The sequence below is a fragment of the Juglans microcarpa x Juglans regia genome, chromosome 2D (genome assembly GCF_004785595.1).
Source record: "Juglans microcarpa x Juglans regia isolate MS1-56 chromosome 2D, Jm3101_v1.0, whole genome shotgun sequence".
NCBI lineage: Eukaryota > Viridiplantae > Streptophyta > Magnoliopsida > Fagales > Juglandaceae > Juglans > Juglans microcarpa x Juglans regia.
In genome coordinates this window covers 20,376,001-20,520,179 of record NC_054596.1, presented here as the reverse complement: position 1 = coordinate 20,520,179, position 144,179 = coordinate 20,376,001, and the positions used below count along the sequence as shown (strand labels likewise).

The 144,179-nt window shown below is 37.2% G+C and overlaps 4 protein-coding genes, 2 long non-coding RNA genes and 1 other non-coding gene across 11 annotated transcripts; 4 read left to right on the top strand and 3 right to left on the bottom strand.

Annotated features, from left to right (window-relative positions):
* Positions 1-28,039: 28,039 nt before the first annotated feature.
* On the top strand, positions 28,040-35,920 carry LOC121248867 (probable protein phosphatase 2C 52). Of its 2 annotated transcripts, none has more exons than XM_041147469.1 (6): positions 28,040-28,247; positions 30,118-30,625; positions 30,709-31,056; positions 31,140-31,257; positions 31,350-31,573; positions 35,174-35,920. In XM_041147469.1, exons 2-6 carry the CDS (start codon positions 30,377-30,379, stop codon positions 35,651-35,653), a joined length of 1,419 nt encoding a protein of 472 aa, XP_041003403.1. In that variant the 5' UTR covers positions 28,040-28,247; positions 30,118-30,376; the 3' UTR covers positions 35,654-35,920. The 2 variants fall into 2 exon arrangements, with proteins under 2 accessions (XP_041003403.1, XP_041003404.1); XM_041147470.1 differs by lacking the exon at positions 28,040-28,247 and adding an exon at positions 28,278-28,430.
* Positions 35,921-49,402: 13,482 nt separating this feature from the next.
* On the bottom strand, positions 49,403-50,342 carry LOC121248866. The gene is made up of 2 exons (XR_005937530.1): positions 50,251-50,342; positions 49,403-50,158 (listed from the first exon to the last, which is right to left on the bottom strand). It is a non-coding gene; the product is annotated as an uncharacterized LOC121248866 (long non-coding RNA).
* Positions 50,343-53,347: 3,005 nt separating this feature from the next.
* LOC121248864 (protein SYM1-like) lies at positions 53,348-58,420 on the bottom strand. Of its 4 annotated transcripts, XM_041147465.1 has the most exons (8): positions 57,916-58,420; positions 57,257-57,397; positions 57,053-57,166; positions 56,795-56,968; positions 56,147-56,262; positions 55,684-55,762; positions 54,684-54,800; positions 53,348-54,595 (listed from the first exon to the last, which is right to left on the bottom strand). In XM_041147465.1, exons 1-7 carry the CDS (start codon positions 58,327-58,329, stop codon positions 54,729-54,731), a joined length of 1,110 nt encoding a protein of 369 aa, XP_041003399.1. In that variant the 5' UTR covers positions 58,330-58,420; the 3' UTR covers positions 53,348-54,595; positions 54,684-54,728. The 4 variants fall into 4 exon arrangements, with proteins under 4 accessions (XP_041003399.1, XP_041003401.1, XP_041003402.1 ...); XM_041147467.1 differs by lacking the exon at positions 54,684-54,800 and having other exon boundaries at positions 53,348-53,618; XM_041147468.1 differs by lacking the exons at positions 53,348-54,595; positions 54,684-54,800 and adding an exon at positions 54,904-55,299 and having other exon boundaries at positions 57,916-58,419.
* A 12,088-nt stretch (positions 58,421-70,508) lies between these two features.
* Positions 70,509-70,580, bottom strand: TRNAQ-CUG. Its single transcript has one exon. It is a non-coding gene; the product is annotated as a tRNA-Gln (tRNA).
* Positions 70,581-70,651: 71 nt separating this feature from the next.
* Positions 70,652-72,920, top strand: LOC121250282 (pentatricopeptide repeat-containing protein At1g03560, mitochondrial). Its single transcript, XM_041149365.1, has one exon. It carries the CDS (start codon positions 70,681-70,683, stop codon positions 72,640-72,642), a length of 1,962 nt encoding a protein of 653 aa, XP_041005299.1. The 5' UTR covers positions 70,652-70,680; the 3' UTR covers positions 72,643-72,920.
* An 11,538-nt stretch (positions 72,921-84,458) lies between these two features.
* Positions 84,459-85,915, top strand: LOC121250340. Its single transcript, XR_005937767.1, has 3 exons — positions 84,459-84,526; positions 84,634-84,720; positions 85,870-85,915. It is a non-coding gene; the product is annotated as an uncharacterized LOC121250340 (long non-coding RNA).
* Positions 85,916-128,724: 42,809 nt separating this feature from the next.
* LOC121250602 (indole-3-acetic acid-amido synthetase GH3.10) lies at positions 128,725-132,050 on the top strand. The gene is made up of 4 exons (XM_041149752.1): positions 128,725-129,295; positions 129,619-129,720; positions 129,890-130,710; positions 131,399-132,050. Exons 1-4 carry the CDS (start codon positions 128,961-128,963, stop codon positions 131,932-131,934), a joined length of 1,794 nt encoding a protein of 597 aa, XP_041005686.1. The 5' UTR covers positions 128,725-128,960; the 3' UTR covers positions 131,935-132,050.
* The last annotated feature ends 12,129 nt before the right edge of the window (positions 132,051-144,179 follow it).

The window sequence follows — 144,179 nt, the reverse complement described above, 5'->3', positions numbered from 1 at the left end:
CAAGAGGCGGGAATTTTAAACTTGAACGTGCGTACCCAGTAACCGTCGCCACATTCTCTTTCAGTTGCGTCATTTAGTTAGGTAATGATGATTTGCAGTTATCACCTGCTATTCATTTTCCTACACCTTCTCATTTTTAAATTTCTTCTCGATTTCTTCATTTCTTCTTTACGTTCTTGAGAACCCACTATCTCGGATTCTTTACCTGCGACCCTAATCCCTCCCATTTCTTCATTTTCCTCTACTTCTTTGTCATCCTCATGGCCTAACAAAACACATCCCAAACCTCTATTGTCCCAGAGTCTTCTTCTGGGTGGCACTCCACCTTCACTAATAGGGACTTGACGAATCTACACAACGCCTACGAGATCCCAGACTCAATACTCCTGGAACTCTCTCGCTATGTCTGGATTGATGAAGAAGCGTTCACCGAAAAGGCTGCTCTTCCAGTCTGTGCCCTAACCCACGGTTTGCAATTTCCTTTCTGTCGCCCAGTATGCAACGTTCTTGATCTTCTTAGGCTAGCCCCTGCACAACTTCATTCTCATGTGTGGCGGGTTCTTCTTTGTTTTTACATTGTGTTTTGTTTGGTTTTGGGACCCGCTAAGGAAGAATATCCAGATTTAACCGCTCAAGAGTTCCTAGTGTCAGGGGTGGGCAACGGGGCCCCGCCCCTGCATGGCGAGGCGGGCAACCCCATTCCCCCCCATCCGAGGGTGGGGGTGGGGCCCCCCACCCCGCATCTAGGGCCCCTAGCGGGGGCGGGTGGCGAGAAGGGCCCAACCCCGCCCCTGCCCCCGCTTACATTTATATATATATATATATATATAATATACATATATATTATATAAACATAAATATATATTTATATTTTATAAATTGTGTATAGATAAATATATATTACAATTTATTAGACTTGTTCACAAAATATGCATTGGTAAATTTAAAAACTACTTAGTTTAAAAACTAATACACTACAATTTACACAAAATATGCACTAGTAAATTTAAAAATTACATAGTTTTTAAATTATAGTTATATTTACATAATTTAAATTTATAATTTGGGTCTAAAAAAGTATTTTTAATTACTTTTGCACTTATAAATAATTTTAAATCAAATAAAATATAGTGAATTTTTTTTTTAAGTAGAATGAGGCGAGGCGAATTGGGAATCCGCCTCGCACCCCACCCCCGCATCCTGGGGGCGGGGGACAGGGGTGAAAACCCCACCCCCCGCTCTGTAGGGGGCGGGTAGCACCCCTAACTAGCATTTTATTCTTTAAGGAGCTCTCTAGGCAACATTTGTAGCTTTTGGATTAAGAACCAACGGTTGGCCTATTTTGAAAGCCGTCATTCAAATGCCAAACAATGGATGAGGAAGTTTTTCTTGATCTCTAGCATAGGTTGTGAATTTTCTAATTTAGAGGCTATGCGCCGGGAATTACCAATTAGAGCTACCTAGAGTAAAATTCCCGACGACAAAGATTTGGACATGAGCATGAGGACAACCTTTGCCGCCTGGGCGAGTGAGCATGAGGACAACCTTTGGACTGAAGATCTCTTGACATCCGTCAATATTGATCATTTCTTAGTAATGCCTAACCGTTCGAAGGTCAAGGGTCGCCTCTTCCTAAACAAGGTCGTGGCACCATCTCCCCCAACTAAGCCTTCCTCTGAGTCTTTTCCAAAGGCTTTGCAGAAGCGTTCTCGCCAGCCACTACAGATACACCTTCTTTTGCAACGAAGAAGGGGTTGTTAGCACAGGTGTTGGCGCCTCCCCTATGGCTAATCAACCTGAGGGTACCCCGCCTTCTACCCTCAATAGCTCACCAACATGCGCGCCTTCTCTAGGTCTTGACGACGTCAAGGGCTTGATCGGTCATGCCCCTTCTGACCTAGCGACTGCTTTTGACTTTGATCTTCCTTCTCAACAGCTTGATTCGACGTCTAGCCCCACCTTCGAATTCCCTACATTCGAAGCTTTTGATTTGCCAAGGGAAAGTGACAATGTCAACGTGGATGTGGACACTGCCTTTTCATTGAGCCTTGCCGACCAGGTAGCCCACGAGAGAAATCAGAAAAGTGAAGATGGTGCCCTAGGCGAACGTGGTGTTTAGGGTAGAGAGAAGGGCGGCGACACTCCTATTTTTGAAGAACATGAGGAGGGAGTGAAGGTAAAAGTTCAACTTCACACTTTCTACCCACGACCATCTCTAGAGGAGAGACTCCTTTACTTGACTTAAGGGCTGGCGGCGACCATGTTTCTATCCCCTTTCCTTTTCCCTCCTCCTTTGGGGATGACACTGAGTCCTCTCTCTTAGAGGAGGGTGTTCCTCTGGGTAGTCTTGCAAGTGAGGACATCAGTTTGAGGGATGTTAAACTTGCTTACACCGATGTTGTTCTTCCGGTTGGAGATTTGAGTAAGGTCTTTGGGATTGGAGCGGGTTCAGTGGTGGCATCTCCTGAGGCTTTCCCCCTCAGTCCTCCCTATGGGCTTGAGGTGAGGTATGATGGGGAGGTGCTTCCACCTCCTCTAGTCCTGCTAGATATGAGGCTGTCAACAGTATGACTAATCGACTTAGGAATTTCCTCTTTGGGGTACCTCCACTTCTGCTTCCCTTCCTTCTCTTCGCCATTTTCTAAAGACAATTGTTTAACTTTCTTCGGTTTTATCTTTGTAGGGTGTTGATGATTTGGAAGCCTGGATCATGGCAAATCATGCTGACTTGGAGGATGAAGTTCACTCTAGGCGTGTCTTTTCTTTCTAGGCCAAGAGGGAATTTGAGAGATGGAAGGTCGAAAGGAAAAAGTTGGAAATCATACTCGAGCAAGCGGATGGCTACGCACACTCTCTGGTAGGTGACTTGGACATTCTTCCCGATGAGGTTTTCTACCTTCGCGATGAACTCCATCGAGCTGGGGAGGTGAAGGCCTAGGACAATTTCTCATTGGGACTACTGAAGTCAGAGCGTGATTCTGCTAGAGCTTAACTTTCTCTTGCCCAGGAGGAGTTAGAGTCAGAGCGGGGTCGTGCTCGCTTTAAGCTCTCCGCTCTCAAGGAGGAGCTAAACTCTATATGCCATCTAGTTCTTAGCGGCGCTGCACTAAATTAGGGGAGGTGTTGGTGGCCTCGGAGGAAAGCAAATGGCAAGATAATCTTGACCTATCTGAGGAGCATGACGCTCTAGAGGAGCTAATCAAATGGCACAAACAACAGAGGAAGCTTAACGAAACGCTTTTTCATAAGGTTGCCTGACTGAAGGAAAAGACCCAGCAGGTGAAGACGTTGGAGTATGACTTGGCGACTACGAGAAATGAACTTGTCCACCTTCATCCTAATCTGGCGTTGGCGCGTGGTGTCAGGGATCGTGCTTTTGGTTATGGGTGTGGGGTCAGCGTCCTACTGCTTAGGTCTCACTTGTTTGCCAATCCCCGAACTGACACAATGCGTTTAGATTTAGAGATGTTTAAACCTGATGCAGCCTCACATCAGTTTGTTGATGCCTTTGGTCTGGACACCATGCCCGATGCCTTTGACAGTCCTCATCCACCTCCATCTTCCAGCGGTCCTAGTACTCATGCTACACTTTGCTTTGATTTCACGAGACTCTTTCTTTTTACTCTATGAGTGGCTTGTTTTTTGTACTTGTCGTTGTTGTCTTCCACGCCCCTTTCCTTTTGAACCGTGAATCTTTGAAATCGATGTTGGCATTTAAGGGTCGCGTACTCTGCTGACCTCCATACCCTTTTTCCTTGGCACCACGAGTCTTTAGACTTGTCATTAGTGTTTAAGGGTTGCGTGGTGTGCTGACCTCCACGCCCTTTTTCTTTGACACCTCGAATCTTTGTATTTGTCATTAGTATTAGGGGTTGTGTTGTCTGCTGACCTCCTAGCCCTTTTTCCTTGGCACCAGGAGTCTTTAGACTCGTCATTGGTGTTTAAGATTCATATGGTCTGTTGGCCTTCGCGCCCTTTTTCCTTGGCATCACAAGTCTTTGTACTCGTCATTGATGTTTAAGGTCGCATGGTCTGTTGACCTCCACACCCTTTTTCCTTGGCATCACGAGTCTTTGTACTCGTCATTAGTGTTTAAGGGTCGCGTGGTCTGTTGACCTTCGCGTCCTGTTTCCTAGGCACTGTGAGTCTTTGGACTCATCATTGGTGTTTAAGGGTAGCGTGTTCTGTTGACCTCCACGCCTTTTTTCTTTGGCATCGTGAGTCTTTGGACTCGTCATTAGTGTTCAAGGCTCGCGTGGTCTGTTGACCATCGTGCCCTTTTTCCTTGGCACCGCAAGCCTTTGGACTCATCATTGGTGTTTAAGGGTCACGTGATCTGTTGGCCTCCGTGCCTTTTTTTCTTGGCACCTCAAGTCTTTGTACTCGTCATTGATGTTTAAGGGTTGCGTGGTTTGTTGGCCTCTGCGTCCTTTTTTCTTGGCACTGTGAATCTTTGTACTCCTCATTTTAAAGGTCGCGTTGTTTGTTGGGCTTCGAGTCTTTTTTTCTTGGCACTGTGAGTCTTTGTACTCGTCATCGGTGTTTAAGGATTGCGTGGTCTACTGACCTCCTCGCACTTCTTCTTTGGCACCGCAATTTTTTTTACTCGTCATTGGTGTTTAAGGATTGCGTGGTCTGTTGACCTCTGCGCCCTTTTTCCTTGGGTGAGTTGGCACTGGCCCAGAACAGATACTTTATTTACTACGAAAAATCAAGAATTCAACAGTAAAGTTCTAACAAATCAAGAAATTAACATAATCAGGAGTAGAATTTCTTCAAATGTTTTGCATTCCAAGGGTGTTGCAACTCTTTACCTTGGCTATCCTTCAAGCGGTACGACCCAGGCCTATGGTTGGCCACTACCACGTATGGTCCTTCCCATCAAGGTCCGAGCTTGCCCTCTTCCTTGGTGGTGACTCCACTTTCCCTCAACACCAGAACTCATATCTTGAATATTGGGTCCAAAATAGTGTTCTGCATTTTTATTGTCGAGTATCATCCTGACTTCAGCCACCTATCTCTCTTCCTCTGGAAGATCGAGGTGCTCTTCCATAGTTTCATCATTTTTAGGCACTAAAAAATGGCGAGTTCGGTAACTTGGTAGATCGACTTCCATGTGGGGTACTGCTTCACTCTCGTATGCCAAGGTGAATGGGGTCTCCCCTATAGAAGTCTTCAATGTGGTCCTGTAGGCCCACAATACTCTTTGTAGTTCCTCCACCCATTCTCCTTTCTTGCCCGTGAGTTTCTTCTTCAAAATTTTAGCAACGCTTTGTTTGTGGCCTTTGCCTGTCCATTCGCCTGTGGGTGTCCTAGGGATGAATATTTGACCTGTATCTTTAGCTCGGCGCACCACTCCTGGTAGTGCTCTAAATCAAACTGTCGCCCATTATCCATGACTATGCTTTCTGGAATTCCATACCGACAAATGATATTCTTTCACAAGAATTTCGTTATGGCTTTGGTCGTGATGGTTGCCAGAGGTTTTGCTTTCGCCCACTTCGTAAAATAGTCCACTGCTATGATCATGAACTTGACTCCACCTTTCCTGGGTGAGAAGGGTCCAACTAAGTCAACCCCTTCCCACTGGGCGAACGGCCTGGGGGCAGTCATGGAAGTCAGCTCCTCGGGGGGGGGGGGAGGGGAATGTGATACTAGTGCGTACGCCTGACATTTGACACATCTTTTTTTTCAAAGGGAAAAGCTTGGGCCGAATGGGTTTAAAATCCGTTTTCGCACCAGCCATGTCAATGTGCCACATAGGCACTCCAGAAAAACACGGTATGAACCCGCGTCCACCCGTTCCCCTTCTATTTGCTCCAAATCTCTCTCCCTCCCTCATCATCTGCACTCAAGTCCAAAAGAGAAAACCCTCTTTCTCTCCATCTCTCGCCCGATCCCACGACGATAAACAAAATGAACACTGACAACCGATAAAGAGTTCTTTGACTAAATTAGAGATATATGCTCTGAAGAAACTACAGACAACGAAAGATGTTATTAGCCTGCACAACATCACATATCAATTTGGCCAAAATATTCCATGTGATCTTCATTCCTGATTGATGTACCCGATGAAGGTTCAAACTGCTCTTTACACAAAAAAATGGAGTGTTGCTACTGGTATGAGATGCAACTCGACTCAAGTAACTGTTGTGAAAGCACCATTTCTGGTTTAGCTTATGCTCCACCCGCAAGGATTCTTCGCTTCTTAATCAACCTTTCATCTTTGGGACTCTCAGCTGGGGAACTGAGATGGCAACCAGAATCTGGAGTCAATGGTTCCTGGCAAGATGAGAAAGATTCATCAATGGAAACGTTGGCAGGGGCACGTTCCTGGGCGGCCTTGTCTTCTAGAGGGCCCTTAGAGGTTGGGGCAGGGGTTGCTAAGTCAGTCTTATTGTCAGATTTTGGGCAATTGTCACCTGATAACTGGCACCCCAAAACCAGATGTTTCTGAAAAAACTCCACCATATCGTTGTTGCTCCTCGATTATCTAAAAGATCGCGCGGGAGATGGAGAGAAAGAGGGTTTTCTCTTTTAGACTTGAGTGTAGATGATGGGGGGCGAGAGATTCGGAGGAAACAAAGGGGGATCGGGTGGATGCAGGTTCATACCATGTTGTTTTGGAGTGCCTACGTGGCACATTAGCATTGGCTGGTGCGAAAACTGATTTTAAACCCATCTGGCCCTAAGATTTTCCCTTTAGCAAATTCTTTAATGTCCCTGAGTGTATTGAGCCAGTACTATCCTGCCCTTACCACCTTTCTAGCCAATGCCTTTCCCCCAGAGTGGTTTCCACATATCCCTTCATATATCTCAGCTAAACATACTCTGCTTCTTCCGGTGAGATGCATCGCAGTAGAGGGGCAGAGAAACCCCTCTTATAGAGGATCTCATCTACCTTTACGAACTAGCCGCCCTTCTTCTTACCTCTCTTGCCTCATCTTTCCCCTAGGGGAGCTCGCCCGCTTCCAGATACTTGATGATGTCGCATGCCCACTCGAGCTCGTTGCCGCCTACCATGTAGACTTCTGGTCCTATCGCTGGGACTTCTATTACCCTTCTCCCGTCTTCCTAGAGGAGGGGGAGTTCTCCATCCCCGAGCCTGTACGCACTAGCCTGTCCACTACTGCTTTGCTTTTTCTAGGCACATGTGCTATACTAAAATAGGAGAATCGGTCGTGCACCTCTCAGACTCGACTCGGGTATTTCTTCAGTTTTTCTCCCTTGGTGGCGTATGTTCCCAACACTTGGTTGACTAATACCTGTGAGTCTGACTTCACCTCTACCTCGGTCGCCCCCACTGCTTCAGCCACTAAGAGCCTTGTTGTGAGTGCCTCATATTTTGCTTCATTGTTTTTGGTTTTGAACATGAGCATCGCCATGTAGCGATGCTCCTGCCCTTCGCTGCTGATTATGTGGACTCATACGCCTTTGTTAGCATGACAAGAAGAGCCATCCACAAAAAGGATCTAGGATTTTTTTGTTGGGGCAGCGACCATTACTGGTGGGAATCCTAAGAATTCGGCAATAAAATCCTACAACACCTGCCCTTTCACGGCCTTCCTTGGCAAGTACTCGATGTCGAACTCACTAAGCTTGATGGACCACCCGACTAATCTTCTCGAGTTGTCTGGCCTATGCAACACCTTTGCCAGCGGGCTTTCTGTGAGCACTTTGATTGAGTAGGCCTGGAAGTATGGGCATAACCTTCTGACCGCTCTCACAAAGGCCAACGCCTACATCTCTACTCACGGATATCTGACTTCTGATCCCCTTAGGGTGCGACTTGTGTAGTACACGGGTAGTTGCGCCCCCCATTCTTCCTTGACAAGGATGGCTAAAATGGCTTGGGGAGATACCGCTAGATATATATAGAGTGTGTCTCCTTTTATAGGTTGTCTTAAGAGTGGCAGATTGGTCAAATGCTACTTTAACTTTTGGAAAGCTTTGTCATAATTCTCGTTCTAGGGGTGTACCTTCCGCAATACCCAGAAGGACCATGGGGGGTGAGGGCAATGTGCTCTGACCGTCCTCCTAGGCAGCTTGGTCGTCTTCGCCTCTGATAGTGCATACTTCTCCACCTTTGCTCCTCAGTTCCTGCACATAACATTCCCATGCTAGAGCTTGCTCGCCTCGTGCTTCTCCCACTCTGCCTTCAGTTGGGAACTTCATCTTGAGGTGGTACGTGGACGTAACCATCCTGAGATTGTTCAATGTTGGTCGCCCTAGTATAGCATTATACGAGGAGGGAGCATTCACGACTAAAAATTCGATCATAGTGATCGCGGTATGCATCCATTTTCCCACCGTGACTAGGAGGCTAATAGCACCCATCGGTTGGATCAAATCTCCAGAGAGGCTGTTTAGCGGTGTCAAAAAGAGGGTCTCAACTTAGTGGTATCTATGCCCATCTTTACGAAAGCCTCCCAAAAAAATATGTCTATTGAGCCATTGCCAATAAGGATGCGCCTAGTACTGTAATTAGCGACCAAAAGGATTACTACTAGAGTATCATCATAAGGGTACAATACTCCTTCAAAATCTTCTTCCCCTAAAGAGATATGTAACGCCCATCCTTGTGATGAAACTTTTTATAAAATGATTTTAGAAAAGACAACGGGAATTACTGTTCGATTTAAAACTTTTTACTTCCATACCCAGAGTGCAAAACTCTACGTCATAAAATAAAATGTGCTTTAAGAATAAAATAGATTTACTGCAGAAAACATTAATCTTAAGATAAAAAGACCTCTCATATAATTAAAACTCTCATGCCTAGACTTTCGTGCTCTTTCCTTTGGGTCGTGTCCATCCTAAAGCGTATTGCTCATTTAGTTCCTGTGAGGGGGGGGGGAGGGGCACACATAAAAACTAAAATGAGTCGAATACTCAGTAAGTATTACTTCATACAATTAAAATATAATAACGTAGGTTTTCAGTCATGCATTCATCATTCCATACATACTATACATACATGCATACATGCATTCATTTGAAAACATCATTAGGCAGGGTTTCCCTTTAAAAAGGATTTTCTTTTCGTAAAACGTGTCTCCCGTCAGTGCCTTTATTTCTTCAAGAGTTCGTGCATTCATACATTTTTTCTGATCACTTTCTTTGGCTAATACACACTGTTACACCCCATGTGTTGGGGTTAGCAGTCTTCCTTTGGACTCGAACTCCACCCATGGCCACGGGTTGGAAATCTCTTTCAGTCAGGGAGTAGCACTAAGTACACTACCAGTACTACTTACCCGACATTGCAATCTGCACATTCTTTTGGTACCTTTTTCATTCATTCATATGGCCGTTATGTATTTTCATACATTAAACGTTCAGTCCTTTTCATTTAGCAGTTCATTCATGGAAAAACATCATTTAAAAGTAAGAGCTTAAACATCATCTTCCATGACATCCATAAAACATCAGTTCATGGCATCCTTAAAACTTCAGTTCATAGGGACCTTTTTAAAATACTTTCTTCGCATCCTTAAAGCATCGCTTAAAGCACGAGTTATGAGCCTCAACATTTCTTTTTGTAGAAAATACATACAATAGATACTGCTTATAGTCATCCATTCACATGCATACAATTAATACTTTGGTTGCATAAAAATTGGCTACCAAGAAGGGCCATACATTTGAACACTTAGCATGCTTTTCGTATAACATATTTCATGTCATTTCCTGAAGTATTGTAAAGGAAAATCATTTCATTTTCATTTCATATTGTTTCAAAAACTCTAGAAGATGAACATAATACTTACCTGGACTTCATGCTACTTTCATATTATGCAGTCCATTTATGTGTGTATCAGATGGTAACTTATATGCATACACATAACCTTGACGTCATTTTCTATCTAGTGCATAGCAACTAAACTTATAATAGAACTACACTTCACTTGAAACACTCTCCTTCTATCTCGTGCTCTTACATGCCCTTTACTATGCTAAAACCTTCAGGATCCACTTATGGTCACTATCTCTTCCATACTCAAGGTCTTACCTCGAGTGCTCATCTACTAAAGTGAATCCATGATTCACATTAGGGTTAAGACACTATGACCTTCGTCTTACTCTTCTTACTGATCTCACCCCGATGCATGACTCAGACTGACTAAGTCACTTATCCTAATCCTAGACAATACACCTGTCACTACCTTCATGCATCTTAGCTCACATTAAATCCTCATTTTCATCCATACAGGCCACACGGCTTTAAGCCAACTCTAAGGCTTAAGCACGTGTAACCATGCTCAGGACAAATTACCCATTACACATGATAAATCTGTCCGGCACATGTGTCTAACCAGATTACACACGTACCTTATCCCCTCATCACCTAAGACCAACATATAATTTGTTAATCACATGCTCGTAAGGACAAGCACCATACTCCGATACCAACCTTTTCTTAACCTGGCTAGCATAACTCTTCATGCTACCCGTCCCTCTTGACAGTTCATCCCAACACTTAACACGACAAGACTTCATTCATAACTACACCTTACATCACGTCATAGCTCGAGACTACTCCCAAGCTACACCGTGACCTTGTCACGTGACCTGACATCTTGCGACATCACTTTTATGCCAACTCCTCGCTCATCACAAGCACGACTTCTTGCTTAACCATTTCATGAAGTGACATGGCCCCGTCATGTTTCCGCTGCACACTCTTACACTTGTTCTGCCACTTCATGCATACTCCCAGCCATAAGTCAACTACACGGTGACACTTGTCATCTCAGACTACAGGCCACATTACAACTACTTTGGGACACTATTCCACAGTTCCCGACACTACACATCACACTCCATACTCATCAACTATGCAACCATTCTTATCTTCGCGACACGCTACACGGTGTATCGCTTCACCTCATGGAGTACACTCCACGTGTACTCCCTTCACACACACTACACCACATCACTACTATAGCACACACTCCACACCCACACTTCCCAGCACAGTCCACAACATTTCACAACACACTAAACAGATACGCCCAACACTTTACTACACAGTGAACTCCACAATTACTAACAACACAGTCCACAACCTAACCAACCAACTAACATAAATAACGAGGGATAGAGGGTTATACCATCGTCGGGGTTGACCCGTGCGTTGTTCGCTAATCATCACGGTTGATGAGGTCAGAAGGATCATACGTGGCGGCTAACCCATGTACAATGGTTGTTTGGGTCATTGAAGGTGGCTACAAGTGCGGATCTAAGCGTATGAGGGTTGGGTCGTGGTCCTGGGCGGTGGTCTCGTGGTGGTGCCGAGGTGTCACATGTTAGAGACACGGTGGCCTGTGGAGGAGTTTAGGCCGTGGGTCTCAAATAGGGGAAATCGGAAGGAGGGCTTGGTTGGTCGTGGGCTGACCATGGAGGGCTTAGGGTGTTGCTGGTGGAGCTGTGGTGGTGAGGTGGAGGCGGCATGGTAGCCTACGGCAATGGATCTGGGCCAAATGGGTGGAAAGGAGCCGAGTGAGAAAGAGAGGGCTCGAGAGAAGTGGAGGGCTTGGCTGGCACGGAGGAGCTTGGGAAGGAGTGTCGTGGTGGTCAAGGGAGGTGCTCGGTGGGGCTGGAACTGACGCACGACGGCGCTAGGGCCTTCGGTGGGGTTCATTTATGGGTAGTGTGCATGTGTGCGACAGAGAGGGAGATGAAGGCTTGTGGTGACTGGGTTTGTGAGAGGTGGTTGCCGATGTGAGGTGGTGGAGGTGCGGTGGCTTGGGTAGCCGTGTACGGCGGCTCTAGGAGCTGCGCACGGTGAAGTCGTGAGTGAGGAGCTGCAGACGTGTGTGGGAGAGGGTGGCTGTGAGATGAAGGCTGGGTTCGGTGGTGGGAGCTTGCTGGCGTGAGAGGATGCCTTTGGTGGTGGTGGTGGTGAGGATGGGCGGCACACGACGACGCCAAGCTGGGTTGAGGGAGAATAGGTTGAGGGATAGAGGGGCTGTAAATAAACCAATCTATTAGATAGCTTGCTCGATACTCGCTCAGTTAAACTCGAATCGAACTCGACTCGTGAAAAAAAGAAAAAAAGATCGTTCGTAAAAACAGATACCCGCTCGATTTGTAAATGACACATACCCGACAAAACTCTACTCGACTCGGATAAGGCTCGTTAAGGCCCGCTCGTTTATGCTCGAGTCGATTCGTTAGATCAACTCGATTGAAACTCATTCATACATTGATAAATACATATATACACGTATGCATATATACATATATATATATATGTATTAGCTAATAATATAAGCATACCACTTTTATAATTAAATATATAATACGTAATCTAATTACTTATATCTATATAGTGAATATACTTATAGGTATATTTTATAATTTGTATAATAATTAGTCAATAAAATTTAATAATTTCATATACTAGTATGTGGGAACCATATATAAAATAGATATATACTATCATATTAAGTGTATGTATTAATAATATACGTAGGCATATAATATATTATTATTTTGGATAAATATCAACTAATTAGATATTAATTATTTATAAATATTTTAAAATTTTATAATTCAATAGAGGTTCTACTTATTAGTTGTATAAATTCAATATTAGATAGTTTATTTATTTATTTTATTAATTATTAAGTCTTATTCAAAAAGCTCGGGCTCGATTATTTTGAGTCGAGTAAAGCTCGGCAAGCCAAAGATCAGTTCGGTTCAGCTCGATTATAGCCCTAACCCTTCATCTTGGGATTTTCAAACAATATAATGGTAAGAGATAAAACACCGATTTAACTTAAAAACACTGAGAGAAAATAAGATAGAATACTATTTAAACCAAACTTTAATTTATAAAATAATATTCCTTCATCATTAATAAATGATGAAGTCTTATTTAATATCTTTAAAAGAATAAGACTATTTAATTAATTAGAGTTTTCAACATAATTTAAATCTCATAATATTTTAAGGAGTAATGTCATACACCACATTCTCATCCTATTTTAATCATATTAAGTAATATGTAGCACATTCATCACTATTAGATGAAAAAGAAGCATGCAATAAATGATCATTTAATGGTGATAAATGTGCCACATCATACTTAATGGGATGAAAGTGGGATGATAATATGGTGTATAGAATTTTCATTTTTTAAATAACTGAAATCATTTTAATAAAATGATATTAAAATGATTTCCTACAATTATAATATTTTTAGAGGTCTTCAAAAATATTATAATTGATTGTCTTATTTAAAATCAGGCTTGGTTCAATAACACTGGAAATACCCCATATAAATATTTTCAGGGCAATTAAAATATTCGAGAGCTTTAAAACACTGAGTTGGCTTTAGAAATCACATAATATCTTTAAAAAACACGCCATCGAGAAAGAATGAGCGAGGTGTTACAAGATAGCTACTGAGGTGTTAAGTTTTTGGTGCTTGGGCGACCTATCCACTACATAAATTTCTTCGTATCTTGCCCTTCGGCCATGTGCCCTTCTGCTAGACGAGGATGTGGTGCCCCTAGAAAATCTGCCTGCTATTGTCCTGATTTTGCCTAGAGGGCCCTATCCCTATCATTATTCTGAGGCACCCTGTCCCTGTCATTATTACAGGCATCTTCTGTTGATGGGTGTCGCCTATCTGGGTTGCTGCTCCTATGGGGGTTTATGTCCTCTCTCAAATCTTCGTTTGGGTTTTGCTCGCTCCACGACCATCCGTTCAAGCTCTCCAGTGCCCGCCAGCTTGGTCACTCTCTTATTCATGGTCGCGCAGTCCTTTATCCAGTGTGAGCTTGTTTGATGATATTTACAGTAGTGCCTGCCAGTTTTAGGCTGGTGGTATTCTTTTTTTGACTCTTCATTTTCTTGCACATTCAAATTATTGTGGATGAGCCAGGTATTATGCTCTTGTTGCATTTCGTGCCCTTGTCTTGGTGGTTCGATGCAGCTTTCTTGTCCCCCGAACTGCTTTTGCGTTCCTCCTTCGCTTCCTTTTCCTTAGTTCTACAAGAGCCTGTAATGTATCTTCAATGTTAACAAAATCATTTGCCTTATCCACGAACTCTCTCAGGGTAGAGGGAGTTTTCTGGGCAACTCAGCCATGAACGAGCTACATGGCTAGATCCCGCCTAACAGGGCGGCTAGAGTAATCTTCTCGTCTCAGTCATATGTCGACAATTTTTCTTTATTAAAGTGGGTGACGTATGTATTTAGGCTCTCCTCCTCTCTCTATTTGACTGTTAGAAGGTACGCCGCTGGATGCCTACTCCTCCTACTGGGCATAAATTGTGTTAAGAATTGTCTGGCTACCTCTTCAAAGCTATTGATTGATTTTGGCCGTAGCGTTGCAAACCATCCTCTTGTCGTTCCCCTCATAGTTAAGGGAAAAGATCAGCAGGCAATTTCTTCTAGGAAACCGTGGAGTGTGATATGCACATTGAAGTTCTCTAAGTGATCTACTGGGTCTTTGGAGCCATCATACATCTCTATCTATGGCACTTTAAACTTCAGCAGGAGCAGTATGACCATTACTTTCGCGCTATAAGGGAAATTTGTGCGGCTCAACAGTTGTTCCATCGAGGAAGATCCTCCCATCTTCTTCGCCATCTCCTTGTACTAGTCGGCAAGGCTATGTAGCTCGTCATGCAGCTTCTTCTTTTCCACATCCTCCACATTCACTCCTCCATTACTATGTGCTTCTCCCTATTCTCTATAGCCAGGCATGGTAGCATCACTGAGCTCAATGTTGCAGGACTTCAGTTCCTCGTTCTCTTTCCTTAGGTTTTACATGGCGTCTAACGCCATCTTCAGCTTTTCTTCAGTTACTGCTAATCTTGTTTCCATGTCTACGAGCGTTGCTTTCGGTTCACAAGTTGCTTGAGAACGTGCCACGGTCGGCATGATGGAACCACGTTGAAATCTAATAAAAACTGAAATCATAGATTACAGAATCACACATATGGCGCCACTGTGAAGAACGTATCCCATCACTGGTCATGATCGTTAACCTGCAAATCGTTAAGTAGGTGGCACGGTGTGCCTGTGACACCTCCGATACTTAAGTCAACAATAAGTGAAGGATAATAATTTAAGAATACTCAATCAGGTCATTCGAAGGTTATATGTTGTCCCTATATATAGGCATGGAAAATATTGGATGAATATTATAAACTGATTAACTTTGCACAATGCTTAGCCATTAGAAGGCTTATCCCTGATATATCAGAGTTATCTAATTACCACATTATCCATATTTATAATATGAGGTTTATCATTCCCTAATAATTAGGGCGGCTAGGATTTGCGTTAAGCTACACGACTCCTTTGAGCAGCTATCCTTTACGGATGATGGGCATTAGGCCCCTATTTTGGGCTAGACCAATATTAACTCATATAATAATGATAAGATGAGATGAAATACTTTTTATATCCAAACCTAATCAATTCCACTTTGTTACTCTATAGTTTTTTTTATAGCCAGACCAAAATATTTCCTATGAATAATAATTTATATATATATATATTACCAAGTGGTGTGAACCTATTGGCAATATCCAGTGCTGTTGATGAGGCACTGGGCACAGTGGTGGATCCAGACTCATTCTTGATGAGTTTAATACTGGGTATTGGAGGTGGGGGATTCGCTCTCTGTTTTTCTTTCTTCTTGCTCACGCTTATGGTTGGGTGTCTGCAAGAACTCTCTGGTAAGAAAATCAGGGATAGAATTATTAGTGCCTTTGATATATTCAATATAAAAATCAAAAACACTTAAAATACCTTGCTATTGTGCAAAAATATGTTTTGATGCAATGTTTTCAACATCTTATTCTAAAACAAATTTAGCACTCATGCAATCAATTCGAAGTAAAAACTTCTTGTTTAACAAATCAGATTGAAATTTAGAAATGCATAGTACTATAGATAAAATTTCTTTTTTAATAGTACTATATTTTTCTTGTGCAGGATTCCAGATTTCGGAATGGAAGCGAACAATTTGTTCAGGAAAACCTGGTGAAACAGATTGTTTTAGAATACCACCATAACCAATGTTTGAGGCATCTATTTCAACAATTTTAAATGAATCAGTAGTGGAGATGCCAAGGCATGGGAGAGTTTTGACATGTGCTTTGATTTTCCTCACTAAATTTGTATGGATTTTTGTCCAAGGAGAAGAATTAGAAAGGAGTCGTTTGAACAGAGGACAACACTGTTTCCTCATATCCTTGTAGAAATCAGCAACATGATTGAGAGATCCTAAAAATCTCTGCAATTGTTTTTTGTTAGTGATGACATCAGGAAATTCGTCGGCGAAATCAACGGCTCTTTGAATGGGCCTGATTTTACCTTCAGAGATATCATAACCAATGAATCTGATCTTGGTTTGGAATAATTTGATCTTTTTCGCAGAGACGACAAGACCATTAATTCTAATGATGTCTAGAAACGAATTCAAATGTTTCTAGTGTTCATCAATAGATTTAGAAAAAACAAGGACATCATCTATATAGACGATGGTAAAAGCAGTGAACGAGTTGAAAACATCGTTCATGATATTTTGGAACTCATTATGGGCATTTTTTAGACAAAATGACATCACATTCCATTCGAAATGACCAAAGGGGGTTACAAAGGCTATCTTATACCGGTCTGACTCAGCTATCTGGATTTGCCAAAATTCAGATTTGAGGTCAAATTTGGAAAAGATCACAGCATCACTCAACCTATGAATTAAGTCATTTTTGTTGGGAATAGGGTACCTAATCCGCTGCAAGTCTTTGTTCAAGGGTTTGTAATTAATAACTAGACGAGGGGTACCTCTTTCTAGTTCAGCATTTTTCCAGACATAAAAGGCTGGGCAAGACCATTGGGACTTGCTGTCTCTAATCATGCCTTTTTTTTAAGATTTGTAATTTCCTTTTTGCAGAATTCTAAAATCTGACTATTCATTTGAATGGGTCTGGCTTTAATGGAAATAGTGCTTTCATCAAAATTTTTGATATAGGGAAGAGAAACGATGTGTTTCTTCCTATGCCAAAAAGCATTTGGTAAATCAGAACAAACATAAAAAAACAAGACGCTTGTTAAAATCATCAATTTTTGAAATTAAAATCGGCGACGATAATTGTTCAGAAATCCTTTTATACCTGATTTCCTGTTGGAAGAAATTCATATGTTTTTCTTTTGCAAAGAGCAAATATTTCAAACCTTTATCTTGATCAATCTCTTGACGAGATGCAAATTTAAATTTGACCTTTTGACAAAAAGGGTCGGTAGTAATACCATCTTTTTCAATCAAAAAGGGATATAAAGCAGAAATAAATGGTATGCCTAAAATCACTTTGTCTGACATGTTTCTGACTAAAACAGAAGAGATTTTAAAGTAAACATTGTTTTGACAAACATGAGCGTTGTTAAGTTCATATGTGATTTTCATCTGAGATCCATTTGCAGAAAATAATTTCTCAGAAGATTTTTTAAAATATTTGCTAGGAAGGAGTCCTTCCTGAATACAATTCAGGTCTGATCCGGAATCAATCATAGCAACAACAGAAAATTGAAAATCATGGGCAACCATAATGGTGACCCTGGAAAACCATTTTAGAGGAATGGTATGATGGATCAAACAAACCTGATTATCAGCAGCTAACTCATGTTGGCTTGAACTAGAATCGTTTGTTTGCTCATTGTCAGAAGAAATATCCTAATCAAGTTGTTTATCAATTTTAAACACTAAAAATTCTTGTTTTAAAATCTCATTTTCAGACTTAAGGTTATTAACCTCAGTTCTGAGTTCAACGATTTCTTTTTTAACAAGATTAATTTCGTGTTGTAAATCATTTGTAGAAATTTCCTTGAATTTTTTCTTCTGAAATCTCTCAAGGTTTCTTGAAAACTAATCATTTGTTTAGAAGACTCTGGTTCTTGGCGAGCCATAGTCTTTCTTAACTTAAGAAGATATTCTTCCTTAAGTTCAGGATTTGTTATTTGAGAAATCAAGGTTAGCAATAGATTTTTTTGTTCTTCAGATTTAGACAAGACATGAACTGTCTTACCCTTTGTCTGACAACAATTATTATTACAATTGCAACTTAGCTTAAGACCAGTAGAATCTGGAGATTCAGTTTCTGAGTGATATTCTGAATCACTAGAACTGAACTCAAGGATATCAGATGATGAAGACGAAGCTATTTCTAGGAGTTGAAATAGTTCTTCGTTATCATTGTTATCAATATTCAATTGATTAAGCTTCTTTTTTAGTTTTTTATCTTTTTTGACTTTCTGGGGGTATTTGTCAGCAAAATGACCTGGATTGCCACAAATAAAACATTTTCCTTGAAAAAAATTCTTAGATTTCTTTTTTCTTAGAAAATGACTTAGAAAATGGTTTTTTATAAGTTTTCTTGTAAAATTCATCACGGGGTTTTCTCCTGATACCACCATGAGATTTAGAAAACTTGTACCTCCTTTTAGAGGAAGCTATAGCAAGAAGTCCAAATTGTTCACAAAATGTCCCCATTTCGTATTTGGCTTTCTTGCTATTTCTCATCTGCTCTTGAAGCATTCTTTGATCATTACACATACTAATATCAAGTTTCTTGATTACTGCACAAATATCACCATAGGTGTATGCATCGTAATTAAGAGATCCAGCAATAGTAAGTTCATTCTTCACTTTGTAAGTGAACAAGCGGGGTAATCCATCAATAAATTTTTCCGGCTTCTGGCTATCATCCCGAAGCATAACTTTGGAAATAAAAACATTTTGGTACCATCTATAATCAGACATCTGATGACGTCTAAGATTATTTAACTGGTCGCTGATGCGGCTAGTTATATCAGATGGTGTGCCAATACAATGCTTTAAAATTGTATAGATCAAAGTATTAACTCCGTCAGATTGGGCAGATCCAATGGATTCATCAAAAATAGATAACCCTTAATCATTACACTTGACAACATTCTGAATAGTTTCTTTGGCATCTCTGGTTAGGTGTTTATCCCACCAGTTTCTCAAAACATCAGAAAAACCTTGTGTTAAAATCTTAACAATATCAGGTTGCCTAATATTGTTATTTACATAAGCATTTGCTACAAGGGACATTTACTCATGGTATTCATGATTTCTTGTTCAGAGAAACCATCAATATTCCATTCGTAAACCTTGTCAGCAGAGTAAGAAGATTGGCTTTGAAAAACTTTCTCTTCAAACTGTAAATCAGGAGGAGTAGGCCTGGAATACCAATTCTTCGTCAGACTCATTGGTTTGGGTCCTTTTGAAGAAAATCTGGCTATTTCAGGTTTTAAAATAATATCTTGAAATTTTTTTTCAAGTGAATCAAGATCATTTTCTTCAGAAGAGTGATCGTTAGAAGACTCATCTGTAGTTTCAACAAGAACTTCTTCTTCTAATTCTTTGTTAGACAAAGCACTAGTAGAAGGTTGTTCCCTCTTCAGATCATTAAGCATTTGATCAAACTTATCAAAAGTCTTTGCCTGTGGATTTTTAAAATCAATTTTGGCACGACTTTCTGGTAAGATAATCAAAGGTTTTTCAACTGTTTTCTTTGGTTGATCTTTAGTCAAAACCAAAGGAATAGGATCAAGTTTTTCAACCTTTTCTTCAATCCGATCCAACTGTTGTCCGATCGTATGAAGAGCAAGATTCACAAAGTTATTCTGAGAAATAACATTTTTTTGTTTCTTTAAGAATCTTATCCTTCTCAGGATCTCTGGAAACAGTTTCCGAGATTTTGAAAGGTGAATTAGATATCTCAACTCCCTTATGGGTGATGAGAACAGTCTCTAAAGGTGGATGGCTAGATTGAACTACCATCTTTCCTTCTTCTTTGACAAAAGCAGTTTTAACAACATTCAAAGTATTGTTAGAAACATAAATATTTTTAACAAAATCAAAGAAAAGAATATGCTTTTGCTGCTTATTCATTTCTTCTTTCCATTTCCGTTTAACATGTTATTTTTCTTTTTCAGAATACTTTGTGTGATAAGCTTTTCGCCTAACACTGTTTTTTGGAAGTTTGTATTCTTAAAAAAGAGAAACAAGATCAAACGCAAATAGTTTATACAACACAGTTAAACTGTGATGAACTTGTGGTGTAACAGGAGCTACCATATCTGAAGCTGTAGGTGATAAAGATGAGTCATCTTCTTTATCGGTTTCATTATGAATAGGCTGGTCTTTAAAGGATCCAGCATCCTGTGCAGAATAAAAAGCAGAAGTAACTTGAGAGGACGTAGAAAATCCATTCAATTTTAAAACAGGATTAACAGGTTTGGCTGTTTTAACAGAATCTTCTAGAAATTGTTTAAGATTTTGGTCTCTTCTTACTGGAATTTCTGACCTTGCAAATGAAGAACTAGATCCAACATAAAAATTTCTTCTTAGCCCTGGAGATCTAGTCTGATCAAAACTAATTTTAACAGTTCCATCCAGGTACTGTTGAATGTTACTTGGATAACTTTCAACAGGGTTTCGAGGGATGGAAATGATTTCTTCTTCCAAAATCCATTCTTTGGGAAGAGTTATGTCTTTCCAAAAAATCATTTTTGGAGTTGAAACATCCGCATTTGGGGTTGAACTCTGGATCAGAAGAGTTTTTCCCTGGATGGGTTTTGCAATAGCTTTTGGATTTAAACTCGTTTTTAAAAAACGATAATAAATACTGTAAATCAAAGTAAGGGGTTTGCTACCCTTAAGCATATCATATCCAGAAGTTAAAATGTTTAAAGTCAAACATTTTAAAATATGTTCATCATCAAGAGCAAGTGTTAAATCAGGATAACAATTAAAATGGACTGGTCCATCCGTTAGAGAGGATTGGATCATTCCAAGAATACTTGTTTCAAAATTATTGAATCTGGCATCCCTCAAACAAAACAATACGGATGCATTGATGCCTCTCCTTGTTAAAGGTTTGACAGCAATTTGGACAGATCCAATATGAATATATCTAAAACCTTGCTACAAGAATTTTGTCATCTGTTCTTTTGGGAAGAGATAACATTTTTCTTGAGTTTTGGAAATAGCATAAGTTTGTTCAACAGTACGCACGCAAAGTTGTGTGCGCATAGATCTTTCAAACCAATTGGTTCGATAGATCGTGCTAACATCAAGTTTTGAAATCTTCCATGATCCCAGCACAGGTGACTCTGTTGCTTCGAAAACACAGTCTTCCTCATTAACAATGTCAGGCGGCATAGCTGACCTGGAACTAATTGTTGAATTGGATCTATTTATCCAACTCATTTTATCCTAGGACAACACCAACCGTTGCATCTCAAGGGTCTGCGAACTTACCACTCTCGGCCCTCGGGTTTGAACCTATAGCTGCCCTATACTCGCCTCCCCGGCTTCAAAATGGGACTTACACCTCCGGGTTCCTAACCTACTTGTCAAAAGATGATCCTGAACCAACCAAAGTAGAAACTCCGGGTGGGTTTGTCAGAAAATAAAATAAGTTCAACAAAGAAGAAACAATTCACAACAATTAGATACCAGAGTTAGCTCTGATACCAAAACAGCAGAAAGAAGGAAAAGCCGAAGCTGACTGAAGAAGAAGAGAATGAAGGGAATGGAAGAATCAGAGTAAATTGCACAATAATTAAATTATGCAAGCACAAAATAAACAGGCGGTTAAACCGGTCATATGCATGTATGAGTATGTAAAATTAATTGTAATAAACATATAAACTTTATTAAAATTAATAAGTTTAAAGTAATTACAGGCACTAGGTAGTGCAGATTTACACTTATAGAAATCAGGATAAATAAGAAGACTCAAGATTAGGGAGAGAGGATCATAAGTGTTTCTCTTGAGAGTTCTAATTTGAGTTCTGCCTTAGCTCAAGGGTAAGGTTCTCCTTTTATAACATAAAGAGTTTCTGTTTACAATTATTAAAGTAAAACAGTGAATCAATCCGTGAGTGAACAGTAAGAACTTTTAAGCACGGGGCTCAGGGTGTCATTATTGTGTCTTTCCAGTTGTCTTTGTGGGCGGCTGCTTTTGGCACAAGATGACAAAATATCATTCGGTCGTCTGGTTATCTTCCAGCTGTCTTTGGAGGCGGCTGCTTTAGATACTAGGCGACAATTATCTCAAAGTAGACTTTAGTTAGTCTTCTTTGAACTCAAGTAGTAGTCAATCATCTTCCAGCTTTGGAATGCCTTATAACCAAATGTGTTACTGTATGAAGCCTCTGAGGATGCTTCTGAATTCTCATCGTCTTCAGAATTATTACTCGCAGACTTAGACAATTGTTGCTCAAGTAATTTTATTAAATCTTTTTTACCAAGTCTGTTGAGGATATTATCTTTGGCAGACTTAGAAGATTTCTTTGAAGATGAGCTGGTGGCTTTTCCTCTTGCTGAAACAGTTGGTGAACTAGGGGCCTGAATCATTAAGGGGTATTCAGGAACAGGTGTACCAGATTTGATTGCTGGAAATTATATTAGTATTTTTCTCATAAATCCATTTGAAGATCCATGGTAGTTTGTAGTTCTTGCAAAAATGGAGCTCATAAGGAAACAAGACTGAATGCCGGTTTAATTTTGTACCAGCAACTTGTTGCTAGAATGTAAAAGCTCTGGCGGAGTTGTTCAGGAAGATTGTCTAGAATTAAACCAAATTAGTCCTACCATTGGAGAAACCAATAAGAGAAAGTTCATTTGAATCTTGTATCAAAATTGATGAACCATGAATGACTCATATCAGGTACCTGAAAAAACATGAAGCGTCTTCAGACAGTTATATAATCATAGTAATTATAACTCAGTGCAGATTCTGATAGTCTTTTGGGAGTCTATGGGTTTGTACCACATTCGGCTTCTGTAATGACTCGGAGGATGTAAGCACTGTGATAGATTAATTTGGTGGAATCATTCTTATCATAAATGAGTTTTATGACAAGAGAGTTAGTGAGAATCAAGATACTGGAATAATAATAGAGATTTTTGGATAAATCCTCAGGTATTCAGTAGAAATTAGGGGGAAAATAAGAAGAGGCTATTTTGAACGGATCTGTTAGATTAGAACGGTTATGTTCTATATGAAACAGATGTGTTATAAATGGCTTCTTCAGATATTCAGATTTTCCTTTTGTAAGGAAAAATTGAGGGATAATTAAAGTAGGTACTTTTGATGCCACTGTTTTTACATATGGATCAAAAGATATAGAAACTGTAGACGTAAAGGTCACCGATTATATATATATATATATAAATAATCAGAGGAAAGGCTACCAGTTAAATGACATCATTTGTGTGGTCCTCGGAAACTTCAACCATATGCCCATATTAAATGTTTAAACTGATATAATATTTTCACTGGAAATTTCCTAATCACAGAATTCCAAACATGCCCATGAAGCTTCCCTTCACGTGAGAATACAAAGTGCTAAAATTATTAAGCAACAGCTACCCATTTCCCAATTAATTAATTTTATGACCAAAATATTGTACTTGAGTTGGTGTTGGGCATTAAATTAAGAAAAATCATGTTATGCCTACCGAAAAAGGTGAGTAGGTGACTCTGTATTATATCGATAATGTAAATTGTACTTCTTTTCAATCAATTTTTTTTTTAAAAATTTTTTTAAACATTTTTAAAAAATTACAAACTAATTAAAAAATACTTCATTAATATAAACAAAAAAAACCAAATTGGTAGACTTTGTCGGTCTCGGTAGGAATATCATAAGACCTGTGATTTTCACACCCCTACTCCTTAATTGGTATACATATTTTGAAGTGTGCCAGTTGATTTAGATCATGGTATTAAATATTTTTGCCAATACTGTCATTCAAATAGTACTAAAAATGTTTAAAACAAAAACATTCTCCGAAAATAGGATTCACCACACTACCTATCTTTGAAATTGTCTGTAATTTATTTGAATAGGAATAGAGGGGAGTTCTTCTCATTGAAGAAGATGACATTACACCCTTGGATTCCAGAATAGATAAACGATGAATGATATCTTAATTATGCAGTGAAAATGATAAAATTAATGAGTAATACTAGATACAGTTATAGAATATGTAAATATCATATAATATTTTTAAAAAAGAGTATAAATTTCATATTTATTCAAAATATTTATGTACTCCATGTTGCAAATATGATTTTTCAAAATTAATCGAAAGAGTAGAAAATAGAAATGATTGCATTTAATAAAATAATACAGAGTGCATGGGGATCAATGATTATTGCAAGAGGCATGTTTGAGAGGATGGGACAGTCTTTATCCTCAACACGGCCCATATGTAACCCATAAATAAATTAAATTATATATATAAATGAAAAGAAAAAAAAAACATTTAATTAGGTAATTAATTAAAATTAATTCAGCTAAGAGCGCCACGTCACGTTACCCGAAGCATGTGTCAGTTTGGCGTGCTTTTCTGTCTTTGAATCTCCAGTTGTGCCACTCCCACTCTCTCCACCAGCGCGTGCGCCCTGCAGATTAGTTGGCCGCGCCAGGATTGTAATCGGTTGGCTCGATTCTGTAAATTTTTTAAAATGGAATCCATATATATCGATTTTAAAGTTTTAAGAATTGATACTCAATCGATTTAGGTTGTGTTTAGATGTTAAAGTAAGTTGAGTTGAGATGATAAAATATAATTAAAATATTATTTTTTAATATTATTATTATTTTAGAATTTGAAAAAATTGAATTATTTATTATATTTTGTATTGAAATTTGAAAAAATTGTAACGATGAATTGAGATAAGTTAACAGGAGTTAAGGAACCAAACGAAGCCTCACTATCAAAATTGAAACTTTCAATTTTTTTAATTTTGGTCTGATCCGATCCAATTTTTATGATTATACGGATTATCTATATTAGTAATAATATAATGTTTATATATATTAAATTATTAATCTATTTATATTATAATATAAATATATTATTTTATAATAATAACATATACTAATATAGTATTGAATTTAATTATAGTTTATATAAGATTTAGATTTTTTATATGAGTATATATGATCAAATGTGTAAAAATATATTTACAAAAAGAATATATATTATAATTTATTATGCAAAAAATATATTTATACTTGATATATATATATCAAAAATAAATTTATATTAATAACTTAATATTAATTTTTATGTTTAAGATATTTTATGTTATATTAATTTTATATTATAAGATTAAAATTTATATGTTATATCAAATACTATATTAAAAACTATAAAATTAATTTTATGTTATAAGATTAATAAACTTGAATAATAAAATAGAATTTCATATTATATTAATTAATAATTTAACATATAATATAATATAAAAATTATAAATATATATACCAGTCCGATTCGGTTTAAATCAGTTTTTAAAATATGAAAATTGGTACCGTACCGGTTTAAGACCGGTTTCGGTTTTTAAGAATTGATACCTCACCGGACTGCTTTAAAATTGAACCGAACTCACCGGTTTGGTCCGGTCCGGTCCGGCTTAACCAGTTTTCCAATTTTTTTTTTACACCCATAGCTAACGCTTCCTCTCGATGAGCATATTTCAAGATTTTCAATGTAATTTTTGAGATACAACTCTAAAATTAGTTTTTATCCTTTGGGTTTTATACTCTAAAATTAACTCTTATTTAAAGGAAAATATTAGCATGGTATCAAACCCAAAAGGATATTAAAATGCCCCATTTCTAGACAAATAAAACTATATAAACAAATTAAAAGATTAGAATAAAAGGTCTAAAATCGTTTTAAAAACATACGATACAAATGCAAAGATTAAAAAATAAAAAGGTTTGAAAATTTGAAAGACATAAACTATTAATGAGAATAAATTAACAAATATATTTAACGAAACATATAAAAATATCACAAAAAAAAAAAAAAATGAAAAGCATAAAGTAATATATTTAAACTAAAAAATATTTTAAACAGTCAGAATATTTAAAAACTAAAAAATAAGAGAAAAATAAAAAAAGTAAGAAGTAATATATTTTAAAATTGAAAAAGAAAATAAATTTCTATATAAACTAAAGGGGTTGCGTGGGCTATCTATGATTTATGTGCTTTTTATATTTAAACCGAGAAACCGGACCGATTTGGTTGGTCTGATTTTGAACCGGTTCGGTCTGAAACTGGTTCCTATATTATGAAAACCAGTCGAAACCAATTCGATTTCAGTTCTGTAGTTTCCAGAATCGGACCGGACAGGTTAGAAAAAATATATATATAAAAATTAATTTTATATATAATATATAATATATATAATATATAATTATATATCATATATGAAATAATTTCATATTATAATTTATAAATTATAACATAAAATGTTAATCTTAAATATGAACATTTACAATTTGTTTGATCATATGTTATTAATATAATTATATATAAGATAATATTAATATAATTTATAAAATAAAAGTTTAATCTTAAAGATAAAAATTTAATTGAACATATACTTTAAACATAATATATATTAAATTATTAATAACATTTTATCATAAGAAGTAACACTTTATTATATATTTTTTATATTTTAAAAAAAATCAAAAAATTGGATTGGACCGGACTGATTACACCCTGCCTATGATTTATGTGTTTTTAATACTTTTTTATGTCTGGTTATGCAGGTTTTAAAGTTTTTTTTTTGGAGTATATGCTTTTTTATTCTTTTGGTTTTGACTTATATTTATTTATTGGATTTCTCGATTATATTGCGGTAATTAATTTTTAAAGGCTTGGACGTTGATACACGTATGTACAACCATTTTAAATGAGCAGCAAAGCTAGAATTCCTTGAGAATCGTCTAGATAATAATACATTATTTAACAATTTGTTAATTTTATAATATTTTTATTTAATTTTTTCTCTTTTATTTTTTAAAACACAATAAACAATGGTAATTCAAACTATTTTTATTAAGATATTTTATTGTGTTTTGAAAAATGATAAATATATAACCATTTGTACAATTATATTTTAAATGAGGAGATTTTTATAAAATAACTTACAAAAATAACATTATTTTATATAAATATCATTATTTTAAAATATAACTGTATAAAAGATTACAATTTACAATTTATTTTAAAATAAAGGTTGACGAGAGGTTGAATTAGATGTTGTCCGAATAAAAATCTGGAGAGAGAGCTCCCAAAGAGTGTAGAGAAGTCTTTACTCACCGAGTTGTTAGATCATTCCACGTTAATAGTAGTATCAGCCTCCTTCATTCTTTAGAGTAACTAACTCATACTTACCTTATGCTAGTTTCACATTTTTTATGTCAATCAACCTCTTTCTTTTACTCTTGGCAATGAGATTTTGTTCATTTCATATCCAATACTATTTATAATTTATTTTATTAGTATTATTTTTAATATTTGATTACGTGATTTTAAATAATAAAAAATTATTTATTATATTTCATCTCTTAGCCAACCATTTGATGAAAGAATATGTCTTGTTTAGATGTAGAAATACTCTTAACTTATCTCATCTATTATTACAATTTTTCTAAATTTCTTTACAAAATATAATAAACAATTCAATATTTTCAAATCTTAAAACAATAATAATATTAAAAAATAATATTTTAATAATATTTTATTTAACTCATTTAAAACTATCTAATCTCATCTCACTATCCAAACCGTCATAAATGAAATTATTGTTTATCAAATAAAGAGTCAGGCTACTCTGCCGCTTAGAGTAGCCAGATCTACTTGACTGCATGTTATTTTTAAGTTTATTTTTTTATTTTTTTATTCATATTTTTTTAATATATTTAAAAAATACAAAACTTACATTTAAAATTATTTTTTTAATCACTAAATAAAAAAAAAAAAATTCCAAACAGTCAAGTAGAGCGGTACACTATATCATTGATTAGGAAGGCAAAGCAATTTTTTCCATCAGATAAAATAGTTAACAAGCAACCAAGTGTTGGATGGACGCGCCTTGAAGAAGGCAGTGGGCAGGTTCCTTTGTTGATATTATATCATTGATTTCTCCCGGGGATTGCACGGCTGTTCCTGCCCACAGTAAGCTGGCCAAATCTCTCTCCCTCTCCCTGTATTTCACTTTCTGCCCTGCTTTTCCCATTAATGCTCCACTCCACTACCTCCACCACCCCCCAGCTGCCCTGTATAATTTCTAATCAAACCCACATCTCTTCTTTCCTCTCTCTTTCTCCCTGCCATTCTGATCCCTATGTTGCAACTTGTCAAAACACCACAGGTAACCAACCTGCGGCTGCTAGTGCCCAAACTCCTACTTTTCAGTTCTACTTTAGCACTACCCTCGATCTTTCTCTTCCAGATCCCTCTTTCTTTCAAACTTTGCATGCATCTTCTTGCCATTCCACTCTTCGTTTCCTCTTTCCTTGATTTATTTTCTCTTTCGATGTTTTTTGATATTTAGGTACTTTCCATTATTGGTATGTGTGATTGCTTAATTTTATTGCTTGAGGTTTTCTACCTTGTCCCATAAGGTTATTTAGTGGCATTAGTAATGAGAGATCTGCGTGTGCAAGCAACTGCTTCTATGTTTCTTTCATTTTCGTTTTGGGTTGTAGTTTGGTGGAGGGGGAAAAATAACAGAGGAAAATAACACAAAATCAGTAATGTCTTGGATTTCATGTTTTCTCCTGCTTTAGTTTACCGAATGTGGAGCTTCGGCTCAGGCAGTCGGGTTCTGGGAGAAACTTTAAGGTTTTGAATTGCTTTGTTTTTTTGTACCTCACATTTTCTCAGAACAAAAACAGGAAAGCAGTCATCTTTGGTTACTCTATTTATTTTGTTATAGCAGTCATCTTTGGTTACTCTATTTATTTTGTTATGCTTTTAAAAATAATTAACGCGATATTAGCTTGATCTCTCACTCTCTGTTTCCGGGTTTTCTTGAGCATTTTCTGGGTAAACAAACGGCACACTAGCACTGTGTATCTAGTTTTGTTTATAATTTCTTTTAATGGTACAATTAAGAAACATTTACTTAGATCTCTTGTGCTCTTTCTCGGTTTTGTTCTTTGATACTATTTTGACAAAATTATACCTTTGTTTCGTCCTTTTCTGCTTTTCGGTCTTTGCCTTTATCTCTTTCGGGTTCTATCTCCAATGGGATTTCAAAATTTGCTTTTGCTCACTCTCTCTCTCTCTCTCTCTCTCTCTCTCTCTCTGTTAAAAAAGTCTCCACTGACCAGTCCACTGCGCCTTTGTTGCTGAGAACAAAGAGGGGAAAAAAGAAAAAGAAAAACTTTTTTTCTTATGGGTTTTCTCTTTTTGAAATTTGCCCGTATACCCATCACTTTTGTTTTGAAAAAAAAAAAAAAACCATGTAATTAAAATTTTTTATACTTAAAAGTACTTTCCTATATTTTATTAACTGCTAAACGGAGAATTTGAGTTTAAATATGAATTTTTTGTGAAATGTTTTCATGGAACGCAAAGTTTCTGTTCTTTGTTCTCTGTGTGCGGATGGCGGTGCTATTAATATTTTGAGCAGCAAAGGTAGAATTTCTTGAGAATCGCCTGGATAATCACTTTTCTTGTTTTTGTTCTTAGTTATTCGGAAGCGATACTAGTAGCAAACGCATTTTTCTTCATGTGCCTATGTGAGAGAGGTTGATAATTGTTCCTTCGACTCTTACGATAAGGAGTCTCTAGTGGCTTCTTGATTGTGCGTTTTTGTTGTCTTTTGAGATTCCATTGGCCTTGATTCCTTATTAATTAAAAGATAAGAAGCTGTTTTATAAAGTGGCCCCCCCCCCCCACACACACACACACACACACATATATATATATATCGTGTGTTCTTCGTTTGCTATTTTCGATGGCCTCAATACCTGTGATACGGAGTGAGTTTGTGGATTAAACTGCTATGAATTATGGCAACTTGTTTTGTATTATAATATTTAATCCTAGTGGAGCACAAACGATGAGGACAGCCTTTTTAAGTATATATTCGTTTTTCGTAATTCACATGGATGGAAGGCTTTTTAATACCATTTGTTTGAGTTGTTGAGTTTTCCATGTTGCAGCCGTTGCTTGGTTTTGTGACACTCTTGATTAAACTATTCAATAAACTAATATTTTCTCGTTTTGTTCAGTTGGTTTCAACATCGAGATACTCGTAACGTCCAACGAATTACTCGTTTGACTAGGATAAAATGAGGCCGGTTTTCAACATGGGAGGTTTAAAGTGGCTTGTGGCTTGACGTGTAGGAATCTTTTGGAGTTTGGCTGGTCGTTATCTCTTGTTTGACTATTCTTAATGATCTCAGAATTCCATGTGAGATCTGTTCTGGCAAAGCAAATCTTGTCAGCTTATTACATCTGATGTAACGCCATCTTTCTGGAGCTGAGGAAATGGGGGGTTGTGTTTCAACTAGTAGTCGAAGTACTTGCAGTAGCAGGAGCAATGGAGAGACAGTCTCACCCTCTTGTTTTTGCGGGCAAAAGAGAACGAGGAGAACGTTCTCTGATCATGTTGTTGGCCTGCAGCATTTACCATCCATACCAAGCCGGATTTTTATGAATGGAAAGAGCCGTACGTCTTGCATATTCACGCAGCAGGGCCGCAAGGGTATAAACCAGGATGCCATGATTGTTTGGGAAGTGAGTTTTGCTCCTTCAAATGTTAATGATATCTAATAATGCTTGGTGGGTTGGTTTCTTATTCTGGATTTGAGTTTCTGCAGGATTTCATCTCGGAAGATGTGATATTTTGTGGTGTCTTTGATGGACATGGTCCGCATGGCCATCTTGTTGCACGCAAAGTGAGGGATGCCCTGCCGGTAAAGCTATTATCATTCTTGCATTCTTGTCAGTCGAGACAGAATGGGTCGAATACAACTTGTTTCAAAGGGAATCTCAAGAGATCAGATGCTGGAGATTCAGAGAAGGATTGCTCACCGGAGGATAAATTGATTTCCACATGGAGAGAAACTTTCTTAAAGTCATACAAGGCTATGGACAAAGAGCTGAGGTCTCATCCAAATTTGGACTGCTTTTGTAGTGGTAGCACTGCCGTAACTTTAGTGAAACAGGTACACCTGAAATCACCATCCACTTACCCATGCTGGTCCTTATTCCACTAGTGTTTACTCTTCTTATTTGCTTCTATTCATAGGGGTCAAATCTTTTTATGGGATATATTGGGGATTCTCGAGCAATTATGGGATCTAAGGACAGCAATGATTCCTTGGTGGCAGTCCAGTTGACTGTTGATTTAAAGCCTGATTTACCAAGTATGCCCTATGTTATTCTGTTATGTTACTTTTCTCTAGTACGTGGTTGTTGTGTGCCTAATTCTTCTTTGGTGTGATTCAAATTCCTATAGGGGAGGCAGAAAGGATTAAACGGTGCAAGGGTAGGGTCTTTGCTTTGCAAGATGAACCTGAAGTGCCTAGGGTATGGTTGCCATTTGATGATGCACCTGGATTAGCAATGGCCCGAGCATTTGGGGATTTCTGTTTGAAGGAATATGGGGTGATCTCTATTCCTGAATTCTCTCACCGGATACTCACCGAGAGAGATCAGTTCATTGTTCTTGCTTCAGATGGGGTAAATTCTTCCTTCTCTGTTCCGTGCATTTGTTCTTTCCTTTCTCTTTTTCTTTTATGTTCTTTTACCAAATTTATTAATCTTAAATTCAATTGCTGTCCGGTTTGCAAAATCCATGGGCAAGGGTAAACCTATATATAATTTGCCATTTCTAAGTCTCCTTTATATGGTGGAAACTAGGAACTGCTAGCTCCCTTTTGCAATGTCTGGGAACCACGTCCTACAATGTCAATTCATAAAAAATAAAAAATAAAACATAAAAAATGACTCTCTGTACTAATAATCTGATGGAAATTAGAGATTTATGTTAGGTGTGTGAAATGGTTTCCAGAAATTAACATTCAAGCAACTGCAATAGAAAGAATCCTTCTGTGACATTTCACCAAACATGAATAGTTGGATGGACAAATTCTGGGGTAATGAGCTGACCACATTGGGAAATAACTGTCGGGTTGACCAGGTCATATTGTACGACTAGTTCCCTTCTTTGATGCTTATATACTTTATTCCTTTACCCTTATTTTATGTATGGCTTTTGCGACCTGAGTGACTGTGATCTGAAAATGAGTAGTTTGATGCTCTAGATCTGTTGGATGGCTTCATAAAGCGTCATGTTCAAACTATGTTGATTTATGTACATCTTTGCTCATAATGCATATTGATTTCAGATGTAAATTCTTCATAATACAGTCTGTTACCATAGTTGACAATGATCTGAGCTATAACATATTATCATCGACCTGGGCACATTTTTGTTATCAGTTATGATCTCAAAAGAAGCAGCATACCTATAAGATTGGGGGCATTGAATGGTTAAACACCAGTGCCTTTTAGTATTATGAATGGGTAGGCAAACGTGGTTGATTGTGTGGGTGTAGTCAGTCTGGTTCGGTTCTGAAAAAACCATACAAACCAGTTCAAATCGGTTTGCGTCAGTGCAGTTTGGTTTTTCAGGATTAGTCACTTTGGCCTTTGGATTTTGGCTTTAGATGGTTTTAATTTTTGGGCCCAATCGACAAAATAAAAATTAAAGCAAAAGCCTATTTCCAATTCAAGGCCCAATAGGCAACTTCTATTCTCCAATTAAAGTTTCCAATACAGAAAAAGTACAGAACTCAATTAAATAGAAAGAAGCAAAAACCATTAGGAACTCAAGTAGACATAAGGGCTGTAATAAAAAACCATGAAACTGATTGCACCCCAATTTATAGATAAATCATAATTGCACAAACTCAGCTATAAAAAAGAGAGATATTCCAAGGTTAGAACCAACTCAGGTAGTGCAGACCCAAGTACCCAACAGAAAGTGTAAGATTGAAATTTTACAACCGCAACTGAGATTTTGAATTCAACCAAAAGTAAAATATTAATATAAGTCAAACAGAAAGTTTATAACATAACAAAAGTATAAAACCAAAAAGAGAGCACAAGACTATGGTATACTTTGCCTTCACAAATCACAATCCCCTCAAAATCCTCAAGTCATCCAAGTCATCCATGCACAACTCCCACTTTGATGTAGTTGACATGTTGCTATCAAGAAGAAGAAGAAGAATCCCAATGAATATCCATCCATACATATATACAGACTATGTCTGATGCATACCAAAAATTTGACCAATTTAAGTTCCAAAACAAAACCTCTACAGCAGAGTATAAGTTACTCATGATATAGGCATGCAACAACGGAAGTGGAAACTTCAACTGAAATTTTGATATTAGGATCTCCAAATTCATTTCTTGAAGTCCATCAAAGATATGTTCACAGACATCTAAAACAAGAAAAATACAGCTCTTCATCCTTGATTTTATCATCGTTAGTCACACCAAATGATGTGATGCATTAAGTGATTTCATAGGTTAACCACTTAAATTAAGAGCCACTTAACATATGATCAGCTAATGTGGTCAAGGACAACAAATTTTTTATTGGTAATCAAGAATTCATTCATAAAAATAGGCAAAGCCCAAACACGGTGGGCTAAGGATAACAAAATTCTGGATGAAGAACTTCATTTCTCTTGAAACAATTGACTTGTAAAAATATATAATGTATGCATGCTCACCTCAATGATCGTCAATAGTGTCAGCAGGGGTTGTGAGGAACTTGCAACTTCCTCCACAAGTTTTATATACAAAAATTGACATATGCATATTTTAAGTTTTTTAAAACTGGAGATAAACTACTATGAAAAGGATCAAGAGCCCGGCGTGCCATACTAAATGCAAATTCAGAGGCAAACATAGATCATGGAATTGCAAGAGCATCTCATGCAACTTTTGAAAGCACGTGATATCTAATTGAGTTAATCTTTCACCAAGCCAATATGCCAAACGTCTTATGATCTTCCTTGCAATTTGCAGCTTGGTATCTATTTAATTTTGTTTTGCTTTTCAAAGAATTTGCAGACTCCAAATGTTTCTTGAGCTGGGCCATCCTCAATGCCCTCCCATCCTCTACTCTACTAGTTGTACCAGTAGTCACTTTGTCGGTTGATTGATTTGTGTTTTTGATTTTGTGCACCATAACTACCTTCTTCTTCATCTTGTATATATGCATATGCATTATTCAAGAGTTGAAAAGCATCTTTCAATTTCTTCATCAACAGTCACAAGAAAAGAAAAACAGAGCCCCAAAGTTAAAATTGTCACATTTGGGATAAATCCAATCTCCCTCATGAAAGCCATATGGCCCTGCATGTATTAACTGATGCTGTTTGCTAAGATGATTACAATCCCCACATGAAAGCAAGGACTATCACTTAAAATGTAGGTTTAAACTTAGTGGGGGTATCTTAATAAAGGAGATCTAAACCTACCTTTTAAGTGATAGTCCTTACTTTCGTATCCTAGTTTGTGTACCCAAACAGGTTTAATCTGGTATGTAATTGCGGCATGTGCCATGTGCCCTTGATTGAGAGTTCACTGGTATGACTAGAGAACTGCTAGGCCTAGAAAGATAATTACAAAAAACTACTTTGCAAATTGACGTGGCTTGATGCGGTATGCCAAGTTGTAAAACTGTTTATTGTATAGTAGATCTGATGTTTCACATTAAGTTTTGCGAGTTTGTAAACTTCCTTTTTATACATTTCTTGGTAGCTTCAGCATTGCTCTTATGATTAACTTTTGGATAATTTCTTTGCGTTTCCTTGATTTGTAGTCTTGGGAAAATAAGTTCTCAAATGCTCATCATGCTCCATTGTGTAATCTGCTTAAATTCTGTCACCCTTTCATTTATCAAGAAAATCTTATGAATACCTTATGGTAGAGGTAAGGATTTAATCCTTGGATGACTCCTTCAAGTGAAATATGGTATGTACAAGGATAGATTGCCAGGATAGATAGATGTACCAGCATAAATTCGAACCAAAGAGGATTTAAGACAGTTTTCCAAATTACATAAATTTGAAGTTGGTTATTGGAGAAAAAACATGCACGACTATGTGAATATTTTTATGTTTCTCATCTTTTAGGCCTTGTATCACATAAATGTTGGGTGATGTTTTAACTGTTGAAATCAATGCGCTTGTTTGTTTTTTTGTTTTGTGTTATTTGTTCCTTTTTTCTGTTGAACGTTCTAATTTGGTTTTATTATAGGTATGGGATGTCTTGAGCAATGAAGAGGTGGTTGAGATAGTATCGATGGCTCCAACCCGGTCATCAGCTGCAAGGATCCTGGTGGACTCAGCTGCACGGGAATGGAAACTAAAATACCCAACTTCGAAGATGGATGACTGTGCAGTGGTTTGCTTATTTTTGGATGGGAAAATGGATGCTGAATCTGATTATGATGAGCAAAACTTTTCTTCTGCAACTCTGCAGAGCAATCATTCCGGCAATGCCATTGAATCTGATGATGGGCAGAAGTCTGAGCCATCTTTGCAAAGGAACTTCACAGTCAGATCATCAGAAGAAAATGATACCTATGGACGACTACCTATTGAGGTCGAAGGAAATGAGGAAGCAGTAGCAGCTGAAGATCAGAATTGGTCAGGTTTGGAAGGGGTCACCCGAGTGAACTCGATTGTACAACTTCCTAGATTCTCTGATGAGAGGCCAAACCCTGAAACTTTGTGATTTCAGTTGAAGTGGAATGGGGCTGGTTCTGTTGTATTTTCTTGGTCTTTGCAACTTACAAAATCCAAGAAAATTTTCTGGGTTGGTGGCATTGTGACCAAGGTTTGTGGATGTAACATTAAAAGCCGCAATGTTTTGTTCTTTTGTATTGCCAAAAATTTAGTGGTCATCACTTTCATCAACGGAAATGTGAATCGGCAATGCTCCAGTTTCTGTAAAAATAATATCCAGTTTCATGAAGATATTTATATATGCGTTGTTGTAACACCACAATTGGCACAGTTATCCAGTTTTTCCGTCGTCTTTGAAACTCGAGACTTTCACCTAATTTTCTATCAATGTCTTTTTACCGACGTATCAATATATATATGGTGGACGTTTGAGAGAAGGAAAAAAAAGGCAAGAAAGGAAAACATTAAAAAAGCAAACCATAGAAAGAAAAAGGAAAACATAAACAAAATTTTAAAAACACGGTTCCACATGTCATGGGTGGTGGGAGATCTCCACTCTACCATCGACATTGATGGGGTGGTGGGAGCTTTCCATGTGGACGAGAAGGCATCTCCACCATTATGGGGGGATTTTGCCCACTATCGAGAAGTGAGGAAGGTCTATAACCTGCGACAAATATACTTTTGTTTTGAGGCAACTAAGAGCAAGTGCTCGAGGCAAGTAGTCCCCCCATCTTGTGATGGTGGCCCTTAGCTAGGGTAGATTTCCTTCATTGCACGGACGGTCTATCTTTAGTGGATTCTGTGATCTGCATCACCCCCTCGCGACTGAAATAGTTTAATTTCGGTAGTCTATTGTACATACTGTTTTTTATAAAATGGAAAATCTATATTTTGCATCTTCCATTTTCACATTAAACTATCACAAGTGACACATTACCCTCCGAAACTATCAAAACGTTGAAATTTACATTGCTCATTCAAATTTGACCGTCAAGATTGTATCGTGTCACCTATTTTTCTTCCATCTTATCTCTTAGGATTAGACAACACTTAGGGATGCTTGGGGAATGATATGAAATGGAAAATATGTGAATAGTAGTGAAATGATTTTAGATATTTTATTTTGGGATTTGAAAAAATTGAATGGATTTTTATGTTTTGTTTGGAAGGTTGGAAAAGTAATGATTAGGTAATGAGTAGATGAAAAAGTTGAATATTTGAAATTAAAAAGTATTTGTGCTTGAGAGATGTTTGAGAAAGAAATAGGATGGGATGAGATGAGATAAGATTGGATGAGATGAAACCATCCCATCTTCGAACCAACCCCTAACTATATATATATATATATATATATATATATATATATATAAATGGTTTTCATGAAGATGGTCCACATGCTTCCCATATCTACAAGATTAATTTGAGTAGTGCATTAAATAGATCATGTTTTCCTGGATATTTATGATCACTACCACTGCATATATAGTTTCTCCCACCTTTTTGTTTAGAAAAAGTTGACTATTGCAATGTGTTAGTTTTGATAATTTGAAGTCAAAATGTTAAAAAGCTCAGGAAATTAAAGATTTAACGTGTGTAAAGCACATGCGGACATTATGATTATGCCAACACGAAAGACAACTAAGAATGGCCAAGTTTCTCCAGTAAGATAAAGGTGCAAAATGTATAACATTCTTATTAGCAGGCATGCTTAGGTTGTACGGTATTTGTTACAAAAGAGAAATAGGTATTTGAGGTAGTATTAGCAGTGGTATTTGCAAGCATTGTTTCAGAAGGAACGTCTCTAGCTATATCTATACATGAAGGAGGGGTTCAGAGTACAAAACATTAGAAATCACAGCTCGGCAAAGCGTGTCATACGCAACTTCAAAATAATAGCACATCCGTTTACTTGAAGCCCCATGCTCACGTAACAGTTGGATTAAACCACCGCATTGGATGAAGAAAATCTACATGATGCTGTTTATTTGAGTATTCTTTATTGGTTAGTTTATGCAGTATTTTCACATCCAAGATATCAAAGCTGTACGTGAAACGTTAATTTTGAAGAAAGGTGTTGCTTCTATCAAGAAAGGTTGGAAGATCTATCGCATGCACTATTTTATTGTCATACCATAAGAGAGCACTAGAATAAGTATTTACCCGGATTGGAAGAACTGGACAGTAATAAGAATGTGATGGATATTGCACTGAGAGTTTAGGAGAAGGGCAGCATGGAAGACTTGGTAGTTCTTGGTGGCTTGGGGCAACTAGTATTGCAAAAATAAGATGGTGAATGATAAAATTGGTGTAGAGTCGAGGCAAGTAATTGAACATGCCTTATCTTTGCAGAAGATCCATAAGGAGCTTAAAACTCTTCCAAGCCCAAAGACACAGGCTTATTGCTGTTAGAAAGCAGCCCCCAAGATTGTTTGAAGTTGAATGTTGATAGACTTATGTTCTTTGATCATCACAAAGCACGGATTGGCGATATTCTTAGAGATTAGTTATGGCTGCCAGCAAAGTGAAAAATGAGTTGTAAGAAAGGAGCACCCATAGTGGGCACCCCTTTACCTCCTTTTGGGGTTATGAAGTGGCTTTTAAGCCACTTCATGAAGCTTGATGGCTGGCCCTTAATGGCCAGCTAAGGGGTTACACTAGAGAGGCTATTTACATAGTCTCTCCCCCTCTTTGGATGAGACACTTGCATCAAGAACGATCTCTCTCTCAAATGGTTCTCTCTAATCACGACATCTAGGCTGTGGAACGTGTGAGTATTGTTCTGGTATTACCACGTAGCACACTCCACCATCGATGTGAAGATTGTGGACAAACAACGACACTGGACAATCCGTGGAATAACCATACTAGATCTGAGATATTTCTTATGAGGTAATATCGTTTCCGCTGTGCATTCTGATCTAGTATTTCTAACATTGGTATCAGAGCCCAATCGGTTGTTCCCGATTTGTGTTTTTGATGTGCGCATTATAATTTCATTTACTGAAATATTTCTACTCGATGAGTTTTTTTTTTTTACTAATGAGTTGGCTGCCGTTACGGTGGTAGCGCCGTTGTGGAATGGCTGCAACCACCCTTTTGAATCAACAAGAACCCGTGCATGTGGAGTTCAGATGATCTAGACGCTGAGCCATGTGATCCAGGTGCTGCGAGCACTGCAGGAGGCAGCGACGCGCATTGAATGGGTGATGCGTCGTGTTCACTACGTCGGTGGGCTTGCGCACAGAGCAACGCGTGCACACCATGGTGGTGCTGCAATAGCCCGCGCACAGAGCATGGAACCTCCATTGTTTTTGGTGCAGCACGACAAGCACCGGTTGTTGCGTTTCCCATAATCCTGCATGGACAAGCAACACAGGTGCAACAGTGCACCCTGTACTGAGCTGAGCAGCAGGCCTCGTAGCAAGTAACACTGTTGTGCACACCAGGTGCGGCGAGCACCAAGTGCAGCGAGCACAAGGAGCCGCGCGCACCAGGTGCGGCGAGCACCAGTCAGCAGCGGAGGAAGTCAAGAGCCTCGCAGAGTGTCTGCCATGGAGGGAAGAGCCCCGTGCACTGGCTGATAGGGTGGCGAAGAGCATTGCCGCTTAAGGGCGTCGCCCATGGCGCAGCCTGCACAGCGCATCACACGCGGTTGTGTGATGCTGCCATGGTGTAGCGCTGTACACAGTGCAACCCACTGAATGGGGGTGGCGCTGCCATGGCTTGGAGGACCTTCAGTGTCTCGGTTAGATGCCAGCCACGCAGCAACCGGCGGCGGTTACAAGTGCTGCTTTAATTTTTTTTTCTTTTCCGTTTCCTAAAGAATAAACCTATACGGGTGAGAGGAACAAGATGAATAGTGATGACCTTTTGGTCAACTGTGGGCTTTTTTTTTTTTTTTTCTCTTTGTTTGTAAGAAAAAAAAAAATTATGCATACAAGCTTGGGCTTAGCTTGTTTATTTAAAAAAACCCTTTTGGGCTGTTGTTATATTTGTTTGGGCTAAAATGTTTTGGTCAATAAACAGATTTATTTTTTAAAATCTGGCCCATCTATGTTCTTGTATTTAAAATGCATCAGTCCATTTTTTTTAAAGGGCTACTGGCCAATTTGGGCGGTAAGCTTAGAAGACCTCAGCCCGCTCTACAGCTGGGCGTCCAAGGGGATGCGGCCCATTAGCTGTCTAAACATAGTGATTTTTTTTTTTTTTGACAAAATACTTGGGTGGTGTTTTGAACCCAAGACCTTACACACAAGGGCTATAAGCTCACCATTGGGTTAGAGCTTATTGTTAGTGTGTATGTTGATTTTATTTAGTAATTCAGTGTGTAGTTGTGGGCCATGCTTATGATGATGTCATGTTTTATCGCATTGATAGGCATTTTATTTTAAGTTATAAATTGCCTAGATTATTATTTTTTGGTGAATAATAATTATTTGGATGAAACGTGATGTGATCATTTTTGTACATGTATTGTGATTACATGTAAATGTATGAGCTTATTTTATCACTTGTATTGTTAGACTATTTTTTAGAACTGTCTTCAATTTTTTAGAATGTGATAAACTAGAGGATTAAGTAGCCCGAGTTTGATTTGTCCATGCTTATGATTGGCTTAAATTGATTTCTTCGATCTAAGAAGAAATTATTTTTGCATGAGACTAACTCAGTAGATTACTTATCCTAGTGGGAGTATGGTTGGGATTGATTTGGAATTAATCTCCTATACGATATAAATTTGCATGAAAATTAAGTTCAAAATTAATAATTAGACATTGAGGTGCAAGAGATGATTAGGAAGTTTAGCGAATTTTCGATCTTGCGACATGTATTAATTATTTTTGTTCTGACTTAGATTAACGCAATAAATTTCTTAGATCTGTCTGCAATTAGATGCGTATAGTTTAGTAACTTTGAGATAACCATGAAGAAAGCCTAGAGATTATTTATACGATTTAATCGTCACATTAATCTCCTCCATGAGCAGTAGTTGGAAACAAATAAAGATTATTACGAGTGTCATATAGTCTTAGACCATCATTATTGTGAAACCTCTTAAAGGTCTAGAATAAAATTAGAAGTGCGCGTGGGACGCATGCACTACAATTTTTCATAGAAGTTGATACGATCAACTGTCAAATAGAGCTAAATCACTATTTTGCCTTTGAATCTTGTGGGTTATAACAAAAGTTGCATGTTGTTTTTGTAACGCAAAGATTGATTGCTCCTATATTTTGAGGTTGAGCATTATAATCTTGAAGCAACTTAGATTACTCACAGATAAGAACATGCTCTCTAAAACTTGCTAGTATGTCTGGCGAGTAAGGATATTAAAATCTAAGTGTGCAAGCGTGTTGAGGACATTCTCGATTGGCACATTCATTTTTAAGGTTTTATCAGTGCATCTCACTGTGGTATTAGTACTGATAATCTTGCTCAAGTTTTATTTCTCTCTAGCAAGAACAAATAGATTCTTGCAGAAATATGAACTTAGGAGCACCCCTTGAGAGTAATACCAAGCACCTTGGAGGTTTGCTTGGTAACTGTGGCAAAAGTCTGAATGATTAGGTATGACTTAAATTAAGCCTAAAAATCTTGCTCGTGGTTGCACTGATGCAAGATAGGTTTTAGGTTAAAATAATTTCTCGTAAATTTTTTCTTTTCTCTCCTATAGTGGATTGGAGAATATGAAAATATTGAGTAAGTGAGAAATGGAGATATATTGCTAGTTAGCGACTAAAACGTCACACACTGCATTTTTTGCACAAAGTGATATTTTTAGTGCTTTTAATGCGATAATAAAGAAGTCTATACCTAATATGATTTAAGACTCATTGAGTGATGTTAGTAAGAATTTCTAGAGGTTTAGAAGTTGGATGGTCACTCATTGACTCAGTGATATTATTTCTCGGGTGGGGAAATGATATATTAAAATATGTCATGGAGGCATAGGATGATGGGTGTGAAGCTTGAGAAATTGAAGATTTTATCGCTATGAGATCCCTCTCCTTTGTTTAGAAGAGTCAAAGAGAAAAGGCAATATGAGTATTTTCTATGTGAAAGTTCCTATACATGCACTCTAAGGACTTAGATAATAAAAATATTGTTTCATCATATAAATGCGATCCAAATTTTTTTTTTAGGAAAATATATTTTTCAGTTAAAATATTTTTCAAAATCGCAATCGTATGAGTTATATGAGGAGAACAATTATCTCGCAGTTTATTGACTTGCTGAAAATGGTGTTATGGCGCAAAGCAGTTGTTACATCACACTTGGGTTGATGTAATATGGGGTTGCGGCCGTAATTCTTATTTGTCGTCCTTAGATCGTGTTCATTCGCTTTTGAGAAAGGCTGAATGATTATTTTGTGCAAACGTGAATTCTATTAAAAATTGAGAAGATCTAAGCTTGATCATTTTTTGGTTGAGTCAAGAAAATTACTTGTATTTTCGGCGAGGGTGGGGAATTGTGGATTTTTTGTAACACTTATTTTTGGAAAGAATATTTTCATCATGTTTCATTCCACATTACCTTAACCCAAATATTTTCAAAATTCTTTTTATATAAGATCACCGAAAATAGTGGGAGTAATTCAATAGCTAGTGGGAGTATACATTTGAGTTAAGGTGTACCATTAGTGATAGTGACTCCCAAAAGTTATAGAATATAAGGATCCTCTTAAATAGCGTGGTAGCTTTATATCAATATTCTCTCGTCGTTTAGAGATTAGAAGAGAATATTTGTAATATCGCTTCGCTAAAGGTATTGAATTCACATAGTATGAATCCCAACATAGAATCTTAGAATTGCTTCACTTATATGATCCAACCTGGGGTTGTTGATCTAATTGAAAAAGGAAAAGTGGAGTTGATAGAGGTATAGATCCATCTCTTGGCACTAATTGAGTTGCATTTAGATAGCTATTGATTGCATATTTATTGAAACTTTTCTTGAAGGTGTTAAATAACTGATTCTCATAGGAGAATTAGATGGTTAGCTTTTTTTATATTTAGGCATGAAGTACTTTGAGCGCATGATTGTTGCTAGTACTATTTTTGGTACTGAAAGCGAATGAATGTTGCTGGTGCTGTTTATATACGGCCTAAACAAACCATCTATTCAAAGATACCCAATGTACCTAGTCTTTTTTTTATTAAACGACATATTGAATAAAATGTGGTTCTTTGAACGCTGTTGACAATATTAGAAAAGTATCATCATAAGAGATATTGCGAACTGATTGTCTTAAATAATTAATTGTCGCCTAATAATAGGTTTTTCATACTATGAGGTGATGGACATGGATTTGTGAAAAGTAGCTCAGGCTTCATGTCTTGTGTGACTGTTTATAAGAAAAACAGTTTTTAGGAGCTCTTGTTCAAAATCCATAGACAGTTAATGAGATGGAAAATACTAAAGAATCTAGTTTTGCCTATACTGTTTGGTGTTTCCATTATGGTTTGCTCATGGGAGCTAGAGGTTAAGATTTTGTTAGAGGGTAAATATGGCTTACTTTGTTAAGTGAGTTTGTGATGCGATTGTTGTTAAAAGTAATGACTAGACTATTATGATTGTCTTTGGGGGAAAGGCCCTAATCGCTTTACCCTTAGTGAAAAATAAATTATGGTTATCTCACATGCTTTTGTTGAGTGCAAGAGATTTATATGAAACCTTGAAGTCGTAAATTAAGTTTGCTGAATAACATTTGTGGTCACCTTGTAGATTCTTAAAAATCGCAGTTAGACTTGCTGACTAGAATCTACGGCTTATATTGTGAGTCTGACCTAAATGAGATTCGCGATGAGTCATCACTGACTTCATGGTTGTGCAAAGGACTTTTACATGTAAAAGCTGAGTCTCTTGGTAGGAGCATGTTTTGGAAAGTTACTACACATTAGAATGCGCATGGAGAGAAATGGTCATTAAACACCACTTGAGAGTTGTGGTTTAATAATTTGTTGTTGACCATGTGATTTCTCTGTACCTCACGGTATTGCTCGTCATGCACATGATACTGATGTGTTCTATAATCATGTGGCGTGATTGGAAGCATTTTTGGTAAGCACACACATTCACCATAAATTTAGGAGTTATAGTGAAAAAGGTATGTCGACAAGCTTAGATTGGCTCACTCACATGAGCGATCGCCTTTGGCGCTACAAAGAGGTAGCGAGCAAAGATGAGATAATGTGTCACTCGTTACTTGTCCAAAGATGGATAAGTTGTAAGACACAAAATATATGTCATCTTAGTGGGAGCTAAGATGAGGTCCATCATATTTAAAAGGACCGTGCATGGTTGCCCACAATCCCTGTAGCTTGTGGTTTAACCAGATGCGAGATCCTTTTTAGCGCTTTGGATAACGAGCAAATGAAGGAACTCGGGTTAGCCGTTGAGATGGCAACTAGACTAAGATTTGTACGGTGTATTGAGATTAGATATACGTTCTTTCTTCGGAAAGAGAAATCCACCGTAACATGTATTTCATACTACATGTGCTTTTGCGACCAACAATAGAGGTGAGTGAATGGTTCCCTGCTTCCTCACCGTGTGAGTCCTATAGGTCATAATTGATGACCTTAGTTTATTTATACCCTTAGGAGACCTTTGACTATGTCACGAGGTTGATGTTTTAGTGTTTGCTACTTTGGCATGTTATCTATGGCCATGTATGATGCGGTCTAAAGAGGCATTGCTGAGAAAGCGACTGGACTAAAACTAAATGACAAGAGTGCGAAGGGAAGACTATTTGGTAACACATTGATAATGGTGTGTACTCATTGCCGGCAAGTTATGTTGCTTCTTGGGAGTTGCAATATAGCTGTGAGTACATCATGTTTTATGGAGATTGAGCATTGCTCTGAGTCATTTGGACTTGAGAGGGATTAGAGATGATTAGTCTAATGTGACCAAATGAGTCGGGGCATAACGAGACATTTTTAGGGATGTTGTTATGCTGGTCTTTTCTCGGAGAGATTTGGTATAGTGCTCCCATTTTTCTTTTACAGTTGTGCTCGATGATCGCACGGCCTATTTTCCAGTATGAACAAGATTGAGAACATATTGAGGGATGCAGACCTGGGGTCTTGCCCACTATGTGTGAGTGGGAGATGTAAGAAAGGGGCACCCATAGTGGGCACCCCTTCACCTCCTCTAGGGGGTTATGAAGTGGCTCTTAAGTCACTTCATGAGGCTTGATGGCTGGCCCTCAATGGCCAGCCAGGGGGTTACACTAGAGAGGCTATTTACATAGTCTCTCCCCCTCTTTGGATGAGACACTTGCATCAAGAACGATCTCTCTCTCAAATGGTTCTCTCTAATCACGACATCTAGGCTGTGGAACGTGTGAGTGTTGTTCTGGTATTACCACGTAGCACACTCCACCATCGATGTGAAGATTGTGGACAAACAACGACACTGGAGAATCCGTGGAATAACCGTACTAGATCTGAGATATTTCCTATGAGGTAATATTGCTTCCGCTGTGCATTCTGATCTAGTATTTCTAACAGAAGTTAATGATCCAAAATCTATTGAATTATTAGTAATGTTCAGAGGCTTTCAACTTTGTGTCAACATGGGCATTATTGAGTTTATTCTTGAAAGTGACTGTTTGCAGAAAAACCTTCATCAATTCTAGAGAACTTGCTAAGAGAAAACAAAGAACCTGATGAAGTTGTTTAGAGGTTGTCAAGTTCAACATATCAATCGACTAGGAAATGAGGTAGCTCATAAGCTGGCCCGCTATACTTGGAATATAGAAAGCATTGAAATGTGGTGGGATTATGTTTCAAATTCTATTTCTCACGTTGTATGGATTGATAAAATTTTGTAATATTTCTCATCAATGATATTTTTTTCCCATTAAAAACAAAGATGTCAAAGTTGTAAAGAAAACAATGTTTTGTAATGATCTCTCCTTATAGAGAGTGTTTCTAGTTTGTCTTATTAGATTATTGGAATGTTATAGTTTACCATGATTTATACAAGGAGGAAGTAGAACAGAGTGCATATGGCAAGGGTAAAATTGGAGAACAGTCCAACGGTAAAGAGCATATATGTCGTGATTTAAGGTTGCTGCATTAGGAAGCTTGCATGCCATTGGGTTGCAATCATCGAGGATTTTATTCAATAATTGCCGCTTGGTTTGTAAACTTTCAACCGTTGGCTTGAGGTTGACTATTATTTTCAATACCCCCTGCAAATTGAACCGATGAATGAGGTTGAGTTAGGGACGTAATTGAGCAAGAGTAAAACAAGTAAAGGGTTTTGTGAAAATATCAGCATTTTGAAGAAGCCCGAGTGCGACCTGTTCTCAATCATAGTGATAATCAACCTCAATATGTTTACTGTGAGCATGGAGCATAGGGTTGTAAGTTAGATGAAGGGCACTAAGATTGTCACAAAACAAAGTAGGTGCTTTTGGTAGTCTAACCAAGATCACGAAGAAGTGAGGCGAGCCAAGTCAGTTCAGTAGCAGTATAGGCCATTGCATGGTATTCAGTTTCAGTGCTGGATCTTGATATTGTACTTTATTTTTTTGGCACACCAAGAGACGCAATTGTTGCCAAGAAATGTGCAGAAACTAGTGGTGGAGTGGCGAGTCTCAGGGCATCCTACCCAATCAGCGTCATAAAAAGGCATATAATTCTAGAGTGAGTTGGAGTGTAATTCAATGCCAAAGTTAGTTGTTCCTTGAAGAGCACCAACAATACTCCGATAATGTGACGGATCAGAGTATGGATTTGTGCTGGCAGAGTCTTTAGTTTTCTGAGACATAGGAGTTGACACTAGTTGACAGTCTTTCATCTAAGCACGAAGAATAATATCTCAAATGTATTTGGTCTGAGAAAGCAATAAACCGTTAGTCGTATTAGTTACTTGAATGCCAAGGAAATAATGTAAAGGTCATAAATCTTTCATAGCAAACTCATGATTGAGAGCAAGAATAAAATCATTACGTGAATTTGGATTAAAACTAGTAAGGATAAGAAATGTTGCAAAAGAATAAAATCATATAAATATTGAGGGATCGGAAATGTTGCAAAAGAACCCAAAATCTAAAAGAAATGTACTAAATGATCAAACCATGCATGAAACGCCTACTTTAGGCCATAAATAGCTCAATGTAACTTGCAAACACGATTAGGAAAGTCCTTGTGAATAAAACTAAAGGGTTGTTCCATAAAAACAGATTCATTCAAAAAAAATGTAAAAATACACTTTTGACATCTAATTGGAAAATATCCCATTTTCGAACTAATGCGACGTAAGGATAGTACGAATAGTTCTTGGTTTGATGACGGGGGATAAGGTTTCTGAGTAATCAGCTCAATCAACTTGATAATCTTTTGCCACTAATCGAGCTTTAAGGCGGTCAAAGGAGCCATCTGCTTTGAATTTGGTTTTAAAAACCCATTTACTACCAATGATGTGCAAGTCGGAGGGAACTAAATTCCATATATTATTTTTGTGAAGAACGTCTAATTCATCGTTCATAGCTTGGAGCTAGCCTTCATGCTTGAGGGCAGAATAGAAGGTCTTAGGTTCATGGGGAATGGGTAAAACATCATGAAGGTGAGCTTATTTGGGATTTGGTTTATGTATACCCATTTTAGACCGAGTGAGAATAGGGCAACGAGGTGTTTCAGGTGTCAACTGAAAATGTGTGGGAGGCTCAGGTGATGGATCAAAAGGGGTTGATGATGTGCATGAGAAGAAGGGATGTTATTGCTTGACGGTGCCATGTGTATTATGAAAAGTCTTGTCTTGGGAACTTGCATGTGGAGGGTTGTTAGAGCATTCACAATGGTTTATTTATCTTATCCTTTAAAATACATTACTAAATTTTACTTTTTCTATTTTACATATTGACTTTTACAATATATCACATATTAGCTTATCTATTTTTCTTTATATCATTTAAATAATATTTTTTTAGTTTTTTTAAACATTTTCTTTCCACCAATAAATTTGTAATATCCATATTTTTCTTTTATATTTGCAATATATTATTAGATACAATGTAATATAATTCAGTCCTATACACAATATATATATATATATATATATGCCAAAAAAAATTGAAAATTTGAGAAAATTGGATAAATAATATTTCCAAGATATTTTTTAGAAAAAAAAATAAAATAGAGGTGTTTTAAATGATGAACAATAAAAAGAATTTGTATTGGAATGTAAAAGTAAAAGTAAATGAGGGAGTAAATAAAGTATAAATAATAATAAACTTGTTTGAAGGATGAACATTACTCACTACATGTAGAGGGTTACTGTAGCAATTTGTATTTTACATAATCAGATGAAACTCATTTTATGAACAATTTTTTTAAATAATTTACATTTTTTGTATTATATATAAGTCATTGAGAATGCTCTAAGTGTTAAGATGTGCCATGGGTGTTAGTGGTTGGTGGGCATGCAATAATGGGGAGGGAGGTGATAACATGGAAGGTATATTAGCACCAATAGGTGGTGTAGTTATCACTAAGGGAAAATAAGAGAAAGATTGGGGTGGTCCTACTCCAGTGTATCGGGTCATCTACACGTTGTTATTCTCCTATGTTCCTGTTTTCCCTAACCAACGATCAAGATGATGTGGTCATGATAGTCTCCTTCAGCCGGACCAGATCAGCAAAAAGCAGCACACCCCCCTCACTTGCGGCTTTTAGTCGTAGATTTATAATCTGTTTATCAGACTATGTTAAAATCGGTTTAAAGCGGCTTCCCCTTGTGGGAATGGGTTGGAGTCAATCTTTTGACTTAATAACCCCTTTTTTTTTTCTCTTTGTTTTTATTTTGGTGTTGGTGTTGCTTGCTCAGGGATTGTTGGGGACTCCCACCCCACTGACTTTTGTATCTTTGTAACCGCTTAGTTTTAATCTATGCTATGCTTATCTTGCTGAGAAAAAAAAAAAAAAACGAGAGAGATTGGGATGATGACAAATCCAAGAAAACAGAGAGTATGAGACGGAGAGGTGTGATAGTGAAGACTTGCAAGGTGTTTGAAGGGAAAATTCATCTCATAAAAAATAACATGACAGGATATATACATACGTCTAGTAGGGGGATGAAAACATAACCTTTATGGTTGGTGGTATATCCCATGAAGACACATGGGAGTATTTTGGACCAAATTTATTGGTGGTGTTATTCCATTTGAGTAATGCTATACACTATACTCTTATTCCATTTTGATCATATTAAGTAGTAGGTGGCACATTTATCACCATTAGATGATAAAAAAGCATGCAATAAATGATTATTTAATGGCTATAAATGTGTCACATCATATTTACTGAGATGAAAGTGGGATGATAATATAGTGTATAGAATTTTCTTATTCCGTAAATATAGAAAATATTTAGACTAAAAAAATCTGTAGAGACAAGAGAGGAGTACTTAGGGTGATAACCAAAAAGGAGACTCGTGAGCAAGGCTTGCGGAAGGAAGACGATTTATTAAATAAACCGTCGTTGAGAAGGCCTCAATCCAAAATCGCATAGACCTACTACTAACTATGATACAACATAGTACAACCTAATTCGCGGATAGTACGATGGCATTGCTCACCGACACCATTTTGCTCCTAGGTGTGCGGACAAGAAATATTATGAATAATACAGTTATCTTGTAAAAAAGTGGTGAGTGCTTTGCTTGTAAATTCGCCACCACCATTATATTGGAGAACTTTAATGATGGGAAAAAATCAGACTTACTTTTTAAAGGAATGAACCACATATGTTGGCTAAAATCATCAATTAAAATTGCAAAGTGGGAAAATTTATCAATAGAGTTAATGGGGGAAGGACCCCAAAGATCACAATGAATTTTTTTGAAAAGTCCAAACTTTTTGGAGGAGAAAGAAATAAAAGGTAAACAACTTGTTTTGTAAAGTTGACAACTATCACATATAGAAAATGGCTTATTTGGGCCAATTATTTTTATTAAACCAAGAGATTGGAGAGATTGGATGGTTGCAGCTTGAGGATGCCCAAGTAGTTGATGCCAAAGATGCTTGTCTACAGCTTAAAAGCGCACTAAAAAATGAGCTTCCGGGGAGGTGGCTAGGCTATACAAATTACCTTGCTTGTGGCCTGTCAGCAGTGTTATGTTGGTATTCCTATGCTTTATTGTGAATCCAACACCAAAATACTCACAATTAATAGGATAATCAGTAGTTAATTGCCCAATGGAAAGTAAATTTTTTTCGAGATCAAGGACTAGTAAACCATTATCAAATTTAATAGAGTTTGGAGGATTACCAAACATAGGTTTCACCAATACGAGTGATCAGCAACATTGTAGCATTGTCGACCATGACATGATCACAACCATGATAGGGGCGTAAGTTTTGTAATATACCTGATTGTGTAGTCATATGTGCCGAGACCCCCAAATCAACCATCCACTCTTCATCAGCCCCATTGGATGTTGTCATTGCTGCCAATGCTTGTGGAACTTCATCATCTTGGTAAGCTTCGTCAAATTGATGCCAGCATCGAAGGGCTTCATGTTCTTTTTTTCCACAGACCTGGCAAGTCACTACACAATTAGAAGCATGGTTTTGTTGGGTCTGACCATAGCTGTTGTTGGGCCAAGATTGTTAGGGATGGAAACCCTTACCTTGGAAGAAAAATGTTGCTGCGAGTGAAATTTCTGGGAACTCCCCTATCGTGGCCGTGAGTCACGTTTTGGATGTTGGTTTTTGTTTGATTGGTATGGTGGAGCCATCTCCAATGCTAACTTGTTCGGAGCCTTGATATGATATGGAGTCCAAGTTGAGATTGTTGTAGTCTCCTGTAAAGTGATTTGATGCAGCACTATCTGGAAACCAGTGATTAAAGTGTGGTGGGGCAGAAGGAGGATTTGTGGTAGTAAGGTTGGCATTGAACTGAGGTGGAGTGGTGAGGGAGGAGGTAGAGCTTGATAGGACTGATTAAATCTATTGTAGCAGGTTAAAACAGTATGTCCAGGTTTATGGCAAACGTGATGTGGGTCGAGAGTCAGTCCGATTGGTGAAAGAGTTCAAAGGACCTCGCCCACCCCCACGACCACGTCTAGCAAATCTGCCACCCCTTCCACGATAGTTGGGAGATGTATTGGAAGAGAAATGATTCTGTTTGGTGACTGTGATATTGGCAGACAGAGGATTACTAGACAGAAGAGAATGAGACTGATGAGCTATACGAGACTCATGATTCAAAAGAAAGCTGTAAATCTGATGTGAGGAAAGAGGTTCGGCTCGAGTGGTAAGGGATGTAACAAGAGATTCATAATCGGAGCCTAAACCAGCAAGTAAATAGACTGTGAATTCAGAGGAAGAAAGGGATTGACTTGCTGCACTTAAGGATGCAGATAGAGATTTGGCCTTGTTATAATACTCAGTAATGCTTTTGGAGCCTTTCTCGAGTGTTGTAAGTTGAAAGTGAGTTTGCATTGTGTGAGCTGAGGACTGAGCCGTGAAAAGCCCCTGCAATGTGGTCCAAATCTCACGAGAGTTTTCACACTCCATCGCCTGAGCAAGTACATGGTCAGAGAGGAAGGAGTTAAGAGCAGAAATTATAAGTTGATCCATTAAGCACCACTTGGTGTATTCTGGATTTGGCTTGTCTTTGATCATGAGATCTGGTATGGTAGAGGTACCATCCACATGATCATACAACTGGTGTCCTTTAAGAAAAGGAACCATTTGTGCCTTCCACAACAAATAATTATCAATATTAAGTTTAATATTGACAAAATGACTAGCTGAGTTGAGTATGGAGGTGTTGATTGTAGGTGGTGTGTGTTCGGGGGTTGGGTTTGAGGAGGTCATGGTGCCAGGATAAAGACGATGAGTCTATTACTAGGCCCGTGATACCATGTTAAAAGCAATAAAAGACAAGCAGACAAGATGTTTAAAAGAATGCCTCAATGAGTAGAATATATTGACAAGAAGAACAGAGCCTTTTTCTCACACACGGCCTTCTTACATTTACACGCCTATTTATAGACACAATTCATAACAACCTCTTTTCCTATACTGTTGACACGTGTATCTACAGAGAATATTTTTCTGTTACATGGGTATTCTGTAATTCATCTTTATTTGCTGCAGGTGCCTTGTTGATGTTTCTGGAATGCTGCTGTGAGCCTTGTCCTGCAGTGTTGCTGTGAGCTATGTCATGCAGCTGGTGAATTTCTTCTTCAGCCTTTTGGTTGCTTTGCTGTCCAGGTGTCATTTGTTCCTTAATAGAAAGCAACATGAGCAATAGTCTCGATTTCATGCAGGGTAAGGCGTGTTTCATAACTTCGAAGGAGGGGGATAATTTCTGTGTATGAGGGCATTGGAGGTTTTAGCATGGCAGTGGTGAATGGCTCATATTTTGGACCTAAGTTGTTGAGAAGAGAGAAGACTTTGTTTCGATCACGGAGAGGGGCTCCTATGGTTGCTATTTGCTAAGCATGTAACGGAGTTGCTTCTGTAGTTGAAACTGGCGCTCTCGGGAATGAAGCTTGGGCATATGCTTCCTTGAGTGCTTGCCATACTTGTTCTGTAGTTTCTAGCTCAATGACCAGACCTAAAGCTTTTTCAATCAGTATGCCAATAATCCATCCTCTAAGAAGTCTGTCCAACTGTATTGTACTCGGGATTAATTTGAAGTTGTCCATCACAAGAATTTTCAAGCCATGAGATGAATTGAGCTGGGGTGGATAATTCCCCTATGAGTAAGCCGACAAGGTCTTGGCTCTCGACCAAGCCTATAATTTGTTCCCTCCATAAAGGATAGTTGTCTTGCTTTAAATGCAAGGTCACACAATTTTCCACGTTAACTAAAGGAGAGGCCATGAAGGACAGAGAGTATAGACCAGAGAAAAGAAAGGAAAAAAAAAAATGAGGCAACAGGAAGGATCAAAAGGGTGTGAGCCTTTGCTCTATGATACCATAAAGAAAACAATGTTTTGTAATAATCTCTCCTTATAGTCTCTAGTTTGTCTTACTTATATTCTTGGAATATTACAGCTTACCATAATCTATACAAGGAGGAAGTAAAACAGAGCGCATATGGCACGAGTAAAATTTGGAGAGCAGTCCAACGGTAAAGAGCATATATGCCGTGCTTTAGGAAGCTTGTGTAAAATGCCGCTTGGTTTGGAAACTTTCAAACCGTAGGCTTGAGGTTGACTATTATTTTAATTTATCAATCGAATACTGGAAAGATTCGTGGTTTTTCCATCAGAGAGCATTTTACACAACCTTAACACAAGACTATAGCAGAATTAAATCCACATAAATTGAGTGGTTACCTTCTTTTAAAAACGTACACAACGAAAAGAAAAGCAACGAAATCTTCAGTAAATAAAAGTACTGCTTGCTATCAGACCTACGTTCACTTTTTCTGTCCTACTGGAAGATATCCTTCTTTTGATTTCAGGTTGCTCCACTAGCTATCCATGATCAGACAGAAGGCTGATTTGGTCTTTACAACACGGCAAAGCCATCTTCAATCATAAACATTGAACCATACAATTAAATTTAAAGATTCAACTATAACAGATATTGATATTGAGGACTTAGTCTTGGTCATATGTAGATATCAAGATTATGTTGACACACCGACATCGACGTGTTTCGGTTGATTTGTGTGGAGGCAACTCTTATAGTTTAGTACAAAAGATGTAACAAGAAGGTATCAAATACAGAAAATGGATAAACTTAATAAGGAAACTAGATCTCATATAATGTCAATAAATAATTTCATTACTAATTCTATCCATCATAAAATGAGGGACGGGAACAGATGGAATAAAAAGAAGGTATCAAAACTTCTATGATCACAAGGGCACAGGATTCCTCAACATCAAGAAAGGCATCATAAATAAATCACATAATCTACTAATCAAAAAATAAGTCGCAAGGTCTCAATCTGACCAAAGCAACAACACCTGCAAGTGCCTTCAAGCTTGGAACTCAATCTAACACTGGAACCTAGATGTGCCAATCACTTTCCCTGCCCTGCAGAAGTATATGAAATCAAGAAACGCATCATAAATGAATCACAGGAGCCACAAAATAGATGTGAAACCTTCAATTGGCTTATAATAATGCTGAAAATGCTTTCTTAATTAAACTAATCAACCTGTTTAGCATATTTTATCCATTAATTGCACTGTATTTTAGCAATTTTCAAGGACATAAAACAACTGCAAAATGCTCAAGAAGAATCCAAGTTTTAAGCAAAACTTCACAAATAGGTCAAAAAAAAAAAAAAAAAGTAATATAGCAATACTCATCATGGTTTGCACGGTTACAATTGTTTATTCAATTTACATCCCATAAACATACATTAAGAAAAAAAATAGTTATCTATTAATGAGGTCGCGCCGATAAAAGACATCCGTTTCTCTTACATCCAAGTGCAATTTTGAGATCAAATGCGTACCATTTTAATGACCAAAATGAGAATAAATAAATAGCGTTCTTACGGTCCAACTATAATGAACATACAAATTCAAGGTCAACTCTATATAACTATCTATACACCATCACAATCATATCTTTAAATGCAACAAATTTAAACTGGGATTTGTCTTCTCCTCCAATTAAATTCTTAATGAATCATCTCTACCCAGAAGGAAAAGGAAAAACAACACAAAATTATCATGGATTTGACCACTTAGTCAAGAAAAATCATAATATACGCGAAGCACGAAAAATGGGATTCAAGGGTAAACCTGGCTAAAGGAAATATGGGACGGGACTTCGTTAGGAATCAAATGCCAACAATCTTGAAAAGAATGAAGCAGAGAAACCCGAAGAATACGAGGAGGAAAAGGTAATCAACGAAGACGAATAATTTCGTTGATCTGTCATTCCACTTCTTGTGCTTGTTCTTGTTGATGGCGGTGGCCTTCTCGTCCTTGGGTTCGTCCAGAGCTTCCAGTTTCGCCATTTGGCTCAAGTTACAGGCTTTTTCAGGTGGGGGATCTGAAATTCCAAGAGAGGGTTGTAGGTGAGCTAGATTTTGCAGATCCGGGGCTTCCTAGGAAAATACCGATAATTTTGCGGTGCTTGCGACTTTTTGTTTGTCAGTGAGGCCACGTGTGCAGTATAATGGGCCTCAGGCCCAAGAAACTCCTGGGCGTGCAATAAGACGAGTAAGCCTTGTTTGGAAATTTCTTCTTTCTTCCACCTGTGACATGAGCTCCAATGGAAATTTTAGGATTGATGGATTTCCAAATTCCAAGCACTTTAAATAAGAGCAGAATACACAGTTTACAGTAGCAAACATCTCATGAGTGATGAAATTATATTACTTTCTTGAGGGAAATAGTCCTTGAAGTTGAAGAGCCGGTATGCATGGAGACTGAATACACAACATATCCTTGCAAAAAATTCCAAGCTTATATAATATGTTGTTTTACATTACTAAATTGTACAAAAGGTTTGTCCCAAATTCTTCCCCCTCAAAAAGAAGAAGAAGAAGAAGAAGAAGAAGAATATAATGTATAACCACTAAGCGGAGTATACAGCAGCAACTGCAGAGGCAGGTCATAGTTATGAGTCCATCTATTTGCAGTTTCACATTGCCACTGTCAGGCTTCCAGAATTAAGAAGTGTGATATTGTAGATCACTCCTTTTGATTGCTAAGACTGTCATCATGCTACCATGCGTTCCAATTCATTTACTCCTACCAAAACACCAAAAAAAAAAAAACAAAAACAAAAAATACTTGCACATTAGCAACGTAGGATGTAGGATGGACATAATATCGCAAAAGATATTTGTTTTCTTGGGTAGCTAATATTGGGAAAGATGTTTATTTCAGGTTAAATATTTGGCAAATGGCTGCAATGGGGTTGGTGTTCAAAGAGTCCTGAGAATATGTTGTTCAGATCTTGGCAGGAAAATAAAACAATCCAACGTCTAGGTTAAATTGGACACAAGACCCAATGTGAATGTGCTACGAGAATCCATGGGTTCTCCCCCATGTGGCTTCCATGGACAAATTTAGCCTCAAATAAAAATTCTCAAGCAGGCCCTAGAGGAACTTTGTAACAGCAGTTAGATGTACCTTAGGACTACTGGATGAAGAAGGGTTTGCTTCCACTGAAACCTCAGATATTCGTGCTTCTGATTTCTCATTTGAATAACTACACAGGAAAAATGTATCCGGTGTTAGAGAAAGTCTACAGAAACACTTTTAGTCCTACTATACTAAGGAATGAATCATAAACAAATAAGAAAATGCTCATTTAATTCATTTATCGCTTAAACAATTCAGATGGCCTAATAATGTGTGGTCCACATCATGGAAAATACATTTCCAAAAAGGACAAGATGGAAACCACAAAATCGAAAAAGGTTGATGATAGGTATGTGATGCAGAAAAAGAGACATAATAATCACAGATTTTCTATTCAGTGTATGATGTAGAAAAGAAAAGGTGCACTTTAAATGGCTGCAAATGGAATAATGGCAAAAGTTACCATACATGCGCACTCAACAGGATATAATAGATATATTTAGATACTTACGTTGACAGTATGGTAACCCAGATGAGCTCCACACAGTCTACCCAAAGAAGCCTTTGTTCAAGAGGGATAAGACCATAGGTTATCAGATGGGCAAATGGCCAAAGCTTCCACCCTGCCTGTAAAGTGAACCATAAAATTAAGTAATCTTTCCTGACACATATGCATTGAATACAACATTTGCTGCAATTCAATCCAATCTATGTTGGGCAGAACCCAAAGGAATGAAATTTCAATCACCATACGAACAATATGTAGATATCAGTAAATAAACTTCTAGCTTATACTTCTTAGAACTTTCGACCAATTATTTTTTGAAAACAAAGTAGAAAAGAAATTTTCAGTATTGCCATGCAACATTTTTACATGGGTCTTTATACATAAATGGGCTTCAAAGACTGCTCTGCGAGAGTAGTGAAGTAATTAGCAGAAAGAGTGTGAGAAATTTGCAGATCCCTTAGGCACAAAAAGAAAAGAGCGACATTTGCATTCAATACATAGGTCTTAAAACTATAGCCAAAGTTAAGGTCGGCAGACCCATAATTATTTTAAAGATGATAAATATTTGATTTCCCTTAGGAACAAACTGGTGATCAGACACAATCTAAAGATACTCAAAAAGTGTAGAGGAAAACTAAAGTGGTTTCTTACAGTAAGCAACGGCCAAAATGTAGTCCTTAGTTCACTAAAAATATTGGTTGGAGATTCAAAACGCAAGAACCCCAAAACCACAAAATAGATGCTGTTCCAAACTGCTGCCCACACTGTTTGGTCAAAGGCAACTTTAGCAGGGACCACCCACCAATCTTCGAATGGAAAAAGAGCCTGGAAACCAAAGTAAACGATTGCAGCCATCCACAGAAAATCAACAGATAAACCAACTGACCAAATATGAATCACGATTATCACCTCACAAAATTGGTAGTAATAATGAGAAAGGGAACCGTGGAGAGTAAACCCAACAAGGCCCGATCTGAACATGCGTGTCCGGTCAAACTCGAAAAGAGGCTTTCCTTCATAACACTGAAAATTCAGAAGGAAACAACTAAAGAATCAATCAAAGTATCTATGACCAGGACAAATCATTTAAGATAATCTCCTTCAAGCACATACTTGGGCGATCCAATCTCCTAGAGAATACACAATCCCACTTATTGCCATTTTGGCTAAAACAGGGTTTGCTTTGAGAGCTTGTTCGTAGGCAATCCAATTGTGTTCGGGTGCATACCTTAGTACCTCATAAAGGGTCCATCCCTGAGAAAATCAAAACAAAAAGTTGGTCTTGACAGGCAAGATACAATTACTGAAAGAGGCAACTTTGACATTTATTAGTGGAAAACGGCATGAAAAGCGAACATTAGCTTTCAAAAGTTATCTAATCAATTTGATGATTACATTTGTCTGTCAATCTGATTTTTGGGTAAAATTTCCCGTAAATGGAAATTGACTTCTGCAATATAGAAATCTATAACGTTCCCAATCTCCCATGACAAAGAACATAAATATGCTTAAAAAAAAAAAAAGGATATCCAGGAAAAAAATTAACCAAAATAATATTGCATATATACGTACTCCATACTCGTATGAAAAAAAAAAAAAAAAAGCCGTAATTGACGATTCAAGGCTATTTTGCAAACCAAAAGTGCGACAAGCGTAAAGTATCATCAGCATCTATGCAATTAACTATGCAAAAGCCGATTCTCGTAAATACCCATGTCCAAAAATGGAGCGAGGAAAAATACAAGCAAAACTTAACATACGAAATCACTCACATGCCAGTAATCATAGTCAATGGTGAGCAACTTGCTGACGGCGAAGGTCCCAAATCCTAGAACAATAGAGGCATTGATAGCTTTGCTAACCAACCTATCAAAATCATCATCCTCTTCTCTCCCCTCAGAAGTAGAAAGAGGCTGAAGTTCTTCAGACCCATTTAGTAACAACCGGCTTTCTTCATCCTTGACAATATTAAGATTCTCCTTCACCGGAACAACCTCTCGGTCCTCTGTGACCGACCAAATGACACAGCTCCTTTTACGGGTTGAAAAGCTGAAATTGCTTAATGGGTTGGACTTGGTGAAGACTTGGGCGGAGAGCATAGATGGAGGAAAGTTAGGTCTCTGGGATTCTGCGATGGATTTGGTGAGTGAAGGGAGTTTATGGGCGGTGATGCTAAGAGTAGCCATTGAAAATGGTGAGCCGCAGAAGAGAACAGAAGCGCAGGGAGAGAGCCAGAGACGAGAGAACTTTAAATAAATAAATACTGAATAATATGAATAATGTTTATCAAGCTATATAATTTATAATTATATATGGCATTCATTATTGAAGTCCCGTTTCCATTTTAAACTGATTTTCTTTTATTTTTAATTGAATTAAAGTCTGAAACTTTTAACTATTTTTAATTTTTCCAATAGTTTTAGTATTTTAATTTATAATATTTTAATTTATTAAAAATAGTTCGAGCTTTAAGGCTTTGTTCGGTTACTGAGTTGAGTTCAGTCTAATTTTAAACTGAGTTTAACATCTAAACATTCAACTCTCAAATTACTAAACTCATCTCAACTCAAAACCTTTTTACACATGAGACCCACAATATTTGTCAACTGAAAACATCTTTATATGTGAGATTCAACTTTTTTCAATTTTTCTATAAAAAGTACTAAACTCATTTTAACATCTAAATACATTTTAAACTCAGTTTAGATGGATCCCGCATAATTCTCTTTATTACTCAACTCACTACTATTAATAAAGAACTCAATTTAGTTGAATTTAGTTTAACATCCAAACGCAATAAATCTATACAAGACACTTGTTTCATGTCTAAAATATATTTAACATAAAATAAAATAAGATATTTTATTTATAGATTGGATTTATAAGTAAAATAATTAAGATTCTTATTATTTTTATTTTAAAATTAAAATACATATGCTTCATATCTTAAAAACTTTTTTTTTTCAAATATAAAATCTCCATAAGAACAATTTTTTTAATAAATCGCGTTTTTTTACATATAGATAAACTGTTTTATTTTATAATCAAAAGGTGATTTACATTATTTTGGTTTTTATTAATAGTAAATTTAAAGATTATAAAGATTGTTGCAGCCTAAGCATTTGAGGATAAAAAAAGAAAAATTATATTTATCATTCTTTACACCAAATATTAACATGTGATTTGATTTATTATTTTTATTCTTTTATTTAAAGAATTTTGTTATATATAATTACTTTTATTTACTTCTTACGATAATTTGATTGGCTGAATTAGTTATTTTATATTAGAAAAAATGATGTAACCCATTACATTAATGTAATGCATAAAAAATATAAAAAAATAACTGTATATAAAAATTTTACATATTTTTTAAATACCAATATTTTTTAAATTTTGAAAGGAAAGATGTCTACGCAAAATGCATAAACAGTTAAACACGTCCCCCATTTAAAAAAGTTGCGTCTCCTTTGGGGAAATGGTCTTCAAAATGAACAGCGAGCGAGCATTACAACCTTACTTTTTTCTTAGTTTTTGTGAAGCCACGTAAGTCTCCATCCCGCCGCTATTAAGGACAGTCGATACGAGGGGTCGTGCAGCTTGTGCTTTTACTTGGCAATTTGTGTTTGAGGCTTTGTTATGTCAAGTATTATCTACTCGTTAAAAATGTCAAACTTTTAAATTTTAATCTCATTAATTTAAATAAAAGATCATGTCACGTCATTTGTTTTGATCTATTTAATAATTAATTAAAAATAAATCAACATGATACGACTCATTTCAATATATTTTATGTAAATGTGTTGAATTAACACGTATAATCAATTTGACATGATTAACATAATTTCAGATAAAAGTTAAAGTTTATATTTATTAGTAATCACAATATCTAAAAAATAATAAGACTAACTACTAACAAAAAATATCAATATTTTTTAAATTTTAAACTATAATAAAACTAATATTACAAATCCTACATTAACAAATATGATCATAGGTCAAACATTACAATCTCAACAATAAAAATATAAATATATTGAGAAATACCAATACTATAACCTAATAACAATAAAATTATAATTTTGAAATAAAATTTAAAAGGACTATTGCAAGTTGATTCAAGTTAAGTGGGTTAGCCTTTTATTGATCCGTTTATTAATTGTGTCTTAATGGTTTAATTCTTTTTTACCCAAACTCATTTGTATGAAACCTAAATTTGTTAATTTTGTATCGTGTTCGTACTGAATTTACAGATCGTGTCATATATTGTTACCTTTAACTTTTAATTGCCGCGTTGCCAATAATCCACGTTCGGAAAAAAAAAAAAAAAAAAAAAAGGAGTATATTCATATCGACTCTCTTCCGAAAATAATAACAACATAAATAGATACGGAGAATCGGATCGACCGAAATTAATCGTTTTAGTTCATTCTACTCTATGCATTTTCTTTTATTTTTTTTTTCTGTCTTAAACTATTCGATAGTGTTCCATTTCATAAACCCACTGTCTATGGCAGTATAGTTGGGGCTCTCAGCATGTTTTGATTCCTGGCCCAATTTATCCTTTGCCATCAGTCGAGTATGCCAATACATCCATTGACCCACTATCAATCATTAGATCGCTATGCCGGTTCATCCGGGTTAGATTTTTTTTCGACTCAATCCGGGACCCGAATATTCGGATTTTGGCCTAGAACAAACTCAGGCCGATATCCACATAGAAAAAACCGAAGTACACCCAGTCTGGGTACCAGATTTTAAACCTGAAATCTAGATTTAAAACTCGGTACTCGATTTTTTTATTTTTTGTTTTAATCTTTCTAGCAACTAAATGAACAGAAACTCAAAATCAATATTCCCGTGAACAATAACCTCCTTTTTTTTTGTTTAATGCATTATTCCCGTGGGTCATTGAAGTGAGTGTTCATTCTTTTTTTCATTTTGGTTCTCTTTTATTTGTACATTGTTGGGAATAACTGTATATCGAAGACTAACTTGAAGTATAGCAGTAGAAATAAGCTAAAGAAAATACTGACTATCACACACAGATAACGCCAAGATTTAAGTTCAGCTCAAAGTGAGCCTACGTCCACTAGTGGGGTTGGTATCAGAGCTTTCACTATAAACAAAGATGGAGCACAGGAGAATAATACAAAACTTCTCTCTCTAAGAAGTTATCTCACTTTGCTCTCAACTCTCTCTAAAATCACTCTTCTAAAACTCAACTAATGAAATCATAGAAAGTAAGAGGCGCCATTTGCTATTTATTGAAAACAGTGCAAATTCACTTATGAGAACATTGGCTTGAGCGAACTCTCGAGCGGGTGTCGAGCGAATGAAGATATTTGTCATTTCGCTCGAGCTGAATGTCGAGCGATGTAGAGTGAACTCTCGGACTTGCATTTCACTAGAGCTGAATGTCGAGCGATGTCGAGCGAACTCTCGGACTTGCATTTCGCTCGAACTGAATGTCGAGCGAACTCTCGGACTTGCATTTCGTTCGAGCTGAATGTCGAGCGAACTCTCGGACTTGCATTTCGCTCGAGCTGAATGAACCTTCGCTCGAGCGAACATACACCAGAGACACTATTTCAACTGGATTCAAGCCACCTCTTAACATACATAATATACATACTTTTCGTCGCTGCAGCAGGGATTATTCCCTTCTTTGTTCCGTTCTTCATCATGTATTTATTTTCCCAGTAACGTCATGTTCTTATTGCCGGTTTTAATTTGTTTGCTTGTTTGTTTGAGATCGAATTCTGGCTAAAGTCATGAAAATCGTACCAGTTTTGACAGTCTCTACAACATCAATGTGCTACAAGTAATTTATACCATTATAATTATCATAATTTTTTAAACTTCTTCCATGGGTCACAGCAACTTTGAAGCAGTTAAATCTCATGCATAGATGACATATATAATTCAGCAATATTGCTTAAATAATTACAAACAAAAGAAAAACCCCCTAGAAAAGTTTGAGAAGCATTCCCGTGGGTTTAACAAGAATTGTGAATTGTTTTTAGCTAAATTGTGAATTCTAATTTTTAAAAAATAAAAAATGGGTACAACCCAGAAACCCGGGTTTTGGATTTTTAAAACCGGTTTCATCTGAGTTCCGGCCTAGGTTTGAAATCCGGATTCCGATTCGGGTATACCTAGATTTCCGGACCGAAACATGGATAAACAGTACTATAAATCGCTATAAAAAAGAACTCTCCAAGGGCTAGTTTGGATAGTAGAGTATTATCAAAATACTTCACTACTATTCATTATTTTATCATTACTTTTTATATATTTTTTACTATTATTCATTATTATTTAATATTCTTTCGTTACTTTTTCATTATTTTTCATTACCATTTACATAATATTTAAAATTACCTCACTACCTAAACATAACCTTAAAGCCACCTCTATCCATGGCCTACTCATCACCCCTTCTAGAACTCCCACTTGACAAGCCTTTTCTGATATAGATTGGGCTAATTGTTCAAATAACCGTTGATCTACCGGTGGCTACCTCATTTATTTGGGCTCTAACCTCATCTCTTGGAGCTATTATAAACAACACACTATTGCCAACTTTGATACAAATGTAGAATATCGTGCACTGGTCAACTCATTTATTGAACTCATTTAGTTCTTCCTCTATCGTGTGATAATATTGAGGTCACCTACTTTTTTATCAATTCCATCTTTTATGCTCACATTTTAGAGCATTAAAATTGATTTCATCAAAATTATCTTTAAAATTTGATAAAAATACATAATTTTTATAAATCTAAAACTTTCTTAGCCATAACTCTACATTAAATTAACTATTGAATTCATCAAAATAATAATATAATATTATTTTTTTAATAAAAATATTTTTATTTTTTTCATATATTACAATTACATTAATCATATGTTAATTAATAATTTAATTTGATTCTTACATTATTATTACAAGACGGTTGAAGATTAAACGTGAATAAAAAAGACTTTTAGAGATTAAAAGTGAATAAAAAATAGATTTGATGAGTGAATAGTAACCCTTTAAATTTGAAGAAACCTATCCATTTACTGTAGCTTAAAGTTTCACACTTATATTTTTTTACTAATCTAATGCAGTCTTATTTTAATGAAATTTATCAAATTTTACATTTGGTTAAGTTTTTGATGAAGCCAATACCAATGCTCTTAACGTCTTTATCGACTTCCATTTTGTCCATAAATATATGAGGTAAAGATCAACCAATCGACATTTACACCAAATCATTGGTTGCGCCTGAATTGGCACTACTCATAGACAAGCTCACTGTTTGTCTCCCCATTGAGCTTGAGGAAGCGTAATAGCGCTTCAACCAACACAATTAGAGAATCAACCAAATCAAGTTCAAGGAGCCAGATCAACGCAAATTCAAAGGATCAAGAGGTTGGATTTAGGAACCTATGCTTTGTTTTAGCAACAGTCCATTCGATCTGTTAAAATTTCCGTCCATCACCATTAATAAGAACACAGTCGAAAAAAATGGCAGCACATGTAATTTTTTGTTTTATAAGAAAGGTTTTCTAGATGTTTCTTAATATAATATGTATCTTTTTTTTTAATTAAAGATTTAAAATTTACATTATTTACAAAATATTAAAAAAAAAATTAAAAGGGGAAACCATGGCCAAGTTCTGGCCACCCTTTGGTGGCTCCATTCGGATCACTTCTTTAGAAACTAGAGGGAGGCTCACCATGAGGGTATTTGAGCACCCTTCTTTTTTTTTTTTTTAAAATGATTTTTACTAGAAAAAAACTTCTTATTTTTTTATTTTTTTTAATTTTATTTTTTAAACAAATAAATTGACACATGGCACCCTTAGATTGAGCCATGTCTATTAACGATGATGGATGAAAATTGTAACATAAGGGATTATAGCTAAAAGTTTTGAACCACCAGAAAGATATTACTTAAAAATAAAAATAAAAATGCATGGATTCTCATTCCAAATTGGGCACAAATAAAATGTACTAGGTCCCAAATATAAATTGGGCATAAGACGGGTGTATCCCATCAAAATTTCCTGAAACAAAAGTTAATAGAATAAATTATAGTCCAAAATGAGAGAAGAAAATATGAGAAATAGAATAACGGAAAATAATTAACCTATAATTTTCTTACAACTCTATATAAAATGAATGTTAGTTTTGTAAAATTAAGATTTCTTTTTTTTATTTAGGGAGAAAGAGTTTTATTGATAAAATTCTCTACAAGAAAGATTGAATACAATCAGAAATTTCCTCAATATCAATTGTAAGGGAATTTTTTCCATTTCACAAAGCCCACTAGGCCTCGGCCTAATACCCGGCCTTAGGGTCACCAGGACCGTGCTTGAACTAAGGTGTCAACCAGGGAAATGGGTCAAGTGACTGACATGACAGATCAGCCTGATATCGCTCGGCCACGTTCTGAACCTGAGAACTTGTATGGAACGTAGTGGAAAATGTAGAGAACCTTCGATCCGTTGACATAGGAACATCTACGGCTCACAAAGAATGAAGCAAGGTTTGGAAACCACGCCGCATTAATGACGCCACTACCGAGCTACACGCCACATTGATGTGCCGCCGCAGAACTACACCGCATTAAAGGACTCTGACAGCAGGAATAGTAGGAGGGGCACGAACTCTGTGGAGACAAATACGATCTGTACCTTCCCAGACCCATGGTATAAATAGCAAGCCTCAGGTACAAGAAAGCTTTCTGATCCCTAGACTCTTTCACTTATTTACAAACTTGCAACAAAATTTACTAATTTTGACATCAGAGACTCCCTGACCCCAAGCCCGCCCCCTCCTAGTTTCCTCCTTCCCTGTCTTATGTAGGGCTATTCTTAAAGACCCGAGTTGTTGGAATCTGGTCCAAAGACGTGTGAAACACGATCATCAATGATGACATCTGAATAGCCAAAGCATTCTTTCATAGAGCATGAGCTACATTGTTGCTTCTCTTTTGATGTGTTTAGCAGATCAACTATCAAAATGAGAAAGCACTTTCTTAATATCAGAAATAAGCATATCTTTAATGTCCCAACTATTTTCTATTTCATTGACTGCCTTGATTTTGCTATTAATGGATCTGGATAGAGATCTGTTCATTCTCATGAAAGCAAGAACTTGTCCTTCTCAATCTCTTGCAATAACTCTGATTCCAATTCTACAATTGTCCTTGTCAATAGCAGCGTCCCAGTTAATCTTTATAACATCATTTGGAAGCGCCTTCATACACAGGGCCCTGCTCCCTTGCCAATACATCGCAAGCAGCAACATTGCACGAAGCTCAACAAGTCATTGGGACTTGCATTTCGAATAGCTGTTATCAGAGCATAACTCATGGCTTTAGTCCTATGCTTAATACTTCGTAGCTGATCAAGAGACTGGGCTTGTACCCTGCGAAGGTCGGCAAGTCCAATCTCAGGACTGGCTTGTATTCTGAATGGCTCTTGTAGGTTGGCAGAGCCCAAGGGCCCTACTCCCTCGCCAATGCATCGCAGACAGCAACCTTGCACGAAAGTCGACAAGTCATTGGGACTTGCATTTCGAATAGCTATTATCAGGGTAGAGCTCAGGGTAGAGCTCATGGCTCTGATCCTGTGCTTAATATTTCATGGCCGATATAGAGACCGAGCTTGTAATCCGCAAAGGTTGGCAAGTTCAATCTCAGGACTGACTTGTATTCCGACTGGCTATTGTAGGTTGGCAGAGCCCAAGGGCCCTGCTCCCTCGCCAATGCATCGTAGGCAGCAACCTTGCACGAAACTTGACACGTCATTGGAACTTGCATTTCGAATAGCTGGTATCAGGGCAGAGCTCATGGCTCTGGTCCTGTGCTTAGTACTTCGTGGCTGATTTAGAGACCAGGCTTGTATCCTGCGAAGGTCGGCAAGTCTAATATCAGGATTGGCTCAGTTCAATAGGCATCTTAGACCCCATTCGCACAGTTCGTTTTGGTTTTTCACGATCCACCGTTGTCAAAACTAATGGCTAGTTGGGCTCTGTCTGCCTTAGTGCCTCTTCGTCCCTCACTTCTCTATCTAGTTCTGTCAGAGCTGGAGGTGGAGGTAAGATTGTTCTCCCTTGGTCTTCCTCAAGAGCCTGTATAGCTATTGCTTTAGACTTCATTCTCATGAAAGCATTGTAATCTCTTGCAGTATGTTATTGGCCATGGGGTCGGGAACTTTACCTTTAGATGATACATGGAGGTTACAGCCTTCATCTGATTCAAGGATGGACGTCCAAGAATCACATTGTATGAATATGGGGCTTTCACCACCAGGAAATCTACCATAAGAGACGTTGTTTTGGGGGCTATTCCAGCTAATATGGATAGAGTGATTGCTCCGACCGGCTGGATTATGTCCCCTGTGAAGCCTTTGAGGGGCGTAGGTGCATGTCGCAATCGATCGGGAGTGATCCTCATTTTAGTGAATGCCTCCTAGAAGAGGACGTTGGCGGAGCTGCTGTTGTCAAGCAATACTCTTCTAGTTCGATAGTTAGCAATTTGTGCTATTACTACCAGAGTGTCATCATGGGGGTGTGACAAACCTTCTCCATCTTTTTCACCAAAAGTTATAAGATATTCCCTGGTCTGATCCCTGTTGTGAAAGGATGGTTTGTAGGCTAAGAATACTTCTTCATATCTGGCCCTCCTTGCATGGACCTTCCGTGCCGAAGAGGATGTTCCCCCTCCAGCATATCCTCCAGCTATGGTGCTGATTTCACCTATTGGAGGTTTTTCTCTACCCGAGTTTCTTTGATGCGAACTCTTTCCGAGTGGGTTCGTGGTTCTTCTTCTGTCAGGCTCCTATTTCTCCTGATGGGGCTTCGTCTTCTTCGGGTATCACTTCTCCAAGCAAAGTTTTGATCCTTACAAATTGGGCTATAACTCCTACGAGTAGGACTCAGGTCTTTTCGAATGGAGCCTCGGTTTCAGTCTCTCCAAGAGTAGGGACGATAGTCGCGTTGCGGTCCATTTCTTCCATTTTCATAGTGGTCAGCTCGAACCCCTACGTCTTCCACCTTTTTCTTCCCCGTATAGCAATCTTTCGTATTATGTCCGCTACTCTTATGAAAAGAACAATATTTGGGGCGTGACGAACCTCGTCTTTGCTCTTCTCGTAGATTCGGGTCGTCCTCAACTTCCACAGCTAGGTTAGAATGTATACGAGGATCGGGTTTTCCCTATCGGACCTGTTCTCCTTTGCCCTTAGTTTTGTAAGTCCTCTTTTTGTAGTCCCCTCGGTTCAATCCTTTATGTCGGTCTGTTGTCTTTTTGTCTGTCCTTTCCAAGTCACTCTTCTTGGGGGCAGTTAGTGCTTGGAGCATATCTTTTGCGATTATGAAACCGTTTGCGTGGTCCATAAACTCCCTTAGAGTGATCGGGATTTTCCGAGCGATTTCTGTCATGAAGGGGTTACGAGGCCAGACCCCCCTAATAGTGCAGCCAAGGTGATTTTTTTGTCTTGGTCATCTGTTGTCATTCGTTCTTTATTAAAACAGGAGAGGTATGACTTGAGGCTTTTGTCATCCCTTTGTTTAACAATCATAAGGTAAGCCACTGGTCTCCTTCTTGTTCGGCTGGCTATGAACTGTGTAAAGAAGAGACATGCCAACTCGTTGAAGTTATCCACAGTTCTTGGCCGTAATGAACCAAACCAAGCTCGTGCTGCTCCCTTAAGTGTGAGGGGAGAAACTTTGCATGCTACTTCGTTGGGAAAACCATGGAGAGTTATATGGGCCTTGAAAGTTTCCAAGTGCTCCAATGGGTCTTTTGACTCGTCATATGCTTCAATCTGCAGGACTTTGAACTTCGGAGGTATTGGTACTACCATAATCTCAGCACTATATGGCAGTTCAGCGTTGGTGAGAAGTTGATCCACTGTGGAGGGTTGACCCATTTGTTTAGCTACTTCTATCTGGATCTGCATGTTGACCCTACGCTGTTCTTCATCTACGACGGTAGCATTGGGATGAGAACAGACCTCAGAGTGATGACTCTGTCGATCTGCCTCTGGTTCTTCATCACCCCTTCATAAGGCAGCATTTTCTTGTCAAAGGGTCTCCATAACTGCCATGAGTTTTCATATTGCTTCAGTTTGTTCATTGAGTCTTGCTTCTGTCGCTTCGTGCTGCACTATTTCACGTTGTGAATGTTGAGAGAGCATTGTTACCGGTATATGAAGGACACGCTAGTTATGGGACAACAGATATCCCATAGACGACGCCATTGTTGATGTCGTGTTTTGCGGGCCTGGGCAATTCCACTCAGTCAGAGCTCGTGCGATCACCTGCATAGTAACAAGGGGGAAACCTCGGGGTCTATTGATTCTCTGATATTTGAGTTAGTATGGTTTTGAGGATGAAGATGAAGTATATTGATGATCAGAGTATTAGATTACTTACCTGTGTGCTACAGGTAGTGTTTATTTATACTTGCCGACCTGATCTCCATGCTAGTGGAGTGTTGCATAGTAGGAAATCATATATTCATACTGTCCACTTGCCGAGCTATCTTTGTGCCGTCAGTTCACTGAGCTATGAAGTGCTCAGTTATTGAGTGTTGTTCGAGCCTTGGGCCGCATTGAATGCGACATATTTTTTGTCTTGGGCCATTTCCATCTCATTAATGCTGGGTGTGATCTGCTGCAAGTTTTCTCGTTTGGCATTGAATGCTATATTTCTTCCCTCTCAAGCCTCGTCTGCATTTCCTGTCTTGTTTCCTGATGTAAGCATGATTCGATCTAGGTCTTGTACCCGAGTCCCGAGCCAGGCGCTACCCTTTGACCCAACCCATATTTTGTACCTAGGCTTTAATCCGAGCCTTGCCTCCAGCCTGATCTGGCCCACACCTCGTATCTAAGTTTTAACATAGGCCTTGCCTTTAGCCCAATCCAAGGGATTTTCTCCCTTCACATTTCACCTTGTAAATTCTCTTTTCTTCCGTGATCTTTGTTTTAACCTTCCACACTACAGTTGATAGTATCATCATAGTCTTCGGTTTCCAAATCTGTATTAAATGCCTTAGAATTTGCCTCAGTTTGCTGCCCATGTTCTCTCTTGCCTAATTTGGTGCCGCTACTGTCATCTCTGTTTGGTGGCTACTGTTGCTAGGCTTGTGGTGGTGCTCCTCCCAAGCACCCTCCATACTTTTTTGAACCATATGAATTGAATTTGATAGATTGTGCTCTAAGCCAAGAGCCATATTACTATTGTGAAGATTTAGCCATCTGTTTGTCTTTGTGTTGCTTATAACATCTTCCTCCAATGTGTTTCAGCACACCATATTTTAAATAGAAATTCTGCAATCTTTCATAGAAGGTAATCCAATGCAGTTTCCCACCAATATTTTATCAATCTAGGGATTTGGTAATATCAATAACAAGTTGACTCTTAAGGATTATTCCCTATCCCCAGCCTTCTTTGTCAACATCTACTTTAAGAACCTGACCAACAGCAGATCCAACCTGCTCACCAACTTCCTTGGACATACTTGCTAAAGCCAGATTATGGAATTAGAACAAAAAAAATATTCTTGAGAAAAAGAAATTTCGTTTGGTGCGTTATTGCCTTCAAAATCTTGGATGGCTACTAGAGACTTGTCAAAGGATTAGGGCCTTCCAAGTATGATTTTATTTTTTTTCATCCACCTTTTGAAATTCCATTAGGAATCTATTCTCCCCTATCTCTTTGAAAGTGATCCAGCCTTCAGGTTTTCACACTTGAAGACATTGTGGACCTAAAAGCCTTCTATGCTCACCCCTCTATGATATGATCATTTCCAAGAGACATTGCTTGCCTTTTTGTTTGAGTCTTGAATAAGACTTTCTATAGATTAATCACTTGCTCCTCTTCCTTTATAAGGTGAAAACCTTCCTAAAGTGTTGACAATTCTTCATCAACCATACTACCACTCTACAGATAATTTGAGAGACTCAAACCTTACTTTTAAGAAAGAAGAGAACTTCCGAACAAAAATATTCGTGCTTAAGCTTCGTTTGGTTATTTAATTTATTTCAACTCATCTTAACTTATAATTATAATTTTTTCAAATTTTAATATAAAATATAATAAACAATTTAACTTTTTCAAATCTTAAAATAATAATAATATTAAAAAATTATATTCTAACAATATTTTATCATCTCAACTCAATTCAATTCAACATCTAAATATAACCTAAAAAGTTTCTAGATTTCGTTTTTAATGAACTGGGATGCTACTATTGGCTGATTATAAAGTGGGTTCGGAAAAGTTTTATTAGTTAGGAATAAATTATAGTCCAAATAAACGAAAAAGAATAAAAAATAAAATATAGCCAAGTAAGAGAAAAAAAGGTCCCACCGAGATTTGAACTCGGGTTACTGGATTCAGAGTCCAATGTCCTGACCACTAGACCATGGGACCTCTTGAGTATTTGCAGGATGAATTTACCGTAACATCATAAACTAGAGTTCTCATTTGAATCCATCCCTAGAAGCTGTCCCACTCGACATCCCGAGCACTGATGAGAAGAGCAACCCTAAGGCGTCTACTCCCTCCCGCCGCAGTGTATCTCCATCCTAATCCACCTCTACGTCCGTACAGAAATGGCGGGTCAATCTTTAAATTCTCAGAACCTGGCCCCTCACCACGTTTCTCTTCAAAATCCAGGTGGTTCTTGGCCACCTCTCTTCCTCCACCTGAATGGGTGGAACCCTTCAACGATGTCTCTGAAGTAGTCTCAACCCGCCAACAACTAGAGCCATCTCCTTGGGTTGCCCAAATTCTCAGCCTCCTGGATGGATCCTTGGCCATGGAGGCCAACTTAGACTCGTTCTGCCACAAGTTCTTGATCAGGTTGTCCCCTAGCTTTGTTTCATTTGTTTTACAGTCTAATAAACTTTGCGAAGATCCCGGTATTGCTTTGCGCTTCTTTTATTGGGCCAGTAAGCAAAAGAATTACGCCCATAGTATTGAATGTTATGTGTCTTTGGTTGAACTTTTTTCTTCATGGGGTAATATAGATAGGATTGCGAGCGTTTTAAAGGAGTTCAAGGAAAAGGGTTTTGTAATGACGTTGTCAGCGGCTAATTCTTTGATTAAGAGCTTAGGGAGTGTGGGAATGGTTGAGGAATTGTTGTGGGTCTGGCGTAGACTGAAGGAGAATGGGATTGACCCAGGGTTGTACACGTATAATTTCTTGGTGAATGGGTTAGTGAATTCGATGTTTATTGAGTCGGCCGAACGGGTTCTTGAGGTAATGGAAGGTGGGAGAGTAGGACCGGATGTTGTGACGTATAATACGATGATTAAAGGTTATTGTAAAGCAGGGAAGAAGAAGAAGGCCATGGAGAAGTTGAGGGATATGGAGTTGAGAAATGTGGAGCCTGATAAAATTACCTACATGACTTTGATGCAGGCATGCTATATGGATGAGGACTTTGATACTTGTTTGGGCCTTTATCATGAAATGGAAGAAAAGGGGATGGAAATTCCGAGTCATGCATATAATTTAGTGATTGTTGCGCTTTGCAGGGATGGAAAGTCTGCAGAAGGACATGCTGTGTTCGAAAGTATGATTCAGAAAGGTTGTAAAGCGAATGTGGCTATTTATACTGCTCTGATTGATTCTTATGCAAAAATTGGGAACATGGAACAGGCAATAAGGCTTTTTCAGAGGATGAAGAATGATGGGCTCGAACCGGACGAGGTTACTAATGGGGTTATTGTTAATGGGTTGAGTAAGAGTGGGAGATTGGAGGAAGCTGTGGAGTATTTTGAATTCTGTAGAGGTAATGGGCTGGTGGTTAACGCTATGTTCTATTCTAGTTTAATTGATGGTCTTGGAAAGGCTGGGAGAGTGGATGAAGCAGAAAGGCTTTTTGAAGAAATGGTTGAGAAGGGATGTCCGCGAGATTCATATTGCTACAATGCCCTTCTTGATGCCTTGGTTAAGGGTGGGAAAATTGATGAAGCATTAGCTCTCTTTAAGAGGATGGAAGAGGAAGGTTGTGATCAGACAGTCTATACATACACAATACTTATCAATGGACTGTTCAACGAGCATAGAAATGAAGAGGCATTGAAGATGTGGGACATGATGATCGATAAGGGTATCACGCCAACTGCAGCATCTTTCAGGACTCTTTCAATTGGCCTTTGTCTGTCAGGCAAGGTAGCTAGGGCGTGCAGGATATTGGATGAGCTGGCTCCAATGGGTATTCTTCCCGAGACAGCTTTTGAGGATATGATCCATGTCCTGTGCAAAGCTGGCCGCATCAAGGAAGCGTGCAAGCTGGCTGATGGGATTGTTGATAGGGGTAGAGAAATACCAGGGAGAGTTCGTACTATTCTAATCAATGCCTTGCGGAAAGCAGGCAATGCAGACTTAGCAATAAAGTTGATGCATAGTAAGATTGGAATTGGATATGATAGAATGGGCAGCATTAAAAAGCGTGTGAAGTTCCGGGTTCTGTTTGACAATTGAGGGTCTGGTTGGTAACTGAATTATTTTTAGAATATTTTACTGCTGTTTATATATAAATTATTTACAGACGAGAGATATTCTTAGCATTGGAGCCGAGTCTTTTGCCAGATTTTTGGTTTATGTTCTTGGAAGCAGTTTTCCTGATGGCTATGTAATTTGAAAGCTAACATCAAATTGTTAACTGTGTGAAGATGTGGAGCTGTTGTTGACTATCCAGTTTGTTTTGTACTTTTAAGGAACATATCTTCCCATAAATGGTTAAATGCCTAAAAGTTTCAGGAATCGTCTTTCAGCTCATTGTGATGGCAGACGAGACTGATCAATAGACTTCAACTCTTCAGCTGCTCAGTACTTGTAGTTATGTTGTGTGCGCGATCTTCGGTTTAGCAATTCAGAACTTCTAATTGTATACAAATAAATTGGTGTAAATTTAAACCGAAAAATCGGTTCGGACCGGTTGGACCGGAATTGATTTTTGAATTATGTAAATCGGCTGGAATCGGTTTGGTTTCAGTTTTATGATTTTTGAAACTGGATCGGTTGGAGAAAAAAAATATAAAAATTAATATTTTATATGTAAGTTTTATATGTTATATATAATTATATGTAAATTTTTTATATAATTATATATCATATATGAAATAATTTCATATTATAATTTATAAATTATAACATAAATGTTAATCTTAAATCTGAACATTTGTAATTTGTTTGATTATATGTTATTAATATAATTATATATAAGATTATGTTATTATAATTTATAAAATAAAAGTTTAATTTTGAAGATAAAAATTTAATTGATCATATACTTTAAACATAAAATATATATATTAAATTATATTATATATAGTCTAATATATTATATAGCTATATTAATATGTAAGTTTATAACTAATACTAATATATAACTATACTAATAGTATAATATTAATACTATTATATTGTCTAATATATTATATAGCTATACTAATATATAAGTTTATAATTAATATTAATTTTTTTACTAAAACAGATTTTTTTAGTAGTGCATATTTTATAATAGAAATAAATTTTTGAAGCAGTTTTTTTATTATTGTTATTATTATTATTATTATTATTAACAAATTTTTATTTTTTAATGATAAACTTACATTTTAAAAAATCGAAAGACTGAATCGTATTGAAAATCGGTAAAATCAAAATTATTAATTTAAGAAGGTAACCGATATGTAATTAATTTTAAAAAATATAAAATTTATATATATTGATTCGATCTTAAATTTTATTTAAAATTAAATCAGACCGAATCGATTATATCCCGACAAACAATCAATTCAAATGCATATTTAAGTGATTTTCCTATGATTTCTAACAGAGCCAATATGTGCTGTATATGTATTCTGATGAATTGACAGAAAAACCTAATGGGATTTGTCTTTGAGGATATTAATTCGAGAATAGTGGTGGCCTTCCCGATCCCCAAGATGCCTTTTGCTTGATCGAACATTCAGACCTGATCAACCCTCTGCACTTCCTGGCATTCACTCCCGGAAATCGAAACAATTGTAGCCTTCCCACTCCTTAGAGTTTGAAGTGAGCTTGCCCTGCATGATTGGAGCTTGTAATTTCTTCTTTCTGCATAGGGATCATGGCATGCCTAAAGACAAGAAAAAAGTAAATAAGCGAGAGGACATGTGCTAACGTATTGATATTTCTATGTTGCAACCGAGGACAATAGTTTAGACTTTCTACTTTAACATGACTTATCTCATTTTGGGAATAAAGTGATGATTTCATTTTATCTATCTTTTTTTAATATTTAAACATTATAAATATAAAAATTTTTTAATTTTAAATCTTTAATTTTTTTATATAATTATTATCTAATCATTACAATTTTTCTAAACTTTTAAATAAAATATAAAAATAATTCAATTTTTTCAAATCTTAAAATAAAAAATAATATTAAAAAATAATATTTTAACAAAATTTTAATTTTATAATATTTTATCTAACTTTCTCTCTTTTCCTAAAATTCTATAAAAAATCTTAACTCAAACTATTTCTAATTCATCTCATCTCAATTCAAATATCTCACTATTAATAAACCATCTTAATTCACTATTAAAACCAGCCTTACTGATTTAACACTCCACTTACTACATGACTTATTACATTAAAAAACAATTATAAGACCAATGTCCTTTTTTGTAAAATTATGTGGTAGGTTTTACATCGACAACATAGTTTGTGTTTAAAAATAAAAGCTTACAACATATTTATTTCATTAGGGATGTTTTAGAAGTGAGATAAGATGAGAATTTTATGAAGTAATAAGATAGTTTGTGAATAGTAGTGATATTGTTTAATTAAGATATTCAATTTTTAACTTTCATCTAAATTTTCATCTTGCCCTAACTAAAAAAGTGTACAACTTTAGGTGCAGTTTGGATAATGAGTTGATATAATATGAGTTGTGATGAAAGTTGAATAAAAATATTGTTAAAATATTATTTTTTAATATTATTATTATTTTTAGATTTGAAAAAATTGAATTGTGTACTATATTTTGTGTGAAAATTTTAAAAAATTATAATAATGAGATAAGATGAGATGAAATACTTCTTATATCCAAACATAGCCTAATTATCCACAACCCTATGCTGGGGAGTTATGCTTGGGATGTTGGAACATGACTGTCCTAAGGATGGTGCTAGCGGGTCGTCCAGTGTTTACCGCTTGGCATACTACTAGTTATAAATTTGTTATTCTTTTTCTTTCGATTTTCTTTCAAGTATTTTTTAACATTCTTAATCGTTAATAAAAAATTAACAAATCTATAATTTCATTAATAATCATTTTTTTAATCATTAAGTAAAAATTAAAAAATTAAAATGCATGAGCGATAAGATTGAGCGGTAAGTTTGAGGGATTTCATTAAAATTTTTCTGGAAAAATACTACCTTATCCACTCAATTTGCTCTTTCATTTTGACACTTCATGTATTTTAATTTTTTATAATTTTTTTTATTTAATAATTAAGGAAGTAATTATTAATATATTGATTGTTTTTATATTTTTTAAAAATGTTTTAAAATAATAAAAATATATATAAAAAAAAAAAAGTAAAAGCTAAATTGGCCGGTCAAATGGTAGGTAGCACCGCTCTTTTTCCTGTCCTAAACTACCACCTGAATATGTTGTTCGCAAGTGTTGTTCGCAGTGTCTCATGATTAGCGGTTGTGTTTTGCCATTCTCTTCAAATTATTAAAAAATTATTTTTTAATATTATTTTTATTTTAAAATTTTAAAAAATTAAATTATTTATTATATTTTATATAAAAATTTAAAAGAATTACAACGATGAGATCACATCATTTGTGAAAACCAAAAAGGCATAAATAAAGGCATAAATAAATACACTCTCCCTCGTTTCATCTCGACACGGCCAACCCAAATTCATATATATAAACAAATTTGTCGTTTTATACTTACGAATGAGTATATAAGTCAGAAAGTTGAAGCCCTAATTCTCTCTCTCTCTCTCTCTCTGATGTTCTCTCCTCGTCCTCGTCCTCTTATTTTCAGTTTTTCTTCTCGTTCTTGAAGTGGTTCCACGGCCACGAATGGCTGTGGGTTTGTTCACAAACCCAAGGTCATTTGTGGGCGTAGCTCTTTGCTTAGTCCTTTGGCCACGTCGTGGTCTTGTCATGGGCCGTGACCGTGATTTTTTTGCCGTGTGTCACTGTATTTGACTATTTGTATATGTAATTTATTGGATTTGTTGTTGGATGATAGATCTTTGGATTTTATGGATAAATCTATAGATTTGCTATTTTTTTGGTTGTTTTGGATTTTTTAAACTTTTTTAAGTTGCTTTTTGCCATGGGTGTGGTGGGGCGGACGATCGAGGGGCCAATCCACCCTCAGCATCTGGACGAGGGCACCTGCCCACGGGGGGTGGTGCCGAGGTCCAGAGGCCCAAACTGTCCCCCTGCTCATGTGAGGACGGGGGAGGGGATAGGGGCACCCCTGTCCGGGGGTGCGGGTAGCACCCCTAGTCTCTATTAGTTTTTTTCTATTATTTTTAATTTGAAGAAAATTATAATTTAATATTACATTATTTCTCTTTTAAAATTTATAAGTATCTTAATGAAATATATCTATAACTAATCAAAAACTCTACTTTCACCCGGGACGGGTACCCCCCGCGTACCCGAGATTCCACATCCGCATTAATTAAACGGTGCGTTTGCACCTTTTGATTTACTTCTGAAATTCGACTCCACCCCCCATGAAGACAAATCAATCTTCACGTCGGCACTTCACCTTGCAAAGAACACACCATGAAACCCCACAGAACACCCCATACGGAAGACTGCTACGAACCCTAATCTTCACCTCGCACGAAACAGCTGGAAGTGGTTGGACCTGGAGGATGTTTTTGTGTTGTAGAATGTTTCACAGCTGGAACTAGTTGGACCTGGGTGCAAAAACAAAAAACTTTAAGTCATATTCTGGAAGTGGTTGGACTTGGGTGCAGAAACAAAAACTTCACCTCGCACGGGACAGTTGGAAGTGGCAATCACAAGATCAAGAAGTTTAAACCATATTCTGGACCTTTAAAGACTACGAGTAGAAACAAAAAAGCTTAGATTCCTTCCGGGTAGCCAAAGATATAGAAAAATAGAAGAAAAAAAATTGCATAAAACAAAGCAAAGGTCCATCCGATGGGTAGCCAACCGAACTACAATATATGAGCTATCTGAGCATTTGGCCAAGGAATGAAGACGATGAAGACAAGGTCTGAGATGCAAAATATCTGAGACGAGTTTGGCGTCTATGGGTTTCGAAAAAAATTGAGTCTTTCTTCTTTTCTTCTTTTTTTTTTATTTAAATAATAATATAAAAGGGTGATGTGGCTAGATTCCTCATCAGGTACCCAACGGCGGGTACCTGTAACAGAATTGATAACTAATATGGTTGGATCGCTAGCTACAAAATATGTAATTCGTGTACTACTTAAAACCTTTTAATATTATTTACTGTTATACATTATTTAGAAAACCCAAAGCTTAGTTTATCATTCACATATGATTATCTTTTGTCTTTTATCTTTTATAATTCATATAACTCGTTTATAAAGTTTAGCCTCTTTCTTTTAATTGCAACATATGACAAGCCTACACGTAAATTTTTCAAACATAGTGGCAGAATGAAATTTTGAAATTTATTTTTTTCTACTCAATTTATTTATATATTGTATCACTTTGTTGATAGTATTTTTGAAAAACTTCAATTGAACTATTTATTTTAGTCTAGAAATATTTAACTCTTCGAAATTTATAATCATAAGTTAGTCCCCACTTCCAAGCAAGCGAGTTCAAACACTCGCCTGTGCCTGTTAATTTTGTGCAGAGAGCTCGTACGAAAGGTGAGCTTCATGCTTGTTCACTGTGCATGCAGGGATGTGGGCTAGCCCTAAATGGTGGCGATCATATTTTCAATATGATTCCACCATGGTAGTGAGCTGTCCAATGCAATGGCAAGCTCTCTGCAATGGTCAATGCATCTGTGCATGGCGACTGCATGCAATGGTCACCGACTAGTGCATGAGATGACTCAAGCATTGTGTAATTGTGATGCTGACCCCCTTATATTGCACGAGTGGTTGAGCTTCATACTTGTTGTTAAGGACGTGTTTCATACCGCCAACTACAAGGATGACTTGTAACAGATAAGACTGTGGCACGGGGTGCCGCCTAGTGGGACTCCGATGCCTAGGTTAGAGAGAAGTGGTCTCAATATGCGTATATCAATGAATCCATTATGTGTTACATTTGGGTGTTATTTATAAGATCACGAAGGTGATGATAAGTACTATCTCTGAGTCTATCTTTGATTACTTCGAATAAACTGGTAGGATAACCTTCCTGATAAGATGGAGGTGTTATCTATTCACCATATTATCCTTCACGCGTCTGTCGGTTGAATCCATAGGCTTGCTACCCTCGTTTCAAAGAACTAAGCTTGACTCTTGAGGCCTTAGACTTGGGCCTTCCAACATATGGGCTTATCCCTTTGGGGGGCCCTGAATATCCCTTACAGTTACCCCGCTAATTTTTTCCATGCCTGCATGTGGGGAATTTATTAATTCCTTTTCTCTCTACCCCGCTACTTTGGAAAAGGTGGACAGTCGTTGGGATCATTACTCCCTTTACCCCGCTAGGTATTTATGCTAACTAAGGTGCGGGTTTTAGAAAATTTAATCTACAATTATGTGGCCCACTTCATTTGTAACTGTTCCCACATTTTCTATTCTTTTATTCAAAAATGATTGCTGACGACACTGGCACCCTTTCGTCTTCCCAAGAATCTCCTCATCATTACTTATTTTTCTCTCTCTCATTCTTACCTCTTCTTGTGTCATTTCCTCTTCTTCTTTCATTTCTTCCTTAACCTTTCTTCTTCTCAAGTTTCTCTCCCGCAACCCTTTTCCATTTTTGTTTCTTTCAGTATACAACGCAATGGCTCAGTGTGGTTCTTCTTGTACCCCTAGCCGTATTTCTGCCCACACCTCATCGAGGGTTTCCTCCACTTCTGCACACGAATCCTCTGATGGTTAAACCCTACCTTTCTTTGAGGGATTCACATGGAGCTCCACACTCATCACTTGAGATTTGACGAGGCTAAGGGCTTTGTATCGCATTCCCGATATTGTGGTTCTTAACCTTCCCTTCGAAGGTGCCGTCGATGAGGAAGGTTTCTCGGAGAGAGTTGCTCTTCCAGTTTGTGCCCTAACGCATGGTTTACACCTTCCATTTTGCTGCCCCATTCGTTATGTTCTTGATCTCTTGGGATTAGCTTCTAATCAACTTCATTCACACGCTTGGCGTGTGCTTTTATGCTCATGTGTGGCGTTTCGCATGGTTCTTGAACCTCTGGGGCTCGTGATTCTGTCTTTCTACTCTGTGAAAGGCTTGCTAGGTAATATTTGTAGCTTCCATGTTCGCACACAATGTTTGGCAGTATTTGAAAGCCGCCATTCGAATGCCAAACAAATGGTAAATGAAATTTTTCCATATTTCTGGTTGTGGCTAGAAATTCCCAGCCTCTGAGATAGCCGTATGGGACTTTCCCATTCTGGCTAATTGGGGAAGGGTTCTTGATGACAAGAAGATCCTTATAGATTTAACTGACTAATAGCATTCTCGTGTTGACATAATCCTCAATTGGTCCAAAGATAATGAGGATGCCTTGTGGACTGAGACCGTTTTGACCCTCGCCAACATTGACTGATTCCTTATTGTGCCTGACTGTTTCCATGTTAGGGGGTGTAAATTGAAGGTTGTAATGCCTTCTTCTAAGAAAAGGCCTGCTTTCCCGCCTTTCGAGACTCCTAAAATCTGTCCCCATCATACTGAGGGTGAGACACCCTTTGCTCGCTCTGCTGAAGATGTTGAGGGCGTTGTTGATGTTATTGGGCCAGAGGTAGCCATTGATTCTAGCGTTAATATGACTATAGAGCGTGGGATGCCCCCTGCTTCTCCTACTCACGTGTTGTCGCCTGTGTCTCCTAGGCTTGGTGACCTTGATGGACTCATGAGTCAAGCCCTCGCTGACTTGGCCGCGGCCTTTAACTTTGATCTCCCCCTTCCCCCCCAAGGGGCCAGACTCAGTGGGTATGCCCCCTTTCGAGTTCCATTCTTTCCTTTCCCCGGCTTCAACGCTAAGCGCCGACGAGTTTGGGGTTGACATATATGATGCCTTATCTTTGAGTGTTTTGGGGTCGTGGCGTCCGAAGTTATTACTCCTACTGATGGCATCACCTAGAGTTGCACAGTGGACCCTGTGTCTGTGGAGGGCAACACTCATGACAGTGGGGACTAAAGTTCCAATCTAAGCTCCCTCCCTAAGACTGTCTCAGGGGGTGAGACCTCGCCTACAGACTATGAAAGAGTCTTCATTCCCTCCCCTTTCTCCTCCTCCTTTGGTGGTGTCGTGGATTCCTCAACCCCCAGGGAAGGGGGTGAGTCGTCTAGGGAGGGTGGAGTGAAATGAGGAGATGGAGCAAATGGCGGCCCTGTCAACAACTTTGAGTTTGTCAATCCCATGGACAAGTGCCCGAGGGAGACGTTCCAGCCACATTCTCGACGCCCCTAATGCATTCTTCGAGAAGACCCCATATCAAAGGGCAACGAGCCACAACAGAAGTTCGCGGATGGAGCCGTAATGGAAGTGGTTCATCGTTTGAGAAGTTTTCTATCTTTGTTATGACATTGCTAGCTTACTTGCATTTTATTTTACACGTAAACCCCTTACCTTATCGTATCCTTGTGTCTTGTAGGGTGTGAAAGACCTGGTGGCTTGGATTCTGGCTGATTGAGCCATATTGGAGTCAGAAGTTCCCGCTAAGTGAATGTTTGCATTCTTTACTAAGAGGGAACTTGGTCGGCTGTAGGCCGAGAAAAACAAGGTGGCGTCCTACCTGGAGTTGTTTCATGGGTACATTCGCTCCTTGGAGAGCGACCTCGAGCTCCTTCGTGATGAAGCATATGAGCTCCACAGTGTGCTACTTCACGCCAACTCCACCAATGCGTATAACAACTTTGCATTGCAATTGGTGGAGTTTGAGCGTGATTCTGCTCGCGCCCAATTGTTCCATGTGAGTGGGCAATTGAGCTTCTTTCAACAGTTGTTGGCTGTTGCCAAGTAACGATGCTCGGGGTTCACCCAGGCGTTGGCTTCTTCTGAGGAAACTCGCAGACAACTTGTTCTTGAGCTTTCAGAAGTGAAGACATTGTATGAGGAGGCTCGTAGGCAATTTGGCCTTGAGCAGTCAGAGATAAAAGGATCTTATGAGGATCTACACAACAAGCATACTGCCTACAAGAAGGACAGGGAAGAAGCGAACACCAGACAAGACAAAATGAATCAATCTCTGCTACACCTAGATACAAAAGCAAAGGAGCAGGGGAAGCGATTGTTGGAGCTGGAATCAGAATTGGTTGCTTCAAGGGGCGAATTGGTCCATTTGTCTCCACAACTGGAGGAGGCCAGGGCCATTTGGGATCGGGCCTTCGGATATGGATATGGGGCTGGCGTGGCCTGCTTAATACCTCACCTGCTAGCACACCCTTGGACTAACTTAATGCGGCTGGACCTCGACGCCTTCAGACCTGATGAGGTTTCATGCCAGTTCGTGGATGCTTTGGGGCTTAATACTATGTCCAATGCCTTACTATCTGCGGCTCCACCTTCATGAAGATTTTTTTTTTTTATCTTATTCAGAAAATTCTTTAGACAACTGTAGTCTGTGTGATAACCATCCATTTGTGCTCTCCTTTTGTTGCATTGGCTCTCAGCTTAGCCTTGCTTTGCATTATTAATATATGATTAATGGTCATGGGGTCTCTTTGCCACCATGCCCATCCGCTCCACTGAGAGTCTTTAGACTTGATCTTGATGGTTTAAGGGGGTTCGTGGGGTCTCTGCACCTCCACGCCCATTCACTACACCGCGAGTATTTGGAGTCGACTTTGGTTGCTAAGTAGGGGTCTCTTCGCCTCCACACCCATTAGCTCCACCGCGAGTCTTTGGACTCGACTTTGGTGGCTAAGTAGGGATCGTGGGGTCTTCTGACCTCCATGCCCATCGGCTCCACCGCGAGTCTTTGGACTTGACTTTGGTGGCTAAGTAAGGGGGTCACGGGGCCTCTTGGCCTCCACGCCCATTGGCTCTACTGTGAGTCTTTAGACTTGACTTTGATGGCTAAGTAGGGGGTCGTGGGGTTTTCTGACCTCCATGTCCATTGGCTCCATCGCGAGTTTTTGGACTCGTTTTCGGTGGCTAAGTAGGGGGTTGTGAGGTCTTCTGACCTCCAGGCCCATCGACTCCATCGTGAGTTTTTGGACTAGACTTTGGTGGCTACATAGGGGGTCGTGGGGTCTTTTGACCTCCAGGCCCATCCGCTCCACTGCAAGTTTTTAGACTCGACTTTGGTAGCTAAGTAGGGATCGTGGGGTCTTCTGAACTCCACACCCATCGGCTCCATTACGAGTCTTCGGACTCGACTTTGGTGGCTAAGTAGGGGGTTGTGGGGTCTCTTGGCCTCCACGCCCATTGGCTCTACTGCGAGTCTTCGGACTCGACTTTGGTGGCTAAGTAGGGGGTCGTTGGGTCTTCTGACCTCCACGCTCATCGGCTCCACCGCAAGTCTTTGGTGGCTAAGTAGGGGGTCGTGAGGTCTTTTGACCTCCACACCCATCGGCTCCACCATGAGCTTTTAGAGTCGACTTTGGTGGCTACATAGGGGTCGTGGGTCTTTTAACCTCCAGGCCCATCAGCTCCATCGCAAGTTTTTAGACTCGACTTTGGTGGCTACGTAGGGATCGTGGGGTCTTTTGACCTCCACGCCCATCGGCTCTTCCGCGAGTCTTGGGACTCGACTTTGGTGACTAAGTAGGGGGTCTCTTGGCCTCCCACCCATTGGCTCCACTGCGAGTCTTTGGACTCGAATTTGGTTGCTAAGTAGGGGACCATGGGGTCCTCTAACCTCCACGTCCATCAGCTCTACTGCGAGTCTTTGGACTTAACTTTGGTGGCTAAGTAGGGGGTTCTGGGATCTTCTAACCTCCATGCCCATCGGCTCCACCGCGATTCTTTGGACTCGAATTTTGGTGGCTGAGTAGGGGGTCTTGGGATTTCTTGACCTCCATGCACGTCAGCTTTACCTCGAGTCTTCGGACTCGACTTTGGTGGCTAAGTAGGGGGTTGTGGGTCTTCTGACCTCCAAGCCCATCGGCTCTACCAAGAGTCTTTGGACTTGACCTTAGTGGCTAAGTAGGGAGTCGTGGGATCTTCTGACCTCTACGCCCATCAGCTCCATCACGAATGTTTGGACTCGACTTTGGTGGCTAAGTAAGGGGTCATGGGGTCTTTGACCTCCATGTCCATCGGCACCACCGAGAGTCTTTGGACTCAACTTTTGGTGGTTGAGTAGGGGGTTGTGGGGTCTCTTGACCTCCACGCCCATCGGATCCACCGCGAGTCTTTGGACTCGACTTTGGTGGTTGTGACACTAGGGTGGGAAGCGCAAGTTGAGCAACTATCCGCCTTTATTGATATTGTTTTATTGAATACATCTTAGAAAAGAATCAAGGATAAAAATTTTTCAAATGCTCGGCATTCGAAGGGTATTGCAACTCCTTTCCTTGATTCTCCTTAAGACGGTATGACCCTGGTCGGTTGTTGGTGACTACTACTGTAATACCCGAGTCCTACTATGTAGGTCCTTACGTCATCTATTAATATTTTAAGTTAAATATTTTGAGATAAAGACTTTTATAATTTTATTATTTTATTATTTTATTTTAAAGATGGGTGTCCTTTTATTTTAAGTGGGTTATTAAATAATCCAATGATGTGATTTTTATGACCTTGCAATATTTCCTTTCAATCCCTTTAATTTTATTTACTCAAGAAATGATCCAAACTCTTTTTACCATTGGATGGATAGGTAAAAAAGAAATATTTTCTTCCACAATTGATCTCTACCATCCATTCCTTAACTCATGGGACAAGTTGATTTGAATTTATTGACTTTTCTTCCTCTACCCGAAGCTTCCCCAAGAAGCCATTTGAGATTCCTTTTCTCTCTTCACCATCGGCTTCCTCAAGAAGTTAAGTGGGTTCCTCTTTCTTCTCCCATACGTCGGTTCCAAGGAAAGGCAACAAAATCCTCTCACTTTCTCTTACACCCACCGACGCCTAGAATAGAAGAAAGGAAAAGAAATTTTCCTTTAGCCCTCACCATGCAACAGACCGATCTCTTCCATTCCATTTCTCCTCAATCTCGAGCCAAGCTTCCAATCTTCTCCCTTCTCAAGAGGGAAATAGTAAGGTAAAAGTATCCTCACCCCTCTCCCTTGTGTATTTCGAAACTTAGCTATGGTTTAATCAAGTGGGTTTCTCTTGATCGATTATTTATGTTCGGTTTTGGACTTCCAGCTAAGGGTTTCGTATATCCTCTATTTTCCTAAGCCGAATCTATCTCCATCCTCCTCATTTTCGTGCTTTGGAAGGATTTCACCAAAGGTAAAAAGCCTAAACTTGACCCACTCGGTTTTGTTGATTTTGGGAAACCTATTGTGCTATGTATTCTTCTACCCTTCGAAAATGGTATATTTCCTATTTAACTTGGTTAGCCTCAAGTGATGATTGGTTGATCTTTGATGTGTACATGTAGATGTATGAAGAAACCGTGTGTGTGTATGTGTTCTGTTTTGGCTGTCCCAGCCGTGTGTTGCACAAAGCAAAATTGTTGTCCATCCTTGTGTTTTATCAAGCTTAAGCCATGTTTTAAATTTTGTTAAAGTCATGTCTTTATGTGTTAAATTAATGGAGTTAAAGTTTATAGTTTTAGACATGTTTTCCCTAAGATTTATGGCCTAAGTAAGCCACTAAGACTTTTAAATCAAATTAGTAAGCTTACCTCTAGAATTCTTAAATTTGCCAAGAGTTGTATCTCTTTATTGATACTGTTTTCAGAATATATATATATATATATATATATACATATAAGGTTTTCTTGAGTTTCTACTACTCTTGAGATATTAAATTGTATGATTGAGATTTGGTTAAACAAAGGACGTTTGAGATCATGAATGCACTGAGATTTGCTAGCTGTCCATGTACTACAGAAACTTTGAAAATATATTCTGTTTTGGAAGCCTAAACCAGCCCACTTTATCCTTGCTCAACTTCACCCCTTTTTGTTTAACCAAAGATAAACTTTAGTTTGAAAAACTATTGAAGAATAAGTGACAAAAACCAACCCTCTTGTAGGCATTAGCCTTTTGTTAGACTTACTTCCACATGATGTTACAAAGCTGTCAAAGTACCCTTCTGATAAAATTTCTAGATTTGGGTGGTACTTCCTTGTTCCCTACTATGTTTAAATAAATCCCTACCATCCTATACCTTTTAACTCATGATTCCTACCTATCCCTTATATAGAAAATGGTAGCCTTTACAGAGGGACAGCAAGCAAGCTTCTTACTTTCATGGGTTCTTTAAATATTGGAAGGAGGATACTAAGAGTTGACTTAGTGCCATGTATGTAGCTAAATGGTAAGAGAAACGCTTTAATTCCAACTTGGAAGTTTAAGTGAACGTGTAGGGTGTCGGTTAGTAAGGCTTAAAGTAAGATAGATATTAATGTATTTATTCCATTTCATTGAATAGGAGTTTATTTTCAAGTTCAAAGGAATTCACTAGTAAAGCTCCCAGGTAAGTAGCTATGACCATGCTTCTTGCACCAAGTTCTCTTTATGAAAGAATGACTCTTTCTCTTATCGTAAATGTTCTTATAAAGAAAAGAGTAAATGGATATAGTATGTACAAGCCCTTCCTTGATAGCCCCTGTTAAGCACCCTATCGATTATAATTGTGTGTATGTATAAGGTAATGCATGCACGTAAGTTCTAAGTCATGAGATTTCCATACATGCTCTCAATAAACTTATTGATTATTCATATATGTAGTATAGCATGAAAATGTATCTTTTTCAAAAAAATGCATGTGGATTGGAGTAAGAAAGATGATGAAAATGTTTTGATTGCAAAAAGGGAAGGAGATGAACGTCTCATGCCCTATGCGTTATGAGATGCTCTAAATGATGCGAAAAAAACGTTTTAAAATGCCTATGAACTGATACTTTAAATGACGCGAAGGATCGTTTTAAGATGTCCCTATAAACTGATGTTAAATTGTCCCTATGAACTGACGCTTTATGGACTCCATGAAAAATGATGTTTAAGCTCATGCTTTAAAAATGATGTTTCTTCATGAATGCACTGTTAAATGAAAAGAAGATGTTAAGTTTATGCTTTTAAATGACGTTTTTTATGAATGAACTGTAAATGTAATGGACTGAAAGGACTGACATGAATGAATAAATGCTTAATGTATGAAATTACGTAACGGCCATATAAATGAATGAAAAGGGTACCAATAAATGGGCAGATTGCAATGCCGGGTAAGTAGTACTAGTAGTGCACCCAGTGCTGCCCCCTGACTGAAAAAGGATTCACAACCTGTGGCCACGGGCGGAATCCAGGTCCAAAGGAAGACCGCTAACCCCAACACATGGGGCATAATAGTGTGTACCGGCCAAAAAAAGTGAAACATAAAGTTATTTCTAAGAAATGTTATGCATGAAAGCTAAGAAATATGTATGCATGAGAGCAATGAAATGTTTATGCATAAAAGTATGGCTTATTCCTTAAACTGTTATGTATGAAAGCATTGTCAAGAATTAGCAAAAATGTTTATGTATGCATGTTTTCAAAAGAAAAGAATAGATGCCTAGTATGTTCACTGCATGGTGTACTACTTATTGAGTATTCGATTCATTTTGCGTTAAATGTTTTAAACGTCTAGGTAATGATGAAAAGACTGTGGAGCAAGGCACTATTGCAGAGGGAGAGGCAGATGCTTAGGACCTTCCTTAACGAGGACATTTATGTTACGAACGATGGGTTATGTTATGTATAGACATTTATTGTTGGGATGGACTCTGAGAGTCTCTTATGGATGAATGTTCGAATAGAATGTCTATCAGGTGTTCCTTTTATTAAATGAAAAATTTAGAGTGCACGTGTTTCATGTCCATGCCGATCGCATGTTATTCGAAAAAGAAAAAGAAAGAAAATAGGAAAGAAAAGAACAGGCTTGTACGTCGTGATCCCGACCTTCACGGGACGGGGTCGTGACAATTACGTATGACCCTTCCCATTGTGGTTTGAGCTTTCCTTCATCTTGCGTTGTCACTCCCACTTTTTTGAGTACCAGATCTCCTATTTTAAAGGATCTGGGTTTGACTCGTTCGTTGAAGTAGCGCTACGTCTTTCTTTTGCAGAGGATGTTCTGAATCTCAACTTCTTCCATTTTCTCTTCCAAAAGGTCAAGGTGCTCCTCTAGTGCCTTGTTATTTTCAGATTGGTTGAAGTGGTGGGTTCGGCATACAGGCAAGCCAACTTCTACTAGGGCGACCGCTTCACTCCTAAAAACCACGATGAACAGTGTTTCACTTGTTGGAGTCTTCATAGTTGTCCTGTTGGCCCATAGCACCCATGGGAGTTCTTCCACCCATTCTCTTTTCCTGTTTGTGAGCTTCTTTTTTAAAATTATGAGTAGGGATTTGTTTGTCGCCTCCACCTGTCCGTCTGCTTGGGTGTGCACTGGTGACGGGTACTTAGTTAGGATCCCTAGCTCTTTGCACCATTCTTTGTAATTGTTCTGAATCAAACTGATTCTTGTTGTCGGAGATTATACTGTGAGAGATTCCAAATCGACAGACAATGTTTTTCCACAGGAATTTGGTGATGATTTTTGTTGTTATGTTTACTAAGGGTTCTGCTTTTGCCCATTTTGTGAAATAATCCACAACAACGACTATATGTTTTACCTCTCCCTTCCCTGGCGGGAAGGGACCCACCAGATGAATTCCCCATTGTGCAAACAACCATGGGGCGGTGACAAAAGACAACTTCTCGGGGGACAATATGGGATGGGAGCATAGATATGATATTTGATGCACTTCTTTGCAAACTGCTTAGCATCTCTGAGGTCGTTGGGCCAATAGTATCCCGCTCTAAGGACTTTCCTTGCTAAAGCCTTTTCGCCAGAATGGTTGCTGCGACCCCCTCGTGGATCTCCGCTAGAATGGTTCCTAGGCATTGTGGCTTGTGTAATATACCGGTGCCTATATTGCTTCCTCTTCTTTAACCAGGATCGCGAAGACAAAATCTTGTACAAGCCAGCCTTTATTGTAAGCGGCGGGTCGTTAGCGTCTCCTGCTCGCGTTGAATTGTGTCAAGAATTGCTTGGCCAACTCTTTAAAATATTTGATCGATCTTGGTCACAAAGTCCCAAACTAGCCTCATGCTATTCCTTTTAATGTTAATAGGAAAGCATGACATGCTACCTCTCCTGGAAAATTGTGGAGAGTCATGTGTGCTTTAAAATTCTCGAAGTGATCTACCGGATAGACCCATCATACATATCGATCTGGGGAACTTTGAATTTGGGTGAGAGTGGTACTGCCATTACTTCACCGCTGTAAGGAAGATCGGTTCGATTCAACAACTATTCCATGGAGGAAGATCCTCCCATTTTTCTTGTCATCTCCTCATATTTATCTACGAGGCTACATAGTTCGTCATCTAGTCTCTTCTTTTCTAATTCCTTAACGTTCATGCCTCCTGCACTCTGTCTTCTTTTGTCTGCTCGTTATGGGCAGGTGGCGTTGCACCATTCTGTCGTTTCAGCTCTTCGTTCTCCTTTTGCAGCTCCTCCACCACAGTCGTCATCTTCTTCAATTTTTCTTCAACTTCCGCCAGCTTCAGCTCCATGTCTGTCGTAGTCATCTCCTAGTCACGGGTTGCTCGGGATCGTGTGGTAGTTGACATGTGAAAATCATGTTGAAGTCTGGCAAAAATCCCACAGACGGCGCCACTGTTAAGGATGTGTTTCGCACCACCAACTGCATGGATGACCTGCAATAGATAAGAAAAGCGGCACGGGGTGCTTAGTCAGACTCAAATGCCTAAGTTAGAGAGAAATGGTCTCCATATGCGTATATCAATGAATTCATTATGCGTTACCTTTGGGGTGTTATTTATAGGATCACGAAGGTAATGATAAGTACTGCCCTCTGAGTCTATCTTCGATTATTTTGAATAAATTGGTAGAATAACCTTCGTGATAAGATGGAGGTGTTACCTATTCACCATATTATCCTTCACGCTTCTGTCGGTTGAATCCCTAGGCTTGCATCCCTTGTTTGAAAGAACTAAACTTGACTCTTAAGGCCTCAGACTGGGGTCTTCCAACATATGAGCTTATCCATTTGGGGCCCTGAATATCCCTTCTACAGTACTACTTGCTTACCACTATCACGAGCATGATGGGCATCTTTGGTGCACTTTTTCGACTATTGGTGGCCAATATTTGGTCACATTGATAAAAATCCCTTACATTGATAAAAAAAAATGGAGGAAAAAGGAGTTGAAGTCCCAGTCCCTTACATTGATAAGCCTATATGACTTTCCCTTTTGTTGTCTTGCTGCCCCTAGCTATTCTTTTTTCTCTTTTCCAGCTTTTAAAGTTTTCCCTTGTATTTATTGCCTTGAGCTTTGCATCCTGTCTTTTCGTTTTTATTTTAGTAGAACCACTAACAAGATTTACACCAACAAAAACAATGGAGGTAAAAATATTTGGTCTAAATAACCCAGTTATTGTACTCCAACCAAACTCCTAAAAATATTCTTCATGGTGGCTGTATTACATTTCCAATTAACGGGGGGTCCCAAAATATTCTATTTCATTATATTCTATCCATGTCCTAATGTTGGGTTTGTGTGCATTATAGTTTGTTGATGGATTTTCAATGAGACTTGGGCCGTGGAGTGCAAACTTGCCTCCGAAAAGAATTTTTGACCCTGGTTGTGACTTGGGAAGCACCAGACAGAAAGTTCGTGCGACATGTCGCTCGAGCAAAGCTCAGGCAGAGAGCTCGCTCGACACTCGCTTGATATATTGCTCAAGAGAACATCAGACAAATCGCTCAACACCTCGCTCGAGTGAATAATGCAATAATTGAAGAATTAGAACTTCCGCCGTGTAACCTTATAAATATGGATGTTATGAATAGTGTGGCCATTCTAAATACTATATCAAAATGTATTTTGTTAATCCTAAAATCCTCTACAGCTCTGTAAAGATATGCACGTGCGTTGTCGAATCATATTAATTTTATTTTGCGTGATTGATTGTTTGTTTGTTTTTACTTTTTTTTTGGTCATGGTTTTCACAACACCTAATTCGTTTCACTTAACATCCCGTCAAAATATTTATTCTTAAAACTGCTTTAATGGATTGCTCTTATAAATCTTGCATCCATCAGAAAACTTTCAAGTAATGATCATGAAAAATGATCATATTAGTAATCTTTCAGTCATTTTCTCTTCCAAATTCTTCATAATTGTGATTGATTTGTAACCTTATTACCCTGAAGCAACTAGAACATACTTAGAAGTATTTTATTTATTCTATCAATTACTAGCTATCAGCTAGCTTTCTTGGCTTCAGCAATATGTGTTATTTGGATGGCTATCATAAATCCTTGAATTTTTCCCAAAGCATCTCGAAAATTGTAGGTGGCAGAAGAAAACATAAGTTATCACAGACAGAATGACTGGGCAGTATGCATTTTCAATAAATTATTGATGTGCCCTAATCTACAGATAGTTACGTTGCATAATTATTTAATTTTCTTTTGTTGCATGCTTTCCACATGGACTCAAAAAACTAAAGTATGGTGAGAAACAAACCTTAATGTGTGGCAAAGCCAAACGGACATCATAATCATGACCGAAAAGTGGGAGCAGGAAGGAATCATCATCATCAAGAAGACATTGGTTTAATTTCAGGCCCTACAGTAGATTGATCAAATCCCAAAAGCCATTTGTAAAGCATGAGGGAAATAGAATTAACCCTACAATATCAGAAAAAGAAAAACGTGTGGAGTTTCAGTGGCTTGTCGGAAATACACATATATTCATTGTTTTTGTTTTGTTTTGTTTTTATAACCTAATTATCTATCCTGGCCGGCCAGAGTGATGATTATGACCGTCTCACCAGACCAGACCAGACCAGACCATCAAGAAAAAATACAAAATGAATTAGACCCTACATGCCTGCGGCTTTCTTGGAACCACGAATTAATTTCAAAGGAATGGAAAACGTGGCTCCAAAAAAAGGTGAACGAGTCCATCCTTAATGTTTTGATCCTTTAAAAATCTATTCTCTAGATTTAAAACTCTTTAAAAAATAGTGATCATTGTGTTAAAAAAAAAAAAAAAAAAAAAAAAAAAAAAAGAAACCCTAAGGTTTAGTTGTTTAGCTTCTTTTGTTTTAAAAAACAGTTCTTTTATATCCACCGGCACGAGTAACCGTTAGAGAACTGGTTGATGTGGCATTATTAAAAAAAAAGGGTAAAAAAGAAAGAGAGAAAAACAACACGGAGGGAAATACCAAACACAATAGGAAAGGAAATCGAAAATCAGTTTGAAAGAGTGCCATCGTCGTTTGGGTCTGTGTCGGTGGTCATCATTGTGGGTAGCCGGTCGTGGGTAGCAAAATTTGTGCCGATGGTCGTCTTCGTGGGTAGTGTCGTGGGTAGCCGAATCTGTTGAAGGTGGTCATCGTTTGCAACACCCCCCCCCCCCAGGCGCTCTCTCTCTCTCTCAAATTCGCTCTCCTCTGCGGGCGAAGCAACCGATTGTCACTGTTTACGGAACAAAAAGATTGTCGCCCTCCACTAGGCAACACCTCAACAGAGTAAGGCTCAATTCCAAGCTTGCTTCTGTCAAACACCGTCTCCACAGTATATCCACTCTCAAACTTCATCATCGGACGACCAGAAATCGCTGCACACACAAATCCCATGGTCACCTACCGTTTCACTACCATAAACCCCTTCATCAAAAACAAAAACCAGAACAAAAAGCAAAGAAAATGTTCTACTTCCAGGGATCTATACTTGTTTTGGTTGTTTAGGAATATGAAGAGAAAAGCAGAAGAAGAATACGAAGAGGGAGGGAAAAGATGGTTAAGTTGGTTTTGAAGAAGAAAAAGTCTATTTGTAGCCGATATATTATTTGTATAGTTCTCTCTAATTATAATATTTTTTTCTATCCTTCAACTCGACTATATTCCCCAAATCCAGACGCAGATTGCTCGATGCGAGGAAAAAATATAGTTTTCTGAATAGCGAGGAGATAGAAAGACGAGAGAGAAATGTCCAAAATAGTGATGAAGACAGTTCCAAGTTCTTAATTCAATTCGAGGCTTTAAATACAAGAGATAAAAATGTAAAGAAAAAGTCTATTTACAACCAGCCACGTTGGACGTGGTGCCCCTTGGTTCCCTTGGCCGGTTGCAAATAGACATTTTCTTTAAAAATTGGGTATTCCATCAAGTTTTCGTATGCAACGTGCATGATAATCAATTAAAGTGGAATGCCACATGTTCATGAAAAAGGTAAAAGTTTCAGTCCAAATAAATATAAAAAACTAGAAAACTTTAATATGTATATATATATATATATATATATTGTAATTCTAAGGGGTGTGATGGTTGAGGAAGTGTCAAGAGACACAACCTTTTGATTTAGTCAAAAGGTCGTGTCACTTGTTAATGGTTGTGTCATTTGCCAACCATTGTCTTAACAATGGTTGCCCATTGCCAACTAGTGCCTCATGACTTATAAATAAGGACTATTGGTGCACAATGAAGGCACTCAATTCCCCGTTGTCCATCACCAACTTGTGGGACAAATACCCTCACGGAGTGTCACCATATTGTCGATTTTCGATTTGATTTTCGTCCATTTTTCTTCTTCATTTTTTTACAGTCGTATCAGAGCTAGGTTTCGATCCTGGGACCCACATCTCCCACTTGTCACATAAAAAGGTGATGATCCATTTGAAATGACACCCTCTCCATGGTGATGGTTCCCATGAGGAATGATAGGTGAGGAAGTGTTAAGAGACAACCTATTCATTTAGTCAAAAGTTTGTGTCACTTGTTAATGGTTGTGCCCTTTGCCAACCATTGTCTTACCAATGGTTGTGCCCCTTGCCAACTAGTACCTAATGGCTTATAAATAGGGGTCATTAGTGCACAATGAAGGCACTCAATTCCCCATTGTCCATCACCAACTTGTGGGACAAATACCCTTACGAGAATGTCACCATATTGTTGAATTTGGATTTGATTTTCATCCATTTTTCTTCTTCATTTTTCTACACACACATATATATATCGAAAAAATGAACCAAAATATAGAAAATTTAAAAACATTGCAAATTCGTAAGGCATTAAAAGTTAAAACTAAAAATCTGAAAAATAAGAGCTGATAATTAAAAACTATAAAAAATACAAAAAAATATTCAAAGAAAAAATTGAAAAATAAGAAAAATGTGGAGTGAGACCAGAAAGATCATAATAAAAAAAGACTTTCAAGGAAGCGAGAGGAACACTATAAAAGATTTCATTTTTTGGGACGAAAATCTTCATCCAAAAAAATGCAAGTTTCGTCTCAAAATATTTTTGGAGACAAAAAATTTTCATCTCAATTTCATCTTCAAAGTCCATCTCAAAAAATTTTTGGAGATGAATTTTTTTTTGTCCCTAAAAAATATTTTTAGGGACGAAATGTGTTCAACTCGAAGTTGTTCAAATTAAAACATTTTGGGGACAAAATTGTTTCATCCCAAAAAACTGTTTGGACTAAATATTATCGGTTCGAACAACTAATTAATTGTTCGAACAGGTTGATAATTTAATTCAAACAAAACCAATTTATTTGATACTGTTGGAATGAAGCAAGTATACCAATGCTTTATTGTTGTTCGAACAAAATAGTTAGTGTTTGAACATAAATAAGCCGATTGAACGCCCTTGAAAAAACCTTTGGATTAAACATTCTATTGGAATGTTTAGTCTGAGGAACCTTGTTCGAATGGTTTATTCTCCATTTGAATAATGAAAAATTAGTTTGAACATGACTGTTTGCATTCGAATGATCAAACATGTAGAGTGTTTGTATGCACTAGTATTCCATTCGAACCGTGGTGATGATTTCATTTTCATTCGAATGGTTTTGGGTAGCCCGTTCGAATGTTAGTGGAAAAAGCGTTCAAATGATAATAATTAATAATTAATGTTCGAATTGAATATTTTCCATTCGAATAATAATCACTGATAGTAAATGACAAATTTAAAATAAAAAAACTACATTTAAAAATTATATTTAAAACATTACAATTGTTCAAATGTTGCAATAAGTCAGAATAAGTGAATAGACATAATGTGATAAAATTAGTCTTGAATTGGTGGTGGCTTAAAGTTTTGGGACATCATTAACTGCTTTTGTTCGAACATTTTTTGGGATTGAATTTCTATCTTTCTCTGGATGTCTTTTTGTATTTGCGCCACCATATCCACTGCCAGATGCTATTGTTTCTCCAACTCTCGTTCCTTGGACTTCAAATGTTTGATCTCGAGCCTTGCTTCCTCTAAATCTCAATAGCAGTTATTTGATTTGCTTTGAGGAGAGGATGAGGTTGAGGAGGAAGGTTTCATGCAACGTCTTAAACTCCTCAAATATCCAGAATGGAGTCCAAGAATCTGAGAAACGATCTCAACATCATTAACGGGAGATTCATTAGATGCAACACCATTTTGCCGAAATGAAACCATGTTCTCCTACAAAAATAAAACAAAAAATAAAAATCATTAAAGATAGTATAAATAACATATATATTATTAGGCAATATAAAGAAAATTAAACTTATATAATTTTCTTAAACTTCGGGACTGGTCCAAATACCATCACAATTTGTATGTGATTTAGCATACAATTGGGTTAGATTCTGGTCAATAGGACTATTTTGTTTCTACAAAAGCATAATATATGTCACAACTTCAATCACAAATGTTGATATATTAATATTTAACAGGGACTCATATAAAGTTACCAATTTTTTTATTAGTCGATGAAAAGATCTAGACCTTGCATGATGATGTATTGTTAAATTTGCTCTATTTGCTTTGTAGATAATACTCTGTTGCTGCAAGAAAAGAAACAACAAGATTACTATATTTGTTTCATGCATCTAACATATAGCATAATGAAAGATAGCAGAAAAATTACTTTTATATGCTGGATCTTCAAACATATCACTCAACTTCACCCATTCGTCTAGGCGCATATTTTATAGTGTGCATGATATCTATCTTTATACCTTCGGAATGAATTATTCATCAGTTCATCAACCGTTACTTGATCCTCTTTCAGGCCAAAATTAAGTTCAAACTCATCCTTAAAAGAATTAGGAAACTACTTATAAGTTAAGTAATAATTGAATAAAATTGCTTTATATGTAACTTATTACCATGCAACAGTTTTGATATGGTATTTCATATCTTGGGTAACCTTGGCCTAGGAGGATATAGCCATGGGGGCATATGTTCAGGTAAGGATACCAACAAAAGAAACAAGCTAAGCTACCGAATCTCCAAAGCCACTAGTGTGAGCATCAAGATTATCGACTTTAATCTTCTCCGCTTTCCGCAGTTTCTCTACACAGATACTTGTAGTAACACCTCGGCCTCGACGATGGCTTACAAGAACTATGCAATAATTAAAGAATATAATATAAAACAAATATTTAATTTATAAAACATTATTACTTAAATACCATCACAAAAACTCAAGTTTCCATCTAACATGCCTTGTTCCAAATCTGGTGATATTGGCCCACCATCCGTAGCAGGTGAACCAATTGGGGAGTCGATATTAGATGGAAATGACAACAATTTGCTTTACATTTGGGAAGCATAACTGTTTATAATGTTGATAAATTATTATTCGCAAAAATATTCTTATTACAAGATAACCATAGGTATATATAAACAACTATTATTCACTATTAGTTTTGCTCGACCAGTCGCCTTCATCCTCACTGGATACTTCATTTGGCTCATGTTCTTCTGGCAAGCCTCTCTCAATTACTTATGGTTCAATATCTTCTCTACGCAGTGAGACCATGTCATATTGGCTGAGATCAACATAAAAATTGATGCATGATTCGTTTTCTTGATATGTTTCTTTATTTTTGGACCATCAAATTCTTCCTATTGTCCCTCCACTTCTAGAATGTAATCATATACATTTCTTGATGCAAACTTCTATACCACTTGCCATGGGTTTCTATACTCTGGATCATCTTGTAAAAAACTTGATTTGCTTGGCAAACGAGAATGAACGGATCCTCTTCATACCGTGTGCGAGATGTATTAACACTTACAAAATATTCATCCTTCTGCACTTTCAATTTAGGATTTGAGACATCCCACCAATTACACTTAAACAACCAAACTACATGTTTCCCTAACTACTTTAACACAATGATATCTTGTACGACTCCGTAAAAGTAAATATTCTCCTCTCTGTGGCTTCCTTTCACAAAGATCCTGTGATTTTGAGTTTTTCTATATCATTCTCTGTTAGCTGTGTAAAATTTATATCCACGCACCTAACATATTGAGTGTTGCATGACCCTCTTGGATGGACCATGTGTCAAAGCATACAGTTCACTTGATATTTGTGGTGAATTATCACCACATCTCGATATAACCTACATTAATAAATTAATTTCAATATTAATATAACGATAAATAGGAAAACATCCATTTTAGTGGTTTGAAATTTGTCGAGAGTAAGACACTGATTAGTAATACCATATGTTCAAACCAAGCGGCAAACTCTTCTTCAAGGTTCTTTTCTAGATCAGTTACACCATCCCTTCAAAGTTGACGAATGTGTTCTTTGCACATGTTAAAATATTGTTTAATCAACATCAGTTTTATTATCTTCCGGGAGTTTAAGTTATTTTTATGAGCATAGATCATCATTAACCTCAAGTACTTGTCAATCTCTGCGCAGGTATTCAATACATACCATCGAGTTCTTTCAAACTCTCATCCACATAAGTTGTAGCTCCCTTCTGCACCTATGAGACGCACACCTTGTGAAAACATAGAGAATGATGATGTAACTCCCAAATGACCACATTCATAATTCCGTTTTGATTGCGAGAATTTGGTATCAACCCCACAACAATACAGAGAACAAAATGTATGTCATTCATTATCATGACTCATCAATCGAACCTTCCGACGAGCCTTGTTCCCCACTGATTGCTTAAGTTTTCCTAGAAATTGTTTAATAGGATACATCCATCTATATTGGATCAAGCTAGCAACTAAAGTCTCACGAGGTAGGTACATAGCCAAGTGAACCATTACATCTTAGAATGATGGTGGATACAAACTTTCCAACTTGCACAATATAACTGTAATGTCAGCTTGCATCCTTACTAATGCATTAACTTTCAACGTTCTACTATAAATGTCTTTGAAAAATCTCCCGAATTCTTTCAGTTCTGCACAGACATCTCAAGTCAATTTTTCATGAACCCCAAATGGCAACAAATGATGCAAAAAGACATCACAATTGTGACTTTTAAAACTAGCTATCTTCCGATCAACAGTTCACACACATTTTGATATGTTTGAGGCATAGCCATCAAGTAATTTGATTCTGTTGAACTGCTCATAAAATTTTCTTCTTTCATCATTTGATAATGTATACCAACCAAGGGGAATATAAAATTATGAACCATTATTTTGCAAATGCAACTCTCTTCTGATCCCCAACTCTTTTAAATATGTACAAGAGTTAGTTGTGTCTTTGGTCTTCCCTTCTATTGACATGAGAGTGCTAAGTATATTCTTGCAGATATTTTTCTCAATGTGCATAACATCTAAATTATGACACAATGTCAAGGTAGTCCAGTATGGCAACTTAAGGAATATGCTTTTTTTTTTTTTGTCAAATACAACTCTACCACTTGTCATTTTCTCTTTCTAGCTCTTGCATCCTTACCAAATCTGTTTTCTAAGACTTCCATCAACTGAGTGATAATATTCTACCCCGAAAACTTTAAAGGTGATAACCTGCGCTCAACCTTTCTATCAAACTTCGCTTTATTTGAACGCCATCTATGAATATGGAGTAAATTTTGACGATATCCCATGAAATATAATTTTCTGTCATTTGTTAACCATTGAGACTGAATATCTTTATTACATATTGGACAAGCCATTTTATCTTTTGTGCACCACCCAGAAGGGTTTCTGTATGCTGAAAAATTATTTATGGTCCACAACACTGCAACATGCATTTTGAACTCTCTTGATGATGCCGCATCATATGTACTAATACCAGTATCCCACAATTCCGTCAACTCTGAAATCAATGGCTAAAGAGATATGTCTATTTCATTCCCCGGTGATCTTAGCCCCGGTATAAGTAGAGCCATCATAAAGTATGGATCCTTCATGCACTTTCAAGGTGGTAGATTATAGGGTATTTGTTTGACTAGCCAAGTACTATGAGAGGGACTCATGTTTCTAAATGGATTAAAACCATCAATTGTTAACCCAAGACGTATGTTACGGGGTTCTTTAGCAAACCATGAGTAGTTAGTATCAAATTTTTTCCATTGTGAAGAATCCGTAGTATGTGAAAGAAAGTTTTCATTTATGACTCTTTCTGTGTGATGCCAAAACATATATTTTTCAGTTGACCGGGACCTAAGCAATCTTAATAGTCTAGGAATCAATGGAAATTGTCTTTAACACTTTTTGAGGTAAATTACGTTTATCGAATGTCTATCTTGACTCATGACACACTGGACATTCATCCCATTCTACGTATTGCTACCAGAAGAGAACACAATCATTCATACATGCATGAATGATATTATAATCCAATCATAACCCTTGCATTAATTGCTTTGCTTCATAAAAATTACGGGGCAAGACATTATCCGATGGGAGAGCCTCCTTAAATTGACCGAGCAACATATCAATTGCCTTTGCAGAAATGAGATATGTAGACTTAATATGAAGCAACCATAATGTGAAGGACAACTTACTATGACGAGTGCACTCCTCATACAGTTTTCTTTGTGCGTCCTCCCACAATCTTCCAAAATTTGCATTGCCCTCAAATGACTAAGTAGATGTCCCTTCTGCATCCCTATCCCTAAACATTCCAGCACCAAGATCGCGTAACATTTACGTCATATCCTCGTCGTAATCATCACTATCATCAGATATATTCACATTTATGTCATTGTCATTATCTTCCCCCATTTGTTTGGCCTGAAAGCCAAATTTGATTTCTTGCAGAAATGGTTCGTTATATAAGACCCATGGTGAGTATTTAGGATCAATTCCGTTGACGTATAGATGTTCCTCCATCGCCACCAAGTTATAAGAACTAAGGTTGTTTCACTTTTTGCATTGACATCTTATAAAACCCCGAGTGTTAGCATTCCCTCGAGCAATTTCTATAAGTGAATTCACCCCTTGTGCATATTTCTTATAGTCTTTACCAAGTCTTTTTCCTAGAAGCATCCAACTCTTATGCATTGTATTTGCGCTAGTACACTGCCGTTACAAAAAATCAAAATCAAGTTACAGGGATAGACCCTATCACGGGTCTTTCTATATTCATTGCTTATATAGATTTCATGAGGTAGTTAATCATATCCTATTCGAGAGACTATCATCTACATTGCATATATACTCAGTCCAAAACCCCAATGTCAGTTAAAATTTTAGCAGCATTTCCCCATAATTTTCCAAGTATGCTAGTTGCAAAAAATGCTTGCACCTATCCATGGGTTAGACACTTATGAACCACACACTCGAAAAATGAAAGGAAACACTAAACCAAAATCTCAAAATTAACACGAGAGTTCAGACTGAATATATCTGCCATATAGATGATAGAATCTCAAATTGTCCATTTTGGACAATTTAAGAGTTGTACCCAAACATTCTTCACGAACAATAGGACACAACTCTCGAACAAGTCTAAGGTTAAATTGAATAGAAACTCAATCATAAAAACACACTAAATAAATACTTCCCTTAGTATGCGCTTGTTCAAACTTACCTGGGTCGTCTAATGTTTGAATGCTCACAGTTTGTTCGAACAACTAAAATTTCAGTATAGACTGTTCGAAGGTAATTACTTACACATTGGAACAGCTTATACGCTTGTTCAAATGTACCTGGGTCCTTGACAGAAATGAATCGTCGTAGTTTATTTTGGAAGTTTCATGCATCTACGGTTCAAATGGGATTTTGTTTTTTGTTTTTTGAATTGAGAAAACACTTCTATATCACTATTGAAAAATATAACATTAGGTTCAAACGTAGATGGGTCCTTAACAGATGAATCGTCGTAAGTTCGTAACGTATTTTGCAAGCTTCATGAATCAACCGTTCAAACGGTCACATTCGGTTTGAACAACTAAAATAATTATAATAAAACGTTAGAATTGAAAAATATTAGTTCGAACGTGACTGTTGCAAGACATAAGACCTAATTTTCGATTTGAACGGTTCATTTTTACAAACACCATTCGAGGCCACCATCGTTGTTCGCTACCAATCTCTGTTGTAGACTGACCATTGGCTGTTGTTTAAGAGGTATGGCCCACCTTCATTGTCTTTATAAGCTTGAAACTAGGGCTGCTGCATGTTGAAAAATGGGGTTTGGATTCTGAATCGGATTCGACCTATTTTTGTTGTTTTCAGCTGCCGTACATGGCATTTGGGCATAGAAATGTTGGAGTGAGGTCTAGGCTTCACTCCATGTTCATTTGTATGCTTAAAACCAACGACTTTGGATGAATCATTAACTTTTACACATCATTGAGTCGACTTAGCCATTGATGTTTATGGTTGAGGTACCATCATACAAACGACTGATGTTCAAATAGTATTTTGCCGAATAGTCATTTTCCAGTTCGAACTTGTCAGCATACGTTCGAACGTGAATAACTACGTCAAATATTCGTTTGAATAAGTTTGACTTAGTTCGAACAGATAAACAGTAGTTTGAACGGTATCTCATACACAGTTCAAGGCTATATAATGATGCTGTTTGAATTATATATTTATTTGTTTGAATGAACTTAAACCGTTCGAATAGGGCCTTGTAGTTGCTCGAACGACTTTATTTAATGTACAAATAGGCTAAATGTTAGTTTGAATTGTATATTTTCTATTGGAATAGTACTCAATATAACATAATTACAACTTTTTATTTTGTTTATATTCCTTGTTTATTGTTTTATAAACAATGAATTAATGGCATATGTTGGAAGAAAACGTGGGAGGGGGGACAACTTAGCGGTGAAGCTGGTGAGCCGAGGAGACTGATATTGGTTTAGTGGGAGATCATTATAGAAGACTTTTGCGATTTTATCTGGGAGGGAAGGTGCATGTCTTCCTTAATCAGCAGTAGAGAATAGGGCTCGATCTGTGAGCAGAAGGGAGTGGCCTATCCTGATATGGTCGGTGAGTTTTATCGAGCCATATCAGAGACGGAGACTAATGAGGACTCCTTCACGTTCGTTATTCAGAGGGTAAGTATTACTATCTCGACAGATAGTATCGTTGAGTTTCTAGGGGTCCCTTGTGTGGTGGGTGCATACCCTACACAACAACCAGCTGTAGGGATAGGCGGTGAAGATTCCATCGAGCATAAGCCTCCAAAAGACGGCGGTCCAACTCTTGATGAGATTCGGCTCCTCCATATGATAGCAGCAAGGTGACCAAATAGGTTGATTGTTGAGTCTTTTTTCTCATGCTTAATTTGGTTGTCTCACACAATATCGATCTGAGCAAACACAAGACAAATTTTAGCATCGAACGGGCTCAATTTATGTTACGGATTGCACGATGAGAGCTGATTGATTTGCTTCTATACTTCCTCATTCGCATCCGATTTGAGTCACGGTATTTGACTGGAGGTAGCCTACCGCATGCATTGATGATCTCTAACCTCTAGTTAGTTTAGGGGTTGATGTGCTAATGACAAAGCGATATTGGCACGGAACATGATCCAGCTTTTACGAATGTCGGTGCTGGTACAAAGGCTGCAAGGACTACTACCAAGGAGATGCGATCCTTGCTTAAGGAGCGTCATGCATTTTTAATCCAGGACATGGAGAGGATTGTGGAGGGGATCACTGCTCCCATCATGGTTCGACTGCAAGAGATTGAGAGATGGATTACTGTGATGTAGGAGGACCTGGATAATCATACGCAGTAGTTTTATTTTGTATAGGTCTTATTATTTTGTATCGAACATTGTTCCTTTAATTTCTATATTGTTTTTATTTTTTTATATATAGATAGCTTGTTTGTTATCAAAAATCAATTTTCTTATTTTACTTACCACTTGGCAATATAAAAAACGACTTTCCCTGTAGGGATTTTTTTTTTAATTGCAAACTTTTATTTACCATACAAAAATCATTAATTAATTTTTAAAAAACTAGTCAATTAATTATATAAATTTTCTATGACGACATATATGATACATTTTAATTTACCACAAATAATAAATACGTATTGGTAGATTTTTCATGTTTTAAAAATGATAATTAATAAACTCAAATAATAATTAGTTTTAAAATATTTGAATGTCTTTCAATAAATTTCTATAACTAAATTTATTTTGATTACCTACGTCACAGTTCAAACCAATCTTATGAGCATGTGAACGGTTTATAAATCCGTACAAATGTAAAATTACCATTCGGACAAGAAAGGAAGCATCCCCTGCTAGATTTATCTATAATTTACTATAGAAAAATCGTTTGAATAATTGGCTCTACATTCGAATAGAAAATTGCATACCGTTGAACGGTCTCTAACACTATCCGAATGATAATCGAATGCTCAAATGATTTCTAACCCTCCCCTGCCACAATTGTGTATAATTTCCTGCTACAAATATTGTTCGAATAGTTATGTTAACATTCGTATGTGAAATAATATACCGTTCGAATGAGTTTGGAAACGATTTTCTTTTTTGAGATTCTATATTTCGTCCAAGAAGCTTTAGTTTGAACAAGTATTTGTTTGTTTGAATGCGTAAAAGATCGCTTCGATGTTTTGAGATGAAACTTAATTTTTTTTCTTAAATAACTACTTTTAGAGACGAAATTTTATTCGTCCTTAAAAGATTTTATCCCTAAAAATCAAATCTTTTGTAGTGGAGTTCCCTCCCCATGTCTCATGCATGTTGTATAGTTGGACAACGAGGGTTAGAAGAAAAGTTCCATTCACCTTTTGTAAGTAATATATCATCAGATGTGCTACAACGAAGCCCCCTAATTAGAGCACTTTCATTGGATTAGCTAAAAGCTATATCTATTGAGTATTTAGCTATTAGAGAGCAAAATCTGCTCACAATGAATTACCTAAATTCTAAATATTTAGAATTTAGTTACAGTGACTTTCAAAAGTTTTTTCAAATTTGAAGGTTACTGTACATACATCAAATACATATTTTATTAATTATTTCTCTCTTCCTTTCTTTCTATCACATATTTTATCACAATTAGTATATTAATTTGAGTTAGTGATATATTAATTTAATAAGAATATGATTATTAATTAATATATAATAGGTAGAATAGTAAAATATGATAAAATAAAATAAATTAATAATTAAAAAACTTAAAATTTTTTGAAATTATTAGTTATATAATGAATAAATGTATAATCTAATGTGGAGATTTGATGTGAATAATCAAAACCAAATTCATCTTATATTATTTTATTGTTATATAATAAAAAAAATATTTCAATGTGGAGATTTATGTGAATGGAATAGCTAAAAGTCAAATTTCTCTTACATTTATAAAAATGTCTTTTTAACTTTGTCTAATCTAATGAGAGTGCTCTAAGGCTCACGAAATGCATGAAATCACACGTGGATAAGTGGGGTTAAAACTGTAAAACACAAAAGCTATTTTTCCTTTGCATTCCCCCGATCACTATCCTCCCCAACGAAGCTTTCTAAATTTTTCTCTGCATTCCCGTTGCCCTCCTCCCCCAACAAAAGCAAGAACAAGTGCCTCGTTGAGAAAACATTAGTGATTTTTATAGCCATGGAATTAGAAGTACTGAAAGAAAGAGGGAAAAACCGTCTAGGAAAATAGAGTATTGGGCATGCACTGCCATGAATGCTTGTTATAATTGAATGCAAGCCTGAAGGACAAAATTGGAGTGACAAAAGGATGGTAGAGGAGTTAATGCATGCAGAACAGATTGGTAGTGAGCGTTACAGATTCTCTAATCCAAGTAAATTCAAGAAACTGAAATCAGAAGATGCTTAGAAAACCGTGAAATAAACTCTAATCCAGGTTGTTTTGGGATTTTTGGAAGGACTCTGAAACCCTAAAAAGGAATGGATAATCTCTCATATTCCAAGGGTTTCAAGAGCCCTTGCGGATGGAATTTCCATGGGTCTAATAGTGAATCTAGATCTACTCCGTAAAGATCTCCATCCAAACCTTCAACGTTTTCCGATGGTTGCCAAAAATAACAGAAATTGGGCGTCCCTAACATGCGGACAGATCGCCTATTGACACCATAATATTTTTAAACCTTTCCCACTTCATTCGAAGAAAATTCACAAAATGATAAAGAAAACAAAGAAAAAAGCTTCAATCTATATCTTCATACATTGGCATTTTTTGGTAGTAAAGAAGACCCAGAACTGAAAAGTTGTGGAGAAGTCGAAATGCACCAAGAGGTTATGGAGCACCTCTTGGGGGTTTCCATCGAGCTGCTTTCTTTCTAGAACGATTTCCGTCGAACACGTTTCAGCTCCCTTCTGCACGGCTAGGTAACTCGCTGCGTTCTGCCATGGTGAAATGGAGAAAGAACGTAATGAATGAAATGCATAGAAGATTAGAGAATGATAGAGCAGGAAAGCCAATGATTCAATTAAGGGCAATATGGACATTTCAATATTGATGACATGGAGGGTGTGCGTTTCATGCCCTCCTCCCAACATGCATTCTAGCATTTTTCATGTATCATTCCCACTTCCACATAAATGTGAGGAAGATCTCTTGTGCCGTCTTGGAGTTTTACCAGTTCTAATTACCATATACACAGTGGTGGGTGGTTTGAAGGGAATTCTCCCACAACCTCTTTTTTTCTTTTTCTTTTTCTTTTTAAAAATTATTACTTATACATTTTAAACTTTATCTTTTATCATATTTTGTAACACGTGATGGCATACCATGTATGATTGGAAGCATTTGTTATGATAAACTTGGAAGTAAAGCCAGATCGAAAAGGCCGATATTTGTTACGTGAGGAAATATTTTTGCAACAGTTAATTGTGCAACCGTTGTATAATTACTTTGAAAAAAATAAATAAAATATGGGATCCACAAGAAAAAAATTATTTTTTTTAATAGTAGACTCTACTCTTTTTCAAAGTGATTACGCGACGTTTACGCACTTCATGATTGTATGTAGAATTACTCTTGTTACATTATTGATGTGTTAATCTCGTATGTGCAGCGGCTTGATTTCAGGAGGTGAAATATTCTCTTAAACAGATTAGATGAACAAGATAAGCTGTTATCTTTTAAGAGGATTGTTAGCACGTTTTCCATGTTTGGTGTTTGTACGAAAATATAATTGATGTTGAAATAGTAAGTTTTTACTAATTAATTGGTTTGGTACGTATAATGGAAAGATTATTTTGATAAATTTAGATGAGCTACATGCATGCATGCTTCTTTGGTGAAATTAATCGTCTTAATTAGTAAACCATTGGATCTTAAATGAACAATGCAATTAGTTTTAGTAAAGATCGAGAATTAATATTGTGCAGCATCGATTAATCCTTTAATTCATTGTTTGTAAGAAAATCATGAAGCATGCATAAATACATAGTGAAATGAAAAATGTATTGCATAACCTCAGGAATATTGGTTTTACTATAACCAAAGTCATGAGTAGAAAGAACTCATCCTCATGATTTTTTTTTTAAAAAAATCTTTCTTTCCTATGCATGATCTACATTAGTGTTCATAAATGAAATATACAACATATACTCTACTCGTAAGATTGCTCATATTACTATATCTATCATACGAGTGGATTTATGAGTAACTTATGATTAGTTGCGTAACACCTGAGCCTAGCGCCAAGTTTTTTTTTTTTTTTTTTTTTTTTTTTTTTTTTTTTTTTTAATTTTCAGGTTAAGTATATGAAAAAGCTAGGGGAAATTTTTTCGAATATTATTTTTATGGGGGGAGATAATTTTTTAAAACAAGTTGGATTTTTTTTTATTTATTTATTTGAGTTTGAGTTGGGGCCTATAATTCGAGAAAAAAGCCCATGCCCGTGTTACTTTTTTTTTTTTTTTTTTTTTTTTTTTTTTTTTTTTTTTTTTACGTACTACCCGTTTCACGTTCATTTGTTTTTCCTCTCCATGCACGCCACTCTCCCTCAACTAGGGTTACACTTGAATCAGTTTTTCTCCTTAGCTTTAGGGTTTTTATTTTTGTTATGTTTTAATCACCTATTTTTTTTTCACACATTAACTTCCCCGCACGTTTTATTTTTCCGTCTATTTTTTTTACCCCTAAGTTTTCCTCTTTTCCACGGCATGCATGATCTTGCACGTCTCTAGTGTATTCTTATCCACTCCATGCACATGCACGACTCTATTTCCATCTGCACGCACGTCTCCCTCAGCTCTCTAGGGTTTTCGCATCACATATATACGCACACATTAGCCATGCATAGAGAACTGCCTTTGTTACATTCGCTGCCACTGCTAGCCACTCCTCCCCACACAAACAGCAAACACGGCTCCTCTGCAGCACAACCCATTTCCACCATGCACCGCCCAAAACTCTCACTACTCCCATACAAAAATCGATGCAACCCGTGCATACACTGCATCTCCACGGATCGCAGCTCCACCTCGCCGTGCGTCACCTCCACTTGACCATCACTGGAGCTCCAGCTCCTCCGCCGTACGCCACTGCCAGTGCACCACCCACGTGAAACTGTAGCTTCCCCTGCTCAGCCACTGCACAGCTCCTTAAACCATCGTGCATGACCGCACCACTGCAAATCTCTATCTGAAGCAATGCTGGAGTAGGTACCATCCACTCGCACAGCAGTGCCACCACAAGCCGCCAGCCCCGTCTGTTGACCATACCCCTCAGTCGTTTGACGCAGGAACGCAGCCTCACCAACGCCGAAGGACCTCTGTTTTTGTTTCCCGAAATAGAGGAAGCCACAACTTGAGCCGCCACCTCCACATCTCGAGAGAGCCACGACGCCACCACCAGCAGCACCAAAGAATAAGTCTCCACAGTCGGAAGCCGTCCAATTGTCACCGAGCACCACCTTTCATCGCCGACACATTGCATGATACATAAACCCCCTTTCCCTATCTCTCGGTTTACTCCCTCTCCCTCACGGTTGACTCTCTCTCTCTCTCTCTCTCTCTCTGTGTCAGTTTTTAGCTGCCACCTCGCCGATGTAATCTCCACCACCTCCCAGTCCTCGCGCTGCTCCTCCACTCTTAGTGAGTATGGCGTCTCCGTTGCATGTGTTTGGTCTCAATTTTTTGTTCCTTTTTGTGTTTGTTTTCCCAAACAGCACAAACCTTTTTTTTCCCAAAATGCCCCCATATCAGAATGGTTCAGTTGGCATAAGTTTGTTTTTTTTAAAACTCGCTTGCATAGTTTTATTTGAGGTATAAGAATATATATAGAAAATATTTATGTTTTTTTTTTAGTTACTAGTTTAAATATTTTACTACCAATTTTCAGTTGAGAATAATAAGATGTTAATTTTTATTTTAAATACTTTAAGACTAATTAAGCCTATTTAATTAAATGGTATTTTTGCTTTGCCTACCTTAATAGATTTTTTTCTATACAATTATGTTACCCAATTTTATAAATTGATCTCATTAGTAAATAAGTTAGATTTTGTGTTTTGTTCGGACTGATTATTGGGATATTGATGAATTAGAAAATGTGACGATATTTTAGGGTTACGTGAAGTTACGTTTTTGAAGAATTAAAATAGGTTATTTTAGCATCTTAGGCTTAAATATTGAAATTGTTTCGATTAGAAATTTATGAGAATAATGTTATTATGTTATAGGTGACAATTAATAATCGTTTGGCATTTTGAGGAAATTCCTGAAAAGCTAAGAAGTATAGGTAAGCGGGGTTCGTATGCTAGACTTTGCATTAAAATAAAATGAGCTGAGATTGATTTTTGGAAAATATACATATTTGGTTATGAAAATAAATTTGAACTACCTCAGTTATTTATTCTGCATTACTCATGAGATTCTGTTTAAGAAGAAAGTATTTTCTGTCATGACTGGTGTAGACATGAGCTTATTTTTGACATTCTGTTTCTGAACTTTGAAAAAGAGAGCGAATATGAAATTTTGTGCATAAATTATGTTTTGTGATATGATTTTGTTCTGTTCTAAATATTTTCTGTACTCTGATATGATCTTATGTGATTTCTGAAAACCTCTGGCATAACATTCTGTTTCTGTTTCTGTTCTGTTCTGATCTTACCACAGGTGTAAAACTATGGCCTTTGTTCGGGTTGGTACTAACTTTTCTGATTCTAGTGCACCCATTTTGGAAACAAAGTGGTTTTCTGTGTGGTCTTTCCTATGTGCACACTCGGGACTCCGAGAATGAATATGGGGAAGATTCACATTTTGTTTCTACTCGGTTAGCTACCGGGATTTGCACAACCCTACCACGGGGGTTAAACATGGTATTTGTTCTGATATGATAAGATAAAAATGTGATGTTTCAGTTTATGCTATGCCAAAGGGATTTTGATTATGAACCGTTTCGAATTTTCGCTCTAATATTTTTGATAACATGTCCTGACGTTGCATTTTGAAAACAATATTTTGATTTTGCATTCTGAAAGAAAATATTTTGTTTTTCATTCTGAACTCTGTAAATGCTCATGTTTACACTAGTATATGTCCTCTGCTTACTGAGTTGTTGATAACTCACTCCTTATCTCCAAATATTTTTCAGATAATTTTGATGGTTCAGCTAGAGAACAAGAGTAGGAAGTTTTAGCAAGGTGTGATGTCCGTAATGGAATAAGTGCCCGAGGGTACAAGTGCTTATTTGAGAGTCGTAGTTAGAAAACTGTTTTATTTTTTATTATTTTGATTTGATGAGTTGAGGATATTTTTGAGTTTTGGAGAGTTTTTAATTTATGTTATTGAGAATTTCTTTATTGTCCCCATGAAGGAACATATATATTTGGGTTGATTAAATGGATTAACATTTTATGGAGTTTTCTGGATTTTATAGTTGTGTTATTAAAGTTTGATGTTAAGTATTAAGAGCTAACTCTCTGGATCTTCGGGATCGGGGTGTTACAAGTTGAGTCCGTCGATCTTCATACGAGCTTATTTGCAACCATTAATTGGATCAAGTTAATAAAACAATCATAATCTCAAGTTCACAAACGGGCTCATTAGGAATCGAGTGCAAGTAGATATTAGTCAAGTCGAACTCAAGCTGTCTTATATCAAGTAGATATTTTTGCAACGAAAATAATCGTTGCAAAAAGTTCATTTCTCGTTGCAGAAAAGTATTCGCAATGATGACTTTTCGCTGCCCTACTCTAGCAAAGGCAGCCATGGGAAAAGTATATCCCAACGAGTTTTTTTCGTTGCAAATAACCACTTTTAGCCACAAAAGTTTATCGCTGCAAATCAGTTTATCAATATCGTTGCTAATGTCTTTACTGCAAAATATATGTTCATTTGCAATGAAATGTACATTCATTGCAAAAGAGTGTTTATTTGCAATGAAATATACATTCATTGCAAATAAATATATTTATTAGATTTTGTTGTGAAAGAGTGTTTATTTGCAACGAAATGGAGATTCTTTACAGAAAAAATCTATTCATTATCTATTTTCTCATTATTCTCTCATCATTCTATAATGTGTCATTAGATGATAGGTTCATAAATGAAATATAATAAATAGTCTCAAATCATCTAAAGTCACAACATAGGATGATGGGAGGATGATAAGATTTGGGATGATGAGTAGCATTACTCTTCATTGCAATTAAAAATGTTAATTTGCCATTCGTTGCAATTAAATATGTTTATTTGCAATAAATGTAAATTTCGTTGCAAGGAATGTATTTTGCTGCAAATAGTCATAGGCTGCGTTTGGATGTTGAGTTGAGTTGATTTCTCTATGAATAATAATGAGTTGAGATGGTAGAGTGAGTTTTGTGGGGCCCACCTAAGATAAGTTTAGATGTGTTTGGATGTTAAGATAAGTTTAGATATATTTATTGAAAGTTGAAAAAGGTTGTGGGTCCCACGTGTAGAAAGGTTTTAAGTTGATATGAGTTTAAAGATTTGAGAGTTGAGTGTTTGGATATTAGAAGAGGTCTAAATTTGAACCGAACTCAGTTGAGCTGAGTATAGTCAAAGAACCAAACGAGCCCTTACATAAGGGAAAAACAATACAATATCATATATTAGGGATATGGTTCATCATCCATTCAAACATGTAATAAAAACTGATTCACGTGGTACAATAATTGAAAATGAATCCAACATAGATAATATGCAAATAATTAATAATATTGATATTGATAAAAACATTACATGAGCAATTAAGACAAGGTACGTTCATCTTACCCAAAAGAGTAATAAAATCGTGATGCCTCAAACTAGAATCATATAGCAAATTATAATGCACATAGGTAATGCAAAAGGCTAATTGACACAATTTTAGATAAGTACAATCCGCGAAGGAATCAAACCAATCACATGGTAAGAGGTCAAGAAAACAATATAGCAAGTGCTATGCAATGAGGGGTAATTTGATCATTGCCCAAAATCCTTTGATATTAGAAAAATGAAGAATAGAATCCCATAGTGAGAGGTTAGAAGACATAAAAAGTGTAAACCAGGACTAATATAGTCTAAGAATGCAACTTAAAACATCCAATAAAAAAAAGTTTAAGCCTGGCATGATCTCGCTATTTGGAAACAACTTCTGCAGCATGGCCTCTCTTTCTACAACAAAATCCTCAAGAATGAAAGAGTTTGGTCCCAGTCTCTTCAACAAAAGAATTGAGCAGCATCTATTGCTTTCTTCCCATCATCTTTGCCTTTAGAGACCAGTACATGCCCCTGTTGGTATTAGAGCCAAGTGGCTTCTGATAGATTGATTATTTTTCTTCGTTCTGCTTTTGGTGTTATCTCCAAATCTCTACTTTGTGCATACTCATTCCTACTTAATTCTTGTTTCTGTTGGCGCTACCCCATCTATAATTGACTTCCTAGAATCGTGTTTATAAGACTTGTTTTGCCAGGAGAGCGTGTAGGGCAGGAAAGGGTACAAGGTTGGACCAAGGGTATGTGTTATGAAATGCAACGGAACCTTGAGTGAGGATAGGTTTAGTGAGTGCTGAGTTTTGTTTTGGTTGGTTCAATAATGAATAGAATGTTTAGATCTAATTCGTCTATTAGTTCCAGGTCTAGTATATCACATGATATTATTAATGAAGAAGATTTTTCTATTGAAGAAATTGACTCTGTTGATTTCAATCGTTGAAGTATTCCAAAGATTGAAAACCACTTGGGTTCAATCTGCTTTCAAGACTGAGTTCAATTTTAAAACTGTTGAACAAACTTATGCTATTTCAAAAACTCCTGAAAAATGTTGCCAGTTTAATAGAAAATAGATTCAAGATTTTCTGGTAAAAGGTTACAAATTTTTGCATATCAGTTCTGTTCAAGTTACTGTTAAGCCTCTAATGAGGAAAGACATCAATGCTTTGGTACTTCTTTATTTACATGATGCTAGATACAAGAAATTTGAAACAAGTATCCTTGGCATGATCCAATCTTCTCTGTTCAATGGTCCTGTCCACTTTGATTGCTTTCCTGATTTAACTCTTAGTTTGGATGATCCTAATATTTTGAAAGCTTTGACTTTACATATTTTAACTTCTAGTTATGAAATGGAAGAAGGTAGCAAACCTCTTGCCATTTTTTACCGCATTTATTATAGGATTTTAAAAACTTATTTGAATCCTAAAGCTATTTTGAAAACTTCAGGAAATAAAACTTTGTTAATCTAGAGTTCTACTCTTGATGCTAATATTCAAGTTCCAAAAATTATCTATTGGAAGTATATTTCTCTTCCCAATGAATGGACTTTAGAACATGAAGTTCCTCCTATTAGAGTTTCAACTGATGAACTTAATCTTGATTATATTCAACAATATTTGGATGACACTGTTAAAATTAGTTTTGACCAACCTCTAGTAAACAATGAAGGAAGAAATTCTTTCACTGGAACTAGATCCTCTTTTCTTGGTTCTGTTTCAGAAAATCCAGAAAGAAGAGACCAAAATTTCCAAAAATTTCTGGAAGATTCTGTAAAAATAGCATATCCTATTAACCCTGATTTAAAACTGAAATTAGTTTCTACCTCCTCTGAAGTTACTTCTGCTTATTATACTACCAAGGATGCCGCGACATCTAAATGTAAAGCCGTAAAGGAAGAAGTGGATAAAGAAGAAGAAAATGCTTCATCTCTATCTCCTACAGTTTCAGATATGGTTGTGCATATTCATCACAGCTAACTTACTGTGATAAATAGAGCTTTTGAAATTGATTTAATTTCTTTATTTGAAGAATACAGTTCTATTGAAAACCGTGATAAGAGAAAAACTTATCATGCTAATTTTTCTGATTCTGAAAAATTACGTGTTAAAAGAAAATTGAAATAAAAAAAATATGCTTTTCAAAAGCATATACTTTTCTTTGATTTTCTTGAAAATCATTATGTTTCTAAACATAGTTTAAATATTGTTAAAACTAGATTTGTCAAAGAAGGCAAGATAGTGGTTAAAGCTAGCCACCCTCATTTTGAGACAATTATTATTTCTCATAAGGGAACTGAAGTAAAAGCTTCTCCTCTTAAGATACCCAATATTGATCAAAATGCTACTATTACAATGGAGATAAAAAAGATTATTGAACAAAACAATTTTGTTAACCAAACTCTCCATGTTATAAGACAATAGTTAGATCGTATTGAAGAAAAGGTAGAAAACTCCATCTTCAAAAACAAAATTAAAAACTGTTGAAAAACCTTTGATTGTTTTACTAGAAGATAGGCCAAAACTTGATTTAAAAAACAAACATGCCAATACTCTTGATAAAATCAACCAAATACTTGCTGATATTAAGAAAGAACAACACTCTACCAATGCTTTAAATAGCAATGATAGAAAAGTTGTTATTGTTGAAACCACTGAAGAATCATCTAACAGTGATTCATCTACTATTAAAGATATAACTTTACTTGAAAAGAATTTTCAAGATATTGATTTAAAACCTGAGATCGCTAGATTTTCTTCAAAAGGACCCAAACCAATGAGTCTGACGAAGAACTGGTATCCCAGATCAACACCTCTTGATTTACAGTTTAAAGAAAGAATGTTTCAAACTCAATCCTCTTATTCTGTTGAAAAAATTTACAAATAGAATATTGATGGATTATCTTAACAAGAGATCCTCAATACCATGAGTAAAATGTCTATGATTTCAAATGCTTATATTAACAACAATCTCAAACAACCTGAGACTATTACTATTTTAACTACCGATTTTTCTGGAATGCTATGACATTGGTAGGATAAATATCTCATAACAGAAGCAAATGAAACAATTCAGAATGTTATTAAGCATAATTACGAAGGGTTGCTGATTTTTTATGAAACCATAGGAAAGAGAATTCTTGATGATGTTAATACTTTGATCTACATTATTATTAAACATTTTGTTGGAACTCCCTCCAACATTACTAACCGTATTAATTGTGGTAAATCTGGAAATTTTGCTGATAAATGCACCAAGAAGCCCAATGATCAAGAAGATCTGTTTCGTCTCCTAGAAACAAAATCTAGTGATTCTGAGTATCACTCAGAAATAGAATCATCCGATTCTCCCAATATTAAGATTGGTTGTTATGATTCTTGTTGTAAATCTTTGGGTAAAACATTCAATGTTTTAACCAAGGCAGATGAACAAGAAAATCTTTTGTTAACCTTCATTTCTCCAATTACTTATCTTGAGTTTAAAGAAGAATATCTTCAAAAGTTTAAGAAGGTGATGGTTCATCAAGAACCTGAGACTTCTAAACAAAAAATTAATTTTCAAGAAACTTTTAGAATTTGAAAAGAAAAAAACCCAAAGATATTTCTACAAATGATTGACAACGTGAAGTTGGTTTTATTAAAAAAGAAATTATTGAACTCAAAACTGAAACCAATAATTTCAAATCTGAAAATGATTCTTTTAAACAAGAATTATTGTGTTTAAAAATTGATAAGCAATTTGATCAAGAAATTCCTTCTAATAATGAGCAAACAAATGATTCTAATTCCAGTAAAAGAATAAGAGAAATCTTCTGAGAATCAAATCTGTTTAATTCATTCATCATACTATTCCTCCTAGATGGTTTTCTAGAATTTCTATTATTGTTTGCCATAAATTTTAATTTTCTGTGGTTGCTATGATTGACTCTGGATCGGATATGAATTGCATCCTGGAATGAATAATTCCTAGTAAATATTATGAGAAATCTAATGAGAGATTATTCTTGGAAAATGGATCTCAAATGGAGATCAAGTATGAGCTTAATACTGCTCATGTTTGCCAGGATAATGTTTGTTTTAAAATTCCTTCTGTGCTTGTTAAAAATATGGATGATAAAATCATATTAGGATTTCTTTTTATTTCTTCTTTGTATTCATTTCTTTCTGAACAAACTGGTATCACTACTGATCCTTTTGGACAGAAAGTCAAGTTTAATTTTGCTTCAAAGTTTGAAATTGATACTGACAAAAGTTTGAAATCTTTGTTTTCTACAAAAACAAAGTATTTGAATTTCATACAACAGGAAAACAACTTCAAAAAGATTTCAAAACAACTGTCTAGTACCTTACTTCAATAAAAAAAATCAGTGATTTTAACAATAAAATGGTTGATATTGTTTGTTTTGATCTTCCAAATGCATTCTGGCATAGGAAGAAACATGTTGTTTCTCTGGCTTATATTAAGTATTTTTCTAAAAGAAATATTTCAACTAAAACTCGGCCTATTCAAATGAATAGTGAGGCTTTAGAATTTTACAAAAATGAAGTCCATGATTTGCTTACTAAGAAAAGTATTAGGCATAGTAAGTCTCTCTGGTCTTGTGTTGCTTTTTATGTCCAGAAAAATACAGAAATTGCGAGAGAAACACCCTGACTAGTGATTAATTACAAACCTTTTGAATAAGGTCTTAGAGTGGATTAGATACCCTATCCTTAACAAAAATGAATTAATTCATACGTTATGTGATGCAGTTGTCTTCTTCAAATTTGACCTAAAATCAGAATTTTGGAAACTCCAGATTAGTGAGTCGGATTGGTACAAGACTGTCTTTACTACCCCATTTGGACACTATGAGTGGAATGTGATGCCTTTTGACCTAAAAAATGCCTCTAGTGAGTTCCAGAATATTATGAATGATATCTTCAACTCATTCACTCATTTCTTCATTGTTTACATTTATGATGTTCTTATATTTTCAAAGTCTATTGATGACAAAATGATCTTGTTGTTTCTGCTAAAAAGATTAAATTGTTCCAAACCAATATTATATTCCTTGGTTATGATCTGTGAAGGCAAAATTCGGCCTATTAACTGGGCCATTGAATTTGCTGACAAATTTGCTGATATTATTCTTGATAAATCCTAGTTGCAGAGATTTCTTGATTCACTCGACTATGTTGCAGAATTCTACAAGGATATGAGGAAACAATTTCGTCCACTCTTTGAACAATTACATGCCAATCCTCCTCCTTGGTCTGAAACTCATACTGATCTTGTTAAACAAATCAAGACAGATGTGAAAACTCTTCTGTGTCTTGGTATTTCAACTTCTGATTTTTTCAAAATTGTTGAAACTGATTCTTCCGACATTGCTTATGACGGCATTTTGAAACAGACCGTTTCACCTAATTCATATGAACAAATTGTTCGTTTTTACTATGGAATCTGGAATACTGCACAGACTAATTATAGTATTATTAAAAAAGAAATACTATCCATAGTATTATGTATTTCTAAATTTCAAAGTGATTTACTAAACAAGAAATTTCTATTACATATTGATTCTAAAAGTGCTAAATATATTTTAGAAAAAGATGTTGAAAACATTGCATCAGAAAATATTTTTGCCTGATGACAAGCTATTTTAAGTGTATTTAATTTTGATATTGAGCATATTAAGGGATCAATTAATTCTATTTCTGATTTTCTTACTTGTGAATTTCTACAGAAAACATGGGCAAGAAAGACAAAGGGAAGAAGATTGTCACTCCTCTCCCGATTTCTGACACCAAACTTATTAAACACGAACCTGATACTCCTTTGAACATTGCTAATAGGTTTACTACTCTTGATAGTATGCCTACTATTAAACTTGTTTCATTTTCATCCGTAGTTAGTACTCCTTATAACCCTTATGCCAAACTTATTAATTTTGCTAAGCCTGCTCAATATTTCCCTGCTTCCAAATCTGATAAAAAAAAATTCTCAAAACCTGTTCTACATTGAACCAAATAGGTCCGTCCATGTATACAGATCCCTTCAAAATTGCTTCTGAATATTTTCTACTGGTTTTCACTGGATCCCTGAGAATCTCACGAAAATCCTTTAATATTACTCCAGTATTTTGCTCCAAACAGAATCCCTCATTATTAAACCTATCTATGATAGACCGACAAAACCAAACTGATACTATTACTGAAGAAGATTGGGAAACTCATCCCTATACTTCGAAAAAACTTCCACATTTTGATATTGTCTATTGCTACTTTGATTATATTGATGTCTGGTTCAAGTTCATGTTGTTCCAAACCAAAGAAATGACACATTCCTGGTTTTTGAATTTTGATAAAAAAATTCAAGACTAGTTTCCCTCTTTGGTTTTTGAGATGGTGGAACCAGTTTGGTCCAATTCCTGAAGTTTTTCTTGAAAAACTTCAAAAAGCCATTAAATGTCTCGCTAATGTTATTACCCCCAAACTGGATCGTCATAATTCCAAATTCCCCTACTGCCTCCATTTCTGTAAAATATACAAGGTTCCTTGGATTTTGAAATGGAATTATGAACGAAATGGTGACATATTGGTCCGTTATTGGTTTCTCAAGTGGTGGGATAGATATCCACACACGTAGAATGTCATTGATAACGTTATCAGAGACTTTCCCCATACTTCACCAAATCTCAAAAATATATAGAACTTTCTTGTTGTTAATCAACAATCAACATTGCCTAGATATCCACTTGTCCAAGCCACTACTACTAAACAGATGGTAAAAGCTGCTTCCTCTTCTACAACAGATAAATCAAACAAATCTTCTAAGTCCAAGAAGAAATCTGTTCTCCAAGGACACAAGAAAAAAGATTTGATTTATTTGTTAAAGAAGTCCATCCAGGAAGACAACGATAATTCTGATAATAAGTCTAAAGCATCATCAGAAGCTTCAGTCACTGATCCATACAGTAACATATTTGGACATGATTCCGAAGACACTCCAAAGCTATGTGATGATTGATCCGTTGGTACAAACTAACAAATGCATACAAACATTGGAAGGCTATCGCCCTCAAAGGACTTATTGGCCTACTGTTTTTCCTAAAAGATTCTCATTGGTCTTGATTCAATACAAGAAGACAAAAAACTGACTCTCCCGAAATTTCAGCTGAGAAAGTCATCTACTGCAAAAGAAGTTTGTTTCTAGTGGTCAATTTTACTGTTCACTACTGCTCATTGTACTTGCATGTACTATTTAGTACTGTTAACTACTGTTCACTTCTGATAAAATAATTGTAAAGGCGCCCCTTCATCTATAAAAGGGGAACCTAACTCTAGAAAGGGACATCACTTTTCTTCTTCATCATCTTTTCCTCCCATCCTTCTTATCACTTGTTCCTGATCTCCATTTTATTCCAGTGGAGATTTTGTAAGTTATTTTGAATAATATTTTGAATAATTTCTATTTGGCATTCATTTTTCCATTCTCTTTCTTATTTCCATTTGATTCTAATTATCTTAATTAAATCCAGTAATCTGGTCCTTTTTATTTCAATTTCTTATTTTAATTGCACTATCACTCCAGTTATCTGGTCTCTACTGCAAATCTAGTTATCTTGTCCGTCCTTCTTATTACAAATTCTAATTATTTCTTCCACCCCTATTGGTATATATTTATACACTACAAAAAAAGGGCATTTGGGACAGATTAATTGCGACGAAAATGACCATTTGGGATAAAAACAAACTCATTTTAGCAGGAAATAATCATTTTCGCAGGAAATAGCTGGCAAAAAATAAGCAGTTTTCTTGACTAGTCAAAAGATTTATTATATATATCTAGCAAGTATAATTTCCTGAACTTCAGTATAATACCTGTCAATGTCTGCGGCAATATACAAATCAAATGTCAGTTTCTCTCTAAGAAAATTTGGCATTAACTATTAGGCACCAACCCATCGATGCCATTTCAATAACAGAAACAACAAAGATAAATTACTATCGCAAGAATGTCAAAATTATAGTTTAAGGTCAGCTCTCAAATATTAGAGTTTCACTAGCATAATAGTTCAACTCATAAGGACAATTTCGGGCCAAACATAGAAAAACAAGGACTATGTGAGGCTCATATTTGAAAGAATCTTGTCAATCTCAGCAAACATCCACCAGTGCAAAAGCTCCTTAGGTGCAAATACAACGTCTCTTTTATAAACGTTAAAGAACGTGACAAAAAGTGGTATACATAATTGATAATTCTCAATTCAACCATATGATAAGTTTGAGCTATGTATGGATCTTTTGCATTCTCAAGACAAGACAAACTCAAGGAACGACCAAAATGGCAACTAGTCACCTTATTCACATTGTTAACCAGGATTACAACAACCCTGAGTAAGACCCACAATCTTACAAATAGACACTATTTATAAGCTACCAATAACTACCAAAGGATTTAGGAGAAGACATTTATTTTTTGGAACAAAAGGGAATGATATTTACTTTTTGGATATATTATAGATTGAGAACCAGCTCCAATTCATAGAGTAGCCGATCTCCACAACAAAATGAAAACCACATGACTAGAAAATAAAGATATTGAACAAGACGACCCAGTTTTTTCATATGAACACAAAAATATCCAAAGTAAATAAGCTCCAATTAAAAATATACACACTGCCAATGGATCCACTATGCTTGCTCCTAGTATAGGCTCTATATCTACATCCAACATTTCTATTTCTAAAGTGCTTCATGTTCCTAAACTCTCTTATAACTTGATGTTTGTGGGTACAATTGGCTCAACTTGGCTACTGTGTTATTTTTTACTACTCTGGTTATACTGTACAAGTTCCACATATGAGATTGGCCCTAGAGTGGAGCATATGTTTCCAATGAGCATTTTGCATCTTCCCTCAATTCCTCCTAGTCCACTCGTTGGTGTTTCTGCTGCCACATCTATTTCTCCTTCCTTCGCCCTCTGGCACTCTTGACTTGGTCATGTATATTCTTTTCGAATACAAAGTTAGTTTCTAGAGGTCTTTTAGGTTCTATGTCCCAAGATACATTTGATTGTATTTCTTCTCAGTTTGGCAAACAACCTGCTTTTCCTTTTCATAGTAGTGAGTCATTGTCTACTAGTATTTTTGATTTGATATACTTTGATGTTTGGGGACTTGCCCCTGTAACTAGTATCGGTGGATCTCATTACTTTGTTGTATTTATTGATGATTTCACTCCTTACAGTTGGGTCTATCTCATGCACTCTCGTTCTGAACTATGCATATTTATTGTAACTTTGCAAAAATCATTGAAACCCAATTTTCTAAACGTATCAAAATTTTTCGATCTAACAATGCACATGAATACAAACAATCTGCTTTTCAAAGTAGCTTGTAAACATATGGCACTATAAATCAAACCTCCTGTCCAGGCACCTCTCAACAGAATGGACGAGCCAAACGAAAACTTCGTCATATCCTTGACATAGTTTGGACTCTTCTCCTCTCTGCTAAAGTCCCTGCCCCATTCTAGGGGGAAGCTACCCTTAGTATAGTTCATACCATTAACCACCTTTCAAGTCTAGTCATCTCAAATCAGTCTCCATATGAGCATCTGTTTGGAGATCCCCTGACTATCAACACCTTTTTTCCTTTAGTTCTGCTTGCTTTGTCCTTTTTCAATCTCATGAACATACAAAGTTGGAGCCATGTTCTCACCTTTGTTGCTTTCTTGGCTACAGCTAAACTTAGAAGGGCTATTGGTGTTATAATCCTATTGTTCATTGGCTCTGCATTTTCCATTATGTTGTGTTTTAGGAACATCGCCTGTTTATTGAGGTATATACTTTTAGTCCTCTATTTCTCAATCCTTTGCATTAGAGCTTTTTCCAGATGAGCAATCCAATCATTCTCCGCCCGTGTCCATATTCGATGTTCCATGCATTCCACCTACTCACTCTTTGGACACTCCTAAGCCAGGATCTCTGTCTCTTAAGCTGCCTCCCTCTCCGACTGTAGTCCCTGAACCTTCCTAGCCTACAGATCACACAACCAACCTTTCCCTTCACTATTCTTCTCGAGTAAGATCACTTCCTATTCATCTACATGATTTCCATTATTATATTGCCCTTGCTACTTTGCATGAGCCTCACTCCTATCGTAAGACATCCACTAATCCTTTATGGCAGGATGAAATAATTGAGAAACTTGACGCATTATTTAAGAACCGTACATGGGTCTGGTTGATTTGGCTCCTGTAAAGTCTATGATTGGTTGTAACTGGATCTATAAGATCAAGACTCTCTCAGATGGTTCTATTGAGAGGTATGAAGCTTGTCTTGTTGCCAAAGGTTTCACACAAGAATATGGCATTGACTATGAGGAGCCTTTTTTCCCAGTTGCCCATTTCTCCTCTATTCGCACTCTCTTGACTGTTGCCGCCTCTCGTTAGTGGAAGCTCTGTCAGATGAATGTCAAAAATGCCTTTTTGAATGGCGATTTGTGTGAAGAGGTTTATATGCAGCCTCTGCCTGGTCTTTCTCATCCACCAGCCAAGGTCTACTGCCTTCGTCGTGCTCCATATGGTCTTAAGCAAGCCCCTTGCGCTTGGTTTGGAAAATTCACCTATATGGTTTGTCACAGACCCTCTTCATTCGTCGTTCCGACAAAGGTCTTTGTCTATGGTTGAAGACTGGGCTATGGTTCTCACTACCTTTGAATTTACATTGTTAACATATATCTTCAATAATATAGGTTTTTGTCTCCCCAATTTTCTAGCATAATTATGTGAAAACAATATTGCTCTTGGCATAATAGTCAATCCAGTGTTTCACGCCCACACTAAACATATTGAACGTGATGTTCACTTTGCATGAGAAAAAGTTGCTAGCGATGCTGTGGTTACTAGAAATATTCCCTCCACCTTCCACTTATATATTAACTAAAACTTTATCCACAGATCGTTTTTTACTTCAAATCAAGCTTAGGGGGAAGTGATAAAACACATCTTCAACCAAGATCTTTGTCTATCATAAGAGAAGATGATGACTCAATAAAATCAAACCAAGTCAAAGGGAAATGCTCATGGCCATGCCACCATCAAGGAAAAGACACCCAAAGCTAATGTTTTTTGGAAAGTCATACCCATTGCATCCTATCATTTTTTAGTCAGGGGTCTATTTGTTCTATTGTTTAAAAAATCATCAAGCTCTCAAACAACAAGCATATAGAATGAAATCTCATATTTAGATTTTTGTGTTATTGCAGATATTTTGCATAGAGAAGTGCTAGATCTATAAAGAGACTTTGTAAAAATAAACTTACAAATTGATGTGGTTTAATGTGATACATTAGATCTAGTTTACAACAAAAAAGGCTTTATAATCTAATATACTATACCAAATCATATCAGATTGGAAGCTTCATTTTGTAAGATTCTTTTGTAAACCAGGAATTTCTCTTTTAAGAAAGCCCTTTGTTGCTTCTCTATTCTCCAATTCATCATCTTTTTCATGTACATTAACCATAATATTTTTTGTCCTTTTCTTATCACTCATAATATCTTTTCTTTTCTTAAAAATCACTCATAATATTCTTTATCAACCAAGTTCATTTTATTTTATGGATCATTGCTCCAAGTTTGCGGTACTAATCATGATAGCTAGTTCCAGGTTGCACCATAGTTTGGAACTAGGATTGCATCAATTGTACCAAATTATATGGTTGTTAATTAATAACTAAGTATCTAATAAAAATCATATTTATTTTAAAGAAGTTTTGATAGAAACATGGATCTGAGAATGAAATGGTTAAGAAATGTTTGGACAAAAAGAAAAAAAAAAAAGAAAATTAGATTGAGAAGCTTTTGGGAAAAAAATGTTGTTAATAATGAATAAAACAAGATCAATTGAATAACTAACAAATGAACTACCAATCAAGAGTGATTTTATTTTCAAATCTTAATATTTTATGCTAAAAGATATTAATAATTTTTTTAAAATATAAAATGCCTTATCTTAATTATGCAACTTGAGCCTTAAAACAATTTATGCAGATGCATATAACTTAGAGGTTCTTCTTGTAAGTCTTCTCTATTTTCTTCTTTCTCGGGATTAGGATGAGGTGAAGGGTGGGGTCCACAAATATTCTAATAGAATTTTAAGGTGGTTGAGGAATTGTGGGATTGTGATAGTGGTGCAGTGGCTCTAACGGTTTATTGAATAGAGGTGGAGATGGAAAAATTTGCGGAGGCTCACGGAGGGTGAAAGATGAATGAGATGGAAGAAATGCAGGAGAAGTTGAGGCTCACTGAGGAGGAAGCTTTGAATATAGAGGTTGGAGATGAGATATCGGAGGAGCTTAAATACAGAGGAGATCGAAGTGACAATGGCCAAAGTTTGGAGGATTGGCAAGAGAGCTAAATTCCAAGAAGTGGGTTTGAACACTTATGTGATAATGTTTGCAAACCAAGCCGACAAGCAGAGGATGATAGACGGTAGACCATGGCGTTTTGACAACCACCTGCTTGTTATATTGTAGTTCGATGGTTATACTCCACCTTAGAGGATGGATTTCAAGCAAGAAAGAATATGGGTCTAGATGCATGATTTACCTTTGGTGTCTACGAACAAAGCAAGAGGAGAACTCTTTAGTGCTACGATTGGTAGAGTAGAGGAGGTTGATATGCAGGAAGATGGGAGTGGGTGGAGAAACTTTCTAAAGGTCTTGGTCCTTATTGACTTGACAAAACCACTAGCGAGAGGAAGAACTATCACTGTCAAAGGGAAGGCTCATTGGATCCCTCTAAGGTGAAATTACCACATTTATGCTTTAAATGTGGTTGTATTATTCATGGGGATTCAAAGTATAGAGGGAAAGGGGAGGCTAGGATGATCCTAGAAAGTTGAATTGGGATAATAAAATACTTTTAGCTAGGATGAGAGGCGGGGAGGAAGAGACTAAAAAAACAAATGACTCTATGGTGAAGGAGTTGGAAGATCTAAGGGGAGAAGATGTAGTACAAGGGAATGGGATGGGGATAGAAACGAGAGTTGATGAGGAAGAGGAGGAAAATATTGTAGAGATAATGAATGGGGGAGCTAGTAATAAAATTATGGGAGAAGGTCAATATGATAAAGGAAATGAAGAGATAGAGAAGGAAGTGGAGGATATAACTCTGAGTTCCCTAGCCAATGGTGATACATACAACAAAGGAAATGTGACAGGAGCATGGAAGAGAATTGCTAGAGATAGAGGTCAGAAATTGGAACAATCTTCTTTCTTAACACAGTAAAAAAGAAGCTTGGCTAAAGAGCTGGAGGGGAAGGGGGACGTGAGGGAAAAGAAGAAACTCAAAAAGTAGTGTTGTGAAGGGATGGATGGAAAAACAAATGAATTGGTGGAGGCTGTTAAACAGCCCCTCCAAACATAGTGAAAAACTAAGTTGGAACTGCTGAGGGCTTGGGAACCCTTAGACACTTCAAGATCTTTACCAAATGGTAAAGGACAAGAAGCCCAATGTAGTTTTATTGATAGAAACCAAGCTAAAGAAAGGGAACTGTGATAGAACCAGAAAAAGGCTCAATTGTGATGGTTTTTTTTTGTGGTTGAACCAGTTGGTAGGAGAGGGGGTTTGATCATGTTATGGGATCACAATGTGAAACCAGAATTGGTGAAGTATTCACAAAGACACAATAGTGTTTGGATAAAAAATGATGATGGAAATGAGAAATTGTTGTTGACAGGATCTTATGGGCAACCAGAAACTAGTAGAAGGGAAGAAGCTTGGAGATTACTTGCCTCACTGAAGCCTACAGATAATTATGGTTGGTGTGTGGTTGGTGATTTCACTGAAATAGTGACTCGTGATGAGAAGATGGGCGGGAGAGAGAGATAGGAAAGGCAAATGGCAAGTTTCAGAAAAGTGTTGGGGAGGAGGTTGTTTAACTTGGGGTAGGGAGGTGACAAATTCACCTGGAGTAAGAAGCATGAGGATGAGACATTCACTAAGGAGAGACTTGATAGAGCAGTGACCAATTCAAGGTGGAATGGTATTAAGCCAAATGGGCTTTGGAAGAAGACTGTGATGAGGTATTAAAGAGGGTATGGGTAAAGAGTATGAAAGAGAGGGGATCTTCAAACAGCGTACAGACAAGCTTGGAAGGGGCTTCTAATGAATTTTTTGTGAGGTTATTCACTTCCTCTAAACCCAACCAATATGATATGGATGATTTTATGAAGAACATTGAGGAAGCAATAAAGCATATGGCCTCTTTGAAATCACCTGGACCAGATGGGTTTGGAGCTTGTTTTTATCAAAGTCACTAGCATATTATTGGAGATGAAGTTAGTAGTACTGTGCTATCTTGGTTGAATGGTAATTTCTTTTACCCCTCTGTAAACTTTACTTATATTATATTCATACCAAAAGTAAAGAATCCTAGGTTGGTCAGTGAGTATAGACCTATAAATCTATGCAATGTGCCTTATAAGATAATGTCAAAAGTGTTGGCTAATAGGTTAAAAAAAGTACTCTCTGTTATTATTTGCCCCAACCAAAGTACATTCATACTAGGGAGATTAATATCAGATAACATTATGGTGGCATATGAGATTTTGCACAGGATGAAGGCAAAAAAGAAAGGCAGAAAAGGGAATATGGCCATTAAGCTTGACGTGTCCAAGGCTTATGACAGAATTGAGTGACCTTATCTAGAAGTAGTTATGAAGAAGCTGGATTTTCACAATAAATGGACTAAGTTGATTATGAAATGTGTGTCATCAGTTACATATTCTGTTTTGATTAATGGCAAGCCAGGATCAAAGATACTCCCTTCAAGTTGATTATGAAATGTGTGTTACCAGTTGCATATTCTGTTTTCATATTCTTGTTTGGTAGAGCCAATGTGGAGGAATGGTTTAAAGTGTAGGTTTTGTTATTGAAGTATGAAAAAGCTTCTGGCCAAGTCTTGAATAAGGAAAAATATTTAATCTTCTTTTGTTCAAACACAAGTGAGCTTGACAAAGAAAAGGTTAAGGAAGCAGGAGGGGCAGTGATGGAAGAAAGCTATGAGAAGTATTTGGGGCTACCTTTAGTAGTAGGAAGATCGAAGTATTATACTTTCAAAAGCATAAAAGAGAGAGTATGGAACACAATTAATAAGTGGAAAAATACCTTTTTGTCTTCTGCGGGGAATGAGATTTTAATCAAAGCAGTTCTTCAAGTTGTGCCAACATACACAATGTGATACCCCATATGATATGGGTAAGGGTAAGTGGTGTATGGGATCCCACATTACTTAGGAATGAGAAGTTTTGCTCTTTATAAGGTTCAAATGGAACTCCAATTGTATCATTGACTAGTCCTTTTGGAGTATAGGTCATGTGGTTTGGGCCTTCCAATGAGGTGTTACAAATGGTATCAGAGCCTATCCCAACAAAAAATGTGGGACTTGAGCCGTGCCACCTACAATGGACAGGCCCGACAAGGACGTCGGGAATTTAAAGGGGGTAGATTGTGATACCCCATATGATATGGATAAGGGTAGGTGGTGTATGAGATCTCACATTGCATGGGAAGGAGAATTTATTGCTCTTTATAAGGTTCAAATGAGACTCCAATTTTATCATTGACTAGTCCTTTTGGAGTATAGGCCATGTGGTTTGGGCCTTCCATTGGGGTGTTACACACAATGAGTGTGTTTCAGCTACCAAAAAAGCTTTGCAAAGAATTAAATGTAATGTTTGCTAAGTTCTGGTGGGGTAATCATCAGAAAAATAGTGGTGTGCAATGGAGTTGTTGGGAGAAGATGGGGAAGCAAAAAGGGAAAGGAGGTCTCTAATTCAGAGATGTGGAGAGTTTTAATGTGGCTTTGCTAGCTAGGCAGGGGTGGAGATTCATGCAAAATCCCAACAACTTAGTTGCTTTGATTTATAAAGAAAAATATTTTAGGTCTTCATCTCTATTGGATGCTAAGTTGGGCTTCAGACTTTCTCTAATTTGGAAAAGTGTGTAGAATGCTATAGAACTCTTAAAAGAGGGGCTAAGATGGAGGGTGGGAAATGGAAAAAATATAACTTATGGGGCTATAAATGGCTGTCTTCTCCTACTACTTTTTTAGTATAGTCACCTATTTCAATTTTGGATAATGAGGCAAATGTTAGAGAACTTATATTGCTGGACAATGGGAAATGGAATGAAGAACTTATTAGAAGAATGTTTAATGAAGAGGAAGCTGCACAGATTTTAAGCATTCCATTGAGTAAAATGGATGTTGAAGAAAATGTTGTGTGGGGGCCCTTCTAAGAATGGGCTTTTTTTTGTCAAAAGTGTCTATTATGTGAAAGTGGACAGGAAAAAAGTCATCAAAGGGGAAACCTCATGGAAAGAGAAGTCGATAGCAGATGGAAAGGCATATGGGAATTGAATATTCCTGAAAAAATGAAGATATTCCTATAGAGGGCAGGAAATGACTATCTAGCTACAAGAAAGAACTTGTTCTTAAAGAAAGTAATTGATAATTCTTTATGCCCAATCTGTACAAAGGAGGTGGAAAATGTGATGCATGTTCTATGGCAGTGTACAACAGCAAATGATGTATGACTTGAGACTTCGAATAGAGTTCAGAAATGGGGAACTATAGAAGATGATTTGTTGGCTTTATGGGAAAAGTTTATGTTGAAGTTGTCCAAGTCTGATATGGAGGAAACAAGGGAAGAGTTAAAAGAATTCTAGCTAGCTCAAAAACTGTTAATGAGAAATCAAGGGAGTACTGTAGTTACAAGGAATATGAAGTGGAAGAAGCCAATGGAGAGTTATGTGAAGGCCAATTGGGATGCTGCCATAGACCAGACAGAAAAGAAGATGGAAATGGGGATAATAATTAGAGCTGAGGAAGGGGAAGTGCAAGTGTTGGCTGCCATTTTTAGTCAAAGAAGATTTGTTAATCAAGCGACTGTTGCAGAAAGCTTTGCTCTTTGGAGAACAATGGAAGTGTGCAGGGATCTCAACTTTAGCAGAGTAATTTTTTAAGGTAATGCTCAAGCCATTGTTAATGCTGTAAATGAAGATAAAGAAGAACTTTCTTTTTATGGGAATGTCATAGAAGATGCAAAGAGACGATTAAAAAGTAGAAATAGCTTGAAGGTGCAATTTGTGTATAGAAACGCAAATGAAGTAGCTCATATTCTAGCTAAGGAAGCTTTACACTTAGATTCTGAATTAGTATGGATAGCAGAGATACCAGATTGTATTAAACTAAGTACAGAAAAGGAAAAGATAAGTATTGATAGCACTGGCTTATGATGAATACAAAGTTATGTTTGATTCAAAAAAAAAAAAAAAAGATACATATAACTTATTCAACAAAAAGCTAGCAAACATACATATCAAAATTGAGAAAACATCATGGATCATAGAATAATAACAATTATAATAACATTATGTATATATGTGTCTAACTAAGCGCTACATAGCCATTCCCGTTCCATTGAAATGAAACTGACAGATAGAATTAGAATTATATATGAGATAAACGTGGAATAAAACCAACACCCATCAGTATCAAAATTGATGCACATAAATTGGAGGGAAAATTTATCTTGATGCTAAGCTGTCAAAGCCAGTGGGTTTTGGTCCCCTGCGGGCCACATTTCCCGACATATCTTTCCAAAGAATCTTCTTCTCCTCCCTCGAATGACAAGGATTGCATTCCGAATATATATGCATGTGTTTGTAACATAATTAATTTTAATTGAATTTACAAATTTGTCCAAGATACGGGTAGAAGGAACATTTTCCTTAAAATATTTATATTCTTGTGGTGTATAAACTTTCGTACCATCACAAGTTGCTTCTGAAAAAATGTTAAAGAGGCTCTGGTTGAGCTTTTCGATGAGAGACAAAGCTCTCTCGATGGATAACCATAACTCAAGAGAAGCATAGATCAATTTGTGGGCTCCCTGCTTCTTCCTCCATATATCACAGAGAGAGAGAGAGAGAGAGAGGCCAGCCAGTGTACGTTCCTCCCCAACCCCACTAACTTCTTTGTTTTCTGCATTTTCTGGGTACCGGTAGCACCCGGATTCCTTATGGAAACAGCTATGAGTAACAGTACTAACAAGAACAATGACAAGTACGACCATGACATCATCGACTGGTTTGAGAGCGTCTCTGAGAACGCCGGTCATGTTCAAACGCAAACTCTTCGCCGGATTCTTGAGCTCAACTATGGTGTGGAATATCTCAGAAAATGGTTGGGAGATATCAACATCCATGACATGGATGCATGTGCATTGGAATCACTTTTCACATCCGTGGTGCCTCTTGCCTCACATGCAGATTTTGAGCCTTATATTCAGAGAATCGCAGATGGGGATACAGGTCCTTCACTCAGTCAACAACCAATAACCACTCTCTCTTTAAGGTAAATATGTACCTTCTATTTCTTTCTTTTTTATCCTATTTTATTTTTAGGATTGTCGAGTGAGGAAAGGAATCAGAATATATTTTGTGTGTATATCGATTTTAAGTGATGGGTTCTAATTGGGTCTTCCCTTTCGTTCCAGTCTCTGTTGATTTTATGGCATATCTCAAAGTTCTATCACTTCCCTTTGAGTGATAGCCACTAGCTTTTCTTTTCTTTTTTTATTATTATTTTTTTCACTTTATAAAGAGTTCGTGAAAAATAATTCTGCGTTCCCAACTTCCCGACGAAATTAATGTTATTTATGGTCATGGTTTTAATAGTTCCGGAACAACCGAAGGGAAGCAAAAGTACGTGCCTTTTACACGCCATAGTGCCCAGACCACTCTTCAGATTTTTAGGCTGGCAGCAGCCTACAGATCAAGGTCTAGCTTCATCTCTCTCTAGTCTCTCCCTAATATTTGAATCTATTTTCTTTGATCACGAACTTGATTATAATCATGCGTCCTATACTTGCCTGTGTATGTGTACGTATAGCAGTAGTACCACTCTATTCCTTTATGTATTATTTTCAAGAATATTTTTTAATTATAGGGTTTATCCAATAAGGGAAGGAGGGAGGATCCTTGAGTTCATTTACAGCGGCAAACAGTTCAAAACAAAGGGAGGGTTAGCAGTTGGAACAGCCACAACACATTACTTCGCAAGCGAAGAGTTCAAGATCAAACAGAAAATGACACAGTCATTCACTTGCAGCCCAGGAGAAGTAATTTCAAGTGGAGATTACAAGCAATCCAGCTACTGCCATCTCCTCCTCGGCCTCTTCCTTTCTGAAGAAGTAGAGTTTATATCGTCCACCTTTGCCTACAGTATGGTGCAGGCATTTAGAGGGTTCGAAGAGCACTGGAAAGATATATGCAATGACATCAAACAAGGCAGTCTTAGCCCAAGAATCACTTCACCCAAAGTTAGAGAAGCTGTCTTGAAAATCATTACCCCGAACCCATGTTTGGCATCTAAAATCCAATCGAGTTGCGAGGAGTTGCAGAACTCGAATTGGTCGGGTCTGATTCCAAAGCTTTGGCCAAATGCTAAGTATGTTTATTCAATCATGACGGGGTCGATGCAACCGTACTTGAAAAAACTGAGGCATTATGCTGGAGAGTTGCCACTAGTGAGTGCTGACTATGGGTCAACTGAGAGCTGGATTGGGGTGAATGTGGATCCCTCTTTACCCCCAGAGAATGTCACGTTCTCTGTAATACCAACTTTTTCATACTTCGAGTTCATACCACTTTATAGAAGGAAGCAAGATTGCATTTCAGCGATTGATGACTTGGTTGAAGATGAACCAGTCCCACTCTCCCAAGTCAAGGTTGGGCAGGAGTATGAGCTTGTACTAACTACTTTTACTGGTGAGCCATTTTTCTTTATTTCTTTAAATATACCCTCCCATTAATAAGTACTTTTCCTTTATTTATTTATTTTATTTTTTGAAAAAAAAATAAAACCTTAGGATCGAGTACATCATGATATGATCAATACCTACGTACTATATATATGTATATATACTCTTAAAATTTAAATTACATCATTCAATATGTATCTTCTTCATGAGTACAATTCCTAACAGCTTTATCCCAAATGAATGCTTTACGGCCATCTGGTCTGGATCATGAAATGACATATTATCCTAGCTATTTACTTTCCCATCCGTGAATATTGGATATGCTTGTAAATTATTTCTACACTATCTTAGCTACGTACAACAAGATTTGACATGGATAGAACCTGCCGACCAATTACAGGCCAAAAGATGTAGCATTACTATCATTGTCGCGGCTAGCTACTTACTAATTAGAGAAAACGATAGGTGGATAAGTTAGAGCAATACGATTGAAGAAAGCAGAGTTAGAGAAAAGCATACGTACGTGGATAACTTTAAAGCCATAATATATGTATATATATAACATTATATTTTAATTCCTTTCCTTTTTATATGATATTTTAATCTTACAAGAATAAGCAACATGATCATGACATACATGTTGATGAGTACGTACTGATCATCATTATCATGATCTGTGTAATTCATGTATACAGGGCTTTATAGGTACCGATTAGGGGATGTGGTGGAAGTGGCTGGTTTTCACAGAGGAACACCTAAATTGAGCTTTATATGCAGGCGAAAGCTAATTTTGACAGTAAATATAGACAAGAACACTGAAAAGGATCTTCAGTTGGTAGTGGAGAGGGGATCTCAGCTGCTGAGTCAGACTGGAGCGGAACTGGTTGATTTTACAAGCCATGCTAATATAGCTAAACAGCCCGGTCACTACGTAATTTACTGGGAGATTAAGGGAGAAGTGGATGAAAGAATTCTTGGGGAGTGTTGTAAGGAACTGGATGCTTCTTTTGTTGATTATGGGTACGTCGTTTCCAGGAGAACAAGTTCAATTGGGCCACTTGAGCTTTGCATTGTGGAGAGAGGAACATTCAAGAAGATTTTGGATCATTTCATAGGCAATGGAGCGGCAATGAGCCAGTTCAAGACACCTAGGTGCACTAGCAACCAGGGACTCCTGAGAATTCTCAATCTCTGCACCATTAAAAGGTTCCAAAGCACCGCTTACGATTGAAACAAACAGAGAGTGATTTATGTTTTGTAGGTACGCACGTAGGTAACTACCAAAAACGTGCGAGAACTGACTTGTTTGGGAATAGATCTCATTCTAAAATTCTCATATCATTTCATTTCATCTCATCTTCTTCCCAAACATAATTCAAATACAAAATTTTTAAATTAATCATTACAACTTTCACAAACTTTTAAACAAAAAATAAAAATAAAAAATAATTTAACTTTTTCATATTCTCAAATAAAAATAATATTATAAAACTATATTTTAATAATATTTTAATTTTATAATATTTTTTATTCAAATTTTTCTCTCTTATTTCTTAAAATCTAAAAGATATAGAATTTAAACTATTTCACTAATATTCATAAACTATCTATTATGAATCTAGTTGAGAATTTGTTGTATTGTGGAATGTAGATGCAGTAATGTAATAAGGAAATCAAGTAAATGTAATGAAATGATTCGAATATGGAATAAGAGTAATGCAAGGGAAGTTTTTGACAGAATTCCTCATAGACTCATACTCATACGTATTTGATAAGAGAAAACTTCGAGGGTTCCCTACCTCCATATAGCAATTCAAGCCTTTCACAGATTCCAGAATAAATCCCACCTTCTACAACCCTTCCTTTATATACTGACACTCACCCCTAGACTCCACGTGGCAGACTACAACTTGTAATGGAAATAACACATAACTTACTCTAACCTGCTAAACGCAGCGTACAACCCCTACAAGGTAACTACAAAATGCAGTAGCCCACTTCGACTCAACTCAAGAAGAAATCATAACATTATCTTACTACTATTTACAAAATTATCATCTCATCTCACTCTTCAAACGAGTCCGTGCGAGTTTTCCATTTTTGTACGTAGTAAAACGAAAAAAGAAAAAGAAAAAATTCATTTGGCTAGTTTCTGTCTTTTTCATTTATCAGCTAGCTTGCAAGGTATTGATTTTGTCTGCTGGCCGGGTGAATAAACATGAAATAACGCAAAATACTAGTTCCTGTGATCAAGAGCAAGAAATACTTTAAATAGAGGGGCATACAAACGAGGCTAAATTTTCAGTCGCATGCAGTACGAACATCATCATACTTAAATAGAGATTGGTAAGGCAACTTATATAAATATATCGAAATTTGTTCTTCATTCTAAGTTTATCATTCATTAGCTTGTAATTCATGATGTGGGTTTTTTGAAGCTTTTTAATCACTAAGATTTGAGCAAAAAAAAAAAAAAAAAAAAACAATCTATAGAAACGGTCATATATATTGACTAAATTAAATTAAATTCAGGGGCGACTCAATTAAAAATATTTCAGGCTTAAGGCAAGAATTTTAGAAGAAGCTTTATTTTTATTTATTTTAATACAATAACGTAATAAACTATATATTATGTTAAACATAAATACTACAAGCTTTTACTTTTTCTTAATTATGTAATTATTTACTAACCGTTGCAAGTGTTTTTGTTTATCTTCATTTAGTTTTTTTCTCAATGACATTAACAATTATTTTCGCTTATATAAACTTATAAGGTTATTTATTTTTTATATTAATTAATCAAAATTAGTATTTCTAGATGTTTTTATTTCTTTAGAGTCTTTTTATCTAATTTTTTAGAAAATTTCTTCCTTGGAGTCCTTCTAATAATATTTCGTAGAGGTTTTAAGGGCTTTTATTTCTTAAGAAAGAACATTAAGCATTGAGCTGCCCCTAATTAAATTTATTATCAAGTTTGGTTACATACCATAACGTATTGTATCATTACGAAATTTTTTTTGGTAAGATTTCATTGCCACCTCATGAAGATCGATCATTGATGCATAGCTAGCTGTCGGACGACGACATACATTGCCACCTCTTCTTCCTTCCCTATGACTCACGTGTGTTTTTGTATTCAACCTTCTACTTAACGATTTTTCAGTTCTGTTTATAGGAAGGCGTCACTGAACAATCAACACGTGAGATTGTCCTGCTGCATGGCCCACACATGTGCTCCTTTTTTGCCAATGCGAGTCCTTTGTCTGCAACGTGTTACTAGAGTATTTAGAGTACTCCCACTTCAACGCCTGGCCTCTATGCACAAGTCCCTCTATGAGTGAGCGTATTTGACTGTCGACGGCTTGAACCACTCGATGCGGACCTTGATATGTTAGGTTTGGTGTGTGGCCGTATTTCTTTTGTGAAAGAGATCAAATAGTACTTGATCTATAAAAAAAATCTTATAAAACTAAATTTATGTTTGATATGGTATGCCAAATGCAATTTTATTATAAAGTAAATATAATATATCGCATTAAGTGACGTTAATTTTTAAATTTATTTTTGTAAAATTAGTTTTCCACCCATGGTTTCTTATCATTCTACTTCAAGTTAAATTGATAACAATGATATATAGTACAAAATAATTAAAAATATTATATCCTTGTGGTCTTAAAAACAAAAACAGAATCCAAAAGACGTAAAGGCCGAGAATTTAAGCCATCTAATGCTACAGGTACGTACATGCAATATTGGTCCACAGCCCTCGATCTCCACATGTATAGACTCTATAGACGTACTGGTCCTTTTAAATAAAGAAAGAAGAAGGGAACCAGCGACGTGACGAATGAAGTTAGCATTATTGTGTTATCGAGTTTAATGCGCGCGCGCGGCGCCATCTGCTTGGAAAGAAAAATCCACCGTTGGCTCTATATAATAAAAATGACACAAAAGTCAAGCTGCGGGGGGGGGGGCCAACATCAACTTAACAATCATGCATGGGTACAAAACTGGCATTAAATCGCATGCAAATTTGCTGGCATCAAGCCGAGAGGTCATGTCTGCGTGTGAGCTTAGCTACCTCAACTTGCACTGATCAGTGATTCAGTACTAGTGTTAATTGCTTCCTGAATTTGAAACATTTTTGTGGAAGTATTACAAGTACAGACTACTTTCTCTGTGCCCAATAGTACCTCCCATGGATGCTTGCTTTATCTTCTTCTACCTTCATAATTTTGTACGTACCATGAAAAATCTGGCCCACCAATTTACACCAATGCCAAAAAAGCTGACTTATATATTCGTACGATCCCATTTCATCTTTATATTTAACAAATTAGAAGAAAAAAAAATAAGACTCGTACGAAATAATATTTTATAAATAGAGAAAACTAAGGAAAGGAAATCATGGAAAAGAAGGTGGCATGCACCAATGACTCAGTAAGACAGTACTGCCAAGTTAGACAACTCATACGAATTTATGGTACGGAAATTAATTTCGAATAATATTTCAAAATTGCTAAAGACGCACGTACGTGGTTTATATATATATGTATGTATCGTTTGTGTGTGTATGACTCTCGAGAGTTGAGAAGTAAGTTATTTCCATGGTACATTGATATATGCAGACAGCTCTGAGCCTCTAGCTATTTATACGCATATCTCATGCATTACATAGTCTGGACATTAATTGTCGTCCCTACAAGAAAAATAGATTTTTGTGACTATTTAATTGCAGTGAAAAGACTATTTATGACTAAAACAGACTCATTTTGACTGTAAATAGTCATTTCGCTGGAATTAACTGACTATAAATAAACAGTTTTCTTGTAATGCATCTACATACACACAATACATACACACACACACAGATATATATATGTGGTGCCCCCAATCCCCCTTATATAAATACACAGGGATCGAGACGCCAGGATGCTGACAACACGGTCACGCATCCCAACGAAATGTGCTCGTGTATGTGCAACATGCAAAGGTGCACAATCAAAGTCGCAGCGGATAATATAAATAAGTCAACTAAGTACCAGAAATTTAAATACAAATATTCAACACAATTTATCTTTAAAAATTATACAGTCATCCCAAATATAATACAAAAAGTAAATACATAAATTGATGATAAAAACATAACTCACTAAACAGGAGCAATCCCAGATCACTCCTCCAACGGAGTCAAGCTAAGGCTCGTCATCATCATCTGCATCAAAATCTGCGATACCATAAAATGGTACCACAGGTAAGTATAAACCAAACAACTCTCGGGATAAAAATACATTAATGCAACCAACAATATGACAAAATACATTTAGTCATAAAATACCATTTTTTCCAGAAAAATGATTATTTCCAACACACGCCAAAAATCCCATTTTGGCCCAAAATATCCGTAAAACATTTTCCCATAAAATGATTCACACAAACAACCCATTTATCGGACACTGTAGGCGGCAATCGCAGGCGGGACTCTACCACCGTCCCTGCTTACCACCATCCCTACCGCGTGCACCGTAGGCGGGAATCACAGGCGGGACACAACCACCATCCCTGCTTACCACCATCCCTATCGCGTGCACCGTAGGCGGGAATCGCAGGTGGGACTCTACCACCATCCCTGCTTACCACCATCCCTACAGTTCCTTTACACACAATGAATACTTAACAGAGCACTGTAGGCAGGAATCACAGGCGGGACTCTACCACCGTCCCTGTTTACCACCATCCCTACCGCGTGCACCGTAGGCGGGAATCGCAGGCGGGACATAACCACCATCCCTGCTTACCACCATCCCTACCGCGTACACCGTAGGCGGGAATCGCAGGCGGGACACAACCACCATCCCTGCTTACCATCATCCCTACCGCGTACACCGTAGGCGGGAATCGCAGGCGAGACTCTACCACCATCCCTGCTTACCACCATCCCTACAGTCTCTTTTCCTTTTACTCACATGAAAATCTAATTGAAAATAAACACATGAACATGTATGCAATAATGCGAAAACTCAGTTTTCTTTACAAACATGATCATGCGTGCAATATGCGATGTACATGAACAAGCCATAACCAACAACCAACAACCACAATTCACAATGCAAACAAACACACAACAACTCCGTCCACAATCCATCCGACTCCCGAAACTCCTCGGACTCAATCCGGCAAAACAAACCAATTCACAGATAATATGTGTTAGTGCAAAAATATATTTAAATCACGAAAGTTCTTTAAGGAAAATACTTACAGTGCAATATAACAATTTCCGAAGGATCACGAAGTTGAAAAAGGCGACGTTTGAGCAACACCACAGTGTAAAATACACTGTGGCCGTGGGTCACAAATACCAACTTTCAAACGGAGGCAAACGAAGACCCAAGATTGATAGGGTAGGGCCTAGGGAGGTCGGTGAAGCCAATGGTGGTGGTGGTTTGCCGTGGGTGGCGGCGGAATGGGCGGTAGAAGATCAAAATACCCAAATCGAAAATGTAGATGGTGGAGCTTCACCGGTGGCGGATCGGAGCTGGGGTTGGGTCCAATGGGTTGCTAAGAGGTCGAGGATGATGTGGTGTGAAGATGGTGGCCGGAGGTGGCGCGACGGCGGCGCTGGAACGAAAGTGACGCCGCGGCTTGAAGGGCTACTGGTGGTTAACGGCGGCGCGAATGGAGGTGAGGTTGGTGGGGTGAGGTCGCCGGCGGCAGGGGAATACAATGGGGTGGGCGGTGAAGGCCACCGCTGGCTCACGGCGGCGCTGGCGTGAAAGTGGCCCGCGGCTTCGTGGGGTGCGTGCGGGCTACCGGCGGCGAGGTAGGGGCTGGGATTTGGGGGGTGAGGTCGCCGGAGGGAGGGGGAGCTGGTCGGCCGGGCGGTGTCGCGCACGGCGGCGCGACGGCGGCGGTCTGGGTGAAGGTGACGGACGGAAGAGAGAGGGAGAGGGCTGGTTCGCGCGCACGGGGAGGGGAAAAATAAGGAAGAAAAAAGAAAATAAAGAAAAGAAAAGGAAAGAAAGAAAAATGGAGGGAAAAGAAATGAGGTCCAATCCTTATAACTTGGGTCACAAAAATGATCCAACGGAGATGATTTTAAAACCACAAGTTAAATAAAATAATTTAAACGTAATGGTAAAGTCAAATTGAAATAATTAAATCCCACAGTAATTAATTAAATATGAAAAACAATTTAAATGCACAACAATAAATAAATATTAAGAAAGCACATAAAAATTAATTTTCACCAATTAAAAATCCTAAAAATAATCCAATTAAAATCTAATAATTTTAAAACAAGAGAATAATTTTTGAATAAAATAAAAATAATACTTCAGTAAAAATACACTAAAATACGGGGTGTTACATCCTCCCCTTAAAATAAAATTTCGTCCTCGAAATTTGTAGGGCCAAACATCACTCTAAAGCAGGATACCAAATAGAACCAGAACACTCTTAAGAAAATCACACAACCTCCAACACCCAACGGGTATGGGTACAGCTTGCATAACTTTCCAAAACCCAAGAATAAACCTCACATGGCATCCATTACGAAAGGTAAGATTAGACCCATACCTGCCATAACTCCAGCGTCCTGAGTCCCTGGAATCTCGTCGCCAGCACTACCAGGAGTCACCGCATACACCCGAGCTTGAACTAGTTGCCTCTGATTAGTCCTACCACCGCGATGACCACCCTGATTTCCTTGGGTCCAATTAGGGTACTCACAAGCAAAGTGCCCTGTCTGACCACACTCAAAGCACTGGTTCCAACCCTGACGACACTCGCCCTCGTGGGCTCTATTACATCTACCACAAACTGGAGCTCGGCCCCCAATACGTATACCGGAAGCTGCCTGCGCTCTGGCCCCGATCCTTTGCACAAACTTCTGTGGCGACCCGGAGCTGCTCCCTTTCACCATCAACGTTCAGTTGCTTCTTACCCGGAGGGGAGCCTACCACAGCACCTCGCTCTCGCTCAGCAATTGAGGCCACATTGACCAACCTCTAAAAGTTCTGGATTTCCAGGCATGCGACCTGCCTGCGGATTTGAGGGCGCAACCCTTCTTGGAAACGTTCAGCCCGCATCTCTTCAGTAGCAATGAGGTGAGGAGCGAACCATCCAAGCTCCATAAATTTCCTTGCATACTGCTCGACAGTCATGTCTCCTTGAACCAAATTATTGAAATCCCGAGCCATTTGTCGTCTCACCGAAACAGGAAAGAATCGATCATCAAATTCTTTCTTAAAACGCTGCCAAGACACAGCAGCCAAGGATCCCAACTCCATCTCTAAAAGTGACCGCTTGGTCTCTCACCAATTTGCCGCTTCACCTTGCAGCATATAGCTCCTATATAATACCCTCTGGGCCTCAGTGCATCCACAGACTTCAAACGTTCTTTCCAGATCTTGAATCCATCTTCTAGCCCGTAATGGATCCTCTTCACCAGAAAAAGCAGGGGTCCTATGCGCTAAGAAGCGCTCATAGGTGCACCCGGCCTGCATCGCCCTGTACTGCTCTCCTTGATGTGGACGAAAATTCTGCTAAAGAAACTCCGTCATCCTATTCAACGCCCTCGCCATGGCATAATTTCCATCACCCCTCGGTAATTCATCCACGGGCTCATTAGCTTGCCTTCTTAGTCGTACCATTTTCCTGCCATAGCGTAACCCTTAACCCCACTATCAGCTCAAAACAAACTAAAAATATAATTATAGTAAAATAAATTAAAATACAACAATATCACATAAAATAAAATAAAATAAAACCAACAAAATAAAATATCATAAGACAAAAGGAATAAAACAAATGAAATAGTACACAAGAAAATAATTGAAACAAGTAAAATTGCCTGCCATATAATAAAATAACTAAATAAACTAAAATAACAAAAATAAGATAATTAAACAAACAATGAACGTACAATAAAATAAATAAAATAAATTAAAATAATATACTCCCAACAAAATAATTTCAAATCAAAATTTTAAAATTTTCTGGTACTACACCTATGGGACATGTGGTTTTACCCAGAGCCGAACTGCTCTGATACCACCTGTGGCGCCCCCAATCCCCCTTATATAAATACACAGGGATCGAGACGCCAGGATGCTGACAACACGGTCACGCATCCCAACGAAATGTGCTCGTGTATGTGCAACAAGCAAATGTGCACAATAAAAGTCGCAGCGGATAATATAAATAAGTCAACTAAGTACCAGAAATTTAAATACAAATATTCAACACAATTTATCTTTAAAAAATATACAGTCATCCCAAATATAATACAAAAGGTAAATACATAAATTGATGATAAAAACATAACTCACTAAACAGGAGCAATCCCAGATCACTCCTCCAACAGAGCCAAGTTAAGGCTCGTCATCATCATCTGCATCAAAATCTGCGATACCATAAAATGGTACCACAGGTAAGTATAAACCAAACAACTCTCGGGATAAAAATACATTAATGCAACCAACAATATGACAAAATACATTTAGTCATAAAATACCATTTTTCCCAGAAAAATTATTATTTCCAACACACGCCAAAAATTCCATTTTGGCCCAAAATATCCATAAAACATTTTCCCAGAAAATGATTCACACAAACAACCCATTTATCGGACACTGTAGGCGGGAATCGCAGGCGGGACTCTACCACCGTCCCTGCTTACCACCATCCCTACCGCGTGCACCGTAGGCGGGAATCACAGGCGGGACACAATCACCATCCCTGCTTACCACCATCCCTATCGCGTGCACCGTAGGCGGGAATCGCAGGTGGAACTATACCACCATCCCTGCTTACCACCATCCCTACAGTTCCTTTACACACAATGAATACTTAACAGAGCACTGTAGGCGGGAATCACAGGCGAAACTCTACCACCGTCCCTATTTACCACCATCCCTACCGCGTGCACCGTAGGCGGGAATCACAGGCGGGACACAACCACCATCCCTGCTTACCACCATCCCTACCGCGTGCACCGTAGGCGGGAATCGCAGGCGGGACTCTACCACCATCCCTACAGTCTCTTTTCCTTTTACTCACATGAAAATCCAATTTTCAATAAACACATGAACATGTATGCAATCATGCGAAAACCCAATTTTCTTTACAAACATGATCATGCGTGCAATATGCGATGTGCATGAACAAGCCATAACCAACAACCAACAACCACAATTCACATTACAAACAAACACACAACAACTCCGTCCACAATCCATCCGACCCCCGAAACTCCTCGGACTCAGTCCGGCAAAACAAACCAATTCACAGATAATATGTGTTAGTGCAAAAATATATTTAAATCACGAAAGTTCTTTAAGGAAAATACTTACAGTGCAATATAACAATTTCTGAAGGATCACGAAGTTGAAAAAGGCGACGTTTGAGTAACACCACAGTGTAAAATACACTGTGGCCGTGGGTCACAAATACCAACTTTCAAACGGAGGCAAACGAAGACCCAAGATTGATAGGGTAGGGCCTAGGGAGGTCGGTGAAGCCAATGGTGGTGGTGGTTTGTCATGGGTGGCGGCGGAATGGGCGGTAGAAGATCAAAATACCCAAATCGGAAATGTAGATGGTGGAGCTTCACCGGTGGCGGATCGGAAGTGGGGTTGGGTCCAATAGGTTGCTAAGAGGTCGAGGATGATGTGGTGTGAAGATGGTGGCCGGAGGTGGCGCGACGGCGGCGCTGGAACGAAAGTGACGCCGCGGCTTGAAGAGCTACTGGTGGTTAACGGCGGCGTGAATGGAGGTGAGGTTGGTGGGGTGAGGTCGCCGGCGGCAAGGGAACACAATGGGGTGGGTGGTGAAGGCCACCGCTGGCTCACGGCGGCGCTGGCGTGAAAGTGGCCCGCGGCTTCGTGGGGTGCGTGCGGGCTACCGGCGGCGAGGTAGGGGCTGGGATTTGGGGGGTGAGGTCGCCGGAGGGAGGGGGAGCTGGTTGGCCGGGCGGTGTCGCCCAGGCGGCGCGACGGCCGCGGTCTGGGTGAAGGTGACGGACGGAAGAGAGAGGGAGAGGGCTGGTTTGCGCGCACGGGGAGGGGAAAAATAAGGAAGAAAAAAGAAAAGAAAGAAAAGAAAATGAAGGAAAGAAAAATGGAGGGAAAAGAAATGAGGTCCAATCCTCATAACTTGGGTCACAAAAATGATCCAACGGAGATGATTTTAAAACCACAAGTTAAATAAAATAATTTAAACGTAATGGTAAAGTCAAATTGAAATAATTAAATCTCACAGTAATTAATTAAATATGAAAAACAATTTAAATGCACAACAATAAATAAATATTAAGAAAGCACATAAAAATTAATTTTCACCAATTAAAAATACTAAAAATAATCCAATTAAAATCTAATAATTTTAAAACAAGAGAATAATTTTTGAATAAAATAAAAATAATACTTCAATAAAAATATACTAAAATACGGGGTGTTACAAGATATATATATATGCATTACAGCTTTTCATTTTTCCTGCCATTTAAACCTGGAAACTCAGTAGTTTGAGCTTATGAAATGTAAATTTTAATTTCTCTTGTTTATTTATTTATTTTTTGTATCTTACAAAATTTTCTCATAGAATTATGATAATTAGAGGATAAAAGTTTTTCGTTTGCTCGGATTGTCATGTATTTATGTAAACGTGGGTACCATGCAATATACCCAAGTAGTACTATACCGTCCACTTTAATTCATAAGATAGATCATCAGAAATAAACAACGGATAGAACAGTGAAAGTGGATTGGATTTGGAAGATCATGAGCAGGAAAACTGATGGACAAATTAGTAAAGTTCATGAATGGACCCCCCCACACGCCCTCTCATGCTGGATGTGGCCAGCCCTTCTCAACCCTAGCTAACGTCGGCAGCTCGAAGACAAATATCATGTGTAACAGGAAGGATCTGGCCATGTACATGAATCTAGGGTTCCAGCAAGTTATATTATATATATATATATATATATTCATGATATTGATGCATGGATTATAAGGATTAATCAATTATATATTCATCCATTTAAGTACATAAAAAATTTCATAAAAACTTAAAACAGTTGAACTTCTGAACTAACCAATTAGAAAAGAAAAATCAAAATGCCGATGCATATATGCTACTTTTGCCAACTATAAGCTGCCATCCTTATCAAAGAACCTGAAAAAGTTGATTAAAGAAAGTACTACGTACGACTCCTTACCGTCCATGCAATACTGTAAATTAGCACGTGATCGAGATACCATAATATTATTGCATGCTTCATATATCATTTAATTAATTGAGGTACACCATACACACACATAATATTGCCATATATATATATATATATATATATATATATATAGCACTAGATTCGATTCGAAAGCTTAAACGTGCGGATTTGACCCAATAATATTGCCATATTTATAACCGATCGTTATTGTGACCATCGATCGTCTAATGTTGATTTCAATGTTCTCATGCATATATACCCACAGCATAAAATATTGTACAATTGAATGAAGATATATATATATATATATATATATATATATATATATATATATATATATATATATATATATAGTCTCTGGCTTTACGTTATAAAACGTATAATGGAAGGAAGATAAAAATATTATGAATGCACATGTGAGTACTGTCTAAATAAATCTGACATAAATATATTCTTTAGGGATTTATATATATATATATATATATATATATATATATATATTTATATCATGATCTAGTGATCTATATAAATATGTTGTAACAACATCTGTTAAACACATATCCAAACCTTTTTTTACTATCAAGATAACAAAAAATCCAAGAGTGAACAGCAACCGAGAAAAAATGATTAAACTGACCAGAACTAGCTAGCAGATGCTGAAATCAATCAAAATCGGTAGAGAACCGATCTGTCAACAGTCCAAAGTGGCAGATACTGACATTGGTTGGTTGGTTTCGGTTTGAACATGTGTTGACCGATTATATGTATTTATATTTTTTATTTTATTTGGAATAAAACAGTGATTTAACTTAAGTAAGTTAAACGATGTTGTTCATTAGAATGAGTCAGAAAAACAAATAATTGAAATGATGTCATTTGGTTTAATAAATCAAATGGCGTCATTTTGGTTTGGACTGAATCCCTAACCTGAGCTCCCATTTTATCCTCAATTTCATCTTCATCAATCTTCACCTTCTCCTCTCTCTCTCTCTCTCACACACAGACAGAGAGACTTCTATGGCTCTCGGCTCACCCTCCACTTGATCCAATTGGCCACCGGTGGTCTAGAATTTGCAAGTCGTCGCCCGTCGGTTCTCCTCGCGCATCATGTCATCCAAGTTGCCTAGTGGTGTTTTGTAACTGGTATGTATTTACCCTATGGTTTGATGTCTAACTTTTTTATTTGTGCATGTGTAGGCATTTTGAAATTTGTAGAGCAAAGTTTTGAGACCATGAACAATAACTAA

Excerpts from the sequence above, each read along its gene's own strand:
- LOC121248867 (XM_041147469.1), top strand. The coding sequence starts at position 30,377 with ATGGGGGGTTGTGTTTCAACTAGTAGTCGAAGTACTTGCAGTAGCAGG. Across the intron at positions 31,057-31,139 it reads CCGTAACTTTAGTGAAACAG|GGGTCAAATCTTTTTATGGG; the intron begins GTACACCTGAAA and ends TTCTATTCATAG. Across the intron at positions 31,258-31,349 it reads TTTAAAGCCTGATTTACCAA|GGGAGGCAGAAAGGATTAAA; the intron begins GTATGCCCTATG and ends AAATTCCTATAG.
- LOC121248864 (XM_041147465.1), bottom strand. The coding sequence starts at position 58,329 with ATGGCTACTCTTAGCATCACCGCCCATAAACTCCCTTCACTCACCAAA. Across the intron at positions 56,969-57,052 it reads ATTACTACCAATTTTGTGAG|GCTCTTTTTCCATTCGAAGA; the intron begins GTGATAATCGTG and ends TTTGGTTTCCAG. Across the intron at positions 55,763-56,146 it reads TGGGTTACCATACTGTCAAC|TTATTCAAATGAGAAATCAG; the intron begins GTAAGTATCTAA and ends TTTCCTGTGTAG.
- LOC121250282 (XM_041149365.1), top strand. The coding sequence starts at position 70,681 with ATGAGAAGAGCAACCCTAAGGCGTCTACTCCCTCCCGCCGCAGTGTAT.
- LOC121250602 (XM_041149752.1), top strand. The coding sequence starts at position 128,961 with ATGGAAACAGCTATGAGTAACAGTACTAACAAGAACAATGACAAGTAC. Across the intron at positions 129,721-129,889 it reads GCAGCAGCCTACAGATCAAG|GGTTTATCCAATAAGGGAAG; the intron begins GTCTAGCTTCAT and ends TTTTAATTATAG. Across the intron at positions 130,711-131,398 it reads TGTACTAACTACTTTTACTG|GGCTTTATAGGTACCGATTA; the intron begins GTGAGCCATTTT and ends TCATGTATACAG.